General features: G+C 45.0%; 3 protein-coding genes, 9 non-coding genes and 1 pseudogene across 12 annotated transcripts; 3 read left to right on the top strand and 10 right to left on the bottom strand.

The window, feature by feature from the left end:
- Positions 1-3,038: 3,038 nt before the first annotated feature.
- LOC121501058 lies at positions 3,039-3,140 on the bottom strand. Its single transcript, XR_005990501.1, has one exon. It is a non-coding gene; the product is annotated as a U6 spliceosomal RNA (small nuclear RNA).
- Positions 3,141-16,337: 13,197 nt separating this feature from the next.
- On the bottom strand, positions 16,338-16,441 carry TRNAL-CAA. The gene is made up of 2 exons: positions 16,404-16,441; positions 16,338-16,383 (listed from the first exon to the last, which is right to left on the bottom strand). It is a non-coding gene; the product is annotated as a tRNA-Leu (tRNA).
- Positions 16,442-23,075: 6,634 nt separating this feature from the next.
- TRIM27 (tripartite motif containing 27) lies at positions 23,076-41,471 on the bottom strand. Its single transcript, XM_041771260.1, has 8 exons — positions 40,848-41,471; positions 39,590-39,685; positions 37,056-37,286; positions 29,636-29,658; positions 27,935-28,050; positions 27,786-27,818; positions 26,276-26,302; positions 23,076-24,684 (listed from the first exon to the last, which is right to left on the bottom strand). Exons 1-8 carry the CDS (start codon positions 41,265-41,267, stop codon positions 24,089-24,091), a joined length of 1,542 nt encoding a protein of 513 aa, XP_041627194.1. The 5' UTR covers positions 41,268-41,471; the 3' UTR covers positions 23,076-24,088.
- Positions 41,472-44,681: 3,210 nt separating this feature from the next.
- On the bottom strand, positions 44,682-58,774 carry LOC121499846. Its single transcript, XM_041771047.1, has 2 exons — positions 57,277-58,774; positions 44,682-44,936 (listed from the first exon to the last, which is right to left on the bottom strand). The coding sequence occupies exons 1-2, from the start codon at positions 57,829-57,831 to the stop codon at positions 44,682-44,684; spliced, it is 810 nt and encodes a 269-aa protein (XP_041626981.1). The 5' UTR covers positions 57,832-58,774.
- A 22-nt stretch (positions 58,775-58,796) lies between these two features.
- TRNAL-CAA lies at positions 58,797-58,901 on the top strand. Its single transcript has 2 exons — positions 58,797-58,834; positions 58,856-58,901. It is a non-coding gene; the product is annotated as a tRNA-Leu (tRNA).
- A 312-nt stretch (positions 58,902-59,213) lies between these two features.
- On the bottom strand, positions 59,214-59,285 carry TRNAQ-CUG. The gene has a single exon. It is a non-coding gene; the product is annotated as a tRNA-Gln (tRNA).
- Positions 59,286-62,654: 3,369 nt separating this feature from the next.
- Positions 62,655-62,736, bottom strand: TRNAL-AAG. The gene has a single exon. It is a non-coding gene; the product is annotated as a tRNA-Leu (tRNA).
- Positions 62,737-63,249: 513 nt separating this feature from the next.
- Positions 63,250-63,322, top strand: TRNAM-CAU. Its single transcript has one exon. It is a non-coding gene; the product is annotated as a tRNA-Met (tRNA).
- Positions 63,323-64,286: 964 nt separating this feature from the next.
- LOC121501065 lies at positions 64,287-64,420 on the bottom strand. The gene has a single exon (XR_005990504.1). It is a non-coding gene; the product is annotated as a small nucleolar RNA SNORA70 (small nucleolar RNA).
- A 5,622-nt stretch (positions 64,421-70,042) lies between these two features.
- Positions 70,043-70,115, bottom strand: TRNAM-CAU. Its single transcript has one exon. It is a non-coding gene; the product is annotated as a tRNA-Met (tRNA).
- Positions 70,116-84,638: 14,523 nt separating this feature from the next.
- TRNAL-AAG lies at positions 84,639-84,720 on the top strand. The gene has a single exon. It is a non-coding gene; the product is annotated as a tRNA-Leu (tRNA).
- A 13,044-nt stretch (positions 84,721-97,764) lies between these two features.
- Positions 97,765-108,333, bottom strand: ZNF311 (zinc finger protein 311). Its single transcript, XM_041772188.1, has 7 exons — positions 107,928-108,333; positions 107,023-107,278; positions 106,653-106,725; positions 103,934-104,112; positions 103,663-103,822; positions 103,258-103,350; positions 97,765-100,486 (listed from the first exon to the last, which is right to left on the bottom strand). Exons 2-7 carry the CDS (start codon positions 107,029-107,031, stop codon positions 98,961-98,963), a joined length of 2,040 nt encoding a protein of 679 aa, XP_041628122.1. The 5' UTR covers positions 107,032-107,278; positions 107,928-108,333; the 3' UTR covers positions 97,765-98,960.
- On the bottom strand, positions 108,132-126,562 carry LOC121499841 (annotated as a pseudogene).
- Between the last annotated feature and the right edge of the window lie 15,982 nt (positions 126,563-142,544).

Genomic DNA, 142,544 nt, shown 5'->3' with positions numbered 1-142,544 from the left:
AATAAGTATTATTATTCCTTGTTGGAAAAGACAGAAATGGGCATTAAAATGGTATTGCTTTCTTCTGTCCAAGGTAATATCCTGAGCCAAAGGCAGATGCTCAACTACTGAGCCACTACTGTGATTGTTGAGTCTAGGGCAGTTCTATTTTTAACTTTTTGAGGAGCCTCCAGACTGTTTTCCACAGTGGCTGCACCAATTTGCATTCCCACCAGTGCACAGGGTTCCTTTTTCTCCACATCCTTGCCAACACTTGTTTCTGTGTTTCTCCACATCTTTGCCAACACTTGTTTCTGTGTTTTTTATTTTAGCCATTCTGACAGGTGTCAGGTGATAACTCATTATGGTTTTGATTTGCATTTCCCTGATGGTCAGGGATGTTGAGCAACTTTTTATGTGTCTCTTAGCCATCTGTATGTCTTTTTTGGAGAATGTTTGTTCATGTCTTCTTGCCCTTTTTTTTTTCTAAAAATTTTATTTATTTATTCATGAGAGATAGAGAGGCAGAGACACAGGCAAAGGGAGAAGCAGGCTCCCTGCAGAGGGCCTGATGCAGAACTCGATCCAAGGACCCCAAGATCATGCCCTGAGTCGAGGGCAGATGTTCAAACACTGAGCCACCCAGGTGCCCTCTTCTGCCCATTTTTAAATTGTATTTTTTGTTTTTTGGTCTGGACTCTCACTTCTATTCCATTGGTCTGTCTGTCCACCCTTATGTCAGTACCACACAGCTTTGGTTACCTTAGCTTTTACTAACCTTTGAGATCAGGAGGTGTGAGTCCTCCACGTTTGTTCCTTTTAAAGATTGCTTCAGCAATTCATATTGAAATTTATTTATTTTTTAAAAGATTTTATTTATTTATTCATAGACAGACAGAGAGAGAGAGGCAGAGACACAGGCAGAGGGAGAAGCAGGCTCCATGCAGGGAGCCCGATGTGGGACTCGATTCCCGGTCTCCAGGATCACACCCCAGGCTGCAGGCGGCGCCAAACCGCTGCGCCACCGGGCTGCCCCATATTGAAATTTAATATGAGTGGAAAGAATGCCTTTTTCTTTTCTGCAAAAAAAGGGTGTGGGGGTATGCCTGGGTGGCTCAGCGGTTGAGCGTCTGCCTTTGGCTCCGGGTGTGATCCTCGAGTTCTGGGATCCCATCAAGTCCCACATCGGGCTCCCACAGGGAGCCTGCTTCTCCCTCTGCCTATGTCTCTGCCTCTCTGTGTCTCTCATGAATAAGTAAATAAAATCTCAAAAAAAAAAAAAAGTTGTTGGACTCTTGATAGTGATTATATTGATCTGTAGACCACTTTGGTAGTAAACATCAAGATTTGTCTTCCTATTTAGGAACATGGGCTGTCCTCTTTGGGTCCTCTTTAATTTCTTTCAGGAATGTTTTATAGGTTTTAGTGTACAAGTCTTTCATCACCTTGGCTGTATTCATTCCCAGGTATTTTATTATTTAAATGTTATTATAATTGGGATTGCTTTCTTAATTTTCTTTATGGATTGCTGTTCATTGCTGGTAGATAGAAACAGAACTGATTTTTGTGTGATTGTCTTGTCCTCTGCAACCTTTCTGAGCTCATTTGTTAGCTCCTGTGGGTTCTTTGAGATCATGTCCTCATGAATAGAGACAGTATTATTATTTCATTTTTTAAAGATTTTATTTATTTATGCGAGAGAGAGAGTGAGAGAGAAGCAGAAGCAGAGGGAGAAGCAGAGGGAGAAGCAGGCTCCATGCAGGGAGCCTGACCTGGGACTCCATCCTGGATCATGCCTGGGCTGAAGGCGGTGCTAAACCGCTGAGCCACCTAGAGATCCCCTATTATTTCCTTTCTAAAACGATGTAACTTTTTCTTATTTCTAATTTCTAATCGGATGCCTCACATTGATTTTTCTTCTCTAATTGCTCTGGCTAGAACATTCAGTACGACGTTGACGAACATAGTAGCATAGTAATGAAAAAGGCATCCTTGTCTCATTCCTGATCTTAGGGAGAAAGCTTTTTCAGTGTTTCAACATTGAGGATGATGTTCACTGTGGGTTTTCCATAAATGTCTTTTATCATGCTGAGGAAGGGGATGCTCTTTTCTGTGCTGAGTCACAGTCTCCTTTATTATCTCAAAAGGGCGATATTCTTAACAAAACTGGATAAAATGGAGTTAAAATAGGAATATTGTGTCATTTCAACAAATTCCACATCAAATTTATTTAAAAGTTGAAAGATGGGATTCCTGGGTGGCACAGCGGTTTGGCGCCTGCTTTTGGCCCAGGGCGCAATCCTGGAGACCCAGGATCGAATCCCACGTCGGGTTCCCGGTGCATGGAACCTGCTTCTCCCTCTGCCTATGTCTCTGCCTCTCTGTGTGTGTGTGTGTGTGACTATCATAAATAAATAAAAATTTTAAAAAAATAAAAGTTGAAAGATTCCAGAGCAAAGGACTTAGCTGAATTCTCTACTAAAGAGTCCTGACCTAATGATTCCGAGAGAAATCCGGTTTGGATACTTGTATTGTGGTTTTCCCAGGAGCCCTCTGCTGCTGGAACACATGTATTTCATTCACACTCTCTCATTGATAGAGGTATCAGACCTGTGTTGTAGGGTTGACCTGTCTTCTACACCTACTTTCTATGCTGACTATTCTGCCTTTTTTTTTTTTTTTAAGTATCTTCATTTTTCGTTAAGCTGAAGCTTTCCACAATTCAGTTGAATTTTAACTTGACTTTTTTTAAATTTTAATTTATTTATTCATTACAAAGAGAGAGAGAGGCAGAGGGAGAAGCAGGCTCCATGCAGGGAGCCCGACGCGGGACTCGATTCCAGGTCTCCAGGATCACGCCCTGGGCTGAAGGCGGCGCTAAACCGCTGGGCCACCCTAACTTGACTTTTTGGATCTTTGACATGTTTTACCCTGGGGCACATTGGCTTCACAATGATAATAACTTAAGGATGAATAACATTAGGATGAAAATTTGCCATTCTGAGGATACCTTAAACCTGTATTTACTGCTTGATTTAATTTTTATTTTTTTTCCCTTTAAACATATGGAATGCTTCATGAATTTGCATGTCATTCTTGTGCAGGGCCCACGCTAATCTCTGTATCACTTTAAACTCTTGTAAATGTACATTCAAGCAAGCATGCTATTCTGCATTATTTTGCTAAAGACAAAGAAGTCAGGTGCTGACTTTCTATTAACCTCTGAACAGTTTTAGCTAGTACACAACCCTGTGGCCTTGCCTATGCCCATTGGATTCACTTACAAGCAAGTTGCTCTGTGTGAAGATCAAAGGAAAGATGGAAAACCGATCTGGAAACTGAATGCTAGGGACAGGGAGGTGATGACCCTCAGAGAGAACTACTACTATTTATTTCACAATCCATGGGTTGTCCTAAAGGGCTGTCTACCTAAATTCTTATTCTGCTAAGAGGTCTGTTCTTCTAAAGGATGAAGAAGAGGGGCACCTGGCTGGTCAGTTGGAAGAGTATGTTACTTTTGATCTTGGGGCTGTGGGTTCAAACTCCATGTTGGGTATAGAAATTATTTTTAAAAAGAAAAAAACTTAAATAAGAGGATGAGGAAGTGAGATGGAGAGAATATTGAAAGGCTCTGCCATCAAGGACCACTGATTCTCAACCACAAACACCAAAAAAAGATGTGATAATGTCTTCACACAGCTGTAAGGAAAGGAGCAAAAGGTAGACCATGCAATGAGTTTCCACAAAATTACACTTACTTAGTTTAAGGATTTTTATTCTTTGAGCATGTGCTTTTCAGTGCTGATATTTAAAATGCTTTTCCTTTTGTTTTGACACTTTAGAAATTAATGATTAATAATAACAAAAGTGGTAGTTTCAGACCAATAGCTTTATATTTATCCAAAATTATCAAATCCTATTCAAAATAACTGGTCACAAAATAGTCTCACATCAGATTACACAGAGCAAAAGGCATTCATAACAAAGGTCATTTGGAATAAAAAATAAGGCCCCAGCTTTCTGCCTTTTTGGGGCTCCTCACCATGTAAGATGACTTCAAATACTGTCCAATATTTGGCTTTTCAATATCCACACCCAGTATTTTATTATTTTATTTTATTTTTAAGATTGATTTATTTATTCATGAGAGACACAGAGAGAGAGGCAGAGACACAGGCAGAGGGAGAAGCAGGCCTGATGCAAGACTCAGTCCCAGGATCCTGGGATCACAACCTGAGCCAAAGGCAGACACTCAACCACTGAGCAACCCAGGTGCCCCACACACAGTATTTTAAATAAAATATTATATGTAACTGCATTTCACTACTTACACAGCATTAGTCTGGAACTAGACTGAGCTTTCCTGTGGGCAGGTAAGTTTTATTTGTAGTAAGTTTGTACTCAGTGAAATTGTAATTAAGCTGGGAAGGGCCAGATTTCAAATAAACATGTTAGAATAAGTTTCTAGTGATTTAGACTAAGTGTCCAAGGGGACAACATCCTCACAACGTGCTGGCTTTGTGCACACAAGTAGAGAGCAACAAGGTACAGGAGCTGAGAAGGATCAAACTGAAAATCAGGGACACCTGGATGGCTCAACGGTTGGGCTCAGTGTCTGCTTTTGGCTCAGGTCGTGATCCCGGGGTCCTGGGATCTGGTCTCGCATTGGGCTCCACACAGGTAGCCTGCTTCTCACTCTGCCTGTGTCTCTGCCTCTCTGTGTCTCTCATGAGTAAATAAATAAAATCTTAAAAAAAAAAAAAAAAACACTGAAAATCAGAGCTAAATAGAGCTATTGTGAGTTCGTTGCAATCCAGAAAGCACCAAGATGCAAGGGGTAGAGAAGGAGACAGACATAATGGTTCTACATTTCAGATGGATAAAACATGTAATATCCCATCATGCTGGATAAAAGATACACGAGGCATAGTAAACATTTAAGAGTGTATCTGAGCAAAAAGTGATGAGAATCAGGCAGCACCAAACCTGAAGTGGTAGGAATGCTCTACCACCAGCTCAGGGAGAGACTTCTAAGAAAGTAGAAGCAGGGGTGCCTGGGGGGCTCAGCTGTTCCAGCCTCAGACTCTTGTCTGAATCTCAGGGTCCTGGGTTTGACCCCACAATGGGCCAATGGACTCCAGGCTGGGTGTGGAGCCTATGTAAAAAAGAAAAAAAAAAAAAAAAGAGCAGAAGGAAAATGTTGATTGCCTATAGCTTAAAAGTCTCCTTGGCTGCTTGGAACAATTGAACATAATTTCATAACCTTGAAGCATTGATAGGCTTAGGCTTTGGCCTATTTACATAAGCCACCACAGCCTCAGACACCTCAGTGTGATGGTCTCCTTTCTTAATTCATTTATCACACTACATGGCATTAAGGTAAAAGAAATACATCAGTTTTTTTTAATTTTTTTAAATGCATCGGTTTTGATAAAGAAGTGAGCATAGTTCAGTTTAGTCTTGCAACTTGAGCTTAATCTAATGAACAAATCTTTGTTGAACTCAATGGGTTGGAAATATTCCCTATTCTTTACTTCAGGGTTTTCCAAAAGGAGTATTACTAGCAGTTTGGATGGAAAAATTCTTTCTTTATACTCCACTGGAATATCCTCTCCTCTATACAATTATCTGTACAATATATGATAATATGTACTATGTAACATAATGTCTAGAATTTCTGGACTCTACCCACAACATATAAGTGGCACGCCCCAGTCATAGTGACAACCAAAAAATGTCCCCAAATATATTTTTAAATGTAGATCAGAAGGTAGCAATGCTCTGGCTTGGGAACTCAGTTACTTTACTGCTAGAATAAACAAAGGATTTTGTTTCATATGATTTGCTCTATGGTTTCCTTTTAATTAGCAGTTCATTCCTTTTTAGAAGGGCATTCATGTTCCTTAGCTTCTTTTAAAAGAAAAAGCATATATTAGTTTGTTTCCACAGTAGTGAGTGAAGAAAAGCCATTTCACAAGTATGTTGAGAGTACATAAACTATATCTCCTGGAGAGATATAGTTGAAAAATGTAACACCATCATCGTTTTAGATAGAGGGGAATAACTAAGTACATTAACAAGTATATGGTACTTAATAAATCTATTACCTTTTTTTTTTTCTTTTAAAGAGCATAACTTGGGGATCCCTGGGTGGCTCAGCAGTTGAGTGCCTGCCTTCGGCCTAGGGCGTGATCCTAGAGTCCCGGAATCGAGTCCCACGTCAGGCTCCCTGCATGGGGCCTGCTTCTCCCTTTGCCTGTGTCTCCCCCCCCCCCTCATGACCTCTCATGAATAAATAAGTAAAATCTTTTAAAAAAAATAAAGAGCATAACTAAATATAGTCCCACTTGGTCAAGGTGATGGTCCTCCCAGCCCATACTGCATGATCCTGAAATTGTGGAACTCTAGACTCAACTCATGAGTTACATATATACTCACATGAATACGATGTGGGGAAAGCTTTCCATATCAAGCAAGCCTTTCTAGACATTTAAGGAGACATATCAGAGAGAGAAAAAGATGTAGCTGTGATGAGTGTAGAACGCTAGGATTCCCTTGTGACTGACCTTTAGAGGCACTGACGGGAAGTACCAGGAATGTAATTATGAGTACCAGGAAGTACCAGGAATGTAATTATGAAATATCAGGAATGTAATAATTTCCATAGCAGCTCCTTAACTTGATCCACTGGCTGCTTTTCTCAGCACCTCCAAGCAGTTATCTGAATCCCAACGCTATCTGCCTGGTGATGTAAGCAAAATGTTAGAAATCATTAAGAACTGTTGTTGTTTCTAGAAACTCCCTTGGTTTTTAGGATGCCGTGCTCATTAAATGATTTGTGTCACACACTGAATAGTAGCTTGGGTCAAGCTCTGTCTATAGTTTCTTGCCATCTACCTGGTGACCTATCTACAGTTCCTTGCCATTTACCTGCATCTATCTACAGTTCCTTCCTCATCTACAGATGAGGAAGATGCTCCTCAGGGCACAACCTGGAGGTGAGACACACAGATAAGTGTACAGCTACAACGCAGTGTGGCAAATTCTCCAACCAAAGGGAAGTGTCAGAGCTACTGGGGCATTGAACTCTGAAGACAGTAAAACACAGAGGACAGGCTGATGGGCCATCTTAAAACATGAGTACAGATGGTTAGACCATCTGTTAGACAAGGGAGGGAGGGAGACAAGAGGTTTTCAGCTGGAACGTACGAAGTTACAGAGGCATTCTTTAGACAGTACTGTTGGCCAATGGAAGCACAGATTGAGTAGGAAGGGGAAGGATGTGGGGCTGGAGAAGCAGGCTGGATACGAAGAGTCTTGTTGCCAGGCTCATGAGCTGGCCCATCAGCAGGTCTACACAGGCACATGAGAGTAGCTTTGGGCTTTATGGCAGTCACTGTGGTGATGGCATGGACGATGGACCCCACACCTGGAGGCAAGGAGACTGGTTTTGAGACCACACGAACAGTTGAGGAGAGCTCAAAGGAGGCAGGAGAACTTGCTGACCAAATGAGAAAAAGCAGCTCCCCTGAAGTGACTTTCACGCTTCTGACCAGAGGACTGCTTCCCCTTTCATCTCTTGTAAATTGTCATCCCTTGACTTTTTCTGTGTTCTGACAGAGCTTACTCTGCCAACTACACTCTTCTTTCTGATAACTTGGCTGGCTCACGAATCTTACAGCTTCACCTGTCTTTGCTTATATATCCACAAATATACATCTCTAGTCACCATGCTATTAAGCTCAAGTTTTGTATTTTGGCAAAGAAGGTCTAAAGCCTAATTTCACTTGCATGTTCCATCTCCTTCACATTGTTCAAAATCCAATGATCAGGAACACCTGGATGGCTCAGTGGTTGAACGTCTGCCTTTGGCTCAGGGCGTGATCCTGGGGTCCCAGGATCAAGTCCCACATCGGGCTCCCTGCATGAAGCCTGCTTCTCCCTCTGCCTGTGACTCTGCCTCTCTCTCTCTCTCTGTCTCTTATGAATAAATAAATAAAATCTTAAAAGAAATGGATCACAGACTTAAATGTAAAACACAAAACTGTAAAACTTCTAGAAGATACCAGAGGGGACAATGTAAGTGAGCTTGGCTTTGGTGATAACTTTTTAGATACAACACCAAAAGGGACACCTGCGTGGTTCAGTGGTTGAGCATCTGCCTTTGGGTCAGGGTGTGATCCCGGAGTCCCAGGACCAAAGTCTCACATCGAGTTCCCCTTGGGGAGCCTGCTTCTTCCTCTGCCTGTGTCTCTGACTCTCTCTGTGTGTCTCTCATGAATAAATAAATAAAATCTTTAAGAAAAAGATACAACTCCAAGAGCATAAAGAAATTAGTTAAGTTGGCTTCATTAAAATTAATAACTTTTGCTCTGCAGGAGCTGCTACTAAGAGAATGAAAGGACAAGCTTTAGCCTGGGTGAAAATCTTTTTACAAAAGAAGTATCTGATAAAGGACTTGTATCTAAAATATACCACATTTCCTAGTAATGCTGATCGGGTATTTGGGACTTGCATTTCTGTATAACATCATTCATGATCAATGCCAGTCAAAATTCACACAATCACTTAATTTGCTGACGGTACTTAAAAATATTAGAACATGTAATGGGAAAAGGATACTTTTTGTAACAGTAAAGTAGAAAAACAAAAACAAAAAATGTGGTGAGTCTCTATAGGGATTTTTAAAAAACTGCTGCCTTATAAAAAAAAAAGACGAATTTAGTAAATAGAAATATATGCCTTGCTCTTAATCTAGGAATTTAACATAATTCAAATATAAACACAAAAAAATTAGTGGAGGAAAAAAAAATTAGTGGAGGGAGTGTAGGAGGGAGATAATATAATGATTCTAAGGTTCACCTGGAAAAATAAGCATATAATAATCAGAAAAGGACTGTTAGAGAGCAGTGATGAGGACTAGCTTTACTAGATATTAAAAATATATTTTATAAAATGAGATAAAAACAGAGGGAGGCAAACTTTATGAGACTCTTCACGATGGAGAACTGGGGGTGGGGGATGGGCATTAAAGAAGCACCTGCTGTGATGCACTGGGTGTTACAGGTAACTGATGAATCACTAAATTCTACTTCTGAAACCAATTCTACACTATAGGTTAAGTAACTTGAATTTAAACAAAAAAATAAACAAAGAATTTTTTAAGATGTATTTTAAAGCTACAATGATTGGGGTACCTTGGTGGCTCACTTGGTGAAGCATCAGCCTTTGCCTCAGGTCATGATCCCAGGGTCCTGGGATGGAGCTATGTGTTGGACTCCTTGCTCAGGGATGGAGAACCATCTCCATCTCTCTCTACCCCTCCCCTGCTTGTTCTTTCTCTCTCAAGTAAATATATAAAATATTAAATAAAGCTACAATGATTAAAACACATTAGCACTGGAGAAGAAATGGACCAACAGCAGTGAGTGGTCCACCTGTGCCCTCTCCAGTATTCTTGCCCGCCGCTCCCAACCTAGTATCACCTGGGACTGTTACGTGACTGTGCTCTGCCATTCCACTTCATCCAGGGTCTATTTGCGATGGCTCCAGTTTGGTCTACCCTGACTTGTACCCCCGCCCCGCCTCCTGTGAGGGTCCTTGAAATCACTACCATCTCACTGATCTAACTCCTAACTCCATCAGTCCAGGGCTGTACAGGTTCTCCTGTAATTAGGAAAGCATATGCTTTCTTGAAATATGTATTTACAAGTAAGATAAAACCATTCAGCCTGGCAGCCTGGGTGGCTCAGCGGTTTAGCGCTGCCTTTGGCCCAGGGTGTGATCCTGGAGTCCTGGGGTCGAGTCCCATGTCAGGCTCCCTGCATGGGGCCTGTGTCTCTGCCTCTCTCTGTGTTTCTCATGGATAAATAAATAAAATCTTTAAAAATTTGGAGATTTAATTGCTCCAAATCTGAGCCTCTGTCCCTATACACCTAGGAGTTGCCGAGATCCAGAACACCCTATCAGAAGGTTGGCAATGAGCCTAGTGACAGGAAATGGCATGAGAGCAATGGAGAGGTTCATTGTATTCATTTTGGTGGCTAGGTATTTGCTCAAGCAATGTTCCACTATCTGTCCCTCTTCTTGATGGCTTCAATTAGAGTGAAGAATCCCTGAAGTTCCCAATAGGATAAAAACAAAACCTGAAGCTCATAGCTCTGTGTTTATTTACAGAAAACAGAAACCTGCCCACTCTGCAAGTGCTGGGTAGATGCCTCCTGGTGGAGCAGAGATCTAAACCCTCTCCCCGAGGACAGCTCACATTCTCTCCCACTTGCCTTCTGGGCTCATCCAGCTCCCTCTCCAGGTCCTCCAGCACAGCCACCACCTCGTTCCTGCTCTCAGCATGCTGCTCCCACATCCAAGCCTAAAGGTCCTTGGGCAGGAACTGCTCCTTGCTGGGGGTTCTGGGGGTACAGCCAGTGTTGGCACAGCTCATGGATCCCGGTGCGGCTTAGAGCCTCAAGGGATCCAGCTGTCTGGATAACAAAACTCTCTGAAATAGGCAAAAGATCTCCCTGGTACGCTGGATTCTGGTTTCCAAGTATGTTCATTGTTCTCCACTATTAAGGAACACAACCCCACAGACTCCTGTGGAGCTGGGAGGGTAAGAGCCTCAGCTTCCTGTGGCTTCATTGCTGGATTGAAACAACCCTAAAGGGTGTATTAAACTCTCTCCGTGGAGAGATCCCCCTTGAGGTTCTTTCCAGTGTGGCAAAGAAGTGGAAAACCTACAAACAGGACCATCTAGATGCCAGATGCATTTTGACTCAGGAAACAATAAGGAAATACCGTTAGGAAAAACAAAAGCTAAAATTATTTACATGCTTCCAAAAGACAATTTTCAGTCATTGTCCAGGAGCAAAGAAAACTGGTAAGAGACCAGAGATCATAAACTCCAATTCCCAGAGAGTGAAAGATCCTTGCTTTTCCTGCTTTCCCGTGAATGAACTGCCCCTTCCCGCTCTGATTCCAGGAGCCTCCCCTTTGCTACCTGACAGGGATGCTGTTAGGGATAGTGTAGGGGTTCGTCTTCCCCGGATCGGGGCTCCTTTTCCACATATTCACACCAAATGCTTCCTGAGTTTCTGAAGTGCTTCTGGCCCCCAGCAGGCCCCGGGATCGCCTACAGCAGAAATCCACGAGGCCCGTAGAGGTTTCCTGGGGCTTCTGCTACAGCCCAGGGAGGGCAGCAGGAAGGACTGTGTGCTCAGGCTGGCTCCCCAGGTGTTTTCAGGAAACTCGGGCGGCAATAGGATTGTAGTAACAAGCACATCGGGTGGGGGATGCATGAGCACCTGCATCCTAGGTCATGTCGTTCATGTGTGGCCTGTCTCACGAAATGCAAATGATTCAAATCACCACCCCGGGTGTGACCTTCAATGTTACAAGGAGGGAAAGTCGGTGAAAGTCCAGGACCCATCCCGGAGCAGACTGGTTTGGTCCGGATGTGCTACTCAGGACACCGGTTCGGCTTTCTCTCTTTTTTGTTTCTTTCCTTAAGGAGACAGCCAAACAACGCTGGACTTGGGTCAGGCCCCAAATAGTGCAGGCCCCGCTCTACCCTCCACCAACGTCCCCCGAGGTCACCGCCAGTCAGGAGGACAACTAAGGACAACCTGTCATTCCAAGTAACCCCGTCTCCGATAAGGAAGAACCGGGAAGGTCTCCAGCTCAAGCGTCTTCCTGGGATCCATCTCCGCGCCCGCACAGCGCGCGGCCCCCCGGGAGGTTCGGCGGCCTGCCTGGAGGAGGCGGCGAGCGCGGGGCCGCTGGGGGAGCGGGGGCGCTTGGGGGGCGTCGAGCCGACGGGCGCGCCCCAGGGACCGCAATCAGGCTCCCCACCCCCCGAGCGGGCTCCCCACTCTCTCCCGCCTTTCCCCCAACCGAGGCTCTTCTACTCCCCGCCCCCCGCAGCCTCCCCCATCCTCCCTCCCACGCAGGCCCCCGCGGAAGCCGGAAGTAAGGATCGGCCACTAAGGACCGCGAAGAGGCGGGTCCTAGAGCGGCCGGCGGGGCCTGCCCAGGGCTCTCTGGAGCGCCTTTCTAGGCTGCGGTGGGCCTCGCGCTCTCACTGGTGTACGTCCCGGCCCCATTCCTGCGTCCAGGCGCTCGCAGGCCGCGCAGCTCTTACCCCTGGGCTGTCGCTCCGGAGTCGGATTTGGTTCTCCCGCCGACACCACCCCTGGCACCTGCAGACTCCTTTCTTTGTGCCGGGAGGATGTATGCACTTGGCACACATTATCTCATTTGCTCCTGGAAGAGGCATGAGGTTAAATGATCTGATAGTCAAAGAGCTTCAAACTGGGAGCTATTTTAGCCTTTTGCCACAAGTCTTCAGAACTTCCTTCATCTGCAGTGCTTTCCCCCCTACCCCTGTGATAGGAGAATTCTGCAGTTTGACACCTCTCTAGACTCATTTGGGCTCTGAAACCTGAACAAATAAGGGTTCATTGCTTCCCCTAAGTAGATGAAGCAATGGATGAGACTCCCAGATGTGTTTGCAGAATTTTGAAGCTTGTAAGAGAGGAAAAAAGAATCTTCCCTCTACCCGTCTAAGTTCTTGGCTGGAGTCCTGGTAACAAAAGGCAGGTTAACAAGAGAAAACCAAACACAAATTTATTAACGTGTGTATCTCATGGACACATGGGAGAGACCCAGGGAAGAATGAGTGACTCTCAGGTAGCTTGGGATTCAGGCTTGAATACCGTCTTCAGTTAAAGACAAAGAGGGTGTAGGGGAGGTCAGTTACAGGAGCTGACCAGGAAAAGTATAAATAGGAGTAAGGTCTGTTAGTACCTTCTTGTTTCTTCTGATTCAGGGTCATCCTTCTCTTTCTCATACAGAGGGAGACACCCTTACAAAAGGGTAACGTGTACTCTGTTTTCAGAGATTCTCCTGTGTCTGCTATTTCTCAAAATAATCCTTATGCCAAAAAAACATATTTTGCTGCCCTTAAAACTCATGTCTTATTCTGATCCCTTTCCTTATTATAAGCTCTTGATTGGTGACCAGATTTTGAAAGGAAGGAATAACAAGCTTATATCCTTTCCCTTCAAAACATTTAAGGACATCTTCCAATATCCTTGAGTGGTCAGGTCAGACTCCCCTCTCCAACAGGTTTCTTCAGGTCAGGAGCTACATATTTACTTCTCATTTCACTCTGATTCTTTCAAACGATATAAGTTATAGACATGGATGACCTCACCCAGCCCCAGCATGGAGACCAAGCTCCTCAATATTACAAAGTCAGGATTACAAAATCAAGCCTCCTAGAGGCACCTGACAGGCTCAGTCAGTAGAGCATGGGACTCTTGATCTTGGGCTTGTCAGTTTGAGCCCCACGTTGGGTATAGAGATTACTTAAAAGTAAAATCTTCAAAAAAAAAGAAAGGATATTGATTGGCTAGACATCATTGCAAATTGGAGGGTTCTTGCAATGTGGTGAGATAAAGGCTTATCTTCCACTTTTTAATGAATTCAATCTAAAACCCAATTCCATGTGAGTGTGCTAGTGAAATAAGAAAGGATGTTTCAGTTTTGAAGGTTGTGATCGCATCCATTTCCACTGAGTTTTGTCAGGAAAAATTTTCAAATTTTCAAAAATTTTCAAGGTTTCCATGGTAGCTTGAGTAGGACAACTGTCCGAGTCATGGCTGCTGTAGCAAAATGCCACAAAATGTGTGGCTTAACTAACAGAAGTTTATATCTTAGAGTTCCAGAAGGCATAAAGTCCCAGATCAGGGTGGCCCACCGGGTTGGGTTCTAATGAGGCCCTTTCCTGTGTTTGGAAGGCTGTCTTCTTGCTGTGTTCTCAAATGGCTGAAGAGCACAGTGAGGAAGCAGGCTCCCTCAGGATTCTTTACAATGACCCTAATCCCATTTAGGAGCATTCTACCCTCTTGACATATTAATCCTAATTACTTTCCACAGATCCCATCTTCTAATACCATGACATTGGGTTTCAACATGAATTTTGGAGGGACACATTCAGTCCATAACAGTGATTTTCATTGATTTTTTAGCTATCTCACAACTCTTTGAGTCGTAGGAAACTGGTAACAGTGAAAATGATTTTCACCACAGAAATGCAAATGAATTGTGTCCAATGGAATGCAAATGATCATTGCTCTGGAAATGGACAGTTTAAAAAAATCAATTTGCAAATTTACTTCAGCATTCCAGATTGTCTATAAATGTGTAGTACTTTGAATTTTCTTTTGAGCCAATTGTAACATCTTACTGGTTGTTACGTTTTTCTCAACACATACTCATTTTCATTTGTATGAAAGTCATAAAATTACCTTTTTTTATTTTAACATGGTCTTTAACAATTTGGCAACAAGGAGTTTACACCAATGACAGAAACAAAATACCAGCTTGTTGCTGGCAAACATAGATTGAAGAACATGGTTTGGATCTGAAACTAAAATGGGCTATCTCTACTCCTTCCCATGTTTATACCTGGAGCCCAGTAGACTCATTTGCCTAGCAGTTGCGTGAAGGCACAAGTACTCTGTAAAAACACCAATGCAAAGAGCCGAAGAGACCATAGAAGCACAGCTGAATATTAGTGCCACCCAAAATGTGGATCAGAGAAGGAAAAACTATTACTGTTAGATTTTTCTTCCTAAGGGGAGGACAAAGAAGAGAGTGAAGCAAGTTAAGTATCTTCCCAATAATTCTAAAAGGCATTTAATCAAAGTGAGTGAAACAGGAAGGGGAAGTTCCACTTAAGTAGTTTTGTAAAAATTCTGTAATCATGTTTTTTGGTATTAATTTTAAAAGTAAGATCAGGGCAGCCCTGGTGGCTCAGCGGTTTAGTGCAGCCTTCAGCCCAGGGCCTGATAGTGGAGATTCAGGATCAAGTCCTGTGTCAGGCTCCCTGCATGGAGCCTCCTTCTGCTTCTGCCTCCCTCTCTCTGTGTGTCTTTTACTAATAAGTAAATAAATCTTTAAGTAAAATTAACCTTTTAAAATCCAATATGTCAGATATATGAAAAGTCATTTATGACAACAGCCTTTTTTTTTTCTTGTAGAATTTTCCAGGTGCACCAGCTACTCTTACCCCTCTCTTGTATTATCTTCCTGTCTTTTTCTAACTCACCCAGTTCTCCAAAAGAAGCTACACATTCTTCCAGTCTTCAGAAATCCATTTTCTGCTCCTCTGAAAGTGATCTTATGAGGGCAGCAGTTATACATACATAAGATGTATTATGTGCCATATATATGTATATTTAGTAATAGTAGTAGAAATCTTGCCAGAACGAGTTTCTTTTCCCCTCACCAAGCTTCTATATTTCATTTCACATTTCACTTAACCACAGTTGATTTATGTGCTGCAGGGATTGAGTCTGTTTGGTGGTGCATGAAACCATCTGAATTCAGATGGGATGGTTGGGTCTCGTCCACGACGCATGTCTGCTGATACCTGCACAGCGTCTCACATGTTGAGATTGGTATAAATTAACGGCGAGATGAGCAGAGTCATGAGTGGCCATGACAGGAAAACATTCCGCCCTTCAAACCGGAATCTCCTAGAGCTGGCGTTCAGCATTTGATCTCGACTCTTCTCCTGAGAAGTGAGGAAATGTGGGAATGTGCTCCTGAGGCAGAACCAAAGCTCACTGCATTGTAATATAAGCACAAGGGCAGAAACTTATTTTATTTTAAATTAAAATTTTTATCCTATCCTGTTTTATATTATTATTGCCGCAGCCCAGGGCTGCCTCCCCGGCAGGTGGAAAGCACTCAGGAAGCATGTGTTGGGCGAGCGGTAATCGCACCTTCAGTATGTAGGGAAAGTGGGTGCACGGAGGGGGAGCCGTGTTTCTGTGGGAGGATCCGCCATTCAGGGGCGAGAACCCGAGTGACACGTCACAGAGCAGTGTTCCGTGAAAGCCGTGTACAGGGCACACATGCAAACGCAGACACAGGGGAAGTACACGGACACCACAGAACCGGAAGCAGGGAGGTGCGCACTTCTGGCCCCCTCCAGGGAAGGGACGGTGCCCGGCGTCGGCGGAGAGGACCAAGCCAGAGCGCCGGACGCGGACGCCGGGGAGAGCGCGCGCTTCCACGAAAACGTGCGGGACTGGCCCCAAACCTCGCGCGTTTCTCAGCTCTCTCGCGATATCGCCACGGATTCCCTCCTCTCGGAGTTCTGCCCCCCCGTGAAGTCTGCACCAGAGATCTCGGCTTTCAAAACGTATCGCGATATTCTCGCTCTTCACATTTTCGGTGTTTTTAACAGTCCCTGTAAGAAATTTTTATGTTCGTTAATACTAGACGTTGGTCAGACCTCTCCGCAGGTTGATCTCAGCGTGTAGGAAATTAGAGGGAGGAGAAAAATTTTGTGTCAGAAGTGGGATTCGAACCCACGCCTCCATTCGGAGACCAGAATCCCCAGCGGGGAAGCGGAGCTTGAGTCTGGCGCCTTAGACCACTCGGCCATCCTGACACCCTGCGGAAGAGCACAGATTTTCCACTAAAGTCGATGTGGCGCGGTGGCGCTCCTGTGACGTAGGCCGCTCGCGGGAGGCGGCGCTCAGGCCAGAGCCCGGGTAGCCGGGGGAGGAGGAGATCGGTCTGCGGACTGAGGGAGACTCCGAGGGAGGAGGGCAGCTGCCCCAGCGGCCGAGCGGCTGCGAGCACGGACCTCCCGAGCCTCTGTTCCGCTGCCCGCCTCTCGGCCTCGCCTACGCCCCGGCGCCGAGGGAAACGAGAACAAATTTAACTCAAGACCCGGTTCCCGGGGGCGGCCCCTGCCTCCCAGGAGTGCGTCTGAGAGCGCCCGCGCCCAGGCCCTCCTGCGCGGCGGCTGGGTCGGGGGCAGGGGGAGGGGCAGGGCCTGGGGCAGGGCCTGGGGCAGAGGCTGGGGGAGGGTCCAGGTCCTCTCTGGGTCCTCCGCGGCCCTCGGATCCGAGTCCTAATCCCTGTAGGTCAGCGGGCAGGCGGGAGACGCCGGGACCGGGAGCCTCACCTCCGGACCAGGCTTTCCCCACGTGTCAGCTCGCGGAGCGGCCGGGGCCTGACAGTAAATTCCTTCCCCGCTCAGGTTGGGGCTGAGCTCAGAGTGGACACGGATCCGAGGAAACTGAGGAAACTGGGAACATCTGTCCCGATGGGTTATTTTGTGCATTCACACAAAAACGTTTTTCTCCCTGCAAGGCAGAGGTCAGGTCTCTTCTAAATGAAAAGAGAAGTAGTTTGAGTTCGCCCGGCCCTGCCTTAGATTCCCAGACTCCCTGGTTTCAACACACTCCTTCCTACTTTTGATAGAAAACGGCCTTGACTGTATGGTCTTCCTCAGTCCCAGATCTAAGGCCGAGGGCTGAGCGTGCTGCACCGCGAGACGGTCAGACGGAAACGCCGGCCACGCTCGAACCCGCCGCTGCAACCTGTCTTCGGTATTGAGTCCTCTCACATCACGTGGTGATGACAATGTTTCTACAGAAATTCAAGGATTTAAAAGCGCACTTACATGAAATACTTAATGCTTTGCAGCCTGCTTTATGGCTGACTTTGTTATTTGATGTGATAATTTGGGCAAATAACTTACATTTTAGCAATCTGTGTCGATAGCTAAAGTATTTTATCATTTCAGGCTACTTATGGTCTGTTCGGGATGTTGTTTGAAAGAAAGAAAAATACACCTTCATCTTCTCAATAAACCTGCGGGTGACTTGATGAGGGGTAGGCAAACGTATTTCGTATACACTCGCACCAAAGACACACTTGTGGCGAAAGTGAGTTGATAATGTGCAAAAGGTAGTTGTCACCACCTCATTTCTTCACCGTTAATAATGAAACAAATGTGTATACTTTGTGTAAATAGATGAGTTCAAAGGATGGCTGATAGTCTTGTAATCTTAATTTATTTTAGATATTAATTTTTTTCTCCTCTTAGGAAGTACATTTAGTATAGTGTAGAAAATAATGACATTTTCATATAAGGTTATGTAACTTTTCATACATAAACATGAAATTTGTTGTAGAAAATTCTTTAAACCAAACACTTTAATCTAGGACTTCAACTTAATCTGTTCCTTGAACCTATTTTTATGTGGCCCTTAAAAACATACCCAAAAATCCTCATTGCTAATATAGCAATATAAATACTGTGGTCAGTGACAGTCTCTTTGGAGGTATACATAAAATTGCAAACTTGTATTCATATTCTTTTCTGTGATATGTTGTGCTAAAATCAAAATGCTTTTGCACCATTTTTTAAAACAATTTTTTTCTTTTGACATTCATACCAGATTTACTGTAAATACTGCTTTGGGGGCTGAACATTTTTTTAGTGAAGATACAACCAGAACACTATGTGTTTCATAGTATTTCAACAATATGAAACATTTTATCCATAATTTCAACACTATGAAATTATGGATAAAAATTTCAAAATAGGTGGCATAGGTAAATATTTTTAGGCCTCATTCAAAATTCACTTAACAAACCATGCCATTTTTTTCTGGGAAGTAAAAAAATGGTGTTTCATTGTTAGGTTATATTTTTCTGTAAGAAAGTAGAAATTTTTTGGTCTATGTTGTATTCCTCATTCATACTATAATTTTAAGGTTGTCTTGTGTGTATTTTAGTAAATAGATGATTTTGAGATTCGAGACTCCTAAAAGTTTGATTTGCTCATTTTCCCCTAAAATATTTCCAAAAAAAAAAAAAAAAAAGAAAGAAAGCCATAAAATAATGCCTTGCCACTTCTCACCCTAATTTTCCTCCTTCAAAGATGTGAGATTTGCTGTACTTTCATAAACTGTAGTTCTATGGGAAGGAAGTTGTCCCAGAAGTGATTCTAGATGTGGCAATTTCAAGTTCCTAAAAATTTGTAATTATTACTGTTTTTCTGATTGCAAGCTACTGCAGACACCTCACATCAAACCGGTACTGTTGAACATTGGATTATTTCTAATTTCTTACTCTTGTCAGCAATGCTGTAAAGAACATTCTTCTGTAGATATTTTCAATATTCATAATTATTTCCTTACCTTTCTGGAAGTGGAATCCCTAGTTTTGGTACTGTGATTCAACAACAAAGCATTTTAATGGGTGAGAGGTGGCAAGGCATTATTTTATGGCTTTATTAATGAGTTTCAACATTGTGTTTGAAGGATTTTCATATTCTGTAAATTTGCAAATTGCTAACCAAATTTTTATTCATGTGTTCATCTTTCCTTATTGATTTGCAAAACTCATTATATGAAAGATAAACCCTTGTGATAGTTTCTATTTACCAAGAACCCAGGTAGAAATTCTTTTATTGTAATTTCTCTTTTAATCTCATTAAGCCCCTTAAAACTCAATTTTCATTTCATAGAAACTATGAGCTATAAAATTAACAAGGTTCCCTTATCAATCTTTAAAAACAAACATGTGGGTAGCATTTAGTATACTTTTGTCTCTTTTTTTTATGGCATATTGAACTCCTGCTACCTTGACTTTATGTTTTAAATGGCTTGAAGTCCTTTCTGGAATAAAGTGAGGTATAATTATATGAATATTTTTACTATTTACTAACATTAACTGTGCAATAGGACTCCCCTATCTTACATTTTTATGAAAACATCTTCCACAAGAGGGATTTGAAAGACCTGAAAATATTAAAGGGTAGAGAGGACTCAAATGAAAACAAGCTGACAGGAGTGGTCCATACCAGTTTAAAAGAAAGAATTTAACTCCACGCCCAACCTTGAAATGAGTATTTTATGCAAAGCTCATAAACACATCTGATTCTCTAATTATCATGTCCAGGATTTACTTTGGAGTAACAGCAATAGTGGAAATTCAGATGAGGCTATATTGGAAATGAAGTTGGCAATAAATTGATTGTTGAAGCCAGGAGATGCTATAGGGAGTTCACTCAATATTTCCCTCATTTTTTTGTGTGTACTTCAAGGTCTCCATTGTGAAGAATTCAATGCAGCTGGAAAAATCCTCCATAATCTCATCAAAACCATCTGTTAATTCTTTGGCATATTTCTTTCCAGTTAAAAAAAAAAAGTGTAAGTTGAGAAATGTGAAATCTCTACATACACTAAAATAAGTTATCACCTCTATTTCTATTATATTCTTGTGTATCACAAACCCCAAACTGGATGTGGCAATTGTATGCAACACTATAATCCAGACAAATCTTCTGAATGAGGAATCGGGATAGAGAGGAATGTACCTCAAAGTTACCTTCAAATAAATGCCCTGGTTACACTTCAAACTCCAAATGTAAAATTAAGCCCACAAATAAGCCACATCTGTAATATTTATGCTTTCTTTCCAGTTAGGACAAGGAAATGTAACTGAGCCACTGCGGTCATATCCAAGTACTGTCCAGAGTTTGAAATCCAGACTACTTTGCTAACGTCCTAGCAAAACTAGTTCCCAAGTAATTACACTGGTTTGGCAGAGCTTTCCCATTCCTGAGACCTCAACGCAGGCGGAATTCCTGCATTCAAGGAGGTGCCTGGGTGTTGTGATTTAATTACACAATCAAGTAAAACTTTTCTTGCAGGCCTGAACCCATGAATACTGGTGTGTCAGCCTAGGAAGTGATGCCCCAGGATCCAGCCTCCTCAGACCAAGGCTGTTCACAGGGAGGTCTGCAGTGCACATTTCCCTTGCCCACACATCAGCTTTGGTTGCTGTCTGCTCCTTTTTCATGTTATTTTTTCCTCTTAACTGACTTTACTAACTTTTCGAAGAACGGAAACCATGCTCTCTTGTATTCTCCTGGGGAGTCAAGTTCAGCTGGGGGACCCAACACTGGGTAATTGTGTCATTTAAATCAAAGAATCATTGTCCTTCATTAGTGAAGAGGCAACATACCCACCATTAGTACACTAAGAATGAAACTTTTCAGTGCTGGGAAGAGATGCAATTCCTGTTTACAGTCTTTGGCTGGGATCGCAGATAACTAAGGGCATTGACAAGTGGCTTATTTCCTGTAATGATAGCAATTGGCTTTCAGTGTCATGGCACTTGTTACTTGTTAGTCACTTCTCCCAAGTATTTCTCATCTTCCCAATTGTGCACATCCTAGGAGCAGGGCCATGTTCAGTTTCCTTTTATTCTCTGTCTGGTTGGGGAAGATGCTCCTATCTTCCCGCCAGGCCACTATCAGCAGCTGAAGACACGCAGTGATATCCTAGGGCAGTAAAGTCTGAAGAATGAGTTGTTGAAGTCTTAGTGTGTAATAAACAGCTTCAGATGTTCTGAGGAAAGAACCAGACAGGAGCCAGAAGGATGGTACCAGGCCCCATGTTTGCCTTAAGGGGCCCAAATCCTCATTCTACGAATTCAGATGTTGCTTATCTTTCTGCAGGAGTAAATTTAGAATCATTTACAACTTCATTTGGGATGAGGATCCCAAATGGTAGGGTTATCTCTTTTAATTAAAAATTTAAATAATTATAAAATACCTATGAACCCACAAGAGCCAGAAGATAACCAATAACATGAACGCTTCCCTGCACCTCTTTGCCATCCTTCTACACACCCCTGATGACCACACGGTGGTCATCACCGTCCTGTTGTTCAGGTTATAAAACGGGTATTGTAAGGTATGTGGTCTTCTGACGCTCACCCCACATGGTTAAGAATGCTTACTCTGGAAACACGTCCACATTTACAATGGAAGTAGTGTTGAGTCCAACAAACTTATCACAGCTCTAGCTGCTCCTAATAAAAATGCATCAAGGGACATCTGGGTAGCTCAGCAGTTGAGCATCTGCCTTCAGCTCAGGGCGTGATGCAGGGTCTGGGATGGAGTCCTGCATCAGGCTTCCTGCAGGGAGCCTCCTTCTCCCTCTGCCTAGGTCTGCCTCTCTCTCTCTCTCAGGAATAAATAAAGTATTTTTTAAAAAATGCATCAAGATGCTGCTTCTAGAGCACTGGGTCTCCTGGGGATACAGCAGGCCCCTGGTGAGCCCCTCCAAGATAGCCTGGAGACAGCCCCAAACTGGCAGCAAAGGCTGGGAGGCCATGCCACGCCACGGGACACATGTTCTTGGACACCTCCAAGATGTCCTCTTTGTGGGCTCCTATTCCTCCCCCCTGCCCCAGTGGACTGGAATAAGAGTTTTGAATGGGATTCTACAGCCAACTTTCCAGCTGCAGACCCTTACATCTCAAGTAGACACTTCCTGTTGAAAGCAGGTCAGTGGACTGGCACTTTGAGGCTTTCAGTCAATGCTCAGCCTTCTCATGCAGAAAAGCATAATAGATACTGAGGGGAAGGATAAGGTGTATGTGGTCAAATGTTCCATCTTAGTTTGAATCCTGGTTCTGCTGCTCCCTAGCTGTGTACCTTGAACAAGCCACTTACCTCCTCTGTACCTCCGTTTCTGTAACTGTAAAATAGTGCAATAGTACCCACTTTGTAGGCTTGTGAACATTCACAAACTACTGTGTGCCTTGGTCCACGTCTATATATTTCACATACATACACTATATCCTCATGGAAGCCCCTCTTTATAGGTCCTTCTTACATGATTTCACTTTACATAATGAATGGAAGAATGAATTAGGACATGATCTCACCAATTCATGATTTTCAGCCATGGAACCTCCATGGTCTGTATAGGACAAACTATAGACCATAAAATCTTGTCTTCTGAGGCCATGTCCAGAAGCAGGAAAGATCCAAATCCCTGGAACAAAGCTGTTCTCTCAGCCTAATCTTGCCTCCTCAGCACATGGTGACCCTTGTGTACCCAGGGGCTTAGCCTGGTGGTTCTGGGCTAGAAGCCAGTTCTGGACCTTCTGACCTACACCCAGCATTGCTGCAACATCCCACTGCCAGTTATAAAAAGGACTTGAGAGAGCTCTTTCCTACTGAAATTACAAGATTAACCAACACAGAGCTATAGGCTGTGGATGGCCAAACTGCTTTCTTAGCACCATTAGGAAGTGGTAGATTGTACTGCAAAGTAGTATTTTCATCCAGTTTGAAGTCTAATGTTGGCCAAACAGGATTCTGGACCCATAGGGGAAATCAAATCAACACCCTTAACTACCCCTCCAGTCCCAACCCCAACCTCTATGAACCCAATCCTACCAAGACCCAGAAAACAACAACAATGTAAACAACATCCACACTTACTTTATTTTCAAACAGAGGGTCATGTACCGGAAGGGAAGCAGGACTAAGCCATTGTGGGGGCTTGCTTGAAGTGATCTGCCTTTGCCTTCTAGCCCCAGAACACCCCATGACCCAATGGCTATGGGGATGCCCCTTGATGGTACACGTATTAGAAAGGTCAATTCCCCCACTCCCCAAAGAAGTGGAGAAAAGAAGGCAAAAAAGTCAATGAGTCCCTGGAATAGTGCCTCAGAATCACTGCAGGGACAAACTTCAGGTCCACATACGTGAGTGGGAGGGGATTTAGGAACAATGGACGGTGTTGGCAGGAAACTATCCTGGATGACGTGCACCTGACACCAGGATACACCTTTCATTAGAATGAAGGGAGCAACAGAGCCCTCAGAAAAGATACAGAGGCAGAGAGTACATTGATTAGAACATTATCTCATAACAGAGGTAAGGCCATTTCCCACCATTATTGTAAAATAACTGTAACTAATCAAAACACATACAGGCCTCTTTAATGGAGTTAATAAAACTACAGTGAATGGGAATTGGGATAGAGGGAGCCATGCTGACAGGGCCAGGTAGTTCCACTCTAGGTTCTTAGAAAGGAGCCCTGGTCCAGAGAACAGCACACATCCACGATCACTATGTGGGGCTGGACCAGAGGAAGCCAGGCTGAGCCACGGTGAAGGGTCCTGAATGGCTCTCCAGGGATTATCCATACTCTGTATCCCCTCCAGTAATGGGTAAAACCAAAAGTGTTGGAAACACTGAAGGTGGACATCTGGTTTGTAATTCTGGGCCATCTTGATCTCCTTACATCTGACCATCTGCATGGGGAGGGAAAGGACAGTACAGAGTGTGGACACCCTGTCTCCCACTGCAGGGGCAGAGAAAGTGGGAAGGACATCCAGCTGTGATAAGCAGGAAAAGGCAAGGCAACAAGACACCTTATGCCTGGGGTAGTATCATGGCCAACAGCCCTCTAGGCCTGAGTTCACCTCCTCAAGGAGAGGTCTCCATGGAATGAGCGTGATTACCAACATGACCAGAAAACCCATCGATCCCACTCATGGGGCAGATGATGAGAGGGGCTGCGCTCTTCCCTCCCGAGTAACTCAGGCTGAAGTAAGGCCGGACAGGCCCACAGAAGGTGGCATGAGAGAAAGTAAATGTGTGACACCTCTCTGTCACGTTGTAGAAGGAGACCTCGCCAGCATCATAGTCCAAGAAAACCCCCACCCGCTGGAGAGGGGTGCGCAGGGGTAGCGCAGTCATCGGGGAGGTAAGAGCCCAGTACTCCTTCCCATACCACAAGGACACAGCCCAGAATCCATTCTGGGGGGCCGAGGTTACTCCACCTTTTCTGCATACGGAGTCTTCACAGACACCTATGGTCCACTTGGCTTTATCTCCCACTTCTACCTCCCAGTAATGTCGCCCAGCGATGAAACATGGAGAGCCCAAGACACAGGGAAACAGATTGAACCGCTCAGGGTTGTCAGGCAGGTCTTGCTGGAGGTAACTGTACCGCACCTGCCGCAGGTTGTCAGAAAGGATCAAGCTAGGGTAGGCTGTGTCCGGGTCTAGAGTCACGTCCACTGTGGAGACACACAGGGGAAAGGGGAGGACAGTCAGCCAGGGGCCAGGAAAGCACACTAGAGGACACCCAGCTCTTCTCTGCCTCCTGTAAGAGGAGAACATGAATGCCCCACAATAGACCGCATTCATCTTGTGAAATTCACCCTGGAGCTGACATTCCAAAAAGTATTGTTTGGATTAGCGGACTACCTTTCTAAACCAGGACATATTGAAAGTACTGAGATTTTACCTCCATTCCCTTCCTTTTAACATCTTAAGTCACATTATCCATTATAAGCTGAATTCTCAACTTAAATTTTGGGCCTTTGGTATGTGAATAAGCGACTACAAACCTGTATCACTCTTTTAATGGTGCCTGGGGTGGGGGGGGGAGGGTTGCAGTTGGTGGAGTGTCCAACTCTAAGTTTTCGGGTCAGGTTGTGATCTTAGGGTCATGATATCAGCCTCATGTCAGGCTCTGGGCTCAGTTTGGAGTCTGCTTGGGTTTCTCTCTCCCTCTCCTTCTGCCCCTCCCCCCACATGCACACACCCTAAGATAAATAATCCTATAAAAAAGAAAAGCAGTCTTTTATATCCTCCATTCCATGAGATCTTTACTCAGCACATGCAAACCCCATTCATCTCTTTCTAATGTCCAATACAACACCCACATCTTTCTCAAAAAGCTGCTGTCAACCAGCCAAGTCATCACATGCTCCCTCCCTTAAACCTAAAACTCTATCATCTGAGTCATGTACTTGGGTGATCAGTATGACAGCATTTTGCAGTCATGTGGTACTTTCCTGCTTTAAAACATTCTCTCTCTAAACCACAGCTCAGACAGGCTAAATGGCCTCCATGAAAGGTTCATGAAAGCAACTGATAACCAGGAGCCCCAGATAGTAGATTTGTGGTTCAACAACCTGTGTACAGCAGCGCCCTGTGCCTTTGGGTGTGCCGCGTACTTCCCATCACACACTGTGTCTTATGCTTTGTTCCCCCCACAGAGCCCTGTATGATGCTAGACAGTATAGGTCATGTGCAAGGTATTCAGCTCATACTTACTAGAACAAAATATGGGTCACAGTGGTGGACACCATTGGAAGACCTGCTGTACGCCTCCCTTCATGGGGAGGATTCCATGGAACTGTGCTAAGTACATACCTAAGATGTGAAGACCTCTGGGACCACAGATCTACTCAGGCTCCTGACCCCTCAGTGACACTGATGGTCAAGGGGTAGGACAGCTCAGCTCCTGCCCCAGCTCAGGGAGGGGCTGCCCCGAGGCTCTGACCTACCCCTTCCCCCAAGCACAGGAAGGATGCCCTATAGCAGTGCTCCTCTTTTGGGGGCTGCAATTCCTACTCAAGCACCTCAGCTGGATTTTCTGTTTCAGAGGTCCCTGGCTTTGGCTTTGAGGCATTTTAGGAGGCAAAGATATTGCCAACACATGGAAACAATCAATAGTATTTTTGTGGTTGCTGTTTATCACTTTTACATACATAATCCAAAGAACCCCAATTTAGGCAATTTCCCAAATCATTCATAATGGTAGTTAGGTTTTCAGGACCTTTATTCCTGTTTCCATATGGTTTTATCTCCATCACCTACCTGAGTATAACTGAGCCTCTCTCAATTCTGAAAGAACAAGAGAGTAGTAGTTAACAGACGGCAAGTGAGTATTTCCGAGATACCTGAGCAGAGACTCTCATTAAGAGTCTCCACAAAGCTACAGTTTCATCAGCCCTGCATTCCTGTTGTCAGCTGTGTACTGATTTCTTGACATAACATCGTTCAACCGAGAGCTCTACAGGAAGAGGGACAGGGAATTTGGGTAGCAAATGGGATCAAACTGAACCAAGGTCAGGGAATCCATCCTCCAGTGAAATGCTGTTCCAAGCGACCTCATTTTGGGTTGCTGTTTTTCTCAGGCACAACTCTTGGCCTTCAGAAGCCACCTGTGTTCTAAGGGCTGGGTGGCTCCGTGGGCGATACCCACTACCACGCCAGGGCAAATGCCAGCACTGACACAAGAAGTACTGAGCAGTGGACAAAGCATGTTCACAAATAAGCCCTCATGAGGCTTTCAGGTGGGGGGAGAGTAGGAAAAATTAATGAGGCCAGATTCAAATTCAAGGGAATTCACACTTGAACTGACCACTTCCGGTATTACCCACTGTATTTAGGGCAGTTTCTCCCTATTTTGTTTGCCTGTGGAAGGCATTGGAGTGTCCCCTATATATGTTGCTAGAGGCCAAAAAAGTATGTATCTGGAAAGATAAAATGCAAAGAAGGTCTTAGTCTATACAACATACAGGAAACAGCAGAGATTATGGGGATTTGTCATTTGTAACAAAGAAGAAGGGGTTTACCTACATGTGAAGGTTTCAGATTCCACTGGGCTGTCTAGGAATTTTAGCACTTAGAGGATATAACCAACTCCTAACTGAATGAGGCTCATGAACAGAAAATTTAAATTTAGAAGGGGCTTCCCTTTACTACCCAAACCACTTTACTTAAATAAACCTTGTATTTATGTTTGTGTATGTCAGGCTCCATTCTCAAGGCTTTTGGAACTTAATCCAACAACCTCTCGAGGTAAGAACAATTCTTTTCCTCATTTTTGCAGATGAGGAAATCAGTGTGGAATCCTTCCTAAGAGCCAGCAGTGGCCCAGGGTGGCCTGATTCCTGAATTCCTGCTATTACTCCCCCGGGGGCTGTTTGACCCCCACCCTGGTCAGCACCAATGCCCATGAGCAGGAGGGACTCAGCAAGTTATAACCTTAAACACCGGCTCTGATGAAACACAACTAGGATAGTTTCTGTTCATTCTTTTCCCAATTAGAAAAGAATTAAGCAAATTCTGGATTAATTAATTTTTGGGTTGCTGTTTTTCACCCCCATCAATATAGACTGAGAACTGAGTACACTGACTTCAAATTAAAAAAAAAAAAAAAAAAAAAGACTATCAATTGAGATGACTAAAGCAAAAGGAAGAAGCAGATCAGAGAAGGCTAGCCAGTGGTGTCACTCCTTCTCATTTTCCCGCACCTTTAAAGTAGATGATCACTTGCCCAGGAAACTTCAACATCAAAAGCCCAGGAAATATAGAAATTTACCTTGGATTTTCTCCATATCTGACTGCATTTTTTCTAAGTGGAAAAGAGAAGACATTCAGTTTGCATCTCATATCCAGCTGGACAGGCAAGCAAGACAGATATTCAGAGCATGAATGCATTTCCCCTAAGGGATCCCTATCTTCTGTTACCTGTGAACTGCTTCAGACTTTCCGTCAAGAACAGACATTTTTGTGCAAAAATGTGGATTTTCTCCTGCAGATCTGGAGGTGTGATCCAGGGCTCAGGGATCCTGATTCTTTCAGCTCTTAAAAAAGGAGTAAATCCCTCCCTCCCCTAATCCTATGACTTCAGAAGCCCAGACAAAGCCTGGGTTAAAATGACCAACAGTGTTTAAAGCAGCCCCTACAGCCTTTTCCCTCTTCTCTGCCTAGACTGTGATCCTCTGGACAAAAGCAGGAGAAACAGCTTCCTCATCTCCATTCCCCCAACAGGACCTAGCTCATGGATTTTCAAATGGCTTGTCCTCAAAAAGGTTTACTGAATTAAACCGAATAGAAGGCTGACCGTGCCAGAAAGCGAAAGATTCCATGACAAAGTCCTTGAGTTTCATGGTGGGCAACAATCCAGAGGTAAGAACCCTTTTCAGGCAGATTGGCACCCACCCTGTTCAGGGGGTCCATGATCCATGACTGCCAGCTGCCTCCCCAATATCCCATCTCCCATCTCCCAAGTTACACCACGCTCACGGCTGCCCCGTTTAGATGCAACCCTGTGACTGAGCTCTGGCCAGTAAGAGGGAAGGAGTGTCTCGTGGGAATCTGCGAAGCCTACTTCAGGGGAGCGTGCTGTGATGTACTTATCACCCTCATGCTGGCTAGCATTCCAGCAACCATCCTGGACCGGGACTTCAAGGACAACTCGGGGCAGCAGGAGAGTGGAAAGAAGGAAACTCCCTGCTCCGCCCCTGGCTACCTACCTGCACCTTCCTCACAGGTGGCAACTTCTGAAATTATGTTTCAGCTTTAAGCCAACGACATTTTTGGTTTCCTATCTCATACAGCCAGACCCCAACATTAATGTCATAAAATGCTGGGCTCTGAAGGGTCTATCTCCCCATGTCAGGCCAGAACTGGACCGGCATCAGTGACTGTAAGGGCAGGGATCACTGGGGCCATCTGGCTGGGACTGGACACACTCCAATTCATCTCCCTCAGACCCTTGATTTTACCCCAGAATCTCTCCATGTGGCACTCCCAGCCAACCTACTCTATCTATGAGGCCCTGGCCCAGCTCATTCCTCTGGAGGGCTTGTACTGTGCAGTGTTTTAAGCAATCTGAAAGTTCAGCTCCTTCTAAGTCAGCCTCTGCCCCTGTAGATGCTGCTGCACCAAACCCCACAGCCCATGGGCCCCTGTCTGTCCTGCAAACACAGGTGAGCTTTGGCATCTGGCCCGCTCCTCCCCGTCCCCATCAGATCACACAGCCAAGAAGGAATGAGAACAGGAGCCTGTATCAGGTAAGTTAGCACTGATTCTGCAACTCTGAGCCACCCACACTCCTCTTAGGCCATATTTTCCCCATCATACAGTTGGGGAGAGGACTCTGAAACCCTTGCACTTTGGCCAGCTCTGTGTGAGCCTTCACTCTCCACAGATGTGTCCTCACAAATCACAGGTACTCATTCACCCACAGTTTGTCAGTAATTCCTAAGTTTACTGAGCAGAACTGTGGTCCATCCAGCTCTCTGCACACCAGTGACTTGGTCCAGAGACGAGCAGGCTGTGTTTCACTCTCGTCAAATGTCCTTCTCTGGCTCCTTTCAGGATTTATGAGTCTAAGGGAAAACATCCTCCTGCGTGACTGAGCACTGGAGACAGAGAACACCGTACCTGCTCAATGTGTCCCCGATGTCCTACAAGAGAAAGGAAAAGATAACCATGAGACCTCGAAGCTTCAGTTTTCCTTCAGATGTTGGCTGGAAACCCAGGAACCAGCTGGCCCTCCTACGAGAAGCCAGGAAGACAAGAACCACAACTCAGCCCAGGACCTAAAGTCAGGGTGAGCAAAGTGAGATGCACAGTTTGCACTCCCAGCATCTCCTCTGTCCTGCTTCTGTCCCACTGGCCCAGGATCTCAGGATTTCAAATTTCCAAACTCCAGTATCCCACCCTCAGACCACAACTGCCTACTTGTCCAGCTTGCTTTAACTTTTTATTGTGAAATAATTTCAAATACACAGAAAAGCTGCTAGTACAGAGCTCTTGGATACCCCTTCCCAGACTTTGCAGATTTTTTTTTAAAGATTTTATTCATTTATTCATGAGAGAGAGAGAGAGAGAGGCAGAGACACAGGCAGAGGGAGAAGCAGGCTCCACGCAAGGAGCTTGATGTGGGACCTGATCCTGGGACCCTAGGACCACACCCTGAGCTGAAGGCAGGCACCAAACCACCGAGCCACCCAGGGATCCCCAATTTTCCAGATTTTATAACCGCATTTATATGCAGAACCATTTGAGAGATCACTATTTACATTCTATGCTGTATCTTTGCCCCATTAATACTTCTGTGTGTTTTTCCTAAGGATAAGTACATTTTCTCATATAACCACAGTAGTTATCCAATCCAGAATAAGGAACATGGATCTAATGATCAATGATCTAAGAAAACCTTTATCTAACCCAGTCCATACTCTAGTTTAACCAATCACCTTATTTTTTTTTTAAGATTATATTTATTTATTCATGATAGACGTAGAGAGAGAGAGAGGCAGAGACACAGGCAGAGGGAGAAGCAGGCTCCATGCCAGAAGCCTGACGTGGGACTCAATCCCGGGACTCCAGGACTGCGCCCTGGGCCAAAGGCAGGCGCTAAACCGCTGAGCCACCCAGGGATCCCTTAACCAATCACCTTAATAAAGTTATCTTCAGCTACTCTCTTCCCTGCTTGGTAATCCATGACCATTCACCACAGTCAGCTATCACCATGTGTATCTGGAATGGCTCCTTAGGGCTGATTTGTCTTTTGTGGCACTGACACTGGTTTAATATAGGTTGTTTATTCTACAGGATATCATCCTTCCTTTGGAGTTTGTCAGATATTCCCCTCATGATTAAATCCAGGCTGTATCATCTTTAACTGGTGTATGGTATGTTCTTCTTTTTTTTTTTTTTTTAAGATTTCACTTATTTATTTGAGAGACAGAATGCACAAACAGGGGGGAGAGGCAGAGACAGAGGGAGAAGCAGATGCCCCAGTAAGCATGGAGCCTGATGCAAGGCTTAATCCCAGGACCCTGATATCAAGACTTGAGCTGAAACAAGAGTCCAATACTTAACCAACTGAGTCACCCAGGCGCCCAGTGGTATATCCTTCTAAAGGTACATGATACTCACTTGCCCCTTACTGGGGCAATTCTGATCATTGTATAGCCACTACCTCTCCTCTTATAACTAATAAGTAATCCAAAACTGATACTTTGAAACTATGTCAATGGGGCATTCTCTATAAACTTCCTCCCTTAGACTTAGCATCCACTGATTATTACTGTCTGAATTAAATTTTACTATGATGGTTACTAAAGGGTCATTGGTTAGCTTCAAAATTCCTTCTATATCACTTAAGTCGACATCCTACAGAAAGAGTAATTTTGGGACACCTGGGTGGCTCAGTGGTTGAGCAGCTGCCTTTGGCTCAGGGCGTGATCCAGTCTGGGGATCCAGTCCTGCATTGGGCTCCCTAAGGAGCCTGCCTCTCTCTGTCTCTCTCATGAAAAAAATAAATAGGGATCCCTGGGTGGCGCAGCGGTTTGGCGCCTGCCTTTGGCCCAGGGCGCGATCCTGGAGACCCGGGATCGAATCCCACATCGGGCTCCCGGTGCATGGAGCCTGCTTCTCCCTCTGCCTGTGTCTCTGCCTCTCTCTCTCTCTCTCTGTGACTATCATAAATAAATAAAAATTAAAAAAAAAAAAGAAAGAAAAAAATAAATAAAATCTTTTTTTTTTAAAGGTAATTTCTGCCTGTTTATTAGTAGTATTAACTCATATATTCTTACTTTATTTAACAGGTTATAATCTATCACTGTTCTTATTTACTTTGATGCACAAAAAGTCTGAAACTTGGCCACAGAGTATCTGTCACTTTTTATCCTATCCCTTCCCATCCCGTTTTCCCCATTCCCATCCGGTTTATTCTTCTACTGTTTCCTCTGCAAAAATAAGCAAATACAAGATGTTCCAATTATCTATTTTCCTACACAAAAAGTAGCACACTCTAGATCCTGCACTATGATTTTTCACTTAACAATCCACTCCTGGAAACCACTCTCTATTACTTCATGAGTGTCTTCCTTACTCTCTTGACAGCTGCACAGCATCCCACTGTATGTACACACAGTCGATTCCACCACTGATTCCACCACTATTCTCGGTTTGATAGGTGGGTTTTTCCAATATTTCGCAATTACAATGTTACACTGAGTAACTTTGTGCATATGTATTTTTGTACATATTTTCATGTGTCAATATATCTTCAAAGTAAATTCCTGAAAGGATTCTTGGTCAAATTCTAACTGCATGGGGGCACCGGGGTAGCTCAGTGGTTGAGTATCTGCCTTCTGCTCATGTCATGATCCCGGCATCCTGGGATAGAGTTGCATTGGGCTCCCCACAGGGAGCCTGCTTCTTCCTCTGCTTTTGTCTCTGCTTCTGAGTCTCTCATAAATAAATAGTCTTAAAAAAATTCTAACTGCATGTATGCTGCCAAAACAATTTGTCTTCCTACCAGCATATGAGATTCTCTCTCCCACATCCTTGCTAACAGTGTACTGAATTAAGAAAATTTTGCTTAAAAAAAAAAAAAATTATATTCTAATGGGGGAAAAAGGGTATTAGAGCCTGGTTTTTATTTGGATCTTATTAAAAGTACAGTAGAACACTTTTTCGCAAGTTCCTAGTCCAATTTTACAGTTCTTTTGCAAATTGCCTGTTCATATCTTGTGCTCATTTTTCTATAGAACTTGTCTTTTCCCTCCCTCTCGATTTTTTAAACGTTCTTTATATATTATTTCTATTATCTCCATTTGTGATATTTGCTACAATTTTCTTTCAATTTGGCACTGGTCTTTTGAAGATTTATTTATTATTTGAGAGAAAAAGAGCACACGGGAGCAGAAGGAGAGGGAGAATCTCAAGCAGAGTCTCCACTGAGCATGGAGGCTGTGAGATCATGACCTAAGCCGAAATCAAGAGTCAGATGCACAGCCACCCAGGTGCCCCTTCACACTGGTCTTTTGAATGGTAACAGTGTGTATGTGTGTTTTTCTGCTGAGCTGTTACCAGCTGGTTTAGTTACACAGGCACTGTGTATATTTTAATGTCTAATAGGGCCAGTTCCCACCCACAGCTCTTCTTTCTCAGTTTCCCAGCTATTATTTTTCTATCTGAACCTTACTATCAATCTGTTTAGCTCTAGAAAAAGTGTGTTCTGTTTTTGTTGGGATTGCACTAAGTTTATACATTAATTTATAAAGAACTGACAATGTGATGATATCAACATGTCTTGGCCAAGAACAAAAAATGTCTTATTACTTTACCTTTTTTCTTTTTGCAATTGGAAATGGAGTATCCTTTTCTAAACTGTCTTGGGATACCTGGGTGGCTTAGCAACTGAGCATCTGTCTTTGGCTCAGGGTGTGATCCTGGGGTCCTGGGATCAAGTCCTGCATCAGGCTCCCTGGGAGGAGCCTGCTTCTCCCTCTGCCTGTGTGTCTGCCCCACCCTCTGTCTCTCTCTCTCATGAATGAATGAATGAATGAATAAATAAATAAATAATCTTAAAAAAAAAAAGATTCTATTTTTAAGTAAACTCTACACCCAACATGGAGCTCAAACTAACCCCAAGATCAAGAGTCACATGCTCCACCAGCTAAGTCAGGAAGGTGCCCCGTCTTTTCCAATTCCTATGCTTGCAATTGCTTTGTCTAATTATATTAGTTAAAACCTCCAGTACAATGTTAAATAGAGGTAGACAATAGTGGGCATCTTGTCCTGTTCCCCACCTTAGCAGGAAAGCCTCCAATATTTCATTACGTAGGATTTAGCTTGCTTTTACAATGACATCCATCATAACCACTCTCTGAAAATGATCAAGACCCTCTCTCTCCCTCTCATTCCATGTCCATGACCCCTCTTTCTTTAACAGACCCCATCTGTTCAAAAATGTCCTCACAAATATCTTAAAAAAAAAAAAAATTTAAACCTCTAATGCTCACTTTGGCAGCACATAAACTCAAACTGGAACACATCCCCTGCACAGATGATGCAACAAATTGGTGAAGCCTATCATGGTGTTAATATTCACAGAACACTATTCACAATTGCCAAAAGGTTTGGAAACAAAGCAAATGTCCGTCAATTCATGAATGCAACACAAGTGAAACAACACGTGGTGTTTATCCATGTTATAGAATATTATCCAGCCATACAAAGAAATGAAGTACCAATCCATGCTAGAACACCGAGGAACCTTGAAAAAAGTATGGCAAGTGAAGGAAATCAGATACAAAAGGCCACATGCTGTAGGACTGTACTCGTAGGCAAACACGGGGAGACAACAGCAGAAAGGAAGAATGACTATGTATTTAATGGATACAAGGTTTCCTTTTGAGGTGATAACAGTATTCAAGACCTGTACAGTTGTGATGATCAAACGACACTATGAGTTTACTAAATGCTACTGAATCAAACACTTAGAAATGATGAACTTATGTGAATTTTATAATAACAAACCAAAACCCTCAGTGCTATCTCCTAAAGCCGTAATCCTGAATGCACCCACTACCTGCTTTCCCTATGACTTCAACAGAGCAGTGATGGTCTCAGAAGGCAGGATGGAAGACAACATCACAGCAAGGCTGACTGGGGCGACATTCACCGACCAAGTGTTCCTCCTGTAGCTCACAAATCACCTGGTCTTCCCATACTCTAAAAGAGTATTTTCAAAACTTCCCCTTATTCTTTAAAGTGAGTGACTTTCCTGATTCCTGCCCTGCTCTCCCACGTCAAGACAATAAAAGCTACCACGTTTTCGCTACCAAACCTCAACCTGCCTGCATCCCCGCCTCCCCCCCACCCTCCTCTCTTCCCAAAGATCTTCCAAAACTACATCCTATACATGTGCTTAGTCCCCTTTCCCTTCCGTCTTTTCTGACACAGACATTAGTGATAAGTTCATTAATTTTACAGCTTCAATGACTTTCCTCACCCAGATCCTTACAACAGACTCTCCTCCCACATGATCTTTGACAATATGTTTAGTTTGTTTCTTTAAGCATCCCTTCCCACAAAGTCCCACAATCCCCACCTCTCCTTATGGTCTTACCCCTTAACCCAGACACCCATTCCTACAGTGGTCACACACCCTGCCAGTCACCACTGTCCCTAGGATGGTTCCTTAGGGAAGTGTTAAGTGTTTACTGTGGCACTTCTCTCTGAGGGCATTAGCAATGCCCATGGCTTTAAACCAAATGCGTGTCAGCCCTTAACTGCATGAGACTCTGCTGTCCACTCCTCCTCCTTCCTGGTCACTTTCTGCTTCTCTGATCAAGTGTTCACTTTGCAAACTCCTCCTTTCCTTCCTGGCAATTAAATACTGGTGGTCATTAAGGCTCAAGGCTAGGCCTTCTTATTAGTCTAAAGCAGGACTCAATAAACTTTTTCTGAAAAGCCAAACAGTACATATTTTGGGTTTTTGAGCCATGCAGTGTCTTGCAGTTCCAACTCTGCTCTGCTGTGGCAGTGGGAAAGTAACAATGCACACAGTATGTACAGGAATGCAAGTGGCTAAGTGCCAATAAAATGCAGACAACAAAGTTTGAGTTTTATAGAATTTCACATACCATGAAATAAAATCTTCAGATTTTCTCCAAACGTTTAAAACTGTAAAAACCAGGGGGGCCTTGGGTGGCTAAGTTGGTGAAGTGTCTGACTCTTGATTTTGGCTCAGGTCATGATCTCAGGGTCATGAGACTAAGTCCCACAATGGTTTCTGCACTGAGTATAAAGCCTACTTAAGGTTCTCTCTTCCCAGGACACCTGGGTGGCTCAGCAGTTGAGCCTCAGCCTTCGGCTCAAGGTGTGATCCCAGTCTGGCAATCGCATCCCGCATCGGGCTCCCTGCGACGCACCTGCTTCTCCCTCTCTCTCTCACTCTCATGAGTGAATGAATGAATGAATGAATGAATAACATCTTTAAAAAAAATTCTCTCTTCCCCTCTTCCTCCACTCCTCCTATTAAAAAACAAACAAAAAAACCCCTCCCAAACTGTAAAAACCACTTAGCCTGAAGGACATACAAAAACAGGTTGTGGAGCGGTTTGCTGACCTGTGCTCTATGCCATCATCCCTTTTAATGGCATTTATGAACACCCATTATACCCACTGTTCTCTTTAGTACCTGACTCTGACATTAGAATATACATTTCAGGACAGCTTTTCACCACTTAATCCCAGTGCCCAGAATACTGCCAGACCCAGAACAGACAATTCATATGCACTCAATGAACAACAGCACATTTCCTGTGGCCTTGCCAGGTTAGGTCAATGCAGCTTTGTAACTACACCCAGCTTAAATCACAGGGACCGCTTGGGCCAACCACTCCTGTTCCAGTGCTCAGTTTTGTGGTTGTGCTAATGTACACATATATGTTAAAATTACAGGACACTTCACTGAGTATCTTTACTCAAATCTTTTTTTTTTTTTTTTTAATTTTTTATTTATTTATGATAGTCACAGAGAGAGAGAGAGGCATAGACACAGGCGGAGGGAGAAGCAGGCTCCATGCACCGGGAGCCTGATGTGGGATTCGATCCCGGGTCTCTAAGATCGCGCCCTGGGCCAAAGGCAGGCGCTAAACCGCTGCGCCACCCAGGGATCCCTCTTTACTCAAATCTTTAAATGGCATGTAGGCTGAACCTCCCATTACACCAGGAGTAGATCAGGTCACTGAGGCCCAGAGAGGTCAAGAGTGTGATCAGACCACTTGTGGGTGCAGGACAGGCCTAGGCATTAGGTCTTCCTCTTGTCCTTCCCATGAGACAATGCAACTGACCGATCCAGGTTGTGTCAACTGGAACTTGTTATGCATGTTTTCTCTCTGACAAGCCCAGAGAGCTGAGCTAGGGTTTGTTACTCCTAGAGTTGATGGGGGGGGGGGGGGGGGGTGTGCAGGGCCTCCATACTGCCTAGCAAAGAGGGAAGGGAGACTTTTTGGCAGGAGCCAGAGTCACGTTGGCGGGACACTCCACGCCTTACCTGCAGGAGCTCCCTGGTGGGCTGCTGCTGCTTCTCTTCTAGCTGGGCAATCAGGCTACTCAAGTGGGAGATGTTGCAGGAGAACTGGGTGATGGCACCGTTGATGCTGTTGTAGATGGCCAAGTCTAGCTCCTCAAGGCGGGCCAGGAGGCGATACTCATGTTCCTTCAAGGAGTGATAGAGCTGCTCAAACTCCCAGACAATCTTCTCCCTCTCCATCTGGGTCAGGCTCTGCGTAGATGACAGGGGAGGGTACTGAAGGACGGAAGGCTCCCTTCTAGAGCCCTTCATGTCTGTCCCTGACTACCTACCCTGAGACCTCATCATCTTGTCCCGGCATGCTAAAACAAGCATCCTGTTCATTCACTCCTGGTCTCAGGCTTTACCGACTAGACACAATGGCTGAGAAGTGAGTTACCCCAGAAATAAGGAATATAGTCACATGAGAGCCCGGTTCACATGACACATGCAACCATAGGTAGTGAGGACAGGATGGCCTGCAGTGGGAGAAGCTGGCACAGCCTTCACAGAGGCAATGTAACACAGTGTGGTTGGAGAAACAGGGGTTCACCATGTGGTCAAAGGGTAGACACGCTTTCCTGGCAGAAGAAACGACAGGAGAGATGGTGAACGATGGTGTCTGGCAAAGCACCTAAGTTTTGAGAAGAGGTGCTCAAAGAGGTGAGCCTCTCTCAAAGAGGTGCTTTGGAGAAGCCAGAAGAGGTAAGAGAGAACACACCTTGCCTGGCAGGCCAGGGTGGGGCAAGACTTTCCTGCAACTGGGAGCCATGAAAGGGAAGTGACCGGGTCAGATACATGCCATGTGGGGTGGACTGGGACACTCAATCCTCGCATCATGACTGCAACCACGTCACCAAGGCCCTTCCTGTGCGGCCCTCACCCCCTTTCTGGCCATCAGGGCTGTTCATCACCTACCCCTCATTGGCTATCGGTGTGGTGCCCTTCTGGAACAGATGTTTGCCAAAACTAGTCTACCCTTCTTTCTCTATCTACCTCCCACTGCCAAAACTCTGAGGCTCTCTGCTAAACAAAGTGTCAGCAAGCTCCCTTTGTTTACTCCTGGGGAATTAAGTTTTCCCGGGGCCCAGCCACACCCATCATTCACATATTATATTATGCTGCCTTCAGCTGTCACGACAGAGTTGAGTAGTTGTGACACAGACTAATCTGTGTCCCACGGAGTCAAAAATCCTGACTATGTGGCCCTTTATAGATATTTGTTGACACCTGTCCTGAGCTCCACTCTTCCTGAGAACCTTTCCCATGACCCACTCTTCTCACCACCTTCCTAAGCACTCTCTGTGCAACACACTGAGGAGTGAACACAAACCTGTTTCGCATCCTTTTGGTAAGGTCTCACCTCTCCTTACCTAAACTCTTTCAAAAGCATAAATGACACAGTGCAACCTCAGAAACAGAAAAGTAAAGCTGAAAAAGACCCAGCACTCCTGGCACCCTGATGGGGGGACTCTGCCTGGCAGGGAACTATCCCTTGCATTGCAGGACATTTCAGCAGCTCTGCCCTCCCCTCCCCAGTCACTCAATTCCTCAAGTGACAACTAGAGAAACACCGCCACACCACGGAAGGGAAGGAGACAGCAGTACTAGCCTTGCTGAAAACCCATTTCACAGAAGAGACAGGCCCAGAGAAGGCGTATCACTCCATCTACCCAGCTGTCTCAGAGCCAAGAAGTATGTCCAAATGTCCGGATTCTCCTCTGACAATCTTCCCACAGAGGACGACACATTGGTTGTGTGCATGATAATCTGAGTCCACTCAGGCACACTGGGAGATTCTCCATCCATCTGCCCTCTTCTCAAGCTAGGGGAGGTGAGGTCTCAGCAGATTGTGTGGGCAGAACAGATGGTGGCATCTGAAGGCACCATGAGAATAAGTTCCCTGCCCCAAAGTTGTTTACTTCACCCTGGTCAGGACTGATAGAATTTCACAAGATGATGCTAGACACCACTAAGAGTTTGCTTTTCAGATGGAAGCACCTCTTGGGAATTTCTAATAATTTATTTACTGTTAAAAAAGTTGCTTAGGCACCTGTATGGTAGATATAAGGTTATATATATAAAAGTCTCTTTTTTTTTTTTTTTGGTCGTCAAAACAAAAATTTCAAACATTCCATTACAAATGAGCACGTCAATCACTAGCTAGAGCCACTGGATCAGCCACCATCACCATCTGTCTGCAGAATGGCACCAAGGAAAGCTAGCTGTGCCTAGGAATTTCACCCAGGATCAACTCTGATCTATACAAAGCAGGTTCAACTTTTGGTAGGTCAGATCCACAGGGGTGCCAACCTCAGCTCTTCCATCTCTCCTCCCAAAATGTGGGAATCCCTTGGCTCTCCAGGACAGTTTCCAAGTGCCACCCAGGGCTGTGTCACCCACACCTAGGTTCTGAGTGACCTGACTGGATACAGTCATGTTAAGTGACTTCAGACTTACACAGGACAGCATCACCAACAAACATGATAGTACCTGTGAATTCCCAGGACTCTTACCAGAAGTTCGGCTCGTGCCTGCTCCCCCTGTGCCCGCCGCCTCTTCTTTAAATCCTTGACTCTTTTCAGGTGGTCCAGCTGGTTCTGGATTTGCTCCTGAGAAAAGCAGAAACAGCTGCACAGTTCAGGATGAGGGACCTCGGCATCGGCATGGCCCACGTGCTTACCACGCACACAACCCACACTCCTGAGGCCAAGTCCCCGGTGAGCACCTGCCCCTGGACTACACTGCCATTCCCAGGGACAGGGTATTACAGTACCCCTGCTCAGCTGTGTTTATCTTAAACCACTGGGTCACCTGCCGGTCCCTGGAAAAGATACTGCATGGCTTGGTGGAAAGGTGAGTAGATGAGGAAGCTCAGAGTTAAGGTGTGGCTGGCTCTCCATGGAAGTATACCAAGAAAATGATTTAAGTTCTCTCATTTTCTTGATGTGTGACCTGCACAAATACCACCCTCCCAAGCTACTGGAGTGTGAGTGAACTCCAGCACACTGCCAGTATGAGTGAAATAATATATCTGAAAGTACCGTAAGTGCGAAGTGACTCATTATGCACAGATGTACTCACGGTCAAACAGACCTAACTCTGCACCTTCCCTTCTGCAGCCTGCAAGCCCGCAGAACCGCACTGCACACTAGCTCCTCCAATGTAGTTACAACTGTTGGCGTCAATACTTTGTTTCCATGTCGTTGTTTGTGCCAGGCTGTTGATTCTGTGTTCACAAAGGGCTACCCACTCCTTTCTTTTGTCTGAGCTTCCCGGTAGGTGTGCTATCTAGAGTCAGAGCGGCTGACCGGGGCAGAACGTGAGCACAGGGAAGCGCTAGGAAATGCCTGCAGGCTACGCGCTGGGCACCTGCCAGTGGTGCGCAGCCCTGGGTACCTGCTGCTGGTGCGCCCAGGCTGAGCTCATCCGAGATCCGACAGGAGCGTGAGCGTGTCCGTGTGCGCGCGCTTTGGGGCATATCCTTCTTCCAGTCGGGAGGGAGGGAGGGAGGGTGTCTCCGTGGGCCGTGGGCCCGGGGGCGGGTAAACACAGGGGCCCCCGGGAAGGGCGGGCGGGGGCGGGGAGGCTCGGGCTCCCTCAGCAGCTACAGGTTCTCCCATACCCGCGTGCCGAGGCTCCGCGTAGAGAAAGGAAATGACGGCTGCAAGCACACGTCCGGCTCAGCCATTTTCTAGGTGGAGGAGGCAGCCTCTCGGCCCTCGGCTCCTTTGTCCGCTCGGCCCCGCCCGCTCGCCCGGGCGCGGCCCTTACCTTGAAGCCCTCCACCGCCTCCTCGAGCGGCAGCACGCTGTGGCCGCGGTGCTCCCGGGAGCGGTCGCACACCACGCAGATGGGCATCTGGTCCTCCTCGCAGTACAGCTTCAGCGGCTCGCGGTGTTTCTCGCACACGCCCATCTCGCCCCCGGGCCCCGACGGCCGCTCGGTGCGCAGCTGCTTCACCAGCTGGGTCACGTTGGCCAGGTGCCGGTTGGGCCGCATGTGGCGCTGCGGGAAGGTCTCCCGGCACTGCGGGCACGACACGTTGGTCTCCGCCGCGCCCCAGCAGCGGGCGAGGCACGCGCAACAGATGTTGTGGCCGCAGTCGAGCATCATGGGCTCCGCGAAGTACTGCAGGCACACGGGGCAGGTGGTCTCCTGCTGCAGGCACTCGGCCACGCTCCCGGAGGCCATGACGCGGGCCCGCGGGGGCGCACGGGCATGGGCCCGGCGCCGGCTTTACGCGGACCCCGGCTCAACCGCGCGCCCTCCCGCTCGCGGCTTCCGGGCGGCGCGGGCAGGCGGCACCTCCCGCCCCGGGCCCCCACGCGCACGGCCCCCGCGCGGCCCTCCCTCCCCCTGCCTCCGTGCGCCGCGGCCCCGCCCCGCGGCCCTGGGGTCCTGCGGCCCCGCGGAGCCCCCGGATGCGCGAGTGGGCCGCCGAGGGCCGCCGCCGGCCAGACTCGCGCAGGACAACGTGGCGGCGTCCGAGCGGATCCCGGCGCGAGCGGAAGGGGCGGCCCGGGGGCGGGGCTTGGCCGGGCCTCCCGCGGTACGGGCTGCGGCCGCCCGGGTGCGCACCGGGGCTCGGGAGCGCAGGGGCGGCCCACGCGCGGGCCGCGGTCCTGGGGGCGCGGCGGGGCCCGGGAGGCCCGGGAGACCCCGCGTCCCCGCGCCGAGCGGTCGCGGCCTGGCCCGCACCCCCGGCCTTTGTGGGCGCCCAGCTCTGCGCGCAGGCCTCACCGCGGCCCGGAAAGCGCGCTCGATGCGGCGGAGACGTCCGCCCGGGAGCCCGGAGCCCCGAGGCCGGAGGGTGGGGCGAGCCCAACGGGCCGCTCCAGGAAACAGCCCCACTCGCTGGCGCTCGCGATTGCGTTTCCAAAGAGAAAAGCTTCATTATCTGGGGGCAGCATCTCTGTACGACGGAAGGAGGCCCGCGAGCCCAGCGCGGCCTCTTCGCGCTGCGCTGGAGCCACGTGCTTTCCCACCCGAGCTTTGGCTTCCCCTTCGGAGAAACAGGGTGGTCTTTGCACCCTCAACGAGGAGGGAGGCCTTATCCCGTCTTGTAAGGTTTTGACCATAGGTGTTCATCCGTTAACAGAGCACGCCCAGTGCGTGGGGCATTGAACGGGACCTAGCGCGTGCTCCTTGCTGAAGGGCCGCGGAGCAGCATCCCGCCGTCCCAGGCCCTCGCAGCAGCCAGCACACTGACCAGCCACTTCCTGGTCTCCTTTGCTGGTTCCTCAGAATCATCCTCATCCTGGTGATTTCACGGAGTGCAGACAGCCTTGCCTTGCTTTATTTTTCAACGTGCCTCTGTTTTCTTTAATTTCCATGATGACACCTTGGCCGAAATCATTTCAACATTGTCAGCTTGCAGATGTTTTTTTAGATGAGTTAGTAGCCGGGTGACAAGCATTTCCACGAATTTCCCAATGGCAAGTCTTTCCCTCTAACGTCCTTAGAGAACACCTCCAAAGGTGAACATCATCCTTAGAAAACTCTGAAATGCTCCTTTCATTCTCTCCCTTCTCACTCACAAATCTTCAAAGCTTCCTTTTCTGCCTCCACGACATTGTCCAAACCCTTGAGCTTGGGGCTCTGGTGAGCACTTAGGGCCTTGAGGCTTTGGCTGTGCCCACCGCAGCCCTCTGCAAGCCCACTCATCAACCCTACCCCATCCTCAGAGCATAATCTGAATGAACTGACTACGCTGCCCTCCCTCCTTCCACTCAGCCTCCCGTGTTCATGCAGAACCTCCAGTTCTGAGGACTCGGTTATTTTCTAGGGGAGACTTTGCCTTGCATAGAACCCTAACCTCAGGGGATCCCTGGGTGGCTCAGTGGTTTAGCGCCCGCCTTCGGCCCAGGGAGTGATCCTGGAGTCCGGATCGAGTCCCACCCACGTCGTGCCTCCTGCATGGAGCTCGCTTCTCCCCCTGCCTGTGTTCCTGCCCCCTCTCTGTCTCTCATAAATAAATAAATTAAATCTTAAAAAAAAAAAAAAGAAAAGAACCTTTACCTCTCAAAGTTCTCAATCAGGGCCTATATTTAAAGTGGGCAGTGACTTTGTCTTTCACGTAGTCCAACATACTTTATAAATAAGGAAACATAGGAGATGCTCAAGTATCTCAACAAGAGACTCTTCTGCAGCCTCTCTATGCTCTCAGTTTTGACCCACTCTAGTTACATTGAAAACCACCACTATTATATATTTGTAAAGGGAATGGCATGCAAACATAAATGGCTATTAGAGGCAAGAGGGGAACTTAATGAGGGGCTCAGACCAGGATGCAGCTCAGACCAGGGACCAGTAGGGAAAGATGGGACAGTGACTAATTAGAGGACATGCGTCCTTCCGAGGCAACTACCTCTCATCTCTCACTAAAGATTGCCATTGAGAATCTGGGCCCAGCATATTGCCAAGTTTTCAGTTCAAGAGAAGGCAGAAATCTGGAGGATTTTTTGTTTTTAGTTTTTTAAAGATTTATTTATGTCAAAAAAGCGTGCTCACATGCTGGGGAAGGGCAGAGGGAGAGGGACAGAGTCCTCTCTCCTTCCACTCAGCTGAGTGAGATGCAATGAGCACAGAGTGGATGCAATGAGGAAGGGGCGGTGGGGGCTGGATCCCAGGACCCAGAGATCACAACCTGAGGCAGAGCAAGATGTTTAACCAGCAGAGCTGCCCAGGTGCCCCAGAGATCTGGAGTTTTGTATGAAACTTACTGCATTTTAAGTGTTGAAAACTAAAAATTGTGAAATCATCTCTGCGGATGACATGACTTCCTGGCCTCCAGTTTGGTACTTCTGGGACACGTATTTATTTTAATAAGTGCTTTCAATCTTAATACAACATAAAAAAGACTGCTGTTGAACTAATTTATAGATAATTTCTACTCCTGTCAAGTTTTTTTTTAAGATTTTATTTACTCATTCATTCATTCATGAGACCCACAGAGAGAGAGACAGAGACATAGGCAGAGGGAGAACCAGGGGCCATGCAAGGAGCCCAACATGGGACTCCATCCTGGGACTCCATCCTGGGACTCGAGGATTATGCCCTGGGCCAAAGGCAGATGCTCAACCATTGAGCCACCCAGGCACCCCTGCTTCTGTCAAGTTTTATTCCAGGTAGTAATATGCTCCACTAAAAGATACTTCCCAGGCCACTTTGCTGCCAGTACTGAGATAGGCTCATGATGGCAATGCTCAGTATGAAACCTCATCTAGCTGCTTATGGATATGCTGCTGGGTGGAATGTGGAGACCCCAGGCCCTGAGGCCTTGACCCAGCCTGGCCCAAAGATGTCTCTGAAGGTCCTTGGTCTCATCGCAAGAAAGAATTCAAGGACAGACACACAGCACAGTGGATGAGTGGCACAAGTGGGAACATTTATTAAAGTGAAAGTACCACCTTGAGATGTAAGAGCAAGAAAGCAAGAAACAGAGAGGGCCAGAGGTTATAGAGAGGGAGAGGGAGTGTGCAAGCCAGAGAGCTCAGTGCCTGGGGAGTTCACCTTCTACCTTTCACAGAGTTGTTAACTAGTGCAAGGATTTCTTGGAAGCAAGGTTTCCACATCTTTTCTTCCTAACCTGCTCAGGGGTTCCTGTCAAGCGCTGCCATCTGGGGCCCATCTGATATGATCTGGCTCCTCCTGGAGTGCTTCCAGGACAGGCCTGGACCTTCCCCCACGGCTGGCCACGGCCTCTTCCTTGCTGGCCTCCAGGCATCCCATTGGAGCCTCACTAACTGCCAGTTCTAACACTAGGATTAACCTTTGTCCTTCCTTCTTCTTCCAGCTGGAATGTGCACAGGATGGTAGGAGCTTGAGCAGCTGTCCTGAACCATGAAGCAATCTTGAACACTGGAAACCAATTAGGATGGTGTAGGTGAGAGGTAAAGAAGCTTGGGTCATTATACACTGCAGCCTGCTTGCATCAAACTTCATACATGTGAGAGAAACTAAAGCCAGTCTTGTTTAAGCCACTTATTTGGATTGTCTGCATATGTAACAAAAGCTAAAACTAACTAAGAAATACAATTATTTTTGGAAAAAATTTTTCCCACATTTTAAAAATTTATATTGAATCAATTAACATATAGTGCATTATTAGTTTCAGAGGTTGAGTTCAGTGATTCATCAGTCTTTTATAATACCCAGTACTCATCACATCATATGCCCTCCTTCATGCCCATCACCTAATGACTCCATCCCCCACCCATCTCCTCTCCTTCAACTCTGTTTGTCTCCTATGATTAAGAGTTTATTATGGTTTGTCTCTCTCACTGATTTCATCTTGTTTTCTTTTTCCCTCCCTTCCCCTATGCTTCTCTATTTTATTTCTTAAATCCCATATGTAAGTGAAGTCATATGGTATTTGTCTTTCTCTGATTGACTTATTTCTCTTAGCATAATATCCTTTAGCTCCATCCACATCATTGCAAATGGCAAGATTTCTTTTTTTTTTTTTTTATTGTCTGTATATCCCACAGCTTTATGCATTTATCTGTTGATGGACATCTAGGCACTTTCCACAATTTGGCTATTGTACACATTGCTGCTATGAACATTGGGGTGCAGGTGCCTCTTTGGATTTGTACCTTTGGGGTAAATACCTAGTAATGAAATTGCTGGGTCATAGGGTAGCTGTATTTTCAACTTTTTGAGGAACTTCCCTCCACCTTGTTTTCCAGAGTGTCTGTACCAGCTTACATTCACACCAACAGTGCATGAGGGTTCCCCTTTCTTTGCATCCTCGCCAACATCTGTTGGATGCTCACCCAGATGCCCCTAAAGTATTTTATTTTAAAATTGATTCCTACCTACTCCCTTTACTCAATCTAGCTACCCTAAGGGTACCAGTAATTTCTACTAGTATTAGCTAAATCCAGAGGATGCTCTTCAGTCTTTATCGTAATGGTTTTTAGGCACTTGACACTGTTGAGCCCTCCCTCCTTGGATCATTCATCCTCAGGGCACTAAGGTGAGTAGGACTTGGTGAGGCCTAAGGTATATATGCTTCCTGTAGCTCCTCTTCTTTGCCTCTTTGTGATGTGGGACAGAATAGAAGCTGTGATGTGGGACAGAATAGAAGCTGAGGACTAGGCCCAAATCTGACAAAAGAGAAATTTCAGGTTGGTGTTTGCACATTCAGTAAATGATCCTAGAACATTTGGCCAGCTATTTGGGGGGAAAAATTCCATCTTCTTTCTTTCTTTTTTTTTTTTTTTAAGATTTTTTAAAAATCTATTTATTTGACCCAGAGAGAGAAGTGCTTAAGTAGGGGCAGCAGCAGGCAGAGGGAGAGGGAGAAGCAGGCTCCTTGCTGAGGAGTCTGATGCGGCCAGATCCCAGGACCCTGAGATCATGACCTGAGCTGAAGGCAGATGCTTAACCGACTGAGCCACCCAGGTGCATGCGCCCCTCCTTAGAATATTTTATTTATTTATTTATTTGAGAGACAGAAAGACAGTAGAGGAGGAACAAAGGAAGGACAGGCCAACTTCAGGCTGAGTACAGAGCCCCATTTGGGGCTCCATCCCAGGATCCTGGGATCATGACCTGAGCTGAAGTCAAGACTTGGGACAGTTAGCTGACTGAGCCACCCAGGAGCCCCCATCTTACTTCTTATACCAAAATATATTTCAGATCGATGAAAGGTTTATTTTTATTTTATTTTATTTTATTTTTTAAGCTTTCATTTATTTATTCATGAGAAACACAGAGAGAGGTAGAGACATAGGCAGAGGGGAGAAGCAGGCTCCCTCTGGGGAGCCCGATGTAGGACTTGATCCTAGGACCCTAGGACCACACCCTGAGCCTAAGGCAGATACTAAACCACTGAGCCCCCTAGGTGTCCCAGGTTTTAAGATTTTATTTATTTACTTGAGAGAGAGAGAGAGAGAGAGAGAGAGAGCATGAATAGGGAGGAGGGGCAGAAGGAAAGGGAGAAGGAGACTCCCCACTGAGCAGGGAGCCTGACATGGGGTTCGAATCCAGGACTCTGGGATCATGATAAGGCAAACGCTTATCCAACTGAGCCACCCAGGTGCTGTGGAGGCCGAGAAAAATTAAGGCCATTCCACCTCAAGGTAGCATTAGCACAAGTACAGCCATCTTATGCCCCTGTGAATAAGAGCTGAACTTCACAGGAAAAACTGCAGAATGCCCTCGGCAGGGAATCCCATATCAGAAAGACAACAGAGCTCAGAACTGCCCTCTGCAGAGAATCCCGTATCAGATCTTAAGAAACTCCCCCACCCTTTCCCCCATATTGGAAAAAAAAAATTCCTCCACCCCTCCTGAAAATCCCCTAGACCAGCCCATAAAAAACCCAGCTGTAACCCACTTCGGGGTCCAAGCCCCTGCTCTGCTGTGTGGAGTATACTTGGACCCAAGCTCGAGCTTGTAAGTAAACCCTCGTGTGCTTGCATCTGTGTCGGTTCCTTGGTGGTTTCTCGGATTCGCAATCTTGGGCACAACAGGCGCCCCTCAGTGAAAAGGCTTATATTTTTTAAATTTTCTTTTATAGAAAAGCCCTTTTTAAAAAAACGGGTTGATTTTTTTTTTAAGTTATCTAGAGGAAGGTCTTTCTAAACATAACCACAAACTCAGAAACCACACGTGGATACATTTGATTGCATAAAATTAAAAAGCAAATGACTTCTATACAGAAAAGTACCTTTAAACAGTCGAACAATAAAGGAAAATTAGGAAAAGTATTTTTTGTAAATACACACAATGGATAAATTTCCTTGAGAGACAAAAATACTTTCAGAAATATAACTAAAATGCAGAGGAAGTAAGACATAGGAAAAAGAACAGTTGGTTCATAAACATGTGAAAAGAAGTTCAACTCACTCATTGTTCATGGAATAAAATAATGTGATGCTTTTAATTTATGAGATTAGTGAAGATTACAAAGCTCGGCAATACTCAGTATTGGTGAGAATGTGAGGAAAGTCAGCCCTTGGTGTGCTGGGGAATGAATATAAGTTGGGAGAACATTGCTGAGAATAATTTGGTGATAGCTAACAAGTAATTTTAATGCACAAACGTTTGAATCATCCACTCCACTTCTCTCTCATCTAAACAAAGTTGATTGATTATTTAAGGATTGCAATTAGGGCATTGTTTGGGTTTGTAAAATACTGGAACTAACAGAAGCATGCTTCCAGGGGACAGGTTGTTGAAAATACTGTGTGGGCATGCCATGGAATAGTATGTCAGTACCAAAAGGAATGAGTTAAATCTATACATACTAACATGGAAAGATGTCTGAGAGCTTTTCATTGATTCGTTATTCAGCAAGTGTTTTTTTTTTTTGATTTTTATTTATTTATGATAGTCGAGAGAGACAGAGAGGCAGAGACATAGGCAGAGGGAGAAGCAGGCTCCATGCACCGGGAGCCCGACATGGGACTCGATCCCGGGTCTCCAGGATCGTGCCCTGGGCCAAAGGCAGGCGCCAAACCGCTGTGCCACCCAGGGATCCAGCAAGTGTTTGTTGACTGTCCAGTATATGCTAGCCTCTCTTCTAAACTCCAGGATATGGCAGGGAACAAAACAAAGGTCTGGGCACGTGGAGTTGCTTTCTAGAGGGAAAGATGGACAATAAGCAAACCAAGAAATAGATGCATAGTATGAGAGATGCCATGAGAAATGAATCCCATTGTGGGAGGTGGAAAGTGATTGGGTGTTACTGTATATGGGCCTCCAGGGGAGGTTTCTCTGATGAGGTCGCCAAATGGCTGCTGGGGTTTTGACTCTCAAATGTGTATGTCATCGGACATTTTCCCAGAGAAATGGAAACTTACATTCACACAAAAATCTGCATTCAAATAGGAAGTGTCCCATTATGGGGAGAACAAAAGCAAAAGAAATGTAGAAAAATTAAACCTCTTGAGTACCCACAGCCCACTGATAAATCCTTGAAAGAGGCAGAGAGACCTTCCTCTGGAAGCTCGGCTGCTCATTGTTAATACTCTGCTGAGGGCAGCAGGCAACCTTAGCCTGATATTAGCCTGACATCCAGGATCCTGTGAGTCTTTAACATATAAAAATCCCGTTAGAGGGACCCCTTGGTGGCTCAGCGGTTGGGCGTCTGCTCTTGGCTAGGAGCGAGATCCTGGGTGCAGGGATTGAGTCCCATGTCGGGCTCCCTGTGAGGAGCCTGCTTCTCCCTCTATCTGTGTCTCTGCCTCTTTCTCTGTGTCTATCATGAATAAGTAACATCTTAAAAAAAAAATTCCTTTAGAACCTTCCTGTATCTCCACCCCCAGGACACATGTTGGTGATCATCCCCCAAGCCTATGGCCCTCTGATATTCATCTGGAGGGTCTCAGGACTCAGGTTTTATTTATTTTTTAAATCTTTTTTTAAAAGATTTTATTTATTTATTCATGAGAGACACATACACACAGAGAGAGATGCAGAGACACAGGCAGAGGGAGAAGCAGGCTCCATGCAAGGAGCCCAACGTGGGACTCAATCCTGGGACTCCAGGATCATGCCCTGGGCTGAAGGCGGCGCTAAACTGCTGATCCACCCAGGGATCCCCAGGACTCAGGTTTTATTAGAGGTAATGAATGACCTTATCCTAATGGCAGCTAGCCCCCTCAGGTCCTGGAAACCTTGTTCCAAAATACCTGGGAGGCTTACACAATCCCTATTCCCCTCCCAATTTGAAAGTTTACAATGGGCCATTCCTCATGACCCCAGAGCAGTTCTTCCTGTCCATGGTTCCTGTCCCTGTGCTTTAATAAAACTACCTTTTTTACATCAAAGACGTTTCAAGAATTCTTTCTGGACCCTTTGCTCCCAGACCCCAGTATCACATCACATCATCCCAGGTAAACCAAGACCAACCATCACACTGTCGAAAATCCTATCCAGAAGGCTCTTGTCCATGGAAAAGTTCCCGTCAGTGTCTTTGGCCACTGCCACAGGAGGTTGGGAAGTGCATGCTTTCTGAGCACACTGGCTGACGGGGATAAAAATCTGGGTTTGAGGGATGCCTGGGTGGCTCAGCGGTTGAGCATCTGCCTTCAGCCCAGGGCATGATCCTGGAGTCTCAGGATGGAGTCCTGCATCAGGCTCCCTGGATGGAGCCTGCTCCTCTCTCTGCCTGTGTCTCTGCCTCTCTCTCTCTCTGCGTCTCTCATGAATAAATAAATAAGATCTTTTATCTTTATTCATGAGAGATGCAGAGAGAGAGAAAGAGAGAGAGAGAGAGAGAGAGAGAGAGAGAGAGAGAAACAGAGGGAGAAGCAGGCCCCATGCAGGAAGCCTGATGTGGGATTCAATCCCAGGACTCCAGGCTCATGCCCTGGGCCTAAGGCAGGCACTAAACCGCCGAGCCACCCAGGGATCCCTAAATAAGATCTTTAAAAAAAAAAAAAATCTGGGTTCAAAAGCAAAAAAAGAGGAAGGTGAAAATGGATATTAGCAGTTTCCGTCCCAAGCCCCGAGTTAGTATCTGTGACCTAATTTTAGAGTTTCTATGAAACCCCTCCTTTGACTCTTCCCTTTCGCCATCTCTCTGACGTCACACAAAACAGTATGGGAAACATGACCACGGGCCAAACCTGCCCTGGTCTTCATCTTGTCCTTGTCACCTTTATTTTCCACCTTCTTCCCTCAGACTGAAGTCACAAGTCCCCACAAAGCCACCCTGAGGGATGTGCGTCTGCTGTGGGCTGAGTCGTCTGGGCTGCCTAGACTGTCGTGTGTGCTGGGAGGGGCCCCAGGACAAGAGACTCCACTGTCGCTGGAACCTCACCGAGGAACCCCAGCAAGGAACCCCATGCGTGTAGAGGTCACTTCCTGGGGAAAATGAAGGCCAGACCTCTCTTTAGGTGAGGCCAGATTCCTTAATGCACAAAACCCATGAACAGAAGATGAGAAAACCTTCATCAAAATATCAGAAATGTCTCAAACTTCATTAAGTAAATAAGTAAAAAGCCTGCTCTTCATCGTTGATCTTACTGCAGCTTGGATGAGCATTTCAGGGCCGTGCGTGAAAGGAGACAAAAGAGCCCAGCAGCCTCTAAGTTTCTTTCCTTTGCTCTCTAGTGGATATGGAGGGGATAGATGGCTGGGGGTAGGGGGTTTGGGGGTAGGGGTGGGAGGAAAGCAAGATGGAGGGCTTGCTAGGTCCACAATTTAAAAATTCTAGAGAGAAATGGTCACGTTTCTAGTAATCTGGAGGCATTTCTGTGTTGGAGTGAATAGTTATCTTTTGTATCTTTTTATTTTGCACCATGTGCATGCCTTTGTTATCTAAAGCAAATAAAAAAATATATAAGGACATGAATGTATTCTCAAGGATAGGGATGCCAGGGTGGCTCAGAGGTTAAGCATCTGTCTGTCTTCCAGGGCCCTGGAATCAAGTCCTGCATCAGGCTCTCCACATGGAGCCTGCTTCTTCCTCTGCCTATGTCTCTGCTTCTCTCTCTGTGTCTCTCATGAATAAATAAATAAAATCTTAAAAAAAAATTCTCAAGCATATGAAGTACTCCTTTCTGCACAGAAAAATGGATATTCTACTTTAAACTTCAAACTTTAAAAAATGCTTTTGCTTGACTAAAGGAATGGGTTTTGTTTCAGGAATTTACTTTCTGATTTGAGAAATATTGGTCCATTTACAAATAAGCTCTGAAGTTTCTTCTCACAGTAAAAGAAATATAAAGTATAGCATTATGAGATAACAGTCTGTCCATTCCTCAGCATTTGAAAATTTCCATTATATCATTCATCTTGCTATTTTCAGATTTATTTACTATTCAAATCTAGTTTTTTTGATCTAGAAAAACAAGGAGAACCAAAGTAGTTAAAAAGAAAACAGCAAAGAAAAAAATCATCAAAAATGTATTAGTTTAAAAATTATGGTACATGATACAACATGATTCTGTCATTAAAAACAACATGTGTGGGATGCCTGAGTGGCTCAGTTGGTTGAACGTCTGCCTTTGGCTCAGGTCATGATCTCAGGGTCCGGGATTGAGTCCTGCATCAGGCTCCCTGCTCAGCAGCGAGGCTTCTCCTTCTGCCTCTCCCTTTGTGATCTTTCTGGCTCTCACTCACTCTCTCTAAAATAAGATCTTTTTTAAAAAAATGTTTGTACTGATGGGAAAAGACACCCACATTATGTTGTTTGTTAGAAACAAGTTGCAGTACACTGCATAGAGTGAATTAATTTTTTCGTAAGATAATAATGTACAAATGTACACACTAAAAAATATGTAGAGGAATGTAGCCCAAATTAATAAGGGTGTGATATGCCAGGAGTGCCTGGGTGGCCCCATCGATTAGGCATCCAACTCTTGGATTTGGCTCACATCCTGATCTCAGGGTCCTGGGCTCCAGCCCCTCATTAGGCTCTGCACTCAGGAAGAAGTGTGCTTGAGATCCTCTCCTTTCCTCTCTCTCAAATAAATAAGTAAAATCGTTTTAAAATTGGGTATGAGGTGTCAGAAGGCCTGGGAGGAAGGAATAGATTATGGTTGATATCTGCTTTCTAGGTTGTATTTTTCTGCAATGTATGTTTTATTTTTACTACAAACATATGCTATTTTATAAGCAGAAAATATAGTAGGGATAATTTCAGAGTTATAAAAAGGGAGGGATTTTAGGGAGCTAGGCAAGAAACCAAAGGGTTAGAAGCCAAGAACTTGCGGCATTCTTCCTCCTCAGACTTTTTTTCTTTCCAAAATTTAAAACTCTCATGTCTGATTGCATTCTTTTCAAGCACCTCAAATCCTTTGTGGCTGCCTATGGACGTGGTAATAATTAAACCATTGGGAGGATATTGTAAACTGTGAGAGAATCTGACTTCTAGAAGTTTAAGAGTGAAGAAAATGTGGACAGACAACACTGATCATTTTGGCTTCCAAGGGGTCAAGTCCCACATCAGGCTCCTTGCTGGGAGCCTGCTTCTCCCTCTGCCTATGTGTCTGCCTTTCTCTCTGTGTCTCTCATGAATGAATAAATAAAATAAATCTTTAAAAAAACTGTACTTATATATTTGAGAGAGAGAGAGAGAGAGCACATGAGCACGGGAAGGGGCAGAGGGAAAGCAGACTCCCCATGAGCAGGGAGCCCAATGCCAATGCCCAATGCCAGACGTGGGGACATCTTCAGGCTGATCCCAAGACCCTAAGAACATAACCTGAGCCAAAGTTAGATGCTTAATGGACTGATCCCCCAGGTGTGCCTGACCTGTCCTTTTAAACAGCAAGGGTTTGGGGGATTTTGTTGAATACAGGCACTTTGATATGAGCAGAGGGTGTCTGGTAAACACACTAGACAAGATCCCTGACCTTGGGGAGCTCACCAGCACTGGGGGCTGGGTGGGGGCGGGTGGGAGCTGCTTCCACGGTGCTCACCATCAGCTTCTTTCCTCCCCATTGGTACACTGTGCCATCAGGACATGGGGTTTCCTCTACCCCCTTGAATCTGGGCTGGCCTGCAAATAGCTGATCAACAGAGTACAGCAGAAATTCAGCTGTGCTTGGCCCAGCCTGAGTGAGAAAGACCCTGCCTTGGTCTCTTAGAGTCCTCAGCCACCAGGGAAGATGTCTTAGTGTGCTTGGTTTGCCATAACAATACCAGACCGGGTGGCTTACACACAGAGATTTATTTTCTCAGTTTATTTTCTGGAAACTGGAAGTCCTGGATCAGAGTGTCAGCAGACTTGGCTTCTCCTGAGGCCTCTGTCCTTAGCATGCAGGTGGCCACTCCCTCTGGGTCCTTGGTATGGCCTTTTCTTTGTGCACATTCACTCCCAGTAGCTCTTCCTCTTCTTCTCAGGACACCAGTCCCATTGTATGAGGCCCCCTCCTTATGACCTCATTTAACTTTAATCTACCAGTCACACTGGGGGTTAGAGCTTTAGCATACGAACTTGAGAAGGCACGATTCAGTCTATAACAACATTTGACTACTCTACCATGGGACTCTACAGAGGGGGCAAGGGCTCAACTGAGCCCATGTGTCTAGCCATTCCCTGACAAAGGCTTTAGGTGAATGAAGAGCTACCCAACTGCCGCACAGCTGCATTCTGACAGGTTGATGCCCGTGCAGAAGCGAAGTCACCCCAATGAGCCCTGATTTGGGTGTACTTTGTTACCTGGGATGAAATAATTATAATAAGGAGCAGCATTAGGTGGTCAGGCGAATCAGTATGTAATTGTGACCATCAGGAGTAGGAGTGACACTCTGGATGGAAAGAAGAAATCATCCAAGGACCCAGAATGCACTGGGCCTGAAGGTTACACCACCGTTTTGAGCTCCGGGACGGTTTCTCTTTTGTTTCTGTGCTGAACTTGAATAAGCAGTTGCCCCTGCTCTCCTAGCAGTTGACCTGATTCCTCAGACTCAGCCTCTCAAAAACCTTTATCTTCCCAAGATACAACAATTCCTCCCTTCTTGTAACATCTTCAGAACTTATACTGTGGAGCATCTAATTGACCCTGAGTAAGAAACTATCTTATACTGTAATTTTGAAATACACATGAAGTGTACAACTTCTCAATGTATAGTGTAATTGAACTGTTACGTGTGTAGTCATCATTCAGATCATAGTGAAGAATATTTTCAGGATCCCAGAGGCTCCCTTATGCTCCCCCTCCATCAATACCCACCCCCAAGAGTTATTCAAAGGAAACCACTGTTCTAAATTTCCAGACACATTAATTTCACCTGTTCTTGAACTCGTATTAAATGGAATCATACACAAAACTACAATGAGATACCACCTCACACTAATCAGAATGGTTAAAATTGACTCAGGAAATGACAGATGTTGGCTAGGATGTGGAGAAAGGGGAACTCTCTTACACTATTGATGGGAATGCAAGCTGGTGCAGCCACTCTGGAAAACAGTGTGGAAGTTCCTCAAAAAGTTAAAAATAGATCTACTCCATGATCTAGCAATTGCAGTACTAAGTATTTACCCAAGGGATACAAAAACACAGATTTGAAGGGGTACGTCCTCCCCAATGTCTATAGAAACATTATCTACAATAGGCAAATTATGGAAATAGCCCAAGTATCCATGGACAGATGAATGGATAAAGAAGATGTGGTATATATATAATGGAATATTACTCAGCCATCAGAAAGGATGAAATATTGCCATTTGCAACAACATGGATGGAGCTAGAATGTATAATGCTAAGTGAAATAAGTCAATCAGAGAGGGATGCCTGGATGGCTTGGCGGTTGAGCATATGCCTTTGGCTCAGGGCCTGATCCCAGGGTCTTGGGATTGAGTCCAGCATCAGATTCCCCCCAGGGAGCCTGCTTCTCCCTCTGCCTGTGTCTCTGCCTCTTTCTATGTGTGTCTCTCATAAATAAATAAATAAATAAATAAATAAATAAATAAATAAATAAATCTTAAAAAAAAAGTCAGGGAAAGATAAATACCATATGATTTTACTTGTATGTAGAATTCAAATTACTTTTCACACCAATATTTGGTGATATATATATATATATATATATATATATATATATATATACTGGCCATTTGAGTAGATTTGTAATGGTAACTCATTGTGATTATTATTTTAATCTGTATTTCCCTGATAAATAATGATACTGAATATCTTTTCACATGGTTCCTGAGCATTAGAATGGCCTCGTTAGTGAAATGCCTGATGAAGTCTTTAGCCCATTAAAAAATAAGGTATTTGTCTTTTTCTTGTTGATTTGTAGTCATGCTTTATATATTTAGAATGAGTCCTTTGTCAGATATGTATATTGCAAATATATTCTCCCAGCTTATGGCTTCCCTTTTAAATTTTTAATTATCTTTTTGATGAGTAGTTTTCAGTTTTGATGAATTCCACTTTATCAACTTACTTCTTTTTTGGTTACTATTGCTGTTTTTGAAACCTTTGCCTACCTGGAATTCATTAAGATATTCTTCTTCTAGAAGCTTTACTTTCCCTTTCATATTTAGGTGTATGACCCATTTTTAATTCATTTCTGGGTTTGCTATGTTAAAAAGAAAACTGCAATCCCAAACTGGCACCAGTTAGGTTAAGGAAGCAAGTCAATAAGTCAAAACTAATCCCTGTTCTGAGTGCAGCCTCAACTCCCAGGAATGTTAAGTTTAACCAGACCACACAGAATTTCCTGGCCAGTGCCAGTGAGGTAATCTGTCACAGGGCCCCTTCATCCCCCAAAGGAAGATGAAGTCACCCACCTATTAAAGGTGTCCCCTTTATGTCCCCAAATGAAGGTGACTGACTCTGAAATAATCTTTTTCTGTTGATGACTTTCTTGTCCTGCCTTTGAAAACCTCCCCCTTTCTGTAGCCCTTTGGAGCTCCTCTCTACTTGGCTGGATGGGATGCTGCCCAATCCAGGAGTCGATTAATAAAGCCAACTAGATCTTTAAAATATAGACAGTTGAATTTTTGTTATTTAACAAGTGTGAGATAGGAATCCAGATTTATTTTTTTCCCCAGTTGGTCCAGCACCATTTATTGAAAAGCTGTATCATTGGCATGCCTGGGCAGCTCAGTGGTTGAGCCTCTGCCTTTGGCTCAGGGCCTAATCCTGGATTCCAAGGATCCAGTCCCACAGGGCTCCTTGCTGGGTGGGCTCCTTGAAAAAAAAAGCTGTATCATCAATTTGCAAATGCATATATGTCTCATCACTTCCTTTTAGCTCTGTGTCCCTAAAAGCAGAAGGTAGATGCAGTCATGGAAAACCAGTTCACCAAATTTGCCTGTATCTTTTAATTAATTATAAAATTTACATTAATTCATATATGTTGGGGTGGTTTTGGCAGCTTTTAAAGATTTCTGTGAGGTTCTAATGGACCATTAAGATTATTATTTGTCTTCATGATGGCATTTTAGGGAAGATTTAATTTGTCCTTAGCTAAGCACAGGACAGATTGAGAGACATAAAAAGAACATATTCATGAAAATTTATTTATTATAAGAATATATCCCTAAGAATCCTTTATATTTGGGCATAGGTTCTTCATGGACAGCTTTTTGTTGATATACTTATTTACTCAGTTATTCGTTAATTCAACAAATACTGGTTAAATTCTCAAATATATATTTCATTTTTAGTTAAATCAATGTTGAGTTCTCGTCATTATGACTTTCTACTATTTTCCTGATACGATACACCATCATTACTTTTCCTCCCTTTGACAGCCTTTGCTCCCGCAGCAGACCTACCTGCCTGCTGTTTCTCTGCTGACTCTTCCCCGCGTGGAATCCGGAGCCGCCGCCGCTTGCCGATCCTCCGTGGCCGCGGGGCCCCGCGGCGGCCCCCTCCTCACGCCCCCTGGAACTCGTCCCTGCGGCGGGTCCCCTATCCCCGATTTCACGTCTTCCGCTTTCTCCCTGGAATTCACGTTCGGCGGAGCAGCGCCTCCGAAGCCTCGGGGCGAAGGGCTTGGAAACCTGCCGCCCGCGCGCACTTGGCTGGCGGCGCGGGGCGTGGGGTCCCTTGCGCGGCTGGGATTCAAGGCGGCGGTGGCCGGGCTTCCCCGTGCGGCGGAGAGGGAGCCCTTCGCATCCCAGCCCTGGACATGCCGCCTTTCCCGGTTTCCCTCTGGAAGCTTGCAGGATCTTCACTTCCTCCCCCAGGTCCCGCTGCTTCTTGATGCGCTTCAGTGTGGGGCTTCCTTCTCCGCAGCCCCGGCCGCGAGTGGCCCCGTGCTCGTCTGGAGAGGGAGGGTCTCCGGTTCTGCAGAATTGCCCTGTGTCGCGTTGTGCCCTCCCTTTCATTTTCTCCTCTTCTCTTCCTGGAAGCCCCGGTGTTTTGATGGCGTACCTTTTACCAAATACTCTTTTATTTTCTTCTGGACTGTCCCCTGCTTTCCATGTCCACCCCACACTTTGCAGGAGACGGCCGCAACCGTATTTAGAAAGTCTTAATAAATCTCTGCCACCATAATATTAATTTTAAGACTTCCCCTTCTCTTCTTGTGTCACACACACTCTATCTCCCCTTACCTCACTGAGGATTTAAATCAAATTCTCTAAAAATCCAGTTTCCCGCTTGTGTTTGTTTCGCTTTAGCTCGTCTTCCACCTGCTGCTAGTTTTCGTCTTTATCCTGGAAATATTTTCACAAACCTCCAACGATTTTTGTGTGTCGTTCCTGCTTGAAGCAAGGACCTGCAGCCCGGCCCGTGGGAGGTGTGCGCGGTGCAGCAAGCTCGCAGGGGGGAGAGTCGGGGACGTGCTGGGCCTGCAGGTAGACTTCGGTGTCCGCGTGGGTCCTCTGCACCCGCGCACCCTGGCCTCCCGCAGGACGCGCGCCGAGCCGGAGGACCTCTCCGGGGCTCTGGGATCCTCGGGACGGCGCGTGAAGACATCCGCCCCCGCCCCCGCCCCCGCCCCCGCCGTCCGGGGTGCCCGCCGCCACCTGCTGCCTTGGGCCGCGCGCCTTGCCCTCTGCTCTCCCCAGTCTACGCCCGCCCGCCCACCTCCCTGCTGAGCTCCGCGCGTTTTTCCAGAGCCGCGTCCCCCGCGCTGGGCTCCCGGCAGGGCGGGGAAGGCGGGGACTGCAGAGGAATCCGAATGGCAGCCTGCGTGGAGAGTCCAAGTTCCTGCTCCGCCGGGAAAGCGAGTCAGTCCACCCTCGCTCCTCGGCTGGATCCTAACCTGCAGAGGATTCTCGTGGGTTATACTGGCTGCTCATTTATAACAATGGAAGATTATGTCCATTTGGGGCCCGGGCTTCCGGGTGTCAGGATGGCCGAGTGGTCTAAGGCGCCAGACTCAAGCTCCGCTTCCTCGAAGGAGGGTTCTGGTCTCCGCATGGAGGCGTGGGTTCGAATCCCACTTCTGACACGTCCTTTTTGCCCGCCTCCGATCTCAGCTGTTCTCCTCTGTCTTCTGCTTTTCCTTTTGCGACCCCGAAGCCGGGCCTTAGGGAGGCTGTCCCTTTCCTTCCCCGCCTCGGTGACAGTGACCGGGGACCACGTCCCTCCCGCACCCTCTGTCCATCGCAGGCGCTTGCCCGGGCGCGCGTGGATCCGGGACGTGGACGCCGGGACGCGGGAGCCACACAGCCGGTCCCCATCCCGGGGACCTGCTCCAGCCCCTCAAAAATCTAAGGGCCCAGAGCGAAGATGGGAAGGCAGGTAAAAAGGACAAAAGGAAAGGTTCCACCGAGATTTGAACTCGGATCGCTGGATTCAGAGTCCAGAGTGCTAACCATTACACCATGGAACCCCACTCGAGAGCGCGTGTTCACACTGTCCATCTGAAATCTCCTCCGTTGTACCCTTGTGTGTGTGTGTGTGTGTGTGTTTAAGTGAGAGCTGTACGGAATACACGTGAAGAACGAGGCACCACTTTAAACAAAAGCTCTGTCTCTTCTTCCTGATTTTTTTTTTTTTTTTTTAGTCTAAGAGGGCATTTTTTGGCGGTCGTGGGGCGGGTGGAAAATCCGTGCACTTTCCAGCCTCAAGGCGATGGAGCGTCAGATGGGTGACAGGTGGTGGGAGGGGCTTCCACCGCACCTAATTCCCGGGACAGGGGCAGCGAAGGGTTCTGAGGATATTCTTTTGCTGGTTTTGATTTAGCCTTCATTTCTGACCCACGCAAAGGCAAGTTGGATTTTCATCTCACGGTTCCAAAGAGAGAAAGGAAAAATAGAACATTTCCTCTCTGTAGCTTCACTTACTCAAAGTACCTGCAGACCCTTCCAGGGTGACGCTGCGTTGTCCAGGTGCTTTCCTGCTCAGTTGTAATTCTGGGTTTCAAACCCGAAGATCTGTGGCCCCACTCCAAAAAGTACCAAGTGCCCGCCGGTCCCTTTCCTCTTTGACACCACAAGTCTGGGACTAATGGAAGCTTAACCAATGCGTGTTTCTTGAGGGCACAGATAAAAGGAGTGTGTGAATATTCAATGGGATAGCCCAGTGTTAGACCTTTGGGAGGGTTTCCTTTGCCTTCCTTCCTTGGGCTAAATCTGACAAGGGTGAGGGGGATGGCTGTTGCATCTTTTGTTTTGCTTTGTTTGTTTTTGTCCTTTCTGGGTCACAGCTCCCAGGTGGACATTCTAGTGTTCAAATGTAACCATAAATAGGTGTCCTCCAGTGTGGATGAACACAAGTCGACACCGTAGTGCTGCGCATACTCACCTATTTTTTTTTTCCAAATCTTAACTTCATTAGGATAACATGATTGTTTACCTAGTAAGTGTAAGAACAACACATAACAAAGAGATCATATATACAGCATGGCTGGAAGCCACACCCAAGTATAAATTGCTCCTCACTTAAGCTAAATATGAAGTCTTGACCACCTGTTCTCAATATGCCTCAGTGAGTCTCCCAAGGCTGAATTGCGAAGGCATCCCTGAATCATTTTCTGCAACTCATCGTTTTGCTAGACCTCCAACCAAGCAAGGTACCTGTCACTAAATAGCTGCCCAAGAAACATGGTGGGGAGAGAAGGAGTGAAACGAAGACTTTTGGCCAGGTAACTGTGAGGTTCTCCTGTTTATACACACACACACTTCTCCATACCATGTCCATGAGTCTCTCCTGGCCTTCAAAGACGGCCTAAGCCATCTTAGATCTATCTGAGCAATGAACCAAGTCTTTTCTCCCCAGTACAGGTGGGATCCTTTTTATTTCCATGAGCTATAATCTTATTTCTTAAAGAATAAAAAAAAAATGACCACTGGTTTTAAAGGGATACCAGGACATCAAAAGCCCATTATTTAACTTTAAACTACTCTCTGAGGATAGGCAAGGGGGAGGGGGTATAAATGACTGCTTTTTCAGCCTTAGCACATTTATTCCCTAGGAAAGGATAGTGGGTAAAGATCTGGAAAACAGGGCAGATGGCCATGGGTTGGTTTATTTTTGAGTGTGGAATTCAAAAGCCTGTACCTTTCCCTTGGATTGCCCATGTGGTTAACAAATATCACAGGGTGAATGCAAACAAATGAAGACCACCTAAGGGAACATCTTGGGAAGGGTGGACAGATGCCTGGGCCCCACAATCCAGAAGCCATCTGTTCTCTGGTGATCTACCCAAGAATGGCTTGCAGAGCTGAACACAGAAAGAGCAAGCCAGTGTGGCAGAACCAGCAGTCCACAACCAAGATCACTGCAGGTTCCCAGAGAATGGGGGCTTCAGAACGCCTGACCCTTCATAAGACTGAAGATCTCAGGGTCCTCCCAGGTTCTCAGCTCTGTATGCACTGCTTACCCCACAAATTAGAAAGTTATTCTTTCATGTATTTATTCATTGAAATTTGCCACAAATATTTATTCAGTTTTCCTGATATGGGGAAGCAAGAGAAATACTGTTCTGTATCTGACAAATCTTACAATGCATGAGGAAAAGCAGACAATTACACACAAAAGTTTCCGAAAGTCATGGTAGATGCCGAATGATGGACTGAATGGTAATGGAGCCTGCCAGCCCTGCCAGAGAGGGGCAGGTAGCAATGAGCCAAGCCCACCGGGGCACCACGCCCTGCATTTCTCCTTTGCTGTTTATCAGATTCGGATTTTTAAAACTTCATATATAAATTTATGAATCCACGTATTTGACTTATGAAACAAATCTCCACCCACTCCAACAACTTAGGCAGAAGTGTGTCAGATAAAATTTATAACCCTCCCCCCCTTCTCCGACACTGTCACACCAGGAGCAATCCGAAGCGTGTCCTTCCATACCTTGCGCGGTTGTACGACCCGGTTACATTCTTTGTTCTGGCCACAGTATACCTAAGATGTGATTCATAGGAGCTGAACAACTGCACAGGAGTTGTGCCATCCTGGGGCTATTGCTCGCCTTCCGTACAGGCACCAGGGCAGGGAACCTTGCTGTTCCTCCCTGTCACCGTGGCTAACGGTGATTTCGGAAGGGTAGATCCCGGGAGGCTTCCAGGAAAAAGCAGCTTCTAAACTGAGACCTCGAGGATGATGGCTTGAGGGCAGAGGGAAGTGCTGGGAGCGGGAACAGGGGGAGCCCAGTCTAGCGGACAGAGGCGCGCGGAGGGGCGGCGGCCTCTGGGGCTGGGGGGCGCGGAGAGAGGGCGTGGAGGGGTGAGGAGGGAAGGGGCGGGGCGAGGCGGGGCTGGAGCAGGAGCGAGGCGGGGCGACCCCAGGATAGGGTTTGCACAGGGAAGGTTGAGAACGTGAAATCCGAGGGTGCAGGCCTGAGGGGAACCGGGGGTTCAGGGACACCCACGCTCTTCCTTCGTTTATAGATTAAACGTACTGAGTAAGCACTGCTGTATCTGCGCGGCCTGAGAAAGCACCTGGCACATAGCAGGTGATCAACAAATATTTTCTAAAATAAAAGAGTGAATTAAAGGAAGGTCTGTTGGTGCTGGATGCTTGTGGGGGTGAAACTGCAGTGATAGGGGGGGTCAGTACCACACGCAGATGCTCGTCACCTTCTTGCTCATTGAAATAGTTGAAGACCCATCGTGAGTGGGTGGGGGCGGCGTGCACGGGCGCTGTGACCTCTGGGAAAACCCCTAGGGGGGTCCTGCCTAGACTTTGGTCTGTGATAACTGTCCACACTGCGAGTGACGGGGGCGCGTACACAGCCAAATGGCTGCAAAAAGCACCCTGGCAGCGGTGGGATTCGAACCCACGCCCCCGAAGAGACTGGAGCCTTAATCCAGCGCCTTAGACCGCTCGGCCACGCTACCGCCGGCCCCAGGTGGCCGCTTGCACTTCTCCGACCTGAGCGTCCCCGCGCCGCGCCCAGCCCCCTAGGCCTCGGCCTCGGCTCGCGCGGGACTCGGGCCCGTCCTCTGCCGCCCCAGGCGGCCCCGCAGGTCGCCCACAACGCGGCGAGGGTGCGGGCGCGGAGGAGCTGAGACGGCAGAAGGGAGCGAGCGCGTCCGCCGATGGGCGAGCCCCGCCGCTAAGGAGGGACAGAAGCGAGGGAAGGGCCCCGCGACCGCACGGCGGAGCGTCCCGGGAGCGCCTCCGGGAGGCACAGGTGCCCGGGATGCGGCGCCTGTCGCGGGTGCCCAGGTGCGCACCGCCCCGAGACCGCGGGAGAGGCCGCTGAGCGCCCGCCGGGATGCGTGTCCCGCGCAGCTCCGGCCCGCAAACCGGGGACGACGCGGCGGGAACCGTCCGGACCCCAGCCCGGGGTCGGAGACGACACGGTTGTCACCGTGGGTAGGCGCGCTGGGGGCCGGGCCCAGGCGGCCGCCTCCTTAGCGCAGCCGGCAGCGCGTCAGTCTCATAATCTGAAGGTCCTGAGTTCGAGCCTCAGAGGGGGCAGCACGTTTTTCGTCTGCTCTCAATGTAAAAGTGTACAACGTATCTTTTATTTTTCAATGGAGGAAATTGCTTGAGAAGACTGACGGGCAATTTGCTGTTTAACGGGACGTGTATGTTCAGTAACAAAATAGTGATTTTCTACTAAGCATTCAATACTCCAAAATCCTTCGGGTTCTTTCTTATACCAATTGCAGATACAGCTAGTAGATTTTCAAAATGTTCTTCAGATAGGCTTGGAGTTGTTTGACACCACGGTCAAGAAACTTACTGGCTCTGGGGTGCTGAGAGGAGGAGGGACAAACCGTTTGGGGATGGGGAGACTGTAGGGTGGTGCACAATACATCTCTATTAATTATTGATTGGTCCTCTCTTACCATTCTTCTTGTTACCACCAGCTCACCAATGACATCCTATGTGTAAAAAAATGCCCCCCTCAGTCTCGTTACATTGTCCTTCTTATCCTGCCTCTAGTACTGTTTACTGGACATCAAGTCACCAAAGAGAAAAAAGAAGAGAACAAATAGCAAGTGATATATTTATTTATTTATTTATTTATTTATTGACAGGAAGCAGGATTTATTGGTGGGCATGAATAGGGTTTGGGTGGAGCAAGGTTCTCATGAGTGCAGAGCCCTCCATTTGTCCAAGGGGCCACGATTAGGGATGTATTTGACCCCACAGCCATCTGGGATGAGCCGCTTTTCGGCCACTGTATTTTCAAATTTGTCCACATTAAACTTAGTAAAGCCCCACTTCTTGGAGATGTGGATCTTCTGGCAGCCAGGGAACTTGAACTTGGCTCTGCGTTGGGCCTCAATCACATGCTCCTTGTTCTGCAGCTTGGTACAGATGGACATGATGACTTGGCTACTGTGCCCTGGGGCTTCCCAAAGGCACCTCACATACCTGTCTGCAGCCTAGATTGGAGATAGCATGACGTCAGACATCGAAGTTGACCATAAAGGGCTGTCTCCAGGGTCCCTTAGGGCAACCCATACAATCAACAGGCTGCATACACTACCAAGGAGGCTACTGTTTGCCACCATGGCACACTGGGCCCCCATGGAGAAAGAGCACAGTCGGCTTAATTGGCTGCAGAAGGAAGTGATATTTAAAGAGTGAAGATAAACACGCTACTCCAGAATGAACAATGAGTTAGGGACAGGCAGGGCTAGGTAGGGAGAGATAGGTAGGGAGCTGTGGAATCAGGCTCACAAAACAAAGTCCCCAAAATGCTGAGAAGTAAGAGATAAGGGAACAAACCAGACCACGCCGCCCTAGGTATGGGTGGAAAAGATATTTTTTATGACAGTCGCCTGTGACCAACAAAGAATAGCCAGACCTAAAAGGAAGAGGAAGCCATAAAAGATGTTATCTCCAGTCTCTACTCAAACCAGGACATCGCAAGAATGATAAGGCCACAGGCTCCCTGGTCAGTTCTAAATAAAAAGACTGTCAGTGGGGGGCTCAGTGCTGGCAACCATGTCGGAACTCCTCTCACTTCTAAGAAGAGCTCTTAGATACAGAGCTCTCTCTGTATCCTTGCTTAATCAAACTATTGCTTTACTCACTCTCTTTTGTCCACGAGATTGATTCTTTGACTCAGTGAGACAAGAACCTAGCTCTCCTGCTTCAACATGATTCATATTTAATACCTCGCTCTTAACATTTCAGTTTATCCAATAGGAAGTGTTCAACAGGTATTTACCGAGAACCAACTATAATCCAGACACCAGTCAAAGCTGTGTCCTTCCCTGTGAATCTCTTCTCTCTCAGCTTCAATCCATTCTTGTATACCCTACGCTGTGATGTTGGGGCTGGGCATCTGCCAATGACATTTCACAAACCTTTGTCAGGGAACCTGAATGCAATCAGTTGAACAGCATTTTGCTCTGTACCCTTGTCCTACTGCCTCATGGTACTAGGCCAAATCTGCATGGCCTTCTATGGCACAGTGGCCATCTCTGTGTCCCCATCATCTCTTGCCCCATTCTGGCCCATTCTTTATGTGAGAATGATGAAGTTTTGGAATATAGTTTAAGTACAGAGCCGATGACCAAGAAAGAATTCTTGACATGTCTTTGGGGCAAAATGATGGTTTTATTAAAGCACAGGGACAGGACCCGTGGGTAGGAAGAGCAGGTGCCCTGGGCCTGTGAGGGGAGGCTGATTATATACCTGGGAGTTGGGAGGGGTTTGGGGATAGCATACTCTCTAAGGAGTTTTGGAAGCCAGTAGTTGTTGCTCAGGAAATATGGCAGAGCAAGAGCAAAGAAAGAAGATCCCTTTGGTTCCAGAAAATCTCCTGAAAAAGGGAAATGCTTATCAGGCCCTTAAAGCCACTCAAGCAAAGCAGGTGCTTTTGGACAAGAAGGAGCAGAAGAAAGGAAAAAAGCTCAAGTTTAAGCGACTGGAGTGGTTCCAACATGATTCCTGGTGGCAGCAGTGTGACAGGGTGTGCCTCAGATGCCTAGAAGTGAAACCTTAGAAGTGCCAGATAGACATTACTTGGCCTTCATTGTACGCATCACGCATCCAAAGGATTAATGGAGTGAGTTCACTGGTGCAGAGAACCATTGCAAGGCTGCACCTGAAGACAATTTTCAGTGGTTTCTTTTTCAGAGTAACTCCCCAGACCATGAAAACACTGCTACCAAGAACAGAGTGGGCTTCCTCAAGGAGGTGGGCTTACCTAGCTGTCAAGGAGAATGCATCAGTCAGCTCATTTGGCAGCTGAATTAAACCCAGAATATCTGAAAGCACAATGCATTGGTGGCATGTGTTTTGTCTTCTGGAATTGTTACCACTATCTTCAAAGAAGATTATTTTCTGCTGTATCTTCAGAAACTAGAGGGAGGGTCAAGGAAAAGGTGATGGTGCTCCTGGCAGGCACTTCTGACCACAGCACAGTTCCAAGGAAAAGTTCCAGTGTGTTTTCCACATTGGCTGCCACTGCTACCTCTCAAATCAGCAAAGGACTCATGCCATGGAAGAAGGAGTCCTGCTATGTCACATCTTCTATCCTGAGATTTAATGGTGAATGAATACCCAAACATGAATATAAGGCAGCAGTGGACCAAGCTCGGGGACATACTTGAACCTGGGGGTTCTGGGGCCTTGTTTTGGACAGAACTTGAAATACAATTGCAAAGAAGAGCACACACACACACACACACACACACACACACACACACACACACAAAGGAATTTTGGAAGCAAGGTTCCCAGGACCTTGAGGGGGCTAGCTATTCTTGGGAAAAGGTCCCTTATTACTGTCTAATAAAACCTGAGTCATGAGACCCTTCAGATGTGTATCGGTGGGCCATGCACTTGGAGGATGATTGTCAACATGTACCTTGGAGGTTTAGAGATCAAGGAAATTTCTGAAGGAATTTGTATATGTTGGAGTAGACTCACAGGCTCCTGGGGGTCAGGCTGAGACTGCCTTCTGCCCTTAGCAAAGTATGAACATTGGGGCAGTTGAGTCCATAGAGGAAGGTCCCTCTGCCTGTTTCAAGGACTTGTCAATGTGCTTTGTCATCAGCTAGTCCTCTGTTCCCCCATCAAGAGCAGCATGATCTTTCCAAGATTACCTCTGATCATGTAATTTCTCTCTGCTTAAAATCCCCAGTGACTTTGCATTGCTGCAAGAGTGAGGTCTCTATTCTCCACCCCTGGCCATAATAATCTCAGAGCCTGTCAGTCTTCCATGTGCCCTGTGTTCCTGTCCCCTTCTTGCCACCAGTTCTTGCCAAAGCTTTCTGCCTGCCAGCACTTCAGGCCTGCTTGCAACTATCTGGAAGTGCTGTCCTCTTTGCTCCTCCTAGAATGCTGGAGCCACCTTTCTGCGCAACTTATTATATGAAGCCTTTCATTCTCAGTTTAAACAACACTTTCTGGGAGAAGTCTCTTCTCAGCCCCTTGAGGAGGTCATCTCCATTTACAACCTGCTCTATTGGAAGTATGTGGGAGGTTGGGGGGCACTATTTATAGTATGCATACTTCTTTCTTAATTTTCTACCTCTATTCTCCCTTTATCCTGACTTAAATCCATTAACTTCTTCCATTTTATCTTATTGTACTACAGTTGTGAAGACCACCTCAAATTTGCCTTTACTGGTGGCATGGATAAATGCATAATTAGAAATGAATCTCATGACAATCACTTACATCATTAAAACAGGGATGTAGGGCAGCTCCAGTGGCCCAGCGGTTTAGCGCCTCCTTCAGGCCAGGGCGTGATTCTGGAGACGGAGGCTCTCTGCGTGGAGCCTGCTTCTCCCTCTGCCAGTGTCTCTGCCTCTCTCTGTGTGTCTCTTATGAATAAATAAATAAAATCTTAAAAAAAATTAAAACAAGGATGCAACTTACTCTTTGCCAATGACCTGGGGGCAGAAATAGTCTGGAGCCATATTCAAAGGGGCAAGGGAAAAATAAAACAAAGCAAAAAAACAAAACAAAAACAAAAACAAAGGGAGAAGGAATGGAGTTGGGAATAAGTAAAAGGAACATGAACAGAATTTAAAAAGAAAGGCATTCTGGGATGCCTGGCTGGCTCAGCGATTGAGCATCTGCCTTTGGCTCTGGTTGTGGTCCTGGGGTCCCAGAATCAAGTCCTGTGTCGGGCTCCCTGCATGGAGCCTGCTTCTTCCTCTGCCTGTGTCTCTGCCTCTCTTTCTATGTCTCTCATGAATAAATAAACAAAATCTTTAAAAAATAAAAATAAAGACATTAAAAATCTTAATAAAATAAGGAAGACATTTGGACTCAGGACCAATACTTTTTTCTCACTAAGATTTCGAGGAAAGCAGCTATGATATGGTGCTCAGTTGGTAGAGCAACAGACTTTTAATCTGAGGCCCTAGGATTCAACTCCCTGTTGAATTTCCTAACGTTTCCACTGTCCATCTCTGGCTTCACTTTTGCAGAGCTGTCCTTTTATGCAGAAACCACGGGGATACATGACCTAGGTGACCACATGATGGCAAAATCTTTAGGGTCAAGCATTTCTAGCCCGCAATGAAGAAGTGACTCCCCTACAAAGTGAGGAAAAATAGTGGGGGATACATGGGAGCTTTACAGTAGGATGGTCCAAATCTTTGTGAAAAGAACTAACCTGCACATGGTCCCAGAGTAATAATCTTTGCCTATTGATCTCATTTAGCTAAAAAAAAAAGTAGGCCAAAGTTATTACATCCCTTCTTAAGGAATGTGGGTGGCCATGTGTAGAATTCTCTGAGTGAAGCAGAAGTGCTCTACCCCAGAATTGGTTGGTAAATGAACACTGCAGAGGCTTTTTTTAGACATTCAAGTTCAGTAAAGGATACAAATTAGGTAGAACTAGAAACTCTCATCTAAACTTGCATTGTTACAATAATACCTTATTCAGGAAAATAGCATGCTGTGATCAGAATTCTGCGTTTCCACGTCTGCCCAGGGCCAACCACACCCTCCAACACAACTTTAAATAAATCATCTTGGGACACCTAGGTGGCTCAGTGGTTGGGTGTCTGCCTTTGTCTCAGGATGTGGTCCCGGAATTCTGGGATGAGTCTCACATCAGGGTCCCTGCAGTGAGCCTGCTTCTCCTGCCTATGACTTTGCCTTCTCTCTGTGTCTCTCATGAATAAATAAATAAAATCTTTAAAATCAATCAATCATCTTGGTTTTGTTTTTGGTGGTGAATGCTCCAGACCATGGTTGCTGCATATCAGAGTCATTGATATTTTATTCATGAGAGAGAGAGAGCGAGGGCGAGAGGCAGAGACACAGGCAGAGGGAGAAGCAGGTTCCATGCAGGAAGCCCAACGTGGGACTTGATCCCAGGACTCCAGGATCCTGGATCCAGGCAGCGCTAAACCGCTGAGCCACCCAGGCTGCGCTCATTGATATTTTATTACTTCCACTACTCTTATTACAGGTGCAGAGATTTGATTTCCATGGTAGAGTTTATTTTACATAGGTGAGAATGTACTGATCAAGCATGAATATGGTTATGATATATTCAGGTTCTGGCTTGGAACGTCTCTGACGTCTGGTTACTGTGTGTCAGTCCTTCAAGCCTAAAAAACTCTGGGGTGAATTAAAACATAGTTTCTACAAAGGAGAGGAACAGATCCTGAATAGCGAGGGCTTCCATAAGGATGAGGCATTCCCTAAAGAACCAGATTATACAGAGAGTCCAGTGGAAGAAGATACCCTAAACGTACAGATGGGACCAGATTATACAGAGAGTCTAGAGCAATCTGGTCTGGTTAGGACCAGATTATACAGAGAATCTAGCGCAAGAAGATACCCTATATTTGAGAAGAGGGAGCCACAAGACCTGCTGAGAACACTGAATGTCAGATTTCATTTATCTGTCCATTTTTTTTTCAATAAAGTAAGCTGCACTCGAGCACTGTATGTTATACTAGATGTTGGCAAATTAAATTTAAATACAATAAAATATTTTTAAAAAAGAACTAAGTTGCATCAATAGAAGGGTAGTGTTCTAAGAAGGACTAGAAATCAGAGGAACTTGGACAAAAGAGCTTGTTCATTGGAAAGAGACGAAGATAAGTCATTGCACACACAGAAGTAAAGAAGAACATCCATATGTACTTATCTACCGATCAGGTGGGAGAAAGTTGAGACTTAACCTCTTTGACAGAATAACGTCGGGCCCAAAAGGGTAGGGAAGCTGTAGTTTCCTGACCCAGGAAGAGCTCAAAACGGAACTGCCCCCTCTGAGGTTCGAACTCAGGACCTTCAGATTATGAGACTGACGCGCTGCCTACTGCGCTAAGGAGGCAGGTGTCGCAGACGCTCTCAGCGCAAAGTGTTCACTGCGGGTCTTACTTTGCTCCAGTTCGGTTCTTCCCCGGATTACCTTTCTCTGCACTTCGGAAATGAGATGCTCCCTGCAACAGCTTGTAACCCCGAGGCCGACGGAGAAAGCAGGCGTTGATGCGACTGCCTCGGCTCCCCTGGTCCAAGTTGACGACCCCGCCCGGCACGAGGAGGACATTTCCTCGCTGTACCCTCCTGGACGCGCGCTCGCTCACGAGCGGTGAGTCAGCGCAGGTCGCCCGCACCGAGGCTCTGCCCTCCCATCGGCGCGCGATCTTCGGGACGCGGACGAGTCCCTCCTGCTGCCGCCCTTCTCGGGAGAGGCCCGCCCCGGGAGACTCCCTTCGGCCTTCGGGCCCGCCGGACGCTCGGTGCGGAGCGCGGCGCCCGGGCGGGGTGTGCGGGGTAGGACGGGACTGCGCGGGGGGGTGCCCGGCGTCCGGGCGTCCGGGTCTCCGCGCCGAGGCTGCCTGCTGGATACCCCTTCCCGCGCCACAGGCGGCTGGGACCTCGGGGGCTGGAGGCACCGCGGCGTTAACATCAGGGCCGCTGTCCCGCGCCGTCCCTCCTCTGCACCTGCAGTGCCGTCCTCTTTGGGGTCCCGCGAGCTGCGGCCTGTGGTTCAACGAGGCGCGCGCTGCAGGCGGCGTCCCCCGGTGACTTCGCTCCGCGAGGTGAGCGATTGGGCAGCAGCGTGATGCTGCCTGTAGATGAGCTCGTGTGCTTTGAGTTCTAACAGCGCTGGTCGTTTGCCACGTGGTTGATACACGGTGGCACGTCAGTTAGGTGTCCACCGTAACTATTGGACAGCGGCCTGCACACACGTTGCAGTGCTCACCCCAGGGGTAGCTCCCATCACCGAACCGCCCTGTTACTGCACTCTTTTCCCTGAGATGTGCTCCTTTGACCCCTGTGACGTGGGAATTCCGATGCTGGGTGAATTTTTAACCTTGGGAACAGCGCGACCATATTTTCTAAGAGTTTGAATAACGAAAATGAGAATGATTAGCACAGGAAAGCCAGCCTGACCCAGACATCACTGAAAAAGTAGAAATGACTGTCATTTCAAGGACAAAAGGAAAGACAGGTGCACCTGGGTGTGGGAGGTAACCAAAAGAGAGGGTACTACATAATACGCAGAAGAGAATTTGGAACTCTACATGACAGAGGAGGCATGCACTTGTATAGGGAACCTAAATCTGCAAATCCCATGACCTGCTGAATCAAAGATTTTTTTTTTCACCTCCCACGCCAACACTCATTTGAAAATAGCATTGGGTCTAATACTACAAGAAACATATGCTTTATCTTATTGATTGCTCTATTTCCTGATTCAGAAGTTGCAAGGCGAGGACATACAAGACGGGACATTTCTATGCTGTGTATTGGCCTCTTGCACCATGGAGCTGATTCCAACAGATGAACTCGCTCTCTACAATATGGCACCAAATTGAGTCGTGTGTCAAGATACAGCAACAAGAACAAATTTCCCCCAGCTCCTATGTACTATTATTTGAAGCATAGCATGGAAAACCTTCTTCCTGATCAGTATGTAGATTTAATTAAAACTTCCAGATACATAAAACTAGTGATTACTAGTGATTAAATACAAAATGGACCTTGCTCAGACATCTGCATGTTTGGCAGAAGGTGCAAATGTAAATTTTGGCAAATTTCCATTTAGCCTATAAGCTTTTTTACCAAAGAAAATGAAAAGATATTATCTGGTGAATGTTCTACACAACTTGTCTGCAACACTGCTAAAAAATGTTGTAATTTACTCGTGATATTGAGGCTGTCATAGTTTATCGAGCCTTATGGTCACTGTTTACTTTCTTCAATATGTGCGGAAGCACTTAAAGAAGTTTCTGGCTTTAGAGAAATGGAAGGAGATGGCTTTCTTAGGCATGTGCCTCCAAGATACCTAGCTAGCATCGTTGTGGGCCATAGGAAAAAATGTTAAAACATTGCTCTCCTGTAAAATCTTTACTTCCAGTGGGATAAAAAGAATGCCTTTCTCTAATTTGGAAACATTTTGAGGATGAAAATAGTGAAAAGGACCATGGTAAACCAGACATTTATATGCTCTTTCTCCAGCGTTGTTTGATGGTATGTCATGTAAATTGTGACAAAAGCTTATATATACACATACAGTAAAGACTCATTTTTGGTGGAAACAAGACTGTTTCAGAAGAAAGGAAAAACAGTATTCACAGGAAAGGGCAGCCAAGCAGTTAAGTGAAACAGGACTCCCTTAGTTTCTTTACTAAAAGTATAACTTACTTAAAATCCAAGTTTTCTTTCACAAGTTCAAGTTACTGCTGTGCTTTAATCAAGATGAGGCGAACTGGAGGGATGCCTGGGTGGCTCAATGGTTGAGCATCTACCTTTGACTCAGGGTGTGATCCTGGTCTGGGGATGGGGTCCCTGTATTGGGCTCCTTGCAGGGAGCCTACTTCTCTCTCTGCCTGTGTCTCTGCCTCTCTCACTCTGTCTCTCATGAATAAATAAAGTCTTAAAAAAAAAAAAAAAAGATGAGGAGGACTGCAGCAGGAGCAGATCTGTAGGCTAGAGAGATTAAGGCATCTGTGTACCTGTGTACCTTCTGTGGGGATGTCAGTCCCATCCCTGACTGTGCTCAGTGGGAAAGGGGGTTGGGGATGGTTATGGGAATCATCAGGGTATAGAGGATACTTATAGTCACATGACCTGGTGAACTCAGGCAGGCAGAGTGCACATGTAGAATATGTAAGGTTCAGCTCAGAGCCCTGGAGAACTAAAAAATTCAGAGGTTGGGAGAGGAGGAAATAAAGAAGGAACTACATTGAAGTAGAAGGAAAACCAAGAGGGTGTGGTGTTCCAGAGGCCAATGAAGAATGTGTTTCCATAAAGAGGAAATACCAACTGGCAAAATGCTCCTGAGAAGCAGACCCAGGCAAAGGCTGAGGATTTACCACCAAGTGCCTCAAGATGGAGTCCACTGGGACTCAACAGGGGTTTCCTTGGGGTGGAGGCTGAAGTTTGGTTAAGAATGGGCTAAAGAGAGGGGCACACTTAGGGGTATCTCTACCCTGCAGATATTCAGTTTTTGGAGAAAGTGCTGGCATGTTTGGTTTGACCAGAGGACAATGAAGGCTATCCTAGTTGGTAATGCTGGGAATTACCCACGTAACCTAGGCTGCATAAGTAAGGAGGTAAAGACGTGAGGAGGAAGGAGATGCATTCAATAATTTACCAGAAGACAAGAGAAGAAGAGCTTAAAAGACAAGAAGTAGTTAGTATAAGATATGATTGAAATTTACATCTTGAGTTGGTCCTGGAAGTTTAAATGTAAGGTCAAAGGTGATGAAGTTTTGGAATATAGGTTTGGTCCAGAGCCCATGGCCAAGAAAGAATTCTTGAGATGTCTTTGGTGCAAAATGGTGGTTTAATTAAAGCACAGGGACAGGACGAGCTGCTGCCCTGGGGCCTGGGAGGGGAGGCTGATTATATATCGTGGGAGTTAGGAGGGGTTTGGAGAGCCTGTTCTCTATAAAACCTGAGTCATGAGACCCTTCAGATGGATATCGGTTGGCCATGTGTTTGGGGGATGATCGCCAACCTGTATCTTGGGGGGTTTAGAGATAAAGGAAACTTCTAAAGGAATTTTTATTTTTTTCTTTTTATTTATTTATGATAGTCAGAGAGAGAGAGAGGCGCAGAGACACAGGCAGAGGGAGAAGCAGGCTCCATGCACTGGGAGCCCGATGTGGGATTCGATCCCGGGTCTCCAGGATCGCGCCCTGGGCCAAAGGCAGGCGCTAAACCGCTGCGCCACCCAGGGATCCCTCTAAGGGAATTTTTATATGTTAAAGTAGGCTTACAGGCTCCTGAGGGTCTGGGTGAGATTGCCTTCTGCCCTTAGCAAAGTATGAACATCGAGGCAAGTGAGTCCATAGAGGAATATCCCTCTGCCTGTTTCAAGGGCTTGTCAATGTGCTTTCTTCTCAGCTAGCCCTTTGTTCCCACATCAAGGTGGTATGTTTTTCAAATTGCAGCTTATAACGCTTTTATGGGTTGTGAAATCACTTTAGTGGATCCCAACTAGAATTTCAATTTAGGTGAAAGAGAAGAAAATACAAAATGTCAGCATGCATCACAAGTAAGTAAGGGTTGTGATGTGAATGCTATTTCTAATTATAGATCCCACTAGAGCAAGTTTGAGAAACACCAGGGTAGAAAAGGAAAGAGAACAATCTTTAGAAATGAAAAGCCTAGGGGGAGATGGGGTGGGATGATAGGAGGGCTGAGGGAACCCACATCCCACTTGCATACCTGGACCCCATTTGTTCAACAAGATTTGGGGAGCTCAAAAAAAAAAAGATTTGGGGAGCTCTATGGTTGTCTCCTCTGTAGGGGAGGGAGAGGAAGACACCATGGGTAGGATTTTTTTCTCACAAGTTTTATGTATATCTAGAGAGGGTAAGAAGTACTAGAAGCTGGCTCCTGATAGTAATTTGGGCAAGTTTACTGAAACTGTGGTTTTTAAGCAGGAAGAAACCACAGTTCTCAGATTAAGGAAAGCGTTAAGATTTCTTTCCTTTTGACAAGAAGACCAGCCTAGATTTTATCCTGAAATATTTTCTTGTTACCGTCTTCTTATCCTTTTTCTTCTTCTTCTTCTTAGTCTCCTACCCTGTCCTTACCTGCTGAGCCCTCTCAATTTTGAGCCAGTTTTTGAGTGTGTAAAGAATATGATTCCCAGCAACACGTCCTCATCATTCCCCTCCAGACCACATGTCATTGAGCTGGGGGATGCCAGGTGCCAGTGTGCAGTGGCCTTTCACCCTCTGCATGGATGACTGTGGTAAGGCACCAGAGTCAGGCCTGTCTTTTGCACTCTTTTATCCCTAGTTTTCAAATTTCATGTTTTCGTAAGAAAAGCATCACCTGAGAGAAGACTGGCTCCTGTGATGGTGGGTGAATGGCACCCTCATGCTCCTGTTCTTTTCAGCCCCCTGCTCTGTCTTTCCTGCCACATCCTACCAGCTACTGTGAATTGTACTGTTCTGTACTCCCTGAATGCATCTTCTTTATCCTGCTGTGGATCACTACCACTGTTTTACTGGAGATAATTATCCTCTTCCACCTCCTGTCCCCAGTGTCTTTCCTCTATCCTGTCTACAGCCTCCAAACTGGTTTCTTGGCTTCTATTCCTGCTTGTTTTATGCTACTTCTCTACACAGGCCTGTCCTATGAGGTGCCCTGCAAGAACGTGTGGATCAGGTGAATAGGGTTGTCAAGGGCCTGAGCCCTGACAGCCACCTTTCTGTAATTCATGCACCAAAGTGGGTCGTTATTACATAATTTGCATAATGGCCCCCGTGTGCTAGCTGTGGCCCCACTTGCACAGCAGGGGCAGGACAAGCTTGCAAAGATACCAACTACACTGACCTCCTTTTCTGATTCCCCATGGTCTTCAAGGTAAAGCTCAGAGTCTTCAGCACTGTCAGGATACAGCTCACAATGTGTTCTGATGATCTACTAAAATGTAACAGCGTCCCAGAGCATAGTGGCTTGAGGTGGGCAAAATAATGCCAGAGACACTGCTCATTCCTGGAAACTGTGAATTTTATATGGTAAAAGGGACTTTGTAGACGTGATTAAGGTTAAGGACCTTGAGACGGGGAGGTGATCCCAATCACAAGAGTCCATGGAAGTGGCAGCGGGAAGCGGAGACTAGGTCAGAGAGGCAGGATTTCAGAAGGCCTGGCACCCATGTTGAGCCAAGGCTCCTGCTAGCTTACAGCCATAAGAAAACAAAGACGTGGGTTCCTAAAGCTTCCCAGAAAGGAATGCAGCCTGCCAATGCCTTGATTTCAGCATGGTGAGAAAACACCAGACTTTAGATCTACAGAACAATAAACTAATACATCTGTGTTATTTCTTTTTTTTTTTTTTTTTTAAGATTTTATTTATTTATTCATGAGAGAGAGAGAAAGAGAGGCAGAGACACAGGCAGAGGGAGAAGCAGGCTCCATGCAGGGAGCCCGATGTGGGACTCTATCTCAGGACTCCAGGATCATGCCCAGGGCCGAAGGCAGACACTAAACCACTGTGCCACCCAGGGATGCCAATCTGTGTCATTTCAAACCGATGTTTGTAGTGATGTGCTATGATTGTTGAAAAGTAGTGTTAATAACTTTCTTGATTCTGCAGGCTGGTGTGGGCAATTCCGTTTCCTGTGGTGTCAGCAAGGACCCCAACCCTCGAGGGCCTGCCTGGGCTAGGATGTCTCAGAGGACACACTCACATGACGGGCATTGGTGGCAGATGTGTGGGCTCTGCTAGGAGCTTAGCCCCAGCTGTGGGCCAGGGTGCCAAGCCAGGGCCTCTCCATGTGCTTTGGTTTTCTCAGTCTGGTCACTGGGTTCTCAGACAGAGCTGCCCAAGATCGAGCATTCCAAGAAACCAAGTTAGAAGCTGCCAAGGTTCTCTGGACTCCGGCCTGGAACTGTTGCGAGATGGACTGGGGAGACCCTGGGCCCTGGGGTCTCAACCCAATCCGGCCCAAAGATGTCACCAAAAAGAATTGTTCTCCTCACCAGAAAGAATTCAAAGACAGACACAGGGCAGTGGATGATGGGTTCAAGCAGGAAAGTTTATTAGAAGCCGAAGTATCCTCTCGAGGTGTGAGAGCAGGTCAGCTCAAGGGGGAGAGAGCCGCCCGCCCTGGAGTTTCAGCTCCTATCTTTCATTGACGGCTGTTAACCAGGGGGCAGAATAATTATGACTTCAGGCAGATTTCTTGGAAACAAGATTACATGCTTTTTTGCTGGTTACATGCTTCCGCCCCCCCTTATTTGTTTGTTTTTTACATTTTTAAAATTTAAATTCAATTTGCCAACATATAGTATAACACCCAGTGCTCATCCCATCAAGTGCCCTCCTCAGTGCCCATCACCCAATTACCCCACCCCCCACCCACCTCCCCTTCCACAACCCTTTGTTTGTTTCCCAGAGTTAGGAATCTCTCATGGTTGTCTCCCTCTAATTTTTCCCACTCAGGTCCCCTCCTTTCCCTTATAATCCCTTTTGCTATTTCTTATATTCCCCGTATAAGTGAAACCATATAATGATTGTCCTCCTCTGATTGACTTACTTCACTCAGCATGATACCCTCCAGTTCCATCCATGTCAAAGCAAATGGTGGGTATTCATCCTTTCTGATGGCTGAGGAATATTCCATTGTATACATAGACCACATCTTCTTTATCCATTCATCTGTTGAAGGACATCGTGGCTCCTTCCACAGTTTGGTTATTGTGGACATTGCTGCTATGAACATTGCCCCCTCCCCCCTTATTTGGTTAGGGGTTTCTTGTAATGGATCAGGGGGGAGATTTTAGTATGTTAATGGAGTATAATGAAGGAATAATGTGAACTACAGCCTATTTTGTCAGCCACCTTGAGCCTAACTGGTTTAATCCAGTTTCCTGTGGCGTTGTTTTGGAGTGCTGCCAGGATAGACCTGGAGCTTCCCCACTGTGGGCCACAGCCTTTTGTTCTCTGGTCTCTGGGTATCTCGTTGGAGCCTCACTGCCCACTCTGACAGAATTGTCATAGGGTCACTTCAATATGACATTCCATGAGGTCAGCCCAACAGGGTGATCACTGACAGACACGTTACATTCTGCTGTCTTCAGAGACTGGCTCTTACACAAAGTAAGTCTCCTCTCAGCACTGCACCTTTGATTCTCTTTCTACTCAAGTCTGGTTAAGCTAATAGCTAGTGATTTTCAAGGTTGGCTTCCCTGGCAACCTGTCTCCTTCCTCAGGGGACCTAGAGGCTTTCCAAAATTCACTTAATTAACATAACAAAAGGCACCTTTTGTGGTTCTCATCACTCAGGAAATTCCAAGGGCTATTGGACCTCTGTGCCTCGAACACAACACACGCCAAGTATATATTTATTCTCATGAAAAAGAAAGCCACAGGTCCCCAAAGGGTGTCATTTAGGCCACATCCCGGAACCTGGGCTGAATACCTAACCTGACTGCCATTTCAATCCCCCCTCCCCCTCGAAATGAAACTCTTAACCAGCCAGTGGGGGATTTTCTGACCTGCACCAGAGAGACAATCTGTCACAGTGATGGGGAAACACAGGGCTAGCTGAGGACAAGGCAGGAGTCTGGGGCAGCACATTGACAAGTTCTTGAAACAGGCAAAGGGACATTCCTTTATGGCCTCACCTGCCTCAATGTTCATACTTTGCTAAGGGAGAAAGGCCATCTTAGTCCGACCCCCAGGAGGCTGGAAGTCTACTCCAACATACACAAATTCCTTCAGAAATTTCCTTTATCTCTAAACTCCCAAGATATATGTTGGCGATCATCCCCCAAGCGCATGGTCCACCTATATCCATCTGAAGGGTCTCATGACTCAGGTTTTATCAGCCGGTAATAAGTGACCTTTCCCCAACAATAGCTAGCCCCCTCAAGGTCCTGGGAACCTTGCTTCCAAAATTCCTTAAAGAGCATGCTCTCCTCAAACCCCTCCCAATTCCCACTATATAATCAGCCTCCTCTCCTAAGCCCCAGGGCAGCAGCTCTTCCTGCCCTCGGGTCCTATCCCTGTGCTTTAATTAAACCACCATTTTGCACCAAAGACATCTCAAGAATTCTTTCTTGATCCTTGGCTTTGGACCTCACCCCACCAAAACTCACCTAATTCCAAAACTTCATCAACAGGAGCCCTCTCCATCCCCATGAAGGAAGGCCTCTGGCCCCTCTCCTATGGGAATGCTGACTTCTGTTGGGGGGTATGTGGGGTGTCTATCAGGCTGGTTACCTCACTAGTGCTGATCAGGTGATTGCCACTTGATTGGTTTAAGATTCCATTTCTAGAAGAGCCAAAACTGTCCCTAAGTCTTGGTTGATGACATGGGGCTTAGCATAAGTGACACCATTTTGGGCCTCTTTTCCTTTTTTTTTTTTTTTTTTTTTTTAACACTACCCTAGGTTTGTTGGTTAGGTTTTGCATGCAGGAAAGGGTGGTGCCGTCCTTTGAGACTGGAAGGAGCTTTTGTTACTAGCCTATTATCCTGGAGATTTTTCCACTCTGTCCTGGGCCTTTCCCAGAACGGTGAGACTGTATCACATTTTGTAAATATTGCTGTATAAAATTGCCCTGTGGGACAACTATATAATCCAAGACAAATTTGCAACAGGTCCAAACTTCAATTTTTGGGGGGGACTTCTCACACAAAAACCTGTCCACAGATGTTCTTGTTGGATTGGACAAAGGGCTTAAAGAGATATTTTACCAAAGAACATACATAGATGGCAAATAAGCCAATGATAAAGGTTTCAACATCATTAGCCACTAGGGAAAGGCAAATTACAACCACAATGAGATGTCATTATGTACCTATCGGAATGGCTGAAATAAAACTACTGATACACCAGATACTGATGAGGCTGTGTCCATTGCTGGTGGGAATGTGACCTGGTACAGCTACTCTGGAAGGCAATTTGGCAGTTTCTTTAAAAACTAAACACGCAAGTACCATACCAGTGAGCAGTTGCGCTCCTGACTATTTATTCCAGAGAAATGAATAATGAGGGAGCAGAAGGCTAGCTGAGGACAAAACATGAGCTGACACTCCACAAATGACCTCCCCTAGGTGGGATGTGTGTGACATTCCTTAGGTGCTCCTGGCTGCCCTAAAGCTAAGGGAGGGAAAAACAAATAGTTAATTTATAGAGATATTAGTCCTATAGACATGAGTCCCCCTCAGTTTACAAGATGTCTTAGTGATTTACAAGAAAGTATTCTTAGCAATAACCTAACTTCTGGAAGGAAACTCCTGACTATATTAATGTTAATGCCTTGCTAGAGGGAAAAACAACTTTAGCTTCACAATGGCAAGGCCTCCAGTATCTTGTAGGCCCTCTTTACAATACAAAAATCATTTGGAAACTTCCATTTTTTCATACCTCCCCCAACTCCCAAGTATATTATCAGCCTCCCCTCAGTGTCCTGGGGCAGCAGCTCTTTCTGCCCACCCATTCTGTCCCTGTGCTTTAATTAAACCAAAGATGTCTCAAGAATTCTTGGTCGTCAGCTCTGGACCTCACTCCAGCAAACCTCACTTATATTCCAAAACTACATTATGAGGGATCCCAGTGGTGATGGAAATGTTTTTATCTTGATTTTATCAATATCAGTATCCTGCGAGAGATACTGTACTAATATTTTGCAAGATGTCACCACTGCGGCAGGTAAGTAAAGGATGCCTTGTTGAGATCTCTGTGTATTATTTATAACTGCATGTGAATCTACAGTTGTCTAACAATTAGGAATTTAATTTAAAGAAGATGGAGGTCAGGAGCTGAGAAGTAAGCCATCTCTAAAGAGTCCTTACAAGAGGGAAAGAGGACAGAATGGCAGGAGTGCAGTCCCAAGAAATAAAGGAAGACTGCTCCAGGAAGGAAGGGCTGCCGTTAATTTTAGGACCAAGAAGAAGCAAGGCATTTGAAGGTTGGGAAATGGAGGTAATACTCTCCTGGATTGGAAGGCAGACTTCAGCTAATGAGCCACTGATGAGGCAAAGAAGTCGAGACAAATGCTGCTCTTCCAGCAAGTTTGGTGGTGGGTGGAGGGAAAGTCTGGGTAAGAATCCTGAGGGCAAGATGGGAGAGCATGTGTTGGGTCTTCACTGTCTCAAGATGGAGATTTAGGCATTCTGTAATTTGAAGAGAGGCTGGTAAGGGTGAGAGCTCAAAGATGCGGGGCAGGATGGAATGGGGAGAGCGGTCGGATCAGACGGAGTGTTAATCAGTCTTGGAAATGAGGGAAAACTTTTCCTTTAAGCAGGAAGGCAAAGCCTGGGATGTGTGCAGAGCCAGCAGATTAGGAGTAGGCGGAGGGCTAAGGGAGGCCAGGGCAGTCTGCCGGCTGCCCCCTCTTGCAGCCCTCCAGCCGGAACCCCTCTCCAGGCCAGCAACCTTTCCTTGCCCTTTTTACACTTCAGAGCTGCATGGGATCTCTCGTCTTCAATACGTATTTGCTGAAGGAATGTGAGGTGGGGAATAACATGTCACTATAGTGATGGAGTTTTGGAATGTAGATGAGGTTTGGTGGAGTGAGGTCTGGAGCCAGCAATCAAGAAAAATTCTTGAGACGTGTTTGGTGCAATATGGTGGTTTTATTAAAGCCTGGGGACAGGACCTGGGGGCAGGAAGAGCTGCATCCCTGGACAGTGAGGGGGTGGCTGATTATATACTTGGGAGCTGGGGGAGGTAAGGAAGAGGGAGGTTTTCAAGAGAACTTTTATATACTAAAGAGGACCTACAGATTCTGGAGGCCTCGCCATTGTTAAGCCAAGGTTGGTTTTCCCTCTGGCGAGGCATTCACAAGACAGTTGGGAGCTTCCTGGAGGAACAGGACACTCCTCTCAACCACGCCCCCCCTTCAAGTATCTTCAATGAGCTGCAGGTGATAAGGGCATTTAATTGTATCTACATTTCTTTCTGGAAGCTAGGTTATTCATAAAAATGCTTTGTTCTTGTAAATCACTAAGCCATTTGTAAACAGAGGGAGACTCCTGTCTCTCGCAGAATTCTAAGTCAACTATGTGTTTTCCCTCCCTTAGCTATAGGGCGGCCAGGAGCACCTGAGGAAAGTCACACACACCCGACCTGGAGGCAGGAGGGAGGTCACAGGGTGTCAGCTCGTGCCTTGACCTCAGCTAGCCTTCTGCTCCCTCTCAGCATCCCTCATGTTGAACTTCTCTCTCCCCTATCTACCTGGAGGACCGCCCCCTTTGGCAGAGAATGAGACTGGGGAAGGGAGTCATGATGTAGAAACGAACGGTAGAAAGGGGGATGAATCCTTTGGGCCTCCTGACTTGGGCTCCCGGTTGTTGGAAGACCTCCATGCGGAGGAAGATAGGGTGAGTCTGGAGCAGAGCCGGAGCCAAAAGAAGATGCTGCCTCTCACAAAAAAGGAAGTGTTTTTCCTTCAGCCCGTTGGGCTCTGTCTCTTGCAGGGTTCTCCCCAGGATTCTTTTCCTGGAACCATCCTTTTATCACACAAATTTCCTGTGTTTTCCCTTTTTTTTCGGCAAAAGCCTAACTTTTTTTTTTTTTTAGGTTTAACGAATATTTTCGTATTTGTTGCAGACAAATTCAGAGTTTTCATTATTTCAGCTCCAAGAGGTTGCCCTTTCCTGCCAAGCTCCGGGTTTGAACCAGGTGTCTTAGTGAAGTCTTCAGCTCATCGTGCTCCCAACTGAGCTACTTTGGCCTAGTACTCAGACTCTAGCGTAAAAAAAGATAGCTTTATCACTGAGCTCTTTGTATCCCCGACTTAGGGGGAGTATTTACTTAAACACCACGAAGAGCCCTTTGAGAGAACCAAGATGCATTGGAGGACGGTGTTCCTCTCAGATACTCGCCACTCCAGGAGGGCCATAAGGTGGCAGCCGCAGACTTGTGTCCCAAGACCTGTCCTGGGAACAGTCACTGCCCTCATCCTGGGTGGGGTCCATGGGACTCTGGCTCGTGGGTGGGTGTGGGTCACGAGGTCCCAGGTGAGCTGTTTGCAGGTGCTCGGTGGGCAGGGCCCAGGTGCATCCAGCCTGTAGGCCTGTTCGCACACCAGCTGGTCAGCTTCCCTGCTAGTCTAGTGATTAGAATTTGGTGTTTTCATCGCTGCGGCCACACTCCGGTTCCTGGTGGAGGAAATAATCTCTCCCAGAACCTGCAGAGACTCAGCAACAGTTTTCACAGGAGAGGTGTCTATGCTTAGAAATTTTCCAACACTGTTGAACTTCCCCTGGGCAAGGCTGCTGTACAGCATGTTTGACCCTCTGAAGTCGGTTAGGTGGCCCCCAGTGACAGTCTTTGGTTTAAAACTGACCAGGGAGGGGCGCCTGGGTGGCTCAGTCAGTTGAGTATCTGCCTTCAGCTCAGGTCCTGACCCGAGTCCTGGGATTGAGCCCTGCTTCCAGCTCCCTGCTCAGTGGGGAGCCTTCTTCTCCCTCTGCTGCACCTCTGCTTGTGTGCATTCTTTCTATCAGATGAATAAATAAAATCTTAAAAAAACAAAGCTGACCAGGGAGCCTGTGGCCTTATCATTCTTGTGATGTCGTGTAAGGATGAGTAAGGATGGGTGATATCATCCTTAAGGACTTCCTTTTCCTTTTGGGTCTGGTTATTCTTTGTTGGTCACGGGCAACTGTCATAAAAAGTATCGTTTCCACCTAGGGCAGGGTGGTCTAGTTCCCATATTTTTGGTTTTCTTACATCTCAGCATTTTTGGGACGTTGTTTTGTGAACCTGAGTCCACAGTCCCCTACCTACGTCTCCCTACCTAGCCCTGCCCATCCCTTACTCAACACGTTGCCATGAGCAGGATGTGAATCTACCTAATGCCGCTGAACCGTACACATATATAAATGGTTAAAATGCTAAATTGTAGGTGATGTCTACTTTTAACCACAGCTTAAAATAACAAGAGGCCCCATCCCCGATTGGGGGTAAGGGGATTCCTAGCTCTGGTGGGAGGGAGTCTTGTCATCCAGTGTGAAAACCCAGGGTTCAGCCACTGGGATGGTTTCTTCCTCTACAGGTGGACAAACATCGTCAGGGACAGCGGCGTGGCTGCAGGAACTGTAAGGAAGGTGCCAGCCAACGCTTGTAAGGCGCTTCGCTAGTTCCAGTCAGTTCCTTAGAGCCATCTGGTCATGGCCGAGTCTGTGCGGGTCCCTCTCAAGCACCACTTTGCAGGCAGACTCGGTAAATTAGGCGGGGCTTCAGCGGTGGCCTGGGGGCTCCGGCTCTGGCAGGTCTGAAAAGGGGCCTTCAGGCTTACTCGGTGAGCGAACCGGGCGGAACCTCCTGAGGAGCAGCCTGCGCTCTTCACAGAGGAGGCCTGTGAGACAGGAGATACCTGCACACGCTGACCGCGGAGACGAGGGGTTCAGCCGGATCCCGGGTCGCTGGCAGGAGCGGGGAGGAAAAGCGGGAAGGGTCCGCCCTCCCTCGCAGCCTTCGGTGGGGGCACGGTCCGGGGCTCCGGGGCATCAGCCACCGCGTGCACGAGCAGGTCTGGGCCGGTCTTCAGCAGCGGACCACGGAGGACGGAGAGCGGCTCAAAGCGCAACAGCAGCTGCCGGCTTTGCCGACCACACGTCCGACCCGAGGCGCCCACCACACCGAGCCCCTCAGCACCCGCCGGCGGCTCCAGGCTTCCCCCCACGGGAGCCCGCGCCGGCGCAGGGGTCGCGGCCCCGCCCCGCCGCCGGCGTGCGCGGTGACGACATAGGGATGCGACGCCACCGTCCCGAGCGCGGTGGGGTTCCCCCCCCCCCCCCCGCTGCGGTCGGGGGCGGAGGCTCCGTCGGGGCGGGGCCTCGAGGGCGGGGTCCGGGTCCCGGGCGGGGCCTCGGCGGGGCGGTGTCCATCTCTAGGGCCCCTTAGGGGACGCTTGGTGCCGGGGCGGTAGCGTGGCCGAGCGGTCTAAGGCGCTGGATTAAGGCTCCAGTCTCTTCGGGGGCGTGGGTTCGAATCCCACCGCTGCCAACAGTTTTCCTTCTTCACGCCCAGTAAGGCCCCTTTTCTCCTCCTATTTGCCCTTGACCCACATCTGCGGCCCGGAGAACTCGCTCAAGCTCCAGCCGGCGGGCCCCAGCTGCGGAGGGAGGCCTTGGTACCCACAGGGTGGACCCGAGTCCCGGCGGCGGTCTCCCACCGGGCGGACCCTCCTGCCAGCCGCTGAGCAGACGGAGCAAGAGACTCCGCGAGGACCGCCGGGGCCAGTCCCCGGGCTGCGGACGCACGTCCCACCGCCGGGAGCCTCCCGAGCTCCGGGTGTCCTCGCAGCATCAGGCGCCTCTCAAGCGTCGCTGCAACCGCAGCTCCAGGTGCCCTGTGGCTCCAGGTGCTCCTTCTATCGCCGGTCCTGCTTCCACTCGCCTGCACGCCACGTCTCTGCGGCTTGCAGGACGTCCTGACCCGACCAGATCTCACGCCCGCGTGGCATCTTTCTCATCTCCTAGTCCTGAGCTTGAGTCCTGAGTCCTAGTCCTGAGTTGTTTACTCCTAGAAGCCTCCCTCCGGCCAGCTCCAGAGTTCCAGTGAGGGAGGGAGTGGAGGGATGTGCAGGAGGAGAGCTCAGAGGAACCCCACCCCCACCACGGAGCTTATTCTGCAAATATCTCTGCTGTCTGTGCGTACTCTGAGGTCCCAGATTTAAGAGCGTGGAGAAATGGGGAATAGCGTGCACTACCTGCCGGAGGGATGGACACACACCACCTCCTTCCCGACGGTCACTGGTGGGATTGCGGGCCAGTTTTCACCATTTTCTCAGTACCTGCCTGCATTGTGAGCCCAACGTGGGACTCTATCCCGGCTGTCCAGGATCAGGCCCTGGGTGGAAGGCAGGCGCCAAACCGCCGAGCCACCCCGGGATCCCCTATAACCCACTTTAGATACCACTTACAAGTCCCTTACTTCTGACTGACCAGCTACAAATCGGGGGTTCCAAAGACCCCCTCCTCTGATTAGATAATTCACTAGAATGGCTCATAGGACTCAGGTACACATTTGACTTTCATTTACTGGTTTATAAATAGATTTAAGTCAGAAACAGCCAATGGAAGAGATCCCCAGGGCAAGGTAGGCAGGGGGCTGGGGATGAGGAGCTTCCATGCCATAGCCAGCCGGCCACGTGCCCAGCACCTCCAAGCCTTCACCAGCTCTGAGGCTCTCATTCTGTCATTTATGGTTTGTTTTTATGAAGGTTTCATCATGGAGGCATGATGGATTCTAATCCCCAACCCCTCTCCCCTCCTGGGGAGGTTCAGGATGGACGTGGGAGCTGAAAACTCTAGGCTTTTTACTATGGCTTGGTCTTTCCAGCTACTAGTCCCATTCTAAAGCTGTCTAGGAACCTATCATGGCCTTGTTAGAACAAAAGATGCTCCTGGCCCCCAAGAACTTCCAAGGGACTCAGAAGCTGTGTGAGGAACTAGGGACAAAGACCAAAATAACTTTCTTATTATCCTACAGAGTCAGTAACTGCCCTTTGCCCTGGGCTGTTTTGAACAGCCTTGGAAGATATAGTGTCGCCATCTGGTGCAAAGGACAGGTGTTCTTACTGAGTTTGAGAAGATATGCAAGTGTAAAAATTTTGGAGCACAATATTTCAAGGAACACTTGAATAGTTCACTCAAAATCTAGAATTGCACTGTCCAGTGCAATTGCACTTGTATTTTATTGCACTACCTACAGGTGGTATTTAGTACTTCAAATGTGCTCACAAGCTTGAGGAAGTGAATTTTCAATTCTATTTAAAATTTAAATTTGAAACAGGATTCTACATTGTTATTGGAAAAATAAGTATGTTTGGGGGCAGGGGTGCCTGGGTGGCCTAGTAATTGAGCAGTTGCCTTCGGCTCAGGTGGTCTGGGCTCCTGGGATCTCAGTCCTCAATCAGGCTCCTTTAGGGGAGGCTGCTTCTGTCTATGCCTCTCTCTGTGTGTCTGTCATGAATAAATAAATAAAATATATTTTTTAAAAAGCATGTTTGGAACAACTTGGCTTTGTGAATTTCTTTTTTCAGTTGTAAGTTTTATGAACTCCAAGGACAGACTTAAGTATATTATGTCCAGTGAAAATTTATCATACAGAGACGTGCTATAAATGTAAAATATACACTCGATTTAAAGACAGCAGAAGGGGGATCCCTGCGTAGCTCAGTGGTTTAACACCTGCCTTTGGCCCAGTGCATGACCCTGGAGTCTCGGGATCAAGTCCCACATCAGGCTCCCTGCATGGAGCCTGCTTCTGCCTCTCTGTGTGTGTCTATCATAAACAAATTAAAAAAAAAATAAAGACAGCACAAAATAAGAAAATACTTCATCATTGTCTTTGATTGTATATTGAAATGATAGTTTGAACATTTTGGGCTATGTAGAAGTATACTACTAAAATTAATTTATTTCTTTTTACTCTTTTAATGAGAACATCTTAAATTATGTGGCTGGCATTAGATTTCTATTGGACAGGACTGGGCTAGAATAATACTAAGACATTTGTGTCAACTTCTGTGCCTCTCTCCAATCCCATTACTATGACTCCTTTTCAGAGGTGATCACTCTGCTGAACTCTGTTTATCAATCCTTTTCTTAAACTATCTACACTTATGAAGAAACCACTAATCATTTTTTAAATTTTAATAATAAATTTATTTTTATTGGTGTTCAATTTGCCAACATACAGAATAACACCCAGTGCTCATCCCGTCAAGTGCCCCCCTCAGTGCCCATCACCCATTCACCCCCACCCCCCACCCTCCTCCCCTTCCACCACCCCTAGTTCGATTCCCAGAGTTAGGAGTCTTTATGTTCTGTCTCCCTTCCTGATATTTCCCGCACATTTCTTCTCCCTTCCCTTCTATTCCCTTTCACTATTATTTATATTCCCCAAATGAATGAGAACATATAATGTTTGTCCTTCTCCGATTGACTTACTTCACTCAGCATCATACCCTCCAGTTCCATCCACGTTGAAGCAAATGGTGGGTATTTGTCGTTTCTAATGGCTGAGTAATATTCCATTGTATACATAGACCACATCTTCTTTATCCATCATCTTTCAATGGACACCGAGGCTCCTTCCAAGTTCGGCTATTGTGGACATTGCTGCTAGAAACATCGGGGTGCAGGTGTCCCGGAGTTTCACTGCATCTGAATCTTTGGGGTAAATCCCCAACAGTGCAATTGCTGGGTCGTAGGGCAGGTCTATTTTTAACTCTTTGAGGAACCTCCACACAGTTTTCCAGAGTGGCTGCACCAGTTCACCTTCCCACCAATAGTGTAAGAGGGTTCCCTTTTCTCCGCATCCTCTCCAACATTTGTGGTTTCCTGCCTTGTTAATTTTCCCCATTCTCACTGGTGTGAGGTGGTATCTCATTGTGGTTTTGATTTGTATTTCCCTGATGGCAAGTGATGCAGAGCATTTTCCCATGTGCATGTTGGCCATGTCCATGTCTTCCTCTGTGAGATTTCTCTTCATGTCTTTTGCCCATTTCATGATTGGATTGTTTGTTTCTTTGCTGTTGAGTTTAATAAGTTCTTTATAGATTTTGGAAACTAGCCCTTTATCTGATACGTCATTTGCAAATATCTTCTCCCATTCTGTAGGTTGTCTTATAGTTTTGTTGACTGTTTCTTTTGCTGTGCAAAAGCTTCTAAGTCCCAACAGTTCATTTTTGCTTTTGTTTCTCTTGCCTTCATGGCTGTATCTTGCAAGAAGTTACTGCGGCCAATTTCAAAAAGGGTGTTGCCTGTGTTCTCCTCTAGGATTTTGATGGAATCTTGTCTCACATTTAGATCTTTCATCCATTTTGAGTTTATCTTTGTGTATGGTGAAAGAGAGGGGTCTAGTTTCATTCTTCTGCATGTGGATGTCCAATTTTCCCAGCGCCATTTATTGAAGAGACTGTCTTTTTCCAGTGGATACTCTTACCTGCTTTGTTGAATATTAGTTGACCATAAAGTTCAGGGTCCACTTCTGGATACTCTATTTTGTTCCATTGATCTATGTGTCTGTTTTTGTGCCAGTACCACACTGTCTTGATGACCACAGCTTTGTAGTACAACCTGAAATCTGGCATTGTGATGCCCCCAGCTACGGTTTTCTTTTTTAAAATTCCCCTGGCTATTTGGGGTCTTTTCTGATTCCACACAAATCTTAAGATAATTTGTTCCAACTCTCTGAAGAAAGTCCATGGTATTTTGATAGGAATTGCATTAAATGTGTAAATTGCCCTGGGTAGCACGGACATTTTCGCAATATTCATTCTTCCAATCCATGAGCATGGAATAGTTTTCCATCTCTTTGTGTCTTCCTCAATTTCTTTCAGAAGTGTTCTATAGTTCTTAGAGTATAGATCCTTTACCTCTTTGGTTAGGTTTATTCCTAGGTATCTTAGGCTTTTGGGTGCAATTGCAAATGGGATTGACTCCTTAATTTCTCTTTCTTCAGTCTCATTGTGAGTGTATATACATGCCACTGACTTCTGGGCATTGATTTTGTATCCTGCCACACTGCCGAATTGCTGTATGAGTTCTAGCAATCTTGGGGTGGGGTCTTTTGGGTTTTCTAGGTACAGTATCATATCATCTGTGAAGAGGGAGAGTTTGACTTCTTCTTTGCCAATTTGAATGCCTTTTATTTCTTTTTGTTGTCTGATTGCTGAGGCTAGTATTTCCATTACTATGTTGAATAGCAGTGGTGAGAGTGGACATCCCTGTCTTGTTCCTGATCTTAGGGGAAAGGCTCCCAGTGCTTCCCCATTGAGAATGATATTTGCTGTGGGTTTTTTGTAGATGGCTTTTAAGATGTTGAGGAATGTTCCCTCTCTCCCTACACTCTGAAGAGTTTTGATCAGAAATGGATGCTGTATTTTGTCAAATGCTTTCTCTGCATCTATTGAGAGGATCATATGGTTCTTGTTTTTTCTCTTGATGATATGATCAATCAAATTGATTGCTTTACGAGTGTTGAACCAGCCTTGCATCCTGAGGATAAATCCCACTTGGTCATAGTGAATAATCTTCTTAATGTACTGTTGGATCCTATTGCTAGTATCTTGTTGAGAATTTCTGCATCTGTGTTCATCAGGGATATTGCGCTATAATTCTCCTTTTTGGTGGGGTCTTTCTCTGGTTTTGGAATTAAGGTGATGCTGGCCTGATGGAATGAATTTGGAAGTACTCCATCTCTTTCTATCTTTCCAAACAGCTTTAGTAGAATAGGTATGGTTTCTTCTTTAAACGTTTGATAGAATTCCCCTGGGAAGCCATCTGGCCCTGGACTTTTGTGTCTTGGGAGGTTTTTGATGACTGCTTCAATTTCCTCCCTGGTTATTGGCCTGTTCAGGTTTTCTATTTCTTCCTGTTCCAGTTTTGGTAGTTTGTGGTTTTCCAGAAATGCGTCCATTTCTTCTAGATTGCCTAATTTATTGGCGTATAGCAGCTCATAATATGTTTTTAAAATCATTTGTATTTCCTTGGTGTTTGTGGTTATCTCTCCTTTCTCATTCATGATTTTATTAATTTGAGTCTTTTCTCTCTTTTTAAAAATAAGCCTGGCTAATGGCTTATCTATCTTATTAATTATTTCAAAGAACCAACTCCTGGTTTTGTTGATCTGTTCCACAGTTCTTCTGGTCTCGATTTTGTTGAGTTCTGCTCGAATCTTCACTAGCCCTCTTCTTCTGCTGGGTGTAGGATCTGTTTGCTATTTTTTCTCCAGCTCATTTAGGTGTAAGGTTAGCTTTTGTATTTGAGTTCTTTCCAGTTTTTGAATGGATGCTTGCATTGTGATGTATTATTCCCTCAGGACTGCTTTTGCTATAACCCAAAGATTTTGAAGGGTTGTATCTTCATTCTCATTATTTTCCAAGACTCTTTTTAATTCTTCCTTAATTTACTGGTTGACCCTTTCATCTTTTAGCAGGATGGTCCTTAACCTCCATGTGCTTGAAATCCTCCCGAACTTCTTCTTGTGATTTAGTTCTAATTTCAAAGCATTATGGTCTGAAAATATGCAAGAGATGATCCCAATCTTTTGGTATCGGTTAAGACTTGATTTGTGACCCAGTATGTGGTCTATTCTGGCGAAAGTTCCTTGTGCACTTGAGAAGAATGTGTATTTAGTTGTGTTTGGATGTAAAGTTTTGTAGATATCTGTCAAATCCATCTGGTCCAGTGTAGCATTTAAAGCTCTTGTTTCTTTGGAGATGTTGTGCTTAGAATATCTGTTGATTGTAGAAAGCTACATTGAAGTCACCAAGTATAAGTGTATTATTATCTAAGTATGACTTAACTTTGGTTATTAATTGATTGATATACTTGGCAGCTCCCACTTTCGGGGCATAAATATTCATGATTGTTAGGTCCTCTTGTTGGATAGATCCTTTGAGTGTGATTTGTGTCCCTCTTCATCTCTTACTAAGTCTTCGGGATAAACTTTAGTTTATCTGATATAAGGATGGCTACCCCTGCTTTCTTTTGAGGACTATTTGAATGGTAAATGGTTCTCCAATCTTTTATTTTCAGGCTGTAGGTGTCCTTCTGTCTAAAATGAGTCTCTTGTAGACAGCAAATAGATGGGTCTTGCTCTTTTATCCAGTCTGAAACCCTGCTCCTTTTGATGGGGTCATTAAGCCCATTCACATTCAGAGTTACTCTTGAAAGATATGAACTTAGTGTCATCATGATACCTATTCAGTCCCTGTTTTTGTGGATTGTTCCCTTGGACTTCCTCTTTCTTTTTTTTTTTTTAAGATTTTATTTATTTATTTATTCATGATAGACATAGAAAGAGAGAGGGGGCGGGGCAGAGACACAGGCGGAAGGAGAATCAGGCTCCATGCTGGAAGCCTGTCATGGGACACAATCCCAGGGCTCCAGGATCACGCCCTGGGCCAAAGGCAGGCACACTAAATGGCTAAGCCACCCAGGGACTGGACTGGGTCCAGTCCTGGACTTTCTCTCTCTTTAAATAGTCACAGAGAGAGAGAGAGAGAGAGAGAGAGAGAGAGAGAGAGAGGCAGAGACACAGGCAGAGGGAGAAGCAGGCTCCATGCACCGGGAGCCCGACGTGGGATTCGATTCCGGGTCTCCAGGATCGCGCCCCAGGCCAAAGGCAGGTGCTAAACCGCTGACCACCCAGGGATCCCTGGACTTTCTCTTTCTATTATAGAAACCCCCCTTAGTATTTCTTGCAGAGGTAGCTTCGGGGTCACATATTCTTTCAGTTTCTGCCTATCTTGGAAGCTCTTTATCTCTCTTTCTATTCTGAATGAGAGCCTTGCTTTAATAAGTATTCTTGGCTGCGTGTTCTTCCCATTTAGGACCCTGAATATATCCTGCCAGCCTTTTCTGGCCTGCCAGGTCTCTGTGGAGAGGTCTGCTGTTAATCTAATATTTCTCCTCATAAAAATTAGAGATTTCTTGTCTTTTGCTGCTTTAAGGATCTTCTCTTTATCTCTGGAATTTGCAATTTTCACTATTAAATGTCGAAGTGTTGAGCGGTTTTTATTGATTTTTTTTTGGGGGGGGATCTCTCTATTTCCTGGATCTGAATGCCTGTTTCCCTTCCCAGATTAGGAAAGTTTTCAGCTATGATTTGTTCAAATACAGAGGGCCCTCTGTCCCTTTCGGAGCCCTCGGGAACCCCAATTAAATGTAAGTTTTCCTTCTGAGGCTGTCATTTATTTTCCTTAACCTATCCTCATGATCTTTTAATTGTTTTTCTCTTTTTTCCTCAGTTTCCGTCCTTGCCATCCACTTGTCTTCTATGTCACTCACTCGTTCTTCTACCTCATTAACCCTCCTCGTTAGGACCTCTAGTTTGGATTGCATCTCATTTAATTGATTTTTAATTTCTGCCGGATTAGATCTAAATTCTGCAGTCATGCAGTCTCTTGAATCCTTCATGCCTTTTTCTAGAGCCACCAGTTGCTTTATAATTGTGTTCTGAATTGGCTTTCTGACATTGAATTGTAATCCAAATTTTGTAATTCTGTGGGAGAGAGGACTGTTTCTGATTCTTTCTTTTGAGGTGAGGTTTTCCTTCTAGTCATTTTGCTCAGTGCAGAGTGGCCATAAACAAGTTGTACTGGGAAAAGGAGAAAAAGAGAGAAGAGAAAAAAGAAAAGAAGAAGAAGAAGAAAAAAAAGTGAAAAAAGGGGGGAGGGGAAGCAAACATAAAACGAAAAGCCAGGGGGAGTATCCTCTGATTCTATATACTGTAAATCCCTCAATTTCCCCTGGAACTTTCCAGTGCCACTTGGTCAATAACTTGCCTTTCCCCTGTCCGTCTAGCTGGTCTTCTGGGGGAGGGGGCCACTGTCCTGATTCTCAGGTGTGAGCACTTGGGGGAGCTGCTCAGCGCCCTGCCTGGTGCAGGGCTCAGTGGTTGTTGTTTATCCTGTTTATCCTGTGAGTCACTGTGTGGTCTAGTGGGGGTTGTTTATCCTGTGAGGCCCCAGGAGGAACAACAATAGTGGCAGCAGCCAGCTCTGCAATCCTGGAGTCAGCTCCCGCAGTAACCACAGCAGCTCCCAGGCTGCAGGGGCCTGGATGCTCCGTTGGCGGGGGCTACGGATTTGCACAGCTCGGCGCCACCCAGCGGCAGGAGTGTCCTTGCTGTCCTGTGTCCTCCTGGCCTCTGCCTGTCCCGGGGGGAGCGCCGGATCCGGGGCTGTGTTCCCCCGCACCCTGGGCTCTGGGGCCCTCGCTGTTAGAATTGCGCCTCAGGGGCTGCACAGCCCCCTCGGCAGGCAGCCGCTGCTGGAGCTGCTCCCGGGGCCGCTGGGCCTGCGCTGCAGCTTTTTAGGGAGCTCAGCCGCGGTGTTTGGCGAGCTCTTCCGAGGCGCAATTCTTCTGTTAGTGTCCCTGGGAGCCTGAGGGCATCCCCACCCCTGCTGGGGTCCTGTCAGAGTTCCCTGCAAGCGCCTTTCCGTCATGGAAGATTGGTGAAGCTCCTGCTTCTCTAGGACGGGGCTTTCCTGTCCTGGGGCACTCGCCCTGTGGCCCTAGCCCGGCTCCTCGTGGGGCCCCTCCCCCTTGGATGCTTTTTATTTATTTATTTTTCCGTCTTCCTACCTTGATAGAAGCGCGAACTCTTCTCACTGTAGCATTCCAGCTGTTCTGTCTTTAAATCTCAGGTCAAATTCGTAGGTTTTCAGGATGATTTGAAAGTTATCTAGGTAATTTGGTGGGGACAGGAGACTTGGGGACCCTATTCTACCTTCATCTTGCCCCCTCCTCCTGCTCTTCCCTTTCAACAAAGACTGTCCACTGTCAACCCATGTTATGGGGTGGGTAACCCAATTAGGTCATTCAATGTTTACTTCTATAAAATATCCATTATTTAAATATGGCAAAATATGTTTCTGTACTATTGGTGAACATTTGGGTTGTTTCTGGGTTTTGCTATTATGACCAAATACGCGGTGAAAATCCTTCTACATGGCTGTCAGTGCTTATGTGCAAGCATTTCTCAGTGCATCCCTCGGGTACAGTTTGGCTTTACAGGATAGCACCTATCTCGTGTCCAAAGTGGTTGCATCCATTTACAGCACCACCAGTAAATACTGCAACTCCATGTCCTTGCCCAAACTTGGTGAGGCCATTTTTATCACATGGTGTCACTGTGCTCTGAGTGCCTTGTTATGGAGACTGGACAGCTGTGTTTCGCCATCATTCTTTTTCAATTTTCTGTGAAATACTTCTTCATGCTTTCTGCCTATTTGGGGGTTGTCTTTTGCTTATTGGTTTATTTTTTAAAATAATTTTTTCTTAAGATTTTATGTATTTATTCATGAGAGACACAGAGAGAGGGAGAGAGGCAGAGACATAGACAGAGGGAAAAGCAGGCTCCATAAGGAGCCCGATGTGGGACTCGATCTCAGAACTCCAGCATCTGTCAAAGGCAGATGCAACTGCTGAGCCACCCAGGCATCCCTGCTTATTGGTTTAAAGGAGTTTTTATATAAAGTCAAACCATATTAAATTGCCACTATTCAACCTTTACTTATTTTTTATTCAACCTTTAGATATGGCAATTGATATGACTCAAAGTAAAATATTTACTTATTTACATTTATTTATTTATTTATTTATAGAATGAATGGGGAGGGAGGGGCAGAGGGTGAGAGACTCTTAGTCAGATTCCAGGCTTAGTGCAGTGCCTGACCTGTGAATCAATCATCAATCTCTCAACTCTGAGATCAGGACCTGAGCCAAAGTTGAGTCTGATGCTTTAACCAACTGAGCCAGCCAGGCACCCCCAACCTAAAATATTTTAGATGACAATTATTTGCCAAGTGTATGTGTTCAAAATATTTTTTCAAGTCATGAGAAAATTCTATTTTCCGTTTTCTTATGGGGAATTTGATAAAAGAAACTCACTTGAATATAGTTGAATTTATAAAAAATTTTTCTTTAATATTAACCTTTTTTAAAAATAAGATTTTACTTATTTATTCATAGCAGACAGAGAGAGAGGGAGGTAGAGACACAGGCAGAGGGAGAAGCAGGCTCCATACTAGGAGCCTGATGTGGGACTCAATCCCAGAACTCCAGGATCACGCCCTGAGTGGAAGGCAGACACTCAGCTGCTGAGCCATCCAGGTGTCCCTTTTTTGTTTTAGAAATTCTTTCTTGACCTGGGGGCACAAATATCATCTAAAATTTAAAAGGATAAAAGTTTGCCTTTCCTAAGTCTTGGCTAAGAATTTTATTGCAATATAAATTTTAGAATCAGTATGTCATTTTCCACAAAAAAATGCACTCTTGGCATTTTTATTGATCAATTTTAGGAAGAACTGATGTCTTTCTAACACTGAGTCTTCCAGTGAATGAATAAATATAGTCTTGGTGAAGAACAGTCAAGTCAATCTTGAAGAAGAAAAAGAAATGACTTACTCTACTAGATGACAAGATATTTTAAACCTATGGTAATTAACCCATTTGGCGTTGGTGTAAGGACAGACTGTAGACCAGTGGGACAGAAGGAAAGGCCAAGACTTCTAGACACCACCTCACAAACCCATCTTCCAAGTGACCACTATCTTCCTGGAAACTGCTCTGATCCTGCCAGCTGACTTAGTCCTGCAGTAAGAAACCCCAGGATTACGGGCTTGAACTCCAGGAATCTTCTGATGTTTCCCAAGCATTTTAAAATAAACTGAGAAGGCACTAAACAAATTTCAGGTATTTTGCCTTGGGAACAAAGAAGTGTTTGTCTTGAAAGTTTTGAAAGACTGCCTTTTGAACAGTGGGTTAATCTCACTCTGTAATGATCACAGAACACTGCACCCACATGTAGAAGCTACAGAAAGACATTTCTCTTCACATGGGGTTCAAAATCTGAAACCTGTGTCTTGTTCCCCTTTTTAAGCCTGAGTGAAGTGGGCATTCTCTACTTCCTTTGTGATGGTAAAGTGAAAATAATCTCATTGTATCAATGTTCAGGTTGAAACTTTTCTCAGATTTTGCACTAAGGTAATTAGGTTTAAAAAGTGTGTTGCCTGGTGAGTTTCTATGTAAATTAATAAATAAATCAACTCTAGTTTTGATAACTCTTCAGAATTAGTTATGGGAATCTTAGGGCTTTAAGAAATACTAATCTGTTTTGTTATTCAACTATGCATCTCATCTTTGAATTCCTTCTACAGTATTCCTGTCAAATTTACTACCTTACAGCAGAATCTACTCTGGTTTAGGATCTCTTAAATGCACAGACTTTTCTCATAGGTAAAATACCTGAACTTCCTTCAATGTTTCCTCACAACATTCATTTTCTTATTTTTTATTTAAAGTTTAGTTAATTAACATATAGTATAATACTGGTTTCAGGGGTAGAATTTAGTGATCCATCACTTAACATACAATACCCAGTGCTCATCACAACAGGTGCCTCCTTAATGTCCATCCGGCCACAGCCCATCCTTCACCCACCTCCCTTCATCAACTGTCAGTTTGTTCTCTGTCACACAACACTCAGATGTTCAGGAAATGTCGGAAGATTTCTAGAGTTCAAGCCCGTAATGTGGTTTCTTACTGCAGGACTGAGAGTCAGTTGGCAGTCTTTAGAGCAGTGTCAGAATGGGAGCAGTGTTCTAGGGAGATGGTGGTCGCATAGAAGATGTACAGGTGACGATGAGTCTAAAAAGCTCATGTCTGAGTTCAATACAGAGGACTTTCAAGTTTCACACTGGAATGTTGGGCCTGCTACCCCCTCCAGTTAACCGGTGTCTGAGGATGTAAGCTCTCCAATCAACAACACAAAACATCTACACTCAAGGATGGTCCAGAATCTAAACTGGAAGTGCCACCTTGCCAGATTCTGTGAAAACTACCTAGGGAAGTGATATGAGGGGCTGGACTGTTAGGCTCTCAAGCTGGGCAGAGGACATTGAGTCCAGAGTGCCAAAGCCCACCATAGCCTTAGGTGAAACAGATGTTCTGAACATATATGTACATTTTCTAAATGCTTATATGTGCTGTCATGAAATACAAACCCTCAGGTTTTCTAGGAGAGCACGACAATATTCTGTCAAGCATAAAGTGCAACTACTGCTGTGTGCGTGGGTAGGCCAGAGGGTGTCGCTGAATTGTGACAAGGGGTCCTCAGCTTTGAAAATAATTGGAAAACCACTGCCAATTCTCCAGACATACTCTGAACTCTGTCCTTATGTCATGTTTCTCACTGGAAAGCCACATACTCAGAATTTCATCCTCCACAGAGGCGATTTCATTGAGTTACATCTTAAATGTTTTCATCTTGGCATTCACCAACAAACTCTGTAATAAATGGCCATATAAAAAACATGAAATTTCCTGTAGAAACTAAAGGAACAACGTTTTAATCTGCTTTTTTAAAAATGAGAAACCATGTAATCTCTTCTGGAATTTGTTACTAGAAAATCCATCTCTTGGACTCCTTGTTTTTCAGTATTAATGTGTAACCATTTCCCAAAAGGTTTTCTGTGAAACAAGAGCCCATGAAGATGCTTCAAACAGGACTGCGTGTGGTCAGTTACTCTAGGAAAGCAATGCTTTTTATTCCTGTTTTAAGATTGAGTTTACCATATTATAGACTCTGAGAAGTCTTTAAGGGAATTAAAAAAAACCCCTAGGTAGCATTTCCTAAAGTCATTATTTTAAAAGCTTTAACACCTTTGAGAAATGTGGGATGACCCACTGCTTTTTTTTTTTTTTTAAACCAGCTGAGGAATTTAGAACTAAATATAATTCTCAATTATGGTCATTATGTTAATCAGGTTGGCATATTTGCATCTCCTATATATATATATTTTTAACCGAGGGAGAGAATTTCCAGCAGACTCTGGGCTGAGTGGGGAGCTCAGTTTACGACCCTAAGACCATGATCTGAGCTGAAATCAGGAGTCCCATGCTTAACCAACTGAGCCACCGTAGGATTTTCCATTTAACAGCCTTATTGGCTGTGGGTATTTATTTTAATCGTCTGTGAAAAGGACTTGTAATATTTTAAAGAGGAAGGGTGTGTGTTAAGAGATATTGAAAGACTTATAAAGAGATGCAAATTTCTAGTACATTTGAAAGAGCATTTCATATGTCTTGCAAATAAATACAGAAAATATTTATGAAATCAACATTTTGATCTATTTATAACAAAGTGAGATGGGCTTCATGCTCTTTCCCTATGTAAGCTGTTACTAGAGCAGCCTTAGCTGGATCCCACTTATCTGTAATTTCTAAGTCTGCCCTGTCTTGCATTCCCTTCCCATCCTAATCTCAGCAATCTTGATTCCACATAGAAGAGGACCATTCAGACTTTAAGTTAAAAAGAGACAGAAAAACCTTGCTACAAATCATTAATATTTTATCAACTGAAACATGCTCCATGAAATGAGTTGTAGGCTAAGAGGTGTGGTGCAAAAGGGAGTGTGCAGCAGGCATCTGTGCAGAACTTACTAGTCAAGTGACCCTGCGTGGGTCTCCTCTTTTCCTGCCTTAATCTCCTCATCCTCTAGGGATGTTCTGGATTGAATGAGTTAAAATGGCAAAGCCCTTAGAAGGGAGGTTGGCACGTGGAAAACACTATTAGCATTACTATTACTGATTGGCAAGGCCTGGGCAGTAGATGCACTCCTCCAATGCTGATCAGGAAGGTCAGGCTCCAGGACCTCAGTCAGGGGTCAGGCATCAGGAAGAAGCAGGCAGGCTGGCTTCCCCAAGTGTCCAGTCAAACAGTAGCTACGAGGAGAGGCCTGTCCCACTGTCCTCCAGTCGGTGGGCTCTCTGTGCCCGGTGCCGCCTTCTCTTGTGCCCGGTGAGATTGGCACTCACCCTGAAGGCCTTCCCGCACTGCTCGCACTTGTAGGGCTTCTCGCCGGTGTGGACGCGCTGGTGCCCCAGCAGGGCCGCACGCTGGCGGAAGGACCGGCCGCACTCCCGGCAGCCGTAGGGCTTCTCGCCCGTGTGGATGCGCGCGTGCTGCCTCAGGCCAGAGCGCTGCGGGAAGGCCCGGGCGCACACCTGGCAGGTGTACGGCCGCTCGCCAGTGTGGGTCCGCTGGTGGTTGGCCAGGTTGGACCTGCCACTGAAGGCTTTGCCGCACTGGGCGCAGGCGTACGGCCTCTCGCCGGTGTGCACCCTCTGGTGGACGGCCAGGCAGTGGCGGTCCCGGAAGGCCTTCCCACAGTGCGCACACGGGTAGGGCTGCTCCCCGGCGTGCGCCCTCTCGTGCGCCCGGCGCCGGCAGTCGTGGCGGAAGGACCTGCCGCACTCCCGGCACGCGTACGGCCTGTCCGAGGCGTGGCCCAGCCGGTGCCTGGCGAGCTCCGCGGGGCTGCCGAAGGCCTGTCCGCAGCGCGGGCACCGCCGCGCCTCCCCCTGCGCGTGTGTCCTGGCGTGCTTGCTGCGGTCGGAGCTGCGGCGGAAGGTCTGCCCGCACTGGCCGCACTCATAGGGCCGTTCGCCAGTGTGCACCCTCCGGTGCTTGCTGAGGTCCGAGCTTCCGCGGAAGGCCCGCCCGCACTGCTCGCAGCCGTACGGCCGCTCTCCGCTGTGCATCCTGGCATGCAGGGTGAGGCTGTGCTTGAGCTGGAAGGCCTTCCCGCATACTGCGCACGCGTGCGGCCTCTCCCCGTTGTGCACCAGCTGGTGCAGACTTAGCCGGCTCCTGGTCTCAAAGGCCTTCCCGCAGGCGCCACAGCCATGGGGCTTCTCCCCGCTGTGCACTCTTCTGTGCCGGCACAGTGCCGACCTGCTGTTAAAGGCCTTGTCGCACTGGCCGCAGTCGAAGGGTCTCTCCCCTGTGTGGATGATCCGGTGCACGGAGAGCTGCTTTCTGGTCCTGAACGCTTTCCTGCACTGGTTACACACGTAGGGCTTCTCCCCAGAATGCAGGCGCAGGTGCAGAATCAAGTCGGAGCGCCAGCTGAAGGTCCTGCCACACTCGGCACATTCGTGGGGTGTCCGCTCTGTAAGGACGCCCTCAAGTGGCACATGTTTGGAGGGTAAACTGGAGTTTTTTCTGAGGACCTTCTGGGTCTTTCCTCCCTCGCAGGCCACCTTGTCTTCTCCCAGTGTTTCCTTCCCCGGTGTGTCTCGCGGGTTCTTTAACTTGGCCTCCTGCACACAAGCCGCTCCAGCCTCAGGATCCTGGGACAGGACTTCCAGGAGAGGTCTGACTTGTACCCTGCAGACGTTCCCACTCTCCAAAACCTCCTGTTCCGAACTAGCCTTCTCATTCCCAGGCCGGGACTTGTCAGGTGATACTTCAACAAGGAAATAAAAACCTCAGATGTACAGAGGTGGGGAGCCACGGGAGACGGGACAGGTGAGAGGGTGGAGCCGTTTGAGCAGAAGATGACTTCCTGGGGTGGAAGAGCTGGTACCCTTATGGCCAAAGGCTGAGGCAGGCTGGTATCATGAGAAATACTGAGACATTTCAGACTCCGTGCACTTTACAAAAATCTGTACAAACCTACTGGTTTCTGGAATCTCCTGGTGTAGTGAATGGCAAATCCATGCGCCTAGTCACCTCAGTGAGGGAACTGAGTAACATCCAACCCTTCTCTCCCTCAGATTTGCTCAGCTAACATTTTACAAATTCCACTTGTAATGTGCTGCAGAAGCTGTGGCCCCCAGGGGCCTGTCTGCTTCGCTCTGCAGTGTAACCTGCCCGCCTGAGTAGAGCACATCAGGTCTGGGCCACCCCTCACCCGAACCAAGCTAGACTCTCTTCCTGGGCTCTGACTTAGGCTCTGATAGCAGCTGGGTATTTAGCACTTCAGTTGGGGAGCCTGCACACCGCCCAGGGCAGGGAACATTCTGCCATCTGGACCGAGACGCAGGGGACCTACAGAGAGCCAGAAGAGACAGTGGGGTGAAGGGCCTGCTGTGGCCCTGCTCCCAGGGTCCATGACACCCCTGAGTAATAAATCTCTTCTTGCTGTTTTGCTTAAGTTAGCTTGAGTTAATTTCCACTGCTGGCAACCAGAGTTCAAATGACTCTTCTTCTTTTCTCAACTCTACCTCCTCCTCTGTATCTCTGCTGCGGCATTCTTGCTCACTGACACCCCACCCCCACCTGTCCTTTTATCTGCTTCCCCTCTAATCTGTGCTCCACTTTGCTTCCAGATTTCTCTATATGTCAAATCTAATCCTGCCACTCCTCAGCTTACAATATCAGGGGCACTCCAGACAGAAAGGAGGTAAAGCATACAGGCAAGAGCCCCAGCTCTGGAGTGGGACCACCTGGACTGAAATCCTGGCTCTGACACCTATGCGCTGTGTAGCCCAGGAGGATGACTGCATCTCCCTCTGCCTCAGGGGGCTTGTCTATAAGATGGGATCATTTAATAAGCTAATGTGCTTAAAGCACTTGCCACACAGACGTGAGTGCTTAATCAATGCCAACTTCTACTGTCAGAATAAAGTTCAAGGTCTGTAGTTTATAAAAACCCCTCTGAATAGTCACCTTGCCCCTGCTCCTGCACTCCCCATACCAGCTGCCTGGAGCCCTTGCTCTACTCATGCTACTCAGAGTTCATGTTTTTTTTCCTCCTCAACATGTTGCCACGTGCACCTCCCTCTGCTCAGAATGCTTCTCCCCTCTTTCTGAAGAAACCCCACACCCCCGCCCCCGTGAGTGGGACCAGGCCTAACCCAGAGGCAGCCCATCCAGGCGCCTCCCATGAATTCAAGCAACAAAAACATTCTGTTTTTCCGAGATAAGAAAACTATCCCCCCCCACCCCCTCGCCCTGACTGGAAAAGTCCCTGAACATGGTCGTGTTGACCTTCAAAGAAATCAATCATGTCATAACCCGAATGCTATGCTACTCCCGCGGTTTTTTGCCTTTAAAAGATGCCTGTAATTGCTAATCGGGGCTCTGCCACCTCTGAGGCAGAGAGCCCGTTTGCGCAAACGTCCAATAAACCCTCTTGCTTGTTGCATCTGCCTGTCTGGGGTCTGAGTCTCGGGGGCGTCCACCGGGACACGTTGGCACCCGTGAGCCAGGGTCCAACATTTCCACTACATGAACCCATGTATGCCACATGCCTTGGTTCATGCTCATTCCTTCCATAGTCATTTGGTGCCCAGGTCAGATTTAGATGCTTCTCTTCCACGTTTGTATATCCCGTATATCCCAGGTACACACCTGTAACTCTCACCTGTTCTGTGCTGTATCATCACTTACTTACCTGTCTTCCCTACTAGGCAGTGATATTTGACACCATTTCTAGTACTTGTCTAGTGCCTGGTATACAATAACTGCCAATAAATGTTGGTTGGCTGGCAGGAGGGAGGAGAACCGAAGAACAGGTATTGTGATCAGGCAGTTGGGTTGGCCTAGGGATAAGGGGCACTTTTTTGAAGGGTCAGTAGAGAAAACAGTTTGAATGAGGAGCTGGTAATGTTTCACGACTGACCAGGTAAGAGGGTCAGGGAGTGTGGAGAGGCAACATGAGAAAGAGGTAGACCAGATACAGAAACAGGGAGAGCTCAGTGGCGATGGGCTGCGAGGAGGGATGACTCTGACTTCAGATATGTTGCTCTCCAGATGGCAAAGGGTTGTCCAGTCAACACAGGGAGTTAGAAGGCATGCTGCCCAGAAAAGGGGAGAAGTGAGCACTGTCCATGTAGCTGGCACCTGCCTCAGAGCTAAGAGCTGAGGCCATGAGGGAAACAGAAAAATGTAAGGGTCAGAGGCCCGAGGCCCAATGTAGGGGAAGGTCCTGAACGCAAATTAGAGGCAGAAAATCAGTGTTCTCTGAGCACTGGAGTCACTGATACACAGAAGGGAGATGAATTCTCTGAGCCTTTTCTGAGGACCAAACTGCAAAAAGCCTATTAGAGGGGGTACAAAGGAGCAATTAGGTTATGAAAGAACTGCCCAAGTAGTTAGCTGCTGTTTATTTTCTCCTCTTTAGGGCTCCCGGGCTGGTGAGGACAGATAACCCAGCAGTAAGAACATTTCTCTGACAACCTGCCCTGGGGCCTAGTGGGGTGGTGGTGGTGCTGGAGCTTCTCCATTACTCACCTGGGAAGCAGCTCAGGAATCCCTGGTCCGGAAGGCAGGGCTCGGCCCCTTGCTCCAGCTGGGAAATCAGAGGAGGCTTAGGGAAAGCAGAACCTGGTGGTGAAGGAGTAGGAGTGCTCAGAGCATGTAACTGTCGTAAACGCCCTCTGCTTACACAGAGAAACAGGAAAGAAATGGCCATCAGGGTAGAGAAAAGGGTTTGTTCAGGGGTCTGGTCATGGGTAACCATGTAGGGACATTCTCCAAGGAGTCCCCCTCAGACAGGCAGAGGAGATCCTAAGAACATTTCCCTGTTCTTGCGGTTATTTTGCTGTAGAACAGAGACCTCATGCACATGGATGAACAAAACAAGTGAAAGAAAGCGGAGAGGGGAGAAGGTGAGGCCGAGCCCAGGGCTGTTCTTACCCACCGCCAACATGTTCCCATAGTTTTCCAGCATCACGTCTGTGTAGAGGAGCCTCTGCATGCGGTTCAGACACCGCCACTCTGGGCTGCTGAAGCGCACAGCCACGTCCTCGAAGGTCAGGGAGGTCAGCGGGTCCCGGGGAAGTGCAGCCGTGCAGTCCTGGGGGACACAGTAGAGACACGGAAGGCGATGACTGCGTGTGTACTGAGGCAAGGTTGAGAGGAGGTGCGGGTTCCTGGGGTGGAACCACAGGGGGCATCACGGGAGCACCTGATTTGGGAGGTGAGCAGGTGGCTGTGGCGGGGCTGTGTCTGCAGGGAGGGTGTGGGAGCCGCTGCTTCCCCAGGCCCGGCTCCTGGCTGTGGTCGCCCTGGGCTCCTCTCTCGGCCGGGTTCCGGCTCCCCAGCTTCCATCTCTGGCAGCAGCTGGATGCTGAGGGCTCGGCAGGGCTGAGGGAGACAGGTGGAGGGTGGGGTGGGCTGTCAGTGTGGCAGTGTTCATGCTTTCCTCTGCCTCCCCATTGTTTCTGCAGCTGGACACAGGCACTGGGTGCCCGCACCCACCACCAGGGCTTTCCCTGGTCTCTCCATCCCACGATGACCTCACCCTTCCTGGGCCCACATCACTGACTCTACCCTCTCTTCCAGTATTTGGACGCTGAAGTCATTTCTTCCAGAAAGACTTAGGGTAGGGATGGGCAGGGGGCACAAAAATATCCAGGGAAAGGCCTAAAGTTTATTCCTTTAGGTAACTGCAGGGCTGCCCTACCTCCAGTTAGTTTCTTGGAAAAGATAATTTCTTCTTTGTTCCTCTTATTAGAGAAATACTGCCTTCCCCCTGTGATTCTGTCTCTCCTGTTAATTCTGAGCATGAAGCCACCCTCCCCACCCTGCTGGAGGACAGCACACACAGCTTTTGCCATCGTCCAGGTAGTGTCCGCACCAACTGGATGGGATGTAGGTCCACATGGCTAGTCCACGACTCAAATTCACTTCTGCTGGGCCAGTTCTACCTTTCTGTAGCTTCAGTGTTTGCAGCAACTAACCGTTCTAGAAAGTTCATCAACACATCCCCAATCTGAGTCTCTGAGTCTGAATGATTTCTCTCACAAAATACGGTGTGGGGGGGAGGGCGCGTGGGGGGGGGGGCATTAGTCATCAATTGGTAAGACCCTGGGATTACCCCGAGGCCTTTGTTCCACAAAGTCATTCCAATTTTACCATAACTTCAATTTAGGAGCAAACTGGTTTCTTCCCATGATTCTTCTTTGGTTTAGGTTACTCTCAGTTCTTGACCAAGACCTGGGCTGTTAGTCCTCAGGCCTGTCTGTGGCTCCATGTCTTGGTCTATGAGCCCAGGCGCTCTGTAATTCTTTGTCACAAACAGTTCCACACCCAGGACACCTTGGTGGCTTAGAGGTTGGGCATCTGCCTTCAGCTCAAGGCATGATCCCGAAGTCCCAGGATTGAGTCTCACATCAGGCTCCCCGCAGGGAAGCCTCTCTCTCTCTCTCTCTCTGTGTCTCTCATGAATAAATAAATAAAATCTTAAAAAGCAAAACAATCCCACACTCTCCTGGCCTGCACACAGCTCATAGCACATGCTAGCTCTGCTCTGCTCCTTGTGACATCAAAAACGTAAACCTCCCAACTGGAAGGTTTTTTTTTTTTTTTTCCTAATCCACATTTTATTATGAACATTTTCAAATATACAGAATAGCTGAAAGAATTGTTTAGTAAGCATCCACATACTTACCTTCATGTTTGTAATGTGCTCTCCCACTTACCTACCCAACTAACTAGCCTTCTATTAATCCACTGTACTTTTTGCTGCATTTAAAAGTAATCAAAGCCATGAGCATACTTCACCCCACAACATTCTATGGCACATATCATGGACTAGAATTCAGTATTTGTTTACATTCTCATTTTTGAGGTAAAATTTACACACGGTAAAATTAGCAAGTCGTAAGTAGATGAGTTTTGACAATGCATACCTGTATTTAACCCTATTTCCCCTCCAAATACATCCCAGTTGGATTTTTACTATACCTTCTTCACAGACTGGGAAAGTTTTATCAACTCACAATAGTTCTTTTTTGAAAGTGTTCATTTTGTTAAAAATTTTTCTTTGAATTGTGGCAAAGAATATGTAACAAGATTTACTGTCTTAACTATTTTTCTTTCTTTCTTCTTCTTTTTTTTTTTAAAAAAAGAAGGAAGATGGGGAGGGGCAGAGGGAGACAGGATTCCACAATCCTGAGATCATGACTTGAGCCAAAATCAAGAGTTGGACACCTAACCTACTAAGCCACCCAGGCACTCCATCTTCTTAACCATTTCTAAGCATACAGTTCAACACTGTTAAAAATACAATGTTCAATGATGTGGATGGAGCTAGAGTATTATGCTGAGCAAAATAAGTCAGAGAAAGACAGTTATTATTGGTTCCATTCATATGTGCAATTTAAGAAACAAAGGTGAAATCATAAAAGGAGATAAACCATAAGAGAATCTTAATTACAGGAAACATATCATGGGTTGCTAGAGAGGAGGGGGTGCGGGGACGGGTTAACTTGGGGATGGGCATGAAGGAAGGCACATGATGGGATGAGCACTGGGAGTTAGAGGCAACTGATGAATCACTGACTTCTGCACCTGAAACCAATACTGCATTGTATGTTAACTACCTAAAATTTAAATTAAAATTACAAGAAAAAAAAATCCAACGTTATGTAATCTCCAGGATTTTTTCATCCTGCAAAACTGAAACTCTATACCCATTATACAACTTGCCATCTCTCCCTTTCTAATCCCTGGTCACTACAATGATTCTCAAGCTTTATTTTTTAGCTTCATATTTTGAAAAGTCTGTTTTTGCCTTCAATGAGCAGATTTCCATGCCCTGGAAGCATGTCCTCCCACTCCCCCCATGTCCCAGCTCTGTGTTCAGCTGCCATCCTCCTGGCACAATAGCCTGTGAGCCTTACCTTTTTCCTGCAGGGGCGGGGCACCAGGGATCCACAGCAGCGCTGGTCCTGGATGCTCATGTGATGCTATCACCTATTGCAATGCACAGGAAAACTCAGGCGACAGAATGGAGGAAAATGAGCTCTAATCAACTGTAAAGTTTGGTCTATGGAAATCATCTCCCAGAAAATCAGGGACTCAGTCCCTGATCCACCTTAGGCAAAACAGAAAAGTCTTCCCATTATTCTCTACAACTGGAAGGCTTTCATGGTTACCAGGCTGTCCAGGAAAAATATTTTGAAGCGGGAAACTTCTACCATTGCTCCCCCTGCTCTCCTTTTCTGTACTCACTTCCTCCTCATGATATGTTGCAGACCCTCCTTTTCTTACCTGCTGCATCTTTTTACCCAGCTTTCTTTATGGTCTTCCACCGTGTCCAGATTCTTCCCAGCTGCTTGGGCCAAACTTCCAGAGTCAGTTCTGACTTTGCCCAGGCAACATGTTTTGAGCTGGCCTGGTGGATGCCAGCCAGAGGGCCCTTGCTGACCCACAGTGCAGCTGCTATTGGCCTGATGTGTGACACAATGCCCTGGATTTGAGGCTCATCAGCAGCATTGGGCCAGCTGTGGTCTCACACCTTGTTTTCCTGAATATTCCATGAAAAGGAAAAGAGGAAAGCGATTAGAGCAAAAAGAAGGGATCTTTTTAAAGCATTATCTATAGAAGAAGAGGGAGCACACAAAGACAAATGGAAAATGTCATGTATCTGGAGTACAACCTCCATAGCTACCACCCTGATCCAGGCCATCGTCACCCGCCTTGCTCTCCATGATTACTGACTGGTCTCCTTGCTTCTATCCTTCCCCTTTGCCTCTTCTCAATACAACAGAGTGGTGTGCTTAACATATAAGCTGGATGATTTCATGTCTACCTAAAGCCTCCCAATCTCCAGTCTACACCGTGGTATGCAAAGCTGTTATACATGTGCACATTGCTTCTAACCACCTTCCTCATTTATTCGGAATAAGAGCTTAAGTCTTCAGTGGCATACAAGTCTGGAGGATGTGTGGATTCATGCCCCTTCCACTCTCCTCCTTCAACGGTCCTCAGTTACACAGACTTTCTCGTTCACCTCAGGGCCTTTGCACCGGTTGGCTGTCCCTTCCACCTCAGGCAGTCCTCAAGGCAAATGATCTCGCGTCCCAGGGTTTGCCTGTACGCCGTCTTCCCAAGATCCACTCCAGGTGCCCTACCTAAGACTGCTGTCTACTCTCTCCTTCCACCCAGACCCTTACCTGGCTTTCCCTTTCCTCTGGTTTTCAACAGCACTTGACCACTTTCCAACATGGTAAGTGACTCGGCACTACGGTCGGCTCTTCAGGCTCCCTGCCGTGCGCCTGGCTGTACTTCCAACACCTGCACCAGCGACCGTACCCGTGGCTCCACGAGAGACTACAGGCAGCGACGCTGGGGAGCAGATGAGTGGGGGTACAAAAAGGTCATGGGCTGCTGGGCGCGAGAAGAGGGAGGGAACCCGAACACCTGCGAGAAAGTTCCGTCTGAGGGGAGAGCCCGCCCTCCCGCTGGCGCCCCAGGGGCACTCCGGGAGCAGCCGGGAGCTCCCGGCGGATCGCCCAACCTACACGGCGGAGGCGGACCTTCCGGCCGCTGTCTCCCGGAACCGCCAGAAACTGCACCGCTTTACTTCCTAGGCCCCCACCAGCCACTTCCGGCGACCTTCTAGGAAACGCCGCCGCCACTCGCTGGTCCCCACTTCCCTGGAGATTCGGCCGAGCCTCCCGCCACGTGCATGCACCCCGCTTTCGCGAGAGTTCCTGCGGGCACGAGGGGTGCGGGGGTCGCCACGTGGGCACGTGAGCACGTGAGCACAGAGCCGTTGTGGTCCGGGCTCGGGTCCTCTCTGGGGTGCACGGGAATTTTGTGAGATAAATCTGTGAAAAAGTCACTTTTTAAATATTAGCCTAAAACATAAGATAAATAACGGACTGCACTTTTTCAAAAATTGAAAAATTCGTTATGAAAAATTTAAGCCTATACAAAAGTTGGGAGAAGACTAATGAACCCAGGTGTACTCTTCCCCCAAACTTAGGAATAAGATTCTGCTGCACCCACCCCCACCGTTTTTCTTGCTGAAATATTTGAAAAAGCAAAACCCAAACATTATTTCAATATTATACTTTTCAGAATGTATTTCTTTTAAAATTTCACTTAGTCAACATACATGATTAGTTTTAGAAGTAGTCTTAATAATTTGTCGGTTGCTATAACACCCGATGCTCATCCCATCGTGTGCCCTAATGCCCATTACCCAATTACCCCATCCCCCCACCCTTCTCGCCTTCTGCAACTCTTTGTTTCCCAGACTTCGGGAGTTTCTCATGGTTGGTCTTCCTCTCTGATTTTTCCCCACTTAGTTTCCCTCCTTTCCCTTGAGGTCCCTTTCACTATTTCTTAAATTCCACATATGAGTGAAACTATACAATGATTTTCCCCCCGATTGGTTTATTTCACTCAGCATAACACCCTCCAGTTCCATCCATGTGTCAAAGTATATGGTAAGTATTCATCCTTACTGATGGCTGAGTAATATTCCATTGTATATATACACCACATCTTCTTTATCCATTTGTCTGTCGATGGACACCGAGGCTCCTTCCACAGTCTGGCTATTGTGGACATTGCTGCTATGAACACTGGGGTGCAGGTGTCCCATTGTCTCAATACATCAGTGTCTTTGGAGTAAATACCCAGGAGTGCAATTGCTGGTCATAGGGTAGTTCTATTTTTAACTTCAGAATGCATATCTTAAGAATTAATGGACATTTTTAAAAAGATTTTATTTATTTATTCATGAGGGACACAGAGACAGAGGCAGAGAGAGAAGCAGGCTCCATGCAGGGAGCCCAACGTGGGACTCGATCCCAGGTCTCCAGGATTATGCCCTGGGCCGAAGGTGGTGCTAAACTGCTGAGCCACCAGGGCTGTCCAGTTATGGACATTTAAAACAGAACCACAGTGCCATTATCCCACCTAAAAAATTTAAATGATTCCTGGTTACCATCTAGTACTGAGTCCTTACTAAACTTGCCTAAATAAATAAAACGTGCTGCTTGTTTTTTTTTTTTAATTTTATTTATTTATGATAGGCACACAGTGAGAGAGAGAGAGAGAGGCAGAGACATAGGCAGAGGGAGAAGCAGGCTCCATACACCGGGAGCCCGATGTGGGATTCGATCCCGGGTCTCCAGGATCGCGCCCTGGGCCAAAGGCAGGCGCCAAACCGCTGCGCCACCCAGGGATCCCCGTGCTGCTTTTTTTTAAAAAAAATTTTTTTTAATTTTTTATTTATTTATGATAGTCACAGAGAGAGAGAGAGAGAGGCAGAGACACAGGCGGAGGGAGAAGCAGGCTCCATGCACCGGGAGCCCGACGTGGGATTCGATCCCGGGTCTCCAGGATCGCGCCCTGGGCCAAAGGCAGGCGCCAAACCGCTGCGCCACCCAGGGATCCCCCCGTGCTGCTTTTTTGAATCAAGATCCAAGTCTACATACTTTTGGGATATTTTAATTTTTTTTTTATTATTTATTTATGATAGTCATACAGAGAGAGAGAGAGAGGCAGAGACATAGGCAGAGGGAGAGGGAGAAGCAGGCTCCATGCACCGGGAGCCCGACGTGGGATTCGATCCCGGGTCTCCAGGATCGCGCCCTGGGCCAAAGGCAGGCGCCAAACCGCTGCGCCACCCAGGGATCCCCGGGATATTTTAATTTTTAAAAAAATTTAGATCTATAATAGTTCCTCCTTCCATGTCTCACTAACCCTCGTTCCCCCAATTAAATAAATTTGTCATTTGTCCCGAATTTTTGCATGCTGGTTTTATTTGTATTTTCATTTAATTCATTTCTCTAGCCTTGTATTTCCTGTTAACTAGATGCTAGCTCTAAGAATTTGATTTGAGTTTGATTTACCTTTATGGGTAAAAATTCTTAGGTGGTGCTCTTTTTGCTTTATATCAGGAGGCACATAATGTCTATTCCACTCTCTATGATGCTAAGATTGATTTATAAGTGCAGCACTTGATAGGTGGATCTCTCCATGTAATGTTCCCCCTCAACCTTTCATTTGGTGCTTTTACCTACTGATCTTGACCTAAATCAACCATTTCATTAGGGTTTGCGAAATGGTGGTTTTTCTAATTTAATAATTTTTTCATGTTTATGAACAAGAATTTCTTTTAAAGAAGGATTTTCTCTCAACAACATATACATTTAGGGCTATTTGGTTATCCTGAAATGTAGTTCTTACAGGAAGGACAATGTTTACTTTTCAATTTAATTGCCAGTATTCAGAGCAATAGTTGTTTACTTTAGGTGCCATGACATGTTGGCCATTAATGAGCCCTGCCTTCTGGATTCATTCCTTGTGTAGCTCTCTTGCACATTGTACCAAAGCTGATGTGTGTGATCAGTCCAATATAGCAGAGATGATGTTATGTTATGTTACTTCTAATGTTAAGTTATAAAGGAGGGATCCCTGGGTGGCGCAGCGGTTTGGCGCCTGCCTTTGGCCCAGGGCGCGATCCTGGAGACCCGGGATCGAATCCCACGTCAGGCTCCCGGTGCATGGAGCCTGCTTCTCCCTCTACCTATGTCTCTGCCTCTCTCTCTCTCTCTCTCTCTCTGTATGACTCTCATAAATAAGTAATAAAAAAAAAAATTAAAAAAAAAAAGAAAATATTAAAAAAAAAAAAAAAGTTATAAAGGAGACTGTGGCTTCCAAATTTGCCTCTCTCTCCCTGCCTCTCAGATCACTCACTCTGAGAGAGGCCAGCTGTCCTATGGTGAGGAGTAGCCCATGTGGTGAGGAACTGAAGCCCCCTGCCAACAGCCAAGTGAGTGAGTTTAAAAGTGCATCCTCCAGCCCCCAGTCAAGCCTTCAGATGACTGCAGCACAGCTAACAGACCCCAAACTAACAGCTAAACTGTTTTCAGATTCCTGATCTGCAGAAACTGTATGAGGTAATAAGCATCTCATGTTTGATCCTAAATTTGGGGGGTACTGTGTTATGCAGCAATTGATAATTTTTTTGGTTTGTTTTATCTTTTTGAATCTCATTACAGACTTGTGGAAATTTGTATGTATGTATGTATGTATGTGTTTTTTAAAGATTTTATTTATTCATGAGAGACACACAGAGAGAGGCAGAGACATAGGCAGAGAGAGAAGCAGGCTTCCCATGGGGAGCCTGATGTGGGGGACTTGATTCCAGGACCCTGGGATCATGCCCTGAGCCAAAGGCAGACGCTCAACCACTGAGCTACCCAGATGCACTGAAGATAAACAGTTCTAAGGACAAAACAGTCATAAACTAAGAAAAGAACAATTTTAATATTGAGACTTGGGACTTGCTAATGGGAATTTTGTGATGCTAGGTCTCTTAACCCGGGTGCCACTATTTATTTTAAAAAAATATTTATTTATTTGAGAGAGAGAGAGAGAGCGAGCATGTGCATGAGCAGGGACAAGGGGTAGAGTGAGAGGAAGAGAGAGAATCCTCAAGCTGACTCCCTGCTGAACACAGAGCCAAATGCAGGGCTCCATCTCAGGACCCTGAGATCATGAGCTGAGCTGAAATCAAGAGTCAGCCACTAAACCAACTGAGCCACCCAGATGCCCCTACATACTCATAGATTTTTAAAAAACATTCAAGGAGTATTAACCAATTGTAGTTATTATTTTTGATGTCAAATGATTCTGTCTTTGGCAGGTGGGAGTGCCTTTATTTTGACTCCTCTGTCCTTTTCATCTAACTCTGAAAGTCTTGGATAGCTTTTTTTTTTTTTTTTTATATAGCTGTTTTACTTTCTAGCAGGACAAGATATTTCAGGCTTATTTTGTATATTTCCTGCTCCATTTCTCCAAGGCCTCAGGGATTTCTCCAAGAGTCTTGGTTCTTTTCAGTGGGGAGAATGACTGCATATCTTTGTGAATGATTACAATTATCTTCACATAAAGCATATCAAAGTTAAATCAAATTTACTTAATTATGGGGTTGAATTCAGGTTAACCCACTTGGTATCTGTGTGTGTGAGACCCTAACCAAGTTCTGTCTCCTGTCCCCAGTTTCCTTATCTGCCAAATGGATCCAATATAAGTACCTGACTTTTGGAGTTGTTCTAAGGATTAACTCAGATAATATACTGAAGTAATTTAATACACTGCCTGGCCTCAAATTTTATGATTAGAGCAATAGAATTGCAAATCTGGATGGTACCATAGTGATCATTAGGTACAATTCCTTCATTTCATGCTTGAGAAGACAAAGGCCCAAAAGAGAAAAAATTTGCCTAAAACTACAAAGGAGAACAAAGAAAAGAAGAGAAACCAATGACTCCAGAGTCTTGGATCTTAAATCTGGGTTATTTTTTAAAATTTAAAGTATGTATCTTTTTTTAATAATAAATTTATTTTTTATTGGTGTTCAATTTGCCAACATACAGAATAACACCCAGTGCTCATCCCGTCAAGTGCCCCGCTCAGTGCCCGTCACCCGTTCACCCCACCCCCTGCCCTCCTCCCCTTCCACCACCCCTAGTTCGTTTCCCAGAGTTAGGAGTCTTCATGTTCTGTCTCCCTTTCTGATATTTCCTACCCATTTCTTCTCCCTTCCCTTCTATTCCCTTTAACTATTATTTATATTCAGACCTGGGTTATTTTGAATGTAAACACAGTCATTACAGCCCAGTCAGGTTTTCTATTTATTGAAAGATAAATGAGTTTAGGCATCACAATCCTGGACTTCATCAAGATAAAAAGCTTTTGCACAGCAAAAGAAACAATCAACAAAACTAAAAAGCAACATATTAATTAGGAGAAGATATTTGCAAGTGACATATTTGATAAAGGGTTAGTATCCAAAATCTATAAAGAAATTATCAAACTCAACAGCCCAAAGATAAATGATCCAGTTAAGAAATGTGCAGAAGACACGAACTTGTCCAAAGAAGACATCCACTACCCCTTGTTCATTTCCTAGAGTTAGGTGTCTCTCATGTTTTGTCACCCTCACTGATATTTTCACTCATTTTGAACTCCAATAAAAATATATATATATATGAAAAATAAAGGAGGGCTTGGTCCTCAGACTAAAGGCAAACAAAACAAAACAAAACAAAACAAAACAAAACAAAACAAAACAAAAAAACGACATCCAGATAGCTAACCGACACATGAAAAGATGCTCAACATCACTCATCATCAGGGAAATACGAATCAAAACCATAATGATATAATACCTCAAACCTGTCAGAATGGCTAAAATTAACAGGTCAACAGATGTTGGCAAGGATGTGGAGAAAGGGGAACCCTCATGCACTGTTGGTGGGAATGCAGGCTGGTGCATGCACTCTGGAAGTAGTATGGAGTTTCCTCCAAAGTTAAAAATAGAGCTACCCTATGACCCAGGAGTTACACTAGTAGGCATTTACCTCAAAGATACAAATGTAGTGAAACACTGGGACACCTACACCGCAATGGTCACAGCAGCAATGTCCACAATAGCCAAACTGTGGCAAGAGCCACGATATCCTTTGACAGATGAATGGATAAAGAAGATGTGGTGTATATACAATGGAATATTACGCATCAGTCAGAAAGGATGAGTATCTACCATTTCCATTGACATGGATGGAACTGGAGGGTATTATGCTGATTGAAATAAGTCAGTCAGAGAAAGAATTATATTGTTTCACTCATATATGGAATATAGGAAAGAGCACAGAGAATCAGAGGAAGGAGGGAAAACTGAATGGCAAGTCCTTAGGGAGAAAAACTATGAGAGACTCTTAATTATAGGAAACAAACGAAGGGTTGCTGGATGACAGGTGGTTGGGGGTTTGGAGTAATTGGATAATGGGCATTAAGGAGGGCATGTGATGTGAAGAGCACTGGGTATTATTATTCTAATATTGTTTCGCTTTATGGTATCACTGATTTTTGAAGCCTCCCCTCATGGTCCATTAGTTGTTTTTCTCTCTCCTTCAGATTCCTTCTTTTCCTTCATCTTACCTTCTGTGTCACTGACTCTCTTGCCTTATTTGCCCTAGCTGGTAGAGTGTCCATTTTAGACTGCGTCTGACTTAAGCATCACTTAAATATCATGTAATCTTCGAGTTACTGAGTCCATGAAATATTGATTAAGCCCCCACTTTCTTGTACTAACACCATAATCACATTCACATTTAAATGTAGCAGCTGCACTAAGATTCAGTGAAGTCTTTATTCACTGTGAATGTTGGAGAAAAACTGGATGTGGGACTGGTGGAAAAATTGATGAATTTGGTTTGTTAAATCTATTTTTGGTGGGATATTTATAGTCTTTTCATGTGCACTCCTATTAGATACATTTGTAGTTGGATCTCTGCCAAAATAAACCAGGAAAGCCCTCCTCTGGTTAATGTGTGCTGTAAGAAGTGTTTATGTAGGACTGTAAAGGCTAGCGGGTTAACGTGGTGTAGACCATGAGGATTGGTGCCCCACAGAGGTGATTAACAGATCTTAGACCACAATTAGAGGGTTATCCAAACAAGTACTGTAGGAAAGGTTCCTTTGAGACATTGGGTTTCATCTTGTCTTTTATTCTTTTATTTCTCCCTTAGATTTCTTTCATGGAAATTAATTTCAGAGGTGGATATTAGTATGTATTACATTTTCTGTTGAAGATTAAAAATATAATGGAAACCATGTGTATAAAAAACAGCACATTTAATTGATCTTTGTTTTTTTCAGTGAGTAAGACATCAGTCAAGTTGGAAAAATACAGGCAATTATCTAGGAGTTGTGTTTGCAGGAAAGAAAATACTTGTTTTTAAAAGATTATAAATTAATCACAATTGTGTATTTCATGAGCCATATCATCATTGTTCCATTTTTAATGAATTAAAAATGGTACCATGAACATATCATAGGCTACCACTCAATTCAAGAATTGGGATCTTACTACTAGTGTATAGGTACCTCTATGCCCTTACACTCTCTCTTGTTTGTACTTGTCCCACAGGGAAATAATGATCTTGAATTTTGTGTTCATCACATACTTGCATTAGAATATAATTTCTAGGGATGCCTGGGTGGCTCAGTGGTTGAGCATCTGCCTTTGGCTCAGGCCTGTGGTCCCGGGGTCCCAGGGTCCTGGGGTGGAGTCCTGCATTGGGCTCCCTGCATGGAGCCTGCTTCTCCCTCTGCCTCCATCTCTGCCACTCTCTTTGTGTCTCTCATGAATAAATAAATAAAATCTTTAAAAAATATAATTTCTATATCAATACATTCAGATGCATATGTCAATACCAAAATGCATGTATTTTAAAAATTAATTTATTTGAACTTCCACACATGATGTATCTTTTCCCCCATTTCTTTATGTCTTCTTCAAGTTCTTTCCTAAATGTTCTGTATTGTTTAGAGGACAGATCTTTTACCTCTTTGGTTAGGTTTTTCCCAGATATCTTATGGTTTTTGGTGCAATTGTAAATGGGGTCAATTCCTCTTTCTTCAGTGTCATTGTGAATGTATAGAAATGCCACTGACTTCTGTGCATTGATTTTGTATCCTGCCACACTGCCAAATTGCTGTATGAGTTCTAGCAATCTTGGGGTGGAGTCTTTTGGGTTTTCTTTTTTTTTTAATTTTTTATTTATTTACTTATGATAGTCATAGAGAGAGAGATAGAGAGGCAGAGACATAGGCAGAGGGAGAAGCAGGCTCCATGCACCGGGAGCCCGACGCGGGATTCAATCCCGGGTCTCCAGGATCGCGCCCTGGGCCAAAGGCAGGCGCTAAACCGCTGCGCCACCCAGGGATCCCTCTTTTGGGTTTTCTAGTTACAGTATCATGTCATCTGTGAAGAGGGAGAGTTTGACTTCTTCTTTGCCAATTTGAATGCCTTTAATGTCTTTTTGTTGTCTGATTGCTGAGGCTAGGACTTCCAGTACTATGTTGAATAGCAGTGGTGAGAGTGGACATCCCTGTCTTGTTCCTGATCTTAGGGGAAAGGCTCCCAGTGCTTCCCCATTGAGACTGATATTTGCTGTGGGCTTTTCGTAGATGGCTTTTAAGATGTTGAGGAATGTTCCCTCTCTCCCTACACTCTGAAGAGTTTTGATCAGAAATGGATGCTGTATTTTGTCAAATGCTTTCTCTGCATCTAATGAGAAGATCATATGGTTCTTGGTTTTTCTCTTGCTGATATGATGAATCACATTGATGGTTTTACGAGTGTTGAACCAGCCTTGTGTCCCGGGGATAATTCCTACTTGGTCATGGTGAATAATTTTCTTAAAATTATTGAAAATAATTTGGATCTCTTGGCTAGTATCTTGTTGAGAATTTTTGCATCCATGTTCATCAGGGATATTGGTCTGTAATTCACCTTTTTGGTGGGGTCTTTGTCTGGTTTTGGAACTAAGGTGATGCTGGCCTCATGGAACGAATTTGGAAGTACTCCATCTCTTTCTACCTTTCCAAACAGCTTTAGTAGAATAGGTATGGTTTCTTCTTTAAACGTTTGATAGAATTCCCCTGGGAAGCCATCTGGCTCTGGACTTTTGTGTCTTGGGAGGTTTTTGATGACTGCTTCAATTTCCTCCCTGGTTATTGGCCTGTTCAGGTTTTCTATTTCTTTCTGCTCCAGTTTTGGTAGTTTGTGGCTTTCCAGGAATGCGTCCAATTCTTCTAGATTGCCTAATTTATTGGCGTATAGCTGCTCACAATATGTTTTTAGAATTGTTTGTATATCCTTGGTGTTGGTGGTGATCTCTCCTTTCTCATTCATGATTTTATTAATTTGAGTCTTTTCTCTCTTCTTTTTAATAAGGCTGGCTAATGGATTATCTATCTTATTAATTATTTCAAAGAACCAACTCCTGGTTTTGTTAATCTGTTCCACAGTTCTTCTGGTCTCTATATCATTGAATTCTGCTCAAATCTTGATTAACTGTCGTCTTCTTCTGGGTGTAGGACCTATTTGCTGTTTTTCTCTCCAGCTCCTTTTTTTTTCTTTTTTTTAATTTTAATTTTAATTTATTTCTGATAGTCACAGAGAGAGAGAGAGAGGCAGAGACACAGGCAGAGGGAGAAGCAGGCTCCATGCACCGGGAGCCCGATGTGGGATTCAATCCCGGGTCTCCAGGATTGCGCCCTGGGCCAAAGGCAGGTGCCAAACCACTGTGCCACCCTCTCCAGCTCCTTTAAGTGCAAGGTTAGCTTTTGTATTTCAGTTCTTTCCAGTTTTTGGTGGATGCTTGTATTGCAATGTATTTAGTTCTAATTTCAAAGCATTATGGTCTGAAAATATGCAGGGGACGATCCCAATCTTTTGGTATCGGTTAAGACCTGATTGTGCCCCAGTGTGTGGTCTATTCTGGAGAAAGTTCCATGTGCACTTGAGAAGAATGTGTATTCAGTTGTGTTTGGATGTAAAGTTCTGTAAATACCTGTGAAATCCATTTGGTCCAGTGTATCACATAAAGCTCTTGTTTCTTTGGAGATTTGTGCTTAGAAGACCTGTCGATTGTAGGTAGCGCTACATTCAAGTCACCAAGTATAAGTGTATTATTATCTAAGTATATCATAACTTTGGTTATTAATTGATTTATATACTTTGCGGCTCCCACATTCGGGGCATAAATATTCATGTTAGTTAGGTCCTCTTGTTGGATAGATCCTTTAAGTATGATATAGTCCCTCTTCATCTCTTACTACAGCCTTTGGGATAAACTTTAATTTGTCTGATATAAGGATGGCTACCCCTGCTTTCTTTTGAGGACCATTTGAATGATAAATTGTTATCCAACCTTTTTTTTTTTTTTCAGGTTGTAGGTGTCCTTATGTCTAAATGAGTCTCTTGTAGACTGCAAATAGATGGGTCTTGCTTTTTTATCCATTCTGAAACCGTGTGCCTTTTGATGGGGTCATTAAGCCCATTTACAGTCAGAGTTACTATTGAAAGATATGAATTTAGTTTCATCATGATACCTGTTTAGTCCCTGTTTTTGTGGATTGTTTCCTTGGACTTCCTCTTTCTTTTACCGGGGCCCCCTTAATATTTCTTGCAGAGCCGGTTTGGTGGTCACATATTCTTTCAGTTTCTGCCTACCTTGGAAGCTCTTTATCTCTCCTTCTATTCTGAATGAGAGCCTTGCTAGGTAAAGTATTCTTTGCTGCATGTTCTTCTCATTTAGGACTCTGAATATATCTTGCTAGCCTTTTCTGGCTTGACAGGTCTCTATGGAGAGGTCTGCTGTTATTCTATTACTTCTCCCCATGAAGGTTATGGATTTCTTGTCTCTTGCTGCTTTAAGGATCTTCTCTTTAATTTGGAATTTGCAAGTTTCACTATTAAATGTCGAGGTGTTGAGTGGTTTTTATTGATTTTAGGGGAGGATCTCTCTATCTCCTGGATCTGAATGCCTGTTTCCCTTCTCAAGTTAGGGAAGTTCTCAGCTATGATTTGTTCAAATACATTTTCTGCACCTCTGTCCCTTTTGGTGCCCTCTGGAACCCCAATTAAACATAGATTTTTCCTTCTGAGGCTGTAATTTATTTTCCTTAACCTATCCTCATGATCTGTTAATTGTTTTTCTCTTTTTTCCTCAATTTCCTTCCTTGCCATCAACCTATCTTCTATGTCACTCACTCATTCTTCTACTTTGTTAACCATTGTCGTTAGCACCTCCAGTATGGATTGCATCTCATTTAATTTATTTTTAATTTCTGCCTGATTAGATCTAAATTCTGCAATCATGAAGTCTCTTGAATATTTTATGCTTTTTTTTAGACCGGTAGCTTTATAATTGTGTTCTGATTTGGCTTTCTGACATTGAATGTAATTTTTTTAAAAAAATTTATTTATGATAGTCACAGAGAGAGAGAGAGAGAGAGAGAGAGAGAGAGAGAGAGAGAGGCAGAGACATAGGCAGAGGCAGACATAGGCATAGGCAAAGCAGGCTCCATGCACTGGGAGCCGGATGTGGGATTCGATCCCGGGTCTCCAGGATCGCGCCCTGGGCCAAAGGCAGGCGCTAAACCGCTGCACCACCCAGGGATCCCTTTTTAAAAATTTATTTTTTTTAATTTATCTGTCATTGAATGTAATCCAAATTTTGTAACTCTCTGGGAGAGAGGACTGTTTCTGATTCTTTCTTTTGTGGTGAGTTTTTCCTTCTAGTCATTTTGCTCAGTGCAGAGTGGCCAAAAACAAGTTGTACTGGAAAAAGCAGAAAAGAGAGAGAAAAAAAAAAAGGAAGAAAAAAGGGTGGTGGGGGGAACAAACAGAAAACAAAAAACAAGGTGGAGTATCCTCTGATTCTATATACTGTAAATCCCTTGACTTCCCCTGGAACTTTACAGTGCTGCTTGGTCAAAACCTCCTGTCCCCCTGTCTTTCTAGCTGGCCTTCTAGGGGAGGGAGCCTACTGTGCTGATTCTCATGTGCGTGCATCTGGGGGAGCTTCCCAGCCTCCTGCTAGGTGCATGGCTCAGTGGGAGCTGTTTATCCTGTGAGGCCCCTGCTCAGTCCCAGGTATGAGGTGACACCAGGGGGAACAACAACAGTGGTGGCGGCCAGCTCTCCAACTCCAGAGTCAGCTCCCGCAGTCACTACCGCAGCTCTCAGTCTGCAGGGTCTTGGATGCTCTGTGGGCGAGGGACAGCGATCTGCACAGCTCCGGGCCCCCAGCGGCAGGAGTGTCCTTGCTGTCCTGTGTCCTCCTGGCTTCTGCCTGTCCTGGGGGGAGCACCGGATCTTGGGTTGTGTCCCCCAGCGCCCTGGGCTCTGGGGCCTGCACCGCTGGAATCACCCTCCCGGGGCGCACAGCCCCCTCTGGGTGGAGCCACTGCTCGAGCTGTTCCTGGCCCCACCGGGCGCGGTTGCAGTCCTTTAGGGAGCTTGGCCCGTGGTGTGTGGCGCTTGGCCCGTGGTGTGTGGCACGCTCTCCCCAGGGTGCAGGTCCTCTGTTAGTGCCCCTGGGAGTCTGAGGGCATCCCTGCCTCTCCTGGGATCCTGCCGGAACTCCCTGCCAGCGCCTTTCTGTCTGGGAAGATTGGTAAAGCTCCTCTTTCTCCGGAACTGGGCTTCCCTGTCCTGGGGGCACTCACCCCCCCTCCCCGGCTCATCGTGGGGGCCCCTCCCCCTTGGATGCTTTTTTATTTCTTTATTTTTTTTCTGTCTTTCTACCTTGATAGAAGCGCGAGCTCTTCTCACTGTAGCAGTCCAGCTGTTCTCTCTTTAAATCTCAGACTGAATTCGTAGGTTTTCAGGATGATTTGAAAGTTACCTAGGTAAGTTGGTGGGGACAGGTGACCTAGGACCCTACTCTTCCACCATCTTGCCCTGCCCCCCTAAAATCTAATTTGTCTGATATGAGAAATGCTACCCAAGTTTCCTTTGAGGTCCGTTAGCATTATAAATACTTCTTCACCCCCTCACTTTCATCTGGAAATATCTTTACATCTAAAATGAGTCTCTTATAGGCAGCATACAGACGGGTCCTGGTTTTTATTCAGTCTGATACCCTGTGTCTTTTGATTGGAGCATTTAGCCTATTTACAGTTTGAGTATATGTTGAAAACATATGAATTTAGTGCCTTTATATTACCTATAAGATCCCTGCTTCTGTAGATTGTCTCTGTTTCCTTCCAGTCTATGTTACTCTTGGGCTCCCTCTTTGCTTACAGAATTTCCTTTAATATTTCTTGCAGGGTTGACTTAGTGATCACAAATTCTTTTAGTTTCTGTCTGTCCTGGATCTCTATTTCTCATTCCATTCTGAATGACAGCCTTGCCGGATAAAGTATTCTTGGCTGCATGTTTTTCTCATTTAGTACCCTAGATATATCATGCCAACCCTTTCTGGCCTATGGATAGAAGACCTATCTATGGATAGGTCTGCTGCCAGTCTAATTTTTTAAAAGATTTTATTTATATATGAGAGAGAGAGAGAGAGAGAGAGAGAGAGAGAGAGAGAGAGAGAGAGAGAGAAGGCAGAGACACAGGCAGAGGGAGAAGCAGGCTTTGTGCAGGAAGCCTGATGTAGGACTTGATCCTGGGTCTCCAGGATCAGGCCCTGGGCTCAAGGAAGCACTAAACCACTGAGCTACCTGGGCTGCCCCCCCCCTTTTAAAGATTTTTATTTATAATGTTCTTACTTACCCCTGTACATTAAGGACTTCTTGTCTCAAGCTGCTTTCAGGATTTTCTCTTTATCTTTGAAATTTGCAAGGTTCACTATTATATGTTGGGGTATTGATATATTTTATTGATTTTAAGGGTCTCCTCTCTACCTCTTGCATTTAAATGCTTGTTTCCTTTCCTAAGTTTCCTTTCCTTCCCTGAGTAGGGAAGTTCTCATCTGTGATTGCTCAAATATACCTTCTGCCCTCCTGTCTCTCTTTCCTCTTCCTCTGGGACCCCGATTATTCTAATATCGTTTCACTTTACGGTATCACTGATTTTTTTTTTAAGCCTCCCCTCATGGTCCATTAGTTGTTTTTCTGTCTTGCCCTCAACTTCCTTCTTTTGCTTCATCTTGTCTTCTATGTCACTGCCTCTCTTCTGCCTCATTTATCCTACCTGTTAGAGAATTCATTTTAGACTGTATCTAATTTAAGCATTTAAAATTTTGGCCTAATTAGATTTTATTTCTGAATTCAGAGATTCTCTAGTGTCCTTTATGCTTTTTTCAAGCCCAGCTAGTAACTTTATAATTGTCATCTTGAGTTCCAGCTTTAAAATTTTTTTTTAAAAAAGATTTTATTTATTTATTCATGAGAAACAGAGAGAGAGAGAGAGAGAGAGAGAGAGGTAGAGACACAGACATAGAGAGAAGCAGGCTCCATGCAGGGAGCCTGACGTGGGACCTGATCCCAGGTCTCCAGGATCATGCCCTGAGTTGAAGGCAGTGCTAAACCACTGAGCCACCCAGGCTGCCCTGAATTCCAGCTTTGACATATTACTTATATCCATATTTATTAGATCTGTGGCAGAGAGTATTACCCTTTTTCCCCCTTTGTTGTGAATTCTTCCTTCTAGTCGTTTTCCCTAGAGAAGAATGGATGAAAAAATGGACAAAGTATCACCCACGACCAAGTGAAATACACACTAGATAATCTGAAGAGGTTAGAAAAAAAAGGATAAAAAGAGAAAAATTAGAGAATATAATCTTCTAGGTGGATAAAATAGGGCGATCCACTTGGTCTTGTGTATATTTTGGTCGTTTGTTAGAAGACACTAAATCCCAAAATTTTAAGGAAAGCAAAACATATATATATTTATTTATTTATAAACTAAAACTGAAATTGAATACTATGAAGGGAAGCCAAAAATGAAGGATATATCTGTAAAATGTAAATATAAAAATGAAAGTTAATAAAAAGACTTAAAGAGTTGATAAAATAAGAAACTAGTTGAAAAAGAAATAAAAGAAAAGGAAAAATTAAAACTGAGAGATAAAAGAATCATGTGAAAAAACCCTTGAATTCTATATACTATTTTCCCCTAGTGCTGGTGTTTTACAGTTATGTGTGCTCTATTAACATGGTATTTGCTTTGTGTTCCAGCTGGTCTCTGGGTCTCAGAATTAGCCTTTTGTGCTGATTCAAAGATGTCTTTGAGCAGAGTTGCACTGCCCCTTGCCAGGAGGCCGAGCTCAGTGTAAGTTGCTTTAGGTTGCACTAAGTGGCTTTTGTTCCCTGAGGGCTTTCTGAGTTCCTTTAGAGGATGAAAATAAAAATGGTGGTGCCCTGATCTCCAGCCCTGGAGCCGAAAAATTACAGCCCCCTCTTTTCAGTAAACCCTCAGGAAAAAGCAGTCTTCACTTTTATGTGCACGAACTCTGCCGACTACTGTGGTACACACCCCTGTCTGCCTTTCTCTGGGGAAGATGGTGGGTGGGGAGAGGGTCCCTGTGTTTATGTGCCGCAGGGCCCCTGCACAGAGTGGTTACCCAATCATGCCATGGTAGGCAGTTAAGGTAATACTGAGCTGAGAGCCAACTCCCTAGCACACTGAATGTAGCTAGCTTTCCTACTCCAATGCTTGGGAACTCTGGTGCACTCTGGCACCCCTATTCTTTCTGTGACCCTGGGGATCCTGAGACCACACTGTCCCAGTTATGATTATGCCCTGCTTCACCACCTGAATACCTTTCAGGCAGGGACTTCTCTCATTGAAGCAGACTTCTAAAACTTCTGATTTTGCACTCTAGGGCTATATCACTTTCTGATAGCTGGCTTAAGGAGGCTTCCTCCCCCCACTGTTTGTCTTCCAATATACAACCTCAGATTTACTTCTCTGCACCTCCTACCTTGCAAAAAGTGGTCACTTTTCTATTTGTAGAATTCCAGCTTTCTTTTCTTACATCTCAAGTTGAATTCATAAATGTTCAGAATAATTTGATAGGTATCTAGCTGAATTCAAGGGACCAGATGAAATGAGGTCCCCTACTCTTCCACCACCTTGCCTCCTTTCCATTCTCTAAATATTTTATGTTGATTTCATTTAGGCAAAACTCATTTAATTCATTTCTCTTATCTAAGAGACTTGTGAAACTGTTACCCACATCCCCTCATATATTTATAGGAAGGAAATTAATTAAAATGCACAAGATCATTTTTTTATTTTTATTTATTTATTTTTAAAGATTTTATTTATTCATGAGATACACAGAGACAGAGGGAGAGAGAGAGGCAGGCAGAGACACAGGCAGAGGGAGAAGCATGCTCCATGCAGGGAGCCTAATGTGGGACTTGATCCTGGGTCTCCAGGATCACACCCTGGGCCGAAGGTGGCGCTAAACCACTGAGCCACCTGGGGCTGCCCCACAAGATCATTTTAATTTTCTTTTTAGAGACTCAGCATCTCTGTATTCCCTGTAACAATGGTTCTCAAATGTTAGCCTGATCACCTCCAGTATTTGTTAAAAATATCAATTGCTGTGTCATTCTCAAATGGTTGGCTCAGTAGGTCTGAGGTGGGCTCAAGAGTGTGCATTACTGATAGGTGATGCTGTTGCTCTGACCCAAGGATCACACTACCTTACAGGAGAAGCCCAAACTCCTTATCAGGTCATGGAGGATGAAAGTTAATCTCCTCTAACAGAGAGACCTCAAAATAGAGTGGTCTAATTAATATTAAATGATATATAAGTTTTTTATTGTATAATAGTGTGGAGGCTTTGCTATGCTGGAGGGGTGGATCTGTTTCCATCTTATAGTTCCATTCCTTCTTAGGGATTTTGGCAAAGCTAGATACCCTCTACATTCACATTATAGCCAAGAGAAAGGGAAGGGAGAAGAGTAAGAGGAAATGATTTAATATTTGAGAAGATAACTCAGGAGTTGCACACATTGCTTCGGTAGTATTGTGTTGGTAGGAGGCCAGATTCAGAAATGTGATATTGGGGGTATAGTTCGGGGTAGATAATTTGGTTGCAGAAATGTGATATTGGCATGGTGGCCCCGTGCTCAGTAAAACTTGAGGTAGAAGGTGGAATGGGTATCATTGGGCAGTTGGTCTCCAGCACAAAGGCCCTGCTGGTGTTATCAAATGCCTGCTAGGGAATGTTATTTCCCATGAAGGTTTTAATTCTGGTAGGGAGAAATAAGTGCCCTATGTATTCTATGTTAAATTTGTGAAATATTTTATACTTTGTACATATCTCTATTATTGTATTTAACCACATTTCATAACTATGTTTAGTTATCTGTAATCCCAGATTAGTCTTTTTTTAAATAAATTTATTTTTTATTGGTGTTCAATTTGTCAACATACAGAATAACACCCAGTGCTCATCCCGTCAAGTGCCCTTCCAGATTAGTCTTGAAGCTTTTTAAGTGTATAAAGTACTTCCTACTTATTTACAAAGTCAGTACCTCATACAAATTCTTGGTACATGGTAAACACATAATACTCTGCATAACTGAGTTGATTCATCTTCTATTGGTAAAAGTCAATATTATTTCTTTAACTCTCTTCCATCTAACTCATGACTTTGCTGACCATTTTTTCTATATATAGTATTCTCTGTACTGTGCTCTCTACATCTTTGTTTTTTAAAGTGTAGAACAGAGGGTTAAGGCTGGGTGTGATGATTGAATAAAAGAGAGTAAGGAACTTCTTCTCATCTTGGGATGTGCTATTCTATGGCTTCATGTACATGTACATGATTGTTCCATAAAACAGAGTTACTACTGTGAGGTGGGAACCACATGTATTAAGGACCTTATGCCACCTTGTTGCTGACTTGATTCTCTCCAAGAGCAAAGACAGTCACCTCAATTACTTTTGAATAGACACAAGCCATCTTGATCAATGCTGGCATCTCACACAAAAAATTATCCACCCCCCAATGCCCACATCTTGGCAAATTCAAGATCAAGGAGCAAACAGTTAAGGTACTTCCAAGACCACCTCTCCAGGCAGTGAGCACCATCTTCTGGCAAAGCTGAGGGTGCATTATTACTGTGTAGTGAAGAGGTTGACAGACAGCAGCATAGCGGTCATAGGCCATCACAGCCAAGAGAAGACATTCTGTGGATCCCAGCTCAAGGGCAACAAAGGATTGAAGCACACACCCTTTATAGGTAATAGACTTTGTTGGACCCCATAGATTTACCAGCATCTAGGGGGCAATGCTTGTTGTATAACAGAGGTCCAGAAAAGACAAATTAGATAAGAAGAAATACATGGGAGTATGGAGCTGGGTGTCTAGGTAAGACACAAGAATGATGGTTGTGTTTCCTACCAGAGTCACAATATAGAAGATGAAGACCCAGAAATGATGGGTTCTAATTGGGGCCAATCAGAAAACCCCAGGAGGATGAAATCTTTTGTGGAACTTCCATTGTTTGTGTCCATGGCTCCTCAGGAAAGTCTAGGAGACAAACCATGGCAATCAAAATAGCATCAGGCCTAGGTAGAAATAAAAATCTCTGAAATTTGCCATGAGTATCTCAAATTCACTTGTTTGTGTGCTCTGTTCCATTTGGAACACTTCTGTTAACACTTTTCTGTGTTCAGTGCCCAAAGCCCTATTTACTCATAACTAGAGTGGTGGTAATAATAATATGATTGTAAACCCAATCACACTGAATTGTAAATCATTGAAAGGCCTTAATATGCCATGACACCTATGGTTCTGTGTATTTTAAGTAGCAAATCCATGAAGTTAATGATACAATTGAAAAGTCAAGTATATTTTGAAGAGTTGTTCCTTCTTGAATACATGACATAAGCATCTTGATCATGACAAATATTTCCCTTGTGAAAGGAGTGGAGTTTGAGGTAAAAAGGTAAATGGCCCATTTTCTTGGCATAGTCTCCACCATGTGGTAGTAGGATCATTTTCCATATTCATTTCCCAGTGTGTGCTCCAGCCATTGTTATCACCATCACCACCAACCTCCTTCTCTCCAACAGAACACTACTGTTATTGTATCCCCGCTATACTGACTTTTTTAAAAAAAACCTTTTTAAAAAAGATTTATTTTTAAAGATTTATTTATTTACTTATGATAGGCAGAGAGAGAGAGAGAGAGAGAGAGGCAGAGACACAGTAGGAGGGAGAAGCAGGCTCCATGCCGGGAGTCCGATGCGGGACTCGATCCCGGGACTCCAGGATTGCACCCTGGGCCAAAGGCAGGTGCTAAATCACTGAGCCACCAAGGGATCCCTATGATGACCATTTTTGATGCCAGTAAATAAAATAGTCATTCCTATTAACTTTCATTTCCATGTAGAGAGGCCATATGTTTCTTGGAATACCTTTCATGACTGCTATCACACTGTTTAAGTAGCCTATTAACTTGTTGCAGAGTTAAAAACTGAACTAATTGTAGAAACTGGGGATCCCTTGGTGGCTCAGCGGTTTAGCGTCTGCCTTTGGCCCAGGGCGCGATCCTGGAGTCTGCTTCTCCCTCCTCCTGTGCCTCTGCCTCTCTCTCTCTCTCTCTCTCTCTCTCTCTCTCTCTCATAAATAAATAAATAAATCTTAAAAAAAGAGAAACATTTGGTTACCATATACATACAGTACCCACCCATGTTACCTCCTACTTACCAGGCCATTCAGCAAAATTAGCAAGGTAGGTAACTTGAACAAGAAGCAACTCAAGCAGTTGGTAAGTTATTTTTCTGCATGGACTTTACCAAATTATCTGAGTCAATCATCTGGTTGCTTCAGTATTATTTGGGTAAAAACTCATTTGAATTATGAAAGATTACAGAAAAGGGATTAAGAACACATAAATTTCCTTATTTCTGAATACTTTAACATATTTCTGAATATTTTATCATATCATTAAATAGGTGCAATCTTTAACGATTGAATTATTTATATTTTTCATTTTTATTTTTTGTGGTTTATAAATGTTTTATGCATATAATTCCTTTTTAAAAAAATTATTCATGAGAGACACAGAGAAAGAGTGGCAGAGACACAGACAGAGGGAGAAACAGGGTCCACACAGGGAGCCCAATGTGGGACTCGATCCTGGGTCTCCAGGATCATGCCCTGGCCTGAATGTGGCACTAAACCACTGAGCCACCTGGGCTGCCCTATGCATATAATTTCTAACCATGAACTTCAGAAGTAGTAGGGTGCTTTATATTCATAGTGTGTTTGGAAACAGGAATTATAAATTTATTAGCTGTAGTTATAGTAAAGTAAGGTAAATTAAATTACCTACAATATACCATTGTTACAAGGAATTTAGTTAGAACATGAAAATGTTATAATTGTGAAATGGAACTGTTATTACCAAGTATTATGAGATAGGGATATAATTTTTCTCAAAAATGGAAATTTAATTTGAATGTGACGTTTTTATGTGGCAGATGTCAGCTACATTGAACAAAATGCTTAAGTGTACAGATTCTGGACACAGAGCTTGGTTTCAAATCCCAGCTTCACAACGTGGAGGTAACGTTTCCTAGGCAGTTATGTAACCTTTTTGTATACCAAGGTTCTCCATATGTTCAATAAAGATAATAATATCCCTCAAAGGGAGGTGGTGAGTGTTAGTATTTGTGAAAACACTAGGAATATGCTTGGTTCCTATTTAATTTTCCAAAATCGTATTCATCTACCGACAAATTATTTTTTTCCCACAAATTATTTTTATATTTACTTGACACTCTCTTCATTTTTCACACTGGTTATTTTACCGTGATGGTCTAGAACTAAACTTGGAATGGTTAAATTTTTATATTTGCATAAAATTCAAATGCAGACACTCATGTACACAAATGTGCCCATAAGCATGATGTACCTACTGAACTGATAAACCCAGAGGCAGGAGAGGATAGAGGACTTAGCTCCCAACATGCCTTGATTACAAAATGCACTTGGGGTTCTTTCACCACATAAGGTTGGGAGAGTGTTGGGAATTAAAAAGCCATAGGATTTAAGAGTTGAAATAGACTTAGAAACCATGATCCATCCTTCTGCTCCTGAAGGAGGTCTTCCACAGAATGTTCACACAGTTCCTGTTCTCAGAGCTTTATGCTGATGATGACCTGTACCTCATCCCTACTCCTTATGTTGAGCTCAGAGATGTCTCTTTAACATCCAGGTCCTGGTTCTTTTTCTTTATTCTGGAAATAACATGGAATAAGTCAATTCAACATGGCTTCATTAAAAGAACAGTTTTTTAATACAATAAAATATAGATACAGAAAAAAGTAAAAGTTGATAAGTTAAGGTGACTATTCTTGTAACTAACATGCAGGCCAGGAAATAGAAGCGTGGCAAACACCCCAGGAACTTCTCTTTGTGCCTTGACCAATCATTTCCCTTCCTTGTCCCCAACGTATCCATTGTACTAATGTTTATACTGATCACCTCCTTGTATTTTAGTATCTTGATTATGAAAATATGCATCTCTAGATAATATTGTTTAGTTCAGCTCATTAAAATTGTGTATATGTCTTTTGAGTTTCCTTTAATATTAGAGCCTATTATCAAATATACTCTTAGGTTTATGTTCCCATACTAAGCGCTTCATGGTTGTCAGCTGCTCCTAACACTGTATGATGTTTAATTACCACACTTCTTTGGTTGCTGTCCATTGGACTCACCATGGGTTTATTGAATGCCTTTGTTTAGCAGTTGAGAATTGACCACCTACTCTTAGGTGTGCTATACCGCTCAAGAAGAATGTGACCATTTGTGATCATGTAGTTTCTAAAATATATGTTAGCTAGATTTAGCAAGTGAAAAACATTACTGGCTCAGCTTAAGATTTGTGTCACATAAGGTCCCAAGAATCCTTATCAGGGGTGTCAAGCCTGAAATTACACATGATGTATGTTGTGAATCCAAATATAGGACTTTTCCTTTATGCTTGTGTACATTTTCCATATTGATTTAAGTTTGGGGTTCAACTTTTAGCTATTATTATAATTTTAACATACAAGTGAATGTGATATTAAAAACAAGAAAGCACAGCTGAAGTAACAGATGTTAAGAAAGAGGCATAGATTTTTTCAATGAAACAGGTTTTTATTTTTCATGGTATGGACTTCAGTTTTTAGAAGCATAGCATGAGCTTACATGTTAGTTTGTTCAGCGAAACATAAGAGAATAGAAGCAAACATATTTAAACATAATTTGATTGTACACAGTGATGCAGAGGGAAAACTAGAAAATAAGAACATATTTACATTTCAGGAGGGAAGAATTCACAACTGTCCTTGTTCTTATGCAGTCCAAAGATACTAATTTTTTTTAAAAGATTTTATTTACTTATGAGACACAGAGAGAGAGAGGGGGGCGGGAGACACAGGCTCCATGCAGGGAGCCTGACGTGGGACTCGACCCTGGGTCTCTAGGATCACACCCTGGGCTGAAGGCAGCGCTAAATCACTGAGCCACCGGGGATGCCCCAAGGATACTAATTAATGTTCCCATGATGCCGAGTCTTTATTTCATGGGTAATCAGAAGGATTCTTGTTTGGGGAGTTACTAAGTCCATGAAATACTGATGAACCACTGCTTTCCTGTACTAATACCACAATCACATTTGCATTGAAATGCAACAATTGCACTAAGATTCAGTGATGTCTCTATTTAATGTGAATGTTGGAAGAAAAACTAGATTTGGGGCTGGTGGCAATGTTGGTAAGTTTAGTTTGTTAAATCTAATTTTGATGAGATATTGTAGTCTTTTCCTGTGGACTCCTATTAGATGCGTTTGTGGGTGGATCTCTGCCCAATTAAACTAGGATAGCCCTCTGCTGGTCTGTGTGTGCTATGAGAAGTTTGTTAATGTAGGATTCTTTTTTTTTTTTTAAAGCTTTTTTTTTAAAATTTTTATTTATTTATGATAGTCACAGAGAGAGAGAGAGAGAGAGAGAGGCAGAGACACAAGCAGAGGGAGAAGCAGGCTCCATGCACCGGAAGCCCGACGTGGGATTCGATCCCAGGGTCTCCAGGGTCGCGCCCTGGGCCAAAGGCAAGCGCCAAACCGCTACGCCACCCAGGGATCCCGTTAATGTAGGATTCTGAAGGCTAGTGGGTTAATGTGGTGTAGACCATGTAGACTAGTGCTCCACAGAGGTGATTAGCAGATCTTAGACCATGGTCAGAGGCTTATCCAAACAAGTACTGTAGGGAAAGTTTCCCTTAAGACATTGAGTTTCACCTGTTCTTTTTTCCTTTAGATTTCCTCCATGGCAATTAATTTCAGAGATGGATTTATTTATGTATGAAACTTAATATTGAAGATTAAAAATATAATATAAATATGTCTATCAAAATCAACACATTTAATTGAGCTTTTTTTTTTTGAGTGGGTAAGACATCAATCTAATTGGAGAATTGTAGGCAATTATTTAGGTGTTGTGTTTGCAGGAAAGGAAATATTTATTTTTTAAAAAAATTTGTAAGTAATCTTAATTCTGTGGTTCATAAACCATATCATCATTGTTACATTTTCAGTGAGTTAAAAACAGTACTGCGAACATATGTAGCCTACCACTCAATTCAAGAACTGGAATCATACTACAGCTTATTGCTATCTCTATGCCTTTATGCTCTCTCTTGTTCCTACCTGACTCCCAGGGAGATCATGATGTTGAATTTTGTGTTCATCACACACTTGCATTAGAATATAGTTCCTATATCAACATACATACATATATCATTGCCTAAATAACATGTATTTTAAAGTTTAGTTTATTTAAACATCTACAAAAGATATCATATCTTCTATGTGGTTTTGGGACTTTCTTTTTTTTACTTAACATTTTGTCAGTGACATAATCCAATATATTTTGTATAGGTGTGGTTCATTTCTTTCCTCTACTATATAATTCAATTTGTGAATGTATTACTATTATTTTGTCTCTTTGCTTTCTGATTACACTTTTTGGCTCATATGAAAGGTATTAGGATGGACAATTTTTTATGCCTCTTGAAGCCTATGTGCAGTAGGTCTTTTGGGTGTATGCCTAGGACAGGGATTACTGTTTATGGGATAAGTGAACTTTGCAAGGTATTTTCCCCCAAAGTGGTTCTATCAATTTATCCTATGCTAGTTTTATATAAATTATTTCATTGATCTACATTTTCTCAATGCCTGATGTTATGGACTTTTAAATCATTGCCAACTTAAAGATTATAAATGCTATCTACTTGCCTCAATTTTCATTTTCTGAATAACTAATGAGGTTGGCTACATCTTCATATATTTACTGCTATGTATAATTGTATTTCTATGAAAAACCCATTTGTTCATTCTGACAATTGTTCTTTGGCATTGCCTCCTTTTTTCTTATTAATTTATAGGGATATTATAATTGCTTTTAACTGTCTGATGGTTGTGTGCCCTGCAACATTTTCTCTCAGTTTGTTGCTTGGCATTTTACTTTAAAAATGTGTCTCCTTTGGAACAAATTATTTTAAGATTTGTGTGAAATCAGTAAAGACCCCAAATAGCCAGGGGAATTTTAAAAAAGAAAACCATAGCTAGGGGCATCACAATGCCAGATTTCAGGTTGTACTACAAAGCTGTGGTCATCAAGACAGTGTGGTACTGGCACAAAAACAGACACATAGATCAATGGAACAGAATAGAGAACCCAGAAGTGGACCCTGAACTTTATGGTCAACTAATATTCAATAAAGGAGGAAAGACTATCCATTGGAAGAAAGACAGTCTCTTCAATAAATGGTGTTGGGAAAATTGGACATCCACATGCAGAAGAACGAAACTGGACCCCTCTCTTTCACCATACACAAAGATAAACTCAAAATGGATGAAAGATCTAAATGTGAGACAAGATTCCATCAAAATCCTAGAGGAGAACACAGGCAACACCCATTTTGAAGTCGGCCACAGTAACTTCTTGCAAGATACATCCATTAAGGCAAAAGAAACAAAAGCAAAAATGAACTATTGGGACTTCATCAAGTTAAGAAGCTCTTGCACAGCAAAGGATACAGTCAACAAAACTAAAAGACAACCTACAGAATGGGAGAAGATATTTGCAAATGACGTATCAGATAAAGGGCTAGTTTCTAAGAACTATAAAGAACTTCTTAAACTCAACACCAAAGAAACAAACAATCCAATCATGAAATGGGCAAAGACATGAACAGAAATCTCACAGAGGAAGACATGGACATGGCCAACATGCACATGAGAAAATGCATCACTTGCCATCAGGGAAATACAAATCAAAACCACAATGAGATCCCACCTCACCCCAGTGAGAATGGGAAAAATTAACAAGGCAGGAAAGCACAAATGTTGGGAGAGGATGTGGAGAAAGGGGAACCCTCTTGCACTGTTGGTGGGAATGTGAACTGGTGCAGCCACTCTGGAAAACTGTGTGGAGGTTCCTCAAAGAGTTAAAAATAGATCTGCCCTAGGACCCAGCAATTGCACTGCTGGGGATTTACCCCAAAGATACAGATGCGATGAAACGCCGGGACACCTGCACCCCGATGTTTCTAGCAGCAATGTCCACAATAGCCAAACTGTGGAAGGAGCCTCGGTGTCCATCGAAAGATGAATGGATAAAGAAGATGTGGTTTATGTATCCAATGGAATATTACTCAGCCATTAGAAACGACAAATACCCACCATTTGCTTCAACGTGGATGGAACTGGAGGGTATTATGCTGCGTGAAATAAGTCAATCGGAGAAGGACAAACATTATATGGTCTCATTCATTTGAGGAATATAAAAAATAGTGAAAGGGAATAAAGGGGAAAGGAGAAAAAATGAGTGGGGAGACAGAACATGAGAGACTCCTAACTCTGGGAAATGAACTAGGGGTGGTGGAAGGGGAGTTGGGCGGGGGGGGGGGGTGACTGGGTGGCAGGCACTGAAGGGGGCACTTGATGGGTAAGCACTGAGTGTTACTCTATATGTTGGCAAATTGAACACCAATAAAAAATAAATTTATTATATAAAAAAAATAAAATAAAATAAAAAGGAACAGGGCAGCCCAGGTGGCTCAGCGGTTTAGCGCTGCCTTCAGCCCAGGGCCTGATCCTGGGGACCCGGGATCGAGTCCCATGTCGGGCTCCCTCCATGGAGCCTGCTTCTCCCTCTGCCTGTGTCTCTGAACCCCGCCCCACCCCCTGTGTGTGTGTGTCTCATGAATAAATAAAATCTTTAAAAAAAGGACAAACCAAACCAGAAACAGATTTATAAATACAGAGGAAAAACTGGTGGTTGCCAGAGGGGGTGGGTAAAATAGGAGAAAGGGATTAAGTGGCACAAACTTTCAGTTATAAAATGGATAGGTCATAGGGATGGAAAGTACAGCATAGGGAATATAGTAATGATACTATAATAACGTTATATGGTTAAAGTGGTGATTACACTTATTGTGACAAGCATTTCATAATGTATATGATTATTGAATCACTATGTTGAACATCTTAAACTAATATAACATTGTATACAACTGTACGCTTATGGTCTAGAAGGGTAGAGAGGAATGACCACGGTGTTTGGTTTGATTTATTCATGGTGGTCCCACTATTTTCTGAGAAATTGGAGACCTATTGCATTTGTTCAGCCTTTCTCCCAGAATGGTGTGGACATCTCTGTGGACCCGGTTAAAGAGCAATGTTTGTTGTTTAAAGTTAGAAATGTAGTTAGGGAGATTTTCAAAGGATTCACTTCTTCCTGAGTAGGAAGGCAGACCCTTGGGACCTCATTATTGAGCTGGCTGTGTACAAGATAGTGAGGAGCTCATTTTATCCAGGTCTCCAAGGACTCTGTTATACTTGGAAGAGAGACCTGATGAGATGTTTTGTCCCATGCTCCATACAGCTATTGAAGTTTCTAATATTTCATTTCTGTTCACTTGGTGATGTAACCTCTGGGGTCATCTCTTTCAGAGAGGAAAGAAATGATTAAGGATTGTTTATTGTTGAAGGCTAGGTGAGTTGATCATCCCCCTCCCTCCCTGAGCCTGTCCCTTGTGGATCCTGCCCTGAGTGATGTTGCCACTGGGCCAGTCCTCAATGCTGGTGCCATCTTTGTCCTCAGATTTGTCAGTAATCATCATCATTCACTCCCCCACAATGGCAACAAGTGAAGGATTTGGTAGGAACCTCTATGAAAAATAGGTCCTAAGAGGGGCAATATGTTTTTATACATTCCAGAGATAATGATCAGAATGCTCTTTAATGCATAATTCTACTTAACAGGACAAAAAGACCAACTGCGGAAAATGCATATAATACAATTTACTTCAATTAAATACCTACAATGTCGTATTTTATATTATGTCAGGATACATTACTATGTAATAAAATGGAAAGAACAATAAAGATGGAGCCCTGATGTCCTTCAACAGATGAATGGATAAAGATGTGGTCTATATATACAATGGAATATTAGCCATCAGAAAGGACAAATACCCATCATTTGTTTGATGTGGATGGAACTGCAGGGTTTATGTTGAGTGAAGTTAGTCAATCAGAGGACAATCATATGGATTCATTCATATGGGGAATATAAGAAATAGTGTAAGGGATTATGAGGGAAAGGAGGGGACTGAGTAGGAAAAAATAGAGAGGGAGACAAACCATGAGAGACTCCTAACTCTGGGAAACAAATAAAGGGTTGTAGAGGGGGAGGTGGGGGAGAGGATGGGGTAACTGGGTGACGGGCACTGAGGAGGGCACTTGATGGGATGAGCACAGGGTGTTTTTTTTTTAATAATTTTATTTTTATTTTATTTTTTTACTTTTATTTTTTAATAAATTTAATTTTTATTGGTGTTCAATTTACCAACATACAGAATAACACCCAGTGCTCATCCCGTCAAGTGTCCCCCTCAGTGCCCGTCACCCATTCACCCCCAACCCCTGCCCTCCTCCCCTCCATCACCCCTAGTTCATTTCCCACAGTTAGGAGTCTTTATGTTCTGTCTCCCTTTCTGATATTTCCCACACATTTCTTCTCCCTTCCTTATATTCCCTTTCACTATTATTTATATTCCCCAAGTGAATGAGAACATACACTGTCCTTCTCTGATTGACTTACTTCACTCAGCATAATACCCTCCAGTTCCATCCACATTGAAGCAAATGGTGGGTATTTGTCGTTTCTAATGGCTGAGTAATATTCCATTGTATACATAGACCACATCTTCTTCATCCATTCATCTTTCGATGGACACCGAGGCTCCTTCCACAGTTTGGCTATGGTGGACATTGCTGCTAGAAACATCGGGGTGCAGGTATCCCCGCTTTTCATTGCATCTGCATCTTTGGGGTTACTCCCCAGCAGTGCAATTGCTGGGTCCTACGTAGGGCAGATCTATTTTTAACTCTTTGAGGAACCTCCACACAGTTTTCCAGAGTGGCTGCACCAGTTCACCTTCCCACCAACAGTGCAAGAGGGTTCCCCTTTCTCCACATCCTCTCCAACATTTGTGGTTTCCTGCCTTGTTAATTTTCCCCATTCTCACTGGTGTGAGGTGGTATCTCATTGTGGTTTTGATTTGTATTTCCCTGCTGGCAAGTGATGCAGAGCATTTTCTCATGTGCATGTTGGCCATGTCCATGTCTTCCTCTGTGAAATTTGTTTCATGTCTTTTGCCCTTTTCATGATTGGATTGTTTGTTTCTTGGGTGTTGAGTTTTAATAAGTTCATTATAGATCTTGGATACTAGTCCTTTATCTGATATGTCATTTGAAGATATCTTCTCCCATTCTGTAGTTTGTCTTTCAGTTTTGTTGACTGTTTCTTTTGCTGTGCAGAAGCTTCTTATCTTGATGAAGTCCCAATAATCCATTTTTGCTTTTGTTTCCCTTGCCTTCATAGATGTATCTTGCACCAAGTTGTTGTGGCCAAGTTCAAAATGGGTGTTGCCTGTGTTCTCCTCTAGGATTTTGATGGAATCTTGTCTCACATTTAGATCTTTCATCCATTTTGAGTTTATCCTTGTGTATGGTGTAAGAGAGTGGTCTAGTTTCATTGTTCTGCATATGGCTGTCCAATTTTCCCAGCACCATTTCTTGAAGAGACTGTCCTTTTTCCAGTGGATAGTCTTTCCTGCTTTGTTGAATATTAGTGACCATAGAGTTGAGGGCCCATTTCTGGGTTCTGTGTCTGTTTTTGTGCCAGTACCACACGGTCTTGATGACAAGAGCTTTACAGTACAACCTGAAATCTGGCATTGTGGTGCCCCCAGCTCTAGTTTTCTTTTTCAATATTCCCATGGCATGGTCCTGGAGTCCCAGGATCGAGTCCTGCATTGGGTCCTGGCATGGGGCCTGCTGCTCCCTCTGCCTGTGTCTCTGCCTCTCTCTCTATGTCTATCATCAATCAATCAATCAATCAATCTTAAATAAACTAGTTAAGACTTTAATATTCCCATGGCTATTCAGGGTCTTTTCTGATTCCACACAAATCTTATGATTTGATCCAACTCTCTGAAGAAAGTCCATGGTATTTTGATAGGAATTGCATTAAATGTGTAAATTTCCTTGGGTAGCATGGACATTTTCACAATATTAATTCTTCCATACTTCCAATCCATGACCATGGAGTATTTTTCCATCTCTTTGTGTCTTCCTCAATTTCTTTCAGAAGTGTTCTGTAGTTTTTAGGGTATAGATCCTTTACCTCTTTGGTTAGGTTTATTCCTAGGTATCTTATGCTTTTGGGTGCAATTGTAAATGGGATTGACTCCTTAATTTCTCTTTCTTCAGTCTCATTGTGAGTTTATATAAGTGCCACTGATTTCTGGGCATTGATTTTGTATCCTGCCACACCACCGAATTGCTGTATGAGTTCTTGCAATCTTGCGGTGGAGTCTTTTGGGTTTTCTTTTAGAAAATCTTAAAGATTTTAAACAATTTATGAGGGAGAGTGAGAGAGAGAGCGAGAGCGAGAGCGAGAGAGAGAGAGAGAGAGAGGGAGAGAGAGGGAGGCAAAGGGAGAAGCAGGCTCCATGCAGGGAGCCCGATGTGGGACTCAATACCAGGTTTCCAGGATGGTACCCTGGGCTGAAGATGGTGCTAAATGCTGGGCCCACCGGGGCTGCCCTCTTTTGGGTTTTCTATGTACAGTATCATGTTATCTGGAAAGAGGGAGAGTTTGACTTCTTTGCCAATTTGAATACCTTTTATTTCTTTTTGTTGTCTGATTGCTGAGGCTAGGACTTCTAGTACTATGTTGAATAGCAGTGGTGCGAGTGGACATCCCTTCTTGTTCCTGATCTCAGGGGAAAGGCTCCCAGTGCTTCCCCATTGAGAATGGTATTTGCTGTGGGCTTTTCATAGATGACTTTTAAGATGCTGAGGAATGTTCCCTCTATCTCTACACTCTGAAGAGTTTTGATCAGGAATGGATGCTGTATTTTGTCAAATGCTTTCTCTGCATCTAATGAGAGGATCATATGGTTCTCGTTTTTTCTCTTGTTGATACGATCTATCACGTTGATTACTTTACGAGTGTTGAACCAGCCTTGTATCCTGGGGATAAATCTCACTTGGTCCTGGTGAATAATCTTAATGTACTGTTGGATCCTATTGGCTAGTATCTTGTTGAGAATTTTTGCATCCATGTTCATCAGGGATATTGGTCTAATTCTTCTTTTTGGTGGGGTCTTTGTCTGGTTTTGGAATTAAGGTGATGCAGGCCTCAAAGAATGAATTTGGAAGTACTCCATCTCTTTCTAGCTTTCCAAACAGCTTTAGTAGAATAGGTATGTTTTTTTCTTCAAACGTTTTATAGAATTCCCCTGGAAAACCATCTGCCCCTGGACTTTTGTGTCTTGGGAGGTTTTGGATGACTGTTCCAATTTCCTTCCTGGTTATTGGCCTGTTCAGGTTTTCTATTTTTTCCTGTTCCGGTTTTGGGGTTTGTGGTTTTCCAGGAATGCATCCAGGTCTGCTAGATTGCCTAATTTATTGGTGTATAGCTGTTCATAATATGTTTTAAAAATCGTTTCTATTTCCTTGGTATTGGTTGTGATCTCTCCTTTTTCATTCACGATTTTATTAATTATTTTCTCTTTTGTTTTTAATAAGGCTGGCTAATATTTTATCTATCTTATCAATTCTTTCAAAGAACCAACTCCTGGTTTGTTGATCTGTCCTACAGTTCTTCTGGTCTCTATTTTATTGAGTTATGCTCAAATATTTATTAACTCTCTTCTTCTTCTGGGTATAGATTTTATTTGCTGTTCTATCTTCAGTTCCTTGAGGTGCAAGTTTAGCTTGTGTATTTGAGTTTTTTCCAAACTTTTGAGGGATGCTTGTATTGCAATGTATTTCCCCCTCACGACTGCTTTTGCTGTATCCCAAAGATTTTGAATGGTTTTATCTTCATTCTCATTAGTTTTATGAATATTTTAAATTCTTTTCTCATTTCCTGGTTGACCCAATCATCCATCCTTTAGCAGGTGTTTGAATTTCTTCCAAATTTCTTCTTGTGATGAAGTTCAAGTTTCAAGGCATTATGGTCTGAAAATATCCAGGAGAGAATCTCAATCTTTTGGTATTGGTTGAGACCTGATTTGTGACCCAGTGTGTGGTCTATTCTGGAGAAAGTTCCATGTGCACTTAGAAGAATGTGTATTCATTTGTGTTTGGATGTAAAGTTCTGTAAATATCTGTTAAATCCATCTGGTCCAGTGTATCATTTAAGGCTCTTCTTTCTTTGGAGATGTTGTGCTTAGAATATCTATGAATTGCAGAAAGCACTGTGTTCAAGTCTTGCAGTTTAAGTGTAGTATTTTCTAAGTATGTTTTAACTTTGGTTATTAATTGATTTGTTTGGCAGCTCCCACATTCGGGCATAAATATTCATGATTGTTAGGTCGTCTTGTTGGATAGACCCTTTAAGTATGATATAGTGTCCCTCTTCATCTCTTACTACAGTCTTTGGTATAAACTTTTATGTATGTGATGAGGATGGCTACCCCTGCTTTCTTTTGAGGACCATTTTTTTTAATTAATTTTTATTGGTGTTCAATTTACCAACATATAGAAAAACACCCAGTGCTCATCCCGTCAAGTGTTTAGGACCATTTGAATGGTAAATGGTTCTCCAACCTTTTATTTTCAGGCTGCAGGTGTCCATAAGTCTAAAATGAGTCTCTTGTAGACAGCAAATAGATGGCTTTGCTTTTTTATCCAGTCTGAAATTGTGCGCCTTTTGATGGTGTCATTAAGCCCATTCACGTTCAGAGTTACTATTGAAAGATATGAATTTAGTGTCATCATAATACCTATTCAGTACCTGTTTTTGTGGATTATTTCTTGGGCATCCTCTTTTTTTTTTTTAAACAGAGTCCCCCTTAATATTTCTTGCAGAGCTGGTTTGGTGGTCACATTCTTTCAGTTTCTGCCTATCTTGGAAGCTCTTTATCTCTCCTATTCTGAATGAGAGCCTTGCTGGATAAAGTATTCTTGGTTGCATGTTCTTCTCATTTAGGACCCTGAATATATCCTGCCAGCTCTTTCTGGCCTGCCAAGTCTCTGTGGAGAGGTCTGCTGTTAATCTAATATTTTCCCCCATGTTTAGGGATCTCCTCTCTCTTGCTGCTTTAAGATTTTTCTCTTTATCTTGGGAATTTGCAAGTTTCACTGTTAAATGTTGAGGTGTTGAACAGTTTTTTTTTATTTTGGGGTGTGGGGGATCTCTCTACATCCTGGATCTGAATGCCTGTTTCCATCCCCATGTTAGAGAAGTTCTCATTATGATTTGTTCACATATGCATTCTGGCCCTCTGTCCCTTTCAGCGTCCTCTGGAACCCCAATTAAATGTAGATTTCTTTCCTTCTGAGGCTGTCATTTACTTCCCTTAACCTTTTCTCATGGTCTTTTGTTTTTCTTTATTCCTCAGCTTCCTTCCTTCCAACTTGTCTTCTATGTTACTCACTTGTTCTTGTACCTCATTAACCCTCGTCGTTAGGACCTCCCATTTGGATTGCATTTCATTTAATTGATTTTTAATATTGGCCTGATTAGATCTAAGTTCTGCAGTCATGAAGTCTCTTGAATCCTTTATCCTTTTTTCCAGAGCCACGGGTAGTTTTATAATTGTGCTTCTGAACTGGCTTTCTGACATCGAATTGTCATCCATATTCTGTAACTCCGTGGCAGAGTACTGCTTCTGATTCTTTTTTTATGGTGAGTTCTTCCTTCTAGTCATTTTGCTCAGTGCAGAGTGGCTAAAAACGAGTTGTACTGGAAAAAGAAGAAAAAAAACAAAGACGGGTATCCTCTGGTTCCATATATTGTAAATCCCTTGACTTCTCCTGGTGCATTCAAGCACTGCTTGGCCAAGAACTTGCTCTTCCCCTGTCCTTCCAGCTGGTCTTCTGGAAAAGACACCTGATGTGCTGATTGTCAAGTGTGTGTTCCTGGGGGAGCTGCCTTACCCCTTGCCAGGGGCATGGCTCAGTGGGATCTGTTTATCCTGTGAGTCCCCTGTTCCCTGGCAGCCCCACTCCATCCCAGACACTGGGTGACACCAGGAGGAACAATCACACTGGTGGCCACCAGCTCTCTAGCTCTGGAGTCAGCTCCTGCAGTAACTACCATAGTCTTCCAGTCCATACTGGCCTGGATGCTCCTGGGGACAGGGGGCAGTTATCTGCACAGCTTGTAGGCGCCTGGTGACAGGATCATCCTTGCAGTCCTGTTCCCTCCTCACCTCCTCCTGTCCTGGGGGGAGTGCAGGATTGTGGGCTATGTCCACTCAGCATCCTGGAATTCTGGGCCTGTGCTGCTGGAATTGCTCCTTGGGCTATGGGTCCTGAATGCAGCAGGGCACAGCCCCCTCTGCCTGGAGCCACAGCCTGAGCTTCTCCTGAGGCCCTGCTGGGCACGTGTTCCAGCCCTTTACTAAGTTTGGTCCACAGTCTGTGGCGTGCTCTTCCCTGGGGCTCACTTCCTCTGTTAGTGACCCCAGGAACCTGGAGGCTCCACTGCCCATCCTGTGGTTCTGCCTGGTTTTCCTGCTAAGCACCTTTCCATCCAGGAAGAATCTAGTGTGGATTTTTAAAGTTCCTGCTTCTCCAAGACTGGGATTTCCTGTCCTGGAGGCTTTCACCGTGGGGCTTTAGCCAGGCTCCTTTCAGGGGCCCCTCCCCGACTTGATTCTTTTTTATTATTTTTCCCCCTTCCTACCTTGTTAGAAGTGCAAACTCTCCTCTCTGTAGCATTCCAGCTGTTCTCACTTTAAATCTCAGGTCGGAGTTGTAGGTTTTCAGGATGATTCGAAAGTTATCTAGGTAAGTTGGTGGGGACAGGTGACTTGGGTACCCTACTCTTCCATCATCTTGCCCTGCCCCCTTGAGTAGTGGGTGTTATATTTTGGCAAATCGAACTTAAATAAAAACAAATGTAAAAAATT

The sequence above is a fragment of the Vulpes lagopus genome, chromosome 10 (genome assembly GCF_018345385.1).
Source record: "Vulpes lagopus strain Blue_001 chromosome 10, ASM1834538v1, whole genome shotgun sequence".
In the NCBI taxonomy this organism is placed as follows: domain Eukaryota; kingdom Metazoa; phylum Chordata; class Mammalia; order Carnivora; family Canidae; genus Vulpes; species Vulpes lagopus.
The sequence above is the reverse complement of the archived record's forward strand: the minus strand, read 5'-3'. Positions and strand labels throughout refer to the sequence as shown.

What these genes read in the sequence shown, in the direction of transcription:
- TRIM27 (XM_041771260.1), bottom strand. Translation starts at nt 41,267, where the DNA reads ATGGCCTCCGGGAGCGTGGCCGAGTGCCTGCAGCAGGAGACCACCTGC. An exon ending in AGGCGGTGGAGGGCTTCAAG is followed by an intron (nt 39,686 to 40,847) that starts GTAAGGGCCGCG and finishes TGCTTTTCTCAG; the next exon opens with GAGCAAATCCAGAACCAGCT. An exon ending in AAGTCTGAAGCAGTTCACAG is followed by an intron (nt 27,819 to 27,934) that starts GTAACAGAAGAT and finishes TTTTCCACTTAG; the next exon opens with AAAAAATGCAGTCAGATATG.
- LOC121499846 (XM_041771047.1), bottom strand. Translation starts at nt 57,831, where the DNA reads ATGAAAGGGAGGGCACAACGCGACACAGGGCAATTCTGCAGAACCGGA. An exon ending in AGCAGAGAAACAGCAGGCAG is followed by an intron (nt 44,937 to 57,276) that starts GTAGGTCTGCTG and finishes ATTGGTTTCCAG; the next exon opens with TGTTCAAGATTGCTTCATGG.
- ZNF311 (XM_041772188.1), bottom strand. An exon ending in CTGCTCACCTCCCAAATCAG is followed by an intron (nt 103,823 to 103,933) that starts GTGCTCCCGTGA and finishes TGTGTCCCCCAG; the next exon opens with GACTGCACGGCTGCACTTCC. An exon ending in TGGGAACATGTTGGCGGTGG is followed by an intron (nt 103,351 to 103,662) that starts GTAAGAACAGCC and finishes CTTCACCACCAG; the next exon opens with GTTCTGCTTTCCCTAAGCCT.